Genomic DNA, 125,325 nt, shown 5'->3' on the forward strand with positions numbered 1-125,325 from the left:
ACCAGGGTGTTCTGCCTCCAGAATCCAAAGATTCTTGGGATAACTCTAGGAGTTGGGTGACCATATTTCCCCAAGTAAAAAAGGGACACTGTGTGGGGTGGCTCGAGCCACCTGCCATTGCCACTCGCCTGAGCCCCGTGCCTCCCACGGCTGGGGCTGAGCACCCGAGCCCCGCGCCGCCTGAGGCTGGGGCTGACTGCCCAAGTCCCATGCTGCCCAGGGCTGACAGTCCGAGCTCTGCCATCCAGTGCCTCGTGTTGCCACTTGTTCCCCCGCCCCCACAAATGTTCCTCCGTACCCCCTGGGGGTGTGCACTCCACTTTTTGGGGGAAACTGAGCATTTGTTCCATTTGCTCTTGCCAGCTGATCATCAGCTGTCAAGAGCAAATGGGATAAATGCCCATTTTTGCCAAAAAATGTTGGGATGTCCAGGACAGGGCTTAAAAAGGGGACTGTCCCAGCCAAAACTGGACATATGGTTGCCCTACCTAGGAGGCCAGGACCACCTGCACCAGCTATGAGTCCTCTCTCTGGTTCCTAGATGTCTTCCACTGGACCCTGTCTCACAAAGTTAGGTTCTTCCACAGGGAAGAGGCCATGGAAAAGTTAATGCCCCAGAATGCATGAAGTTTTGAGTAAATTCCCTGCAGATTTGGGAAGGATGAAGTCCATCTCTCTGACACTCTACCCACCTTCTCCCCATGTGCAGGACCCATACCCTCTGTAAGGTCTGAGAAAAAGGAGATGGTGCTGCAGAGATGGATGATTGCCCCTCCTGGCCGCTCCTCTTTGGGCAGGGGTGGGCCCTGTCTGCATGGGAATCCCAGGGGATGATTGAGACCTTCATTGTCTTTGACAAAAAACAATAATAAAAAAATCAAAACCAAAACTTTTCCAGAAATTTGCATCTCTTAATTTCTGTGCTAGGGAAATAACAGAGGCACCCACAGTTCCCCCTCAATTACCCCATTAGCTCAGCTGGGGGTGTCTGCAGTCTCTTTTGATTGGGGTTCCCTCTCAAATACAGCACGTGCTCAAAGTTTGGTGCCCAAGTGTCCACAGTAACCAAAAGGGCCTTGAGCCCCTGAGATCCTACTGGAGCTTGATATCATTAGGGTAGTGCAAAACTTCCCTAAGCTGGCCAGTGGAGGTTTCCCTCTGCAAAGGGAATTCTCGGGTGGCTCAAAGACACCATACTTGCTATTACCTCAACCCCCATCCTGGCTGTGAGTGCCAGTGGCATGGCTGGGAATAAGGGGATAGAGCTGGTAAGGGGACTGCTGCAGGGCATTGGCACTCAGTGCATCTTAGTCTTCAGGCTGCTTTAAGTTGTACTTGGGGACTGGCCTAGCACTCACCACCGTGAGGATCATGGAAGCACAAAGGTTGTCAAAAGCCCCCTTTGCACTGCTTCACCCCCTCCTCCTGAGCTGTGCTGAGTGCTCCTATAGCATAGCCCAGGATCCCGGGAGCACCTTCTTAGAGTCAGCAGATCCTGCAGTACAACAATAACTGCAGAGACAGCAAAGAGCCCAAGGGAGCTAAGAGTCAGGGCAGACACAGAGCTCCGCATGGAGAGCCATGACTTTGGCACATCCCCCAAGGAAGCACACAATAGATCTTGGCTGATCCATGGCTTTGGGGGGCCAAAATTCTGCCGTTTCTGACAGGGCAACACCTTCTCCCTCTGACAGATCAATATGGGGAAAAGGCCTTGAGGGAAACGCCATAAAGTTTTCATCTCCCCGGGGCCCCTCTTGACTTGAGAGTTTTTCTATGATAACCATAACAGTAGTAAAGCATAATCACCATGGTTCCATTTTTCACCAAAGATCTCTTTGTTTACATAATTATTAATTCTACTCCTTTTACAGAAGAGTAAACTGAGGCACAGATGACAAGATGAGACACCCAAAGCTACCCAGTAAGTCAGTGGCAGAGCTAGGAACAGAACAAGCAGACTTGACCTCAGCTCATGCTTCTCCTTATGAGGTAATCTCCACCCAGCAGAACATTCTGGTTATGAAATTTGGGTTTGGAAGATTTGCTCTGTTTTTGGTGAGCCAGGTAATTAGAGCTTTGTGAAACAAAAGGATCAGTTTTGATTTTTGCTACTCCAAGAAAAATGCAAGAATCATTTTTTCCAGTTCACTTTCACTCATGTTCCTCCTATGCAAAAACAGAAAGGTTTGCATTACAGCAGAGGGCAGAGCTGCAAAGCAGAGCTCAATACTGCTTGCTACAAAATGTTTTACCAGCCAAATCAATGCCCATTTAATCAATTGCAAAAAACAAAAATAGCAGTTAGAAAAGGGAAGGTGTGGAGGGAATATCAGAGGGAAATAATGTTAAAATTTACTTCATGTGGCTATTTAAAAATAAAAATATGTTTTAGGCCAAATGCTTAAAACCAAAAGCTTGAGGTGTGCGCAAAAATTGCAAGCGCGATTTCATGACAATTTACACATGCAGAATTACACTAAAAAATTGCCCGTCTGAATAACACAAAGTGTACTGTGGGAAATAATCATATCTGAGAAAAGAATGTGAAACATTTTTTGCCAATATCTATTGGAGTTTTGAATGAATCTCCTTCACTTGTATTCTCAGACTTCTGTGATCATGGCCTTGATCCTGCAATAAACTCCAAGCAGCTGGAGCCCTGTGCTCACATGAAGTCCCAATTCCAATAACTGCAGCCTTGCGGGTTCTGTGTGCAATTAGGCCCCGATCCTGAAAAGACTGATACATGCACTCAACTTTTCCCATTGATATCCTCAGCCTAATCACTGATTTACTTTGCCAATCTATCTAGAGACATAATGAAAGGGTCTTCATAACGTCTAATTTTGGGTGCGATCTTAGTTAGTCTTAGAATTTGTTTTAGCATTTCATTAAGATGATGTATTTTTATTTTTTGAACGGTTCTATTTTGAAGTTTGACACAAATCAGTCCACCAATTCCCTCAAGAATTTAACTATTCAGTCGTCACCTTTTATTGTGGAACAATTTCTCTGTAAAGTCAAAGTCTGATTTTTTTCTAAAGCCTGCAGTATGTAGATATTTATTCCTCTTGTTTTAATGGGTATTGAACTTTTTAATGGGAGTACCATTTGGTCATATGTTTATTGATGTGCTTTTACTTTTTCTGATGTCATATTCTTTCCCATATTCATAGGGTTCTGGGGCCAGATTCTGATCCCCTTACTCATGGTGACTAGTACCTTGCTCCACAGGCAGCCCCACTGAAATTAAATGGCATTACTAGAAGAGTAAAGTACTATTTAATATGAGTAAGGTTATCAGAATCTGGGTTCGTGCGATTAAATTATTGAATTAAGTTAAGCATTTTAACAGGTCCTATATGATACGCCTTAATTTCATTAGTGCCAACTTCTTCTTGTTCCTTACTTTTACAGTAAAGAAAAGAACAGGAGGGGGACTTAGGATTTTATCCCTTCTGGCTCTTAGTTCTGCTGCTCTGGCATTGATAAGGACAGTATTAGGCACAGCTGGGCATATAACTCATAACTTCTATTCTTCGCTATGTATATGTACACATCATGTAATGAAACACGAACAGCCTATGCTAATTTATATCAGCTACTGAAATTCATGCATCATATCATTCTGAGTAAAGCAGATACATTATACATGGAAATGAGTCATCGGTACTGTGCTTTTTATCTTTGCTCCCAGAAGGTCTTTCCAGGGCATTCAGACCCTGATCCAGCAAAGCACTTAAGCATGTACTTAATTTTAAGCACATAAGCAGTGCCACTGAAATCAATGGAATTACTCACATGCTTATAGTTCAGCACATGCTTGTATGCTTTTTTGGATCCAGGCCTTATTGCTCAGATGGAGAAATGATAACTTCCATTTAGGTAGTTATGTTTACAGTAGCTGACAGAAGTAAAATATATGGCTTCTGTTTTCACTTAAATTGGTTCGTTCTGCTATGTTGGGCCCAGAATGCATTTTTAACTAGGAAATGCTCCATCTGTCTCTCAAGCCAGAAGTGCTAAAGTAAAACAGCAAAACAAAAGCTCCTTATGCTTGGCCTGTGTTTTTTACTTTTGCCTGTGTTTCTTGCTTTGCAAAAATAAAGTCACTGTAACATATTATTAACCTCCATAGTGTTGATTCTTAAACATGATTTTTACTTATTAACAACAGCATAAAAAAATAGGGACAACATAAGCCCATGCAATCCCCAACTATAGAGCTCTGCACAAAAGGTTTTGTTTTAACACCAGGGTGTTGATGCTTTATAAAATATTATTTTTAAAAAATCCTTTCCCAAGTGAAAGATGTTGTCTTGTGTGTGCCTTGCTGGCTTTTGCAACCCAGACACCATTGTGCCCACACTTGTATTGGATGCACACATGTTTTATCCATCTCCAAAGTGAATCCCATTCAGCCCATCCTAAGACTATACCATCCCTGCTGGCTGGTGATCTCTGATGAGGACACCACAGTCCCAGCCCCAGCCATCACCAGCCTCCCAGAATGAAAGCCCTCAATGCTGTCCTTCTGGTCACTGCCCTGTGAACACAGTGAAGCCATTTCCACAGTGCAGCTGAGCTAAATTAATTTGTCTACTGCTGATCTCATATGCTCCCTGTGGATCTCACGGAAGGATAAACTTGTACGAGTTCATTAATCTACAGTGACTTCTCTCGACAACCCACATGTACAAAGAATTTGAACTAATGAAAAATTACACTGAGTAAACTACAGCCATGTTAACAAGAAATGAGCAAAGAAAAAAATAATCAAGAGGAGACATACGTTATCTGTATCCCAAGACTCTCTGACAATCTGAAAGGTGCGCAGATTTTATACTCTGCTCTATGCAGACTTTAGGGACCATTTCTGCATATATTCACAACATGAATACACAACCTGTTGATAGCTGATTTTACTTTTCAGGAATTTGGAGATCCAAGTTGTATTACAGAGAGATCTGAAATGTAATGAATTACTTGCTTCTAAACCTTCTCCCTACCTAGTATCCCATTCTTTTCCCATGGCCCTTCAAATCTCCCATAACAATCGGATACACTAGTCTGGTTATGTTCCTCTCGAAGCAGCAGTTCTGACAGTACAGTCATTCAGACTGGCTGTGTCACAACTTTACAGCCACCCAATTAGTACTGACTTAAAAAATTCCTCTAGGACAAATACAGGCTGAATACATTTTAATAATTTTGGCCCTGACCTCTGTGGTGTTGTATTTTTCTCAGCAACCAACTCATACACTCTGAGCAGTCATTTAAATGATTTGCAAATGGCCTCTAATATTTGTTCTTCATCATTATCTCTAGAGAAGACCGTAAGTGCAGCTTCAGTAAAATGACAAATAGGCAAACTCTCTGGTCATATATCTATGTATGATTCACAAAAATATTTGTATGTCACTTAAATCCCAGAGTTTGAGTTCTTTGAGACACCTCTGGCAATCTGCAGAAATTGCAAACGGAATATTTTGAAACTCATGATGTTCTGGTAAGAATAATGTCTATCCCCTAAAAATATGAAGGCACTTCTGTCCCCCTCCCATCAACCCCCCATCTCTTTTTTTAAATGATCAGATTACCCAAAGGCCCCTAAATTCATCCAAATAATGCTTCAATTGACATCCCTTGGAAATACAGCTAGGTTTAATACAAATGTCCTTTCCTCTTAAATCAGTCCAAAAGCTTCTTGGGGCTTCAGCAAACCACTGTCTCTTTTTCTTTCTACATATTACATATTAGTCTCTAAGGTGCCACAAGTACTCCTTTTCTTTTTGCGAATACAGACTAACACGGCTGCTACTCTGAAACCTGTCATATTACAGATAGAGGCCCAAAATAGCAAAGAAGGGACTTTTCTTAGCTACCATTTTAGTCCCTTTTGTTTCATCTCTTCAGCTGATGCCTGCCTCTGCACCCATATCAGGTCACTTTATACAACACTGTCAATGCTACACACTGGACCAGGCAAAGATACCTACAAAGCTGCAAGCTCAACCTCAGACTTGAGTGTGAACTGATAAAGGGGCTGTGAGCCAGTATTTGAGCTAGTTTGCTGTGTCTGCTGCCCTCTAGAGTTTCAAAGCACTAATTGTTTATCTCCGGCAACATGCATTGCAGCTGGTAGTAAAATTAAAACTATTCATTTACCAAGGTATTCTGTTCCACTGTTCATTATAAATTTAAGGAACTTGGCTGGGTGGACGCATGAACAATTATGTTATGTATTCAACAAGGTAAACCATCCCCTGTAACTTTGAAACCAATTTTGAGCCCTAATCATTTTAACAAGAGCAAACAAACATGGAAAGTAATGCACTTGGGGGATATTATCATGCTTTAGAATAGCATTGTCAGTGTGGAAGTCAATAAGCACTGCTTGTGGTCATGTCAGGGTGCATTGTGGGGGAGCTAGGGCTCAAACCAGTGGGAAGTACCAGTACATTAATACAGTTTGATGCATTATTGCTTTTATAACATAACTTTTCACCTGCCTGTAACTGTTGGCTAATGCATGCTGACTTGCAATGGTGACCCATTGCGGGGTGGTCACATGACCCTCCCCAAAATGCTGGGGGGGGGAGGGAAGGCCAGCAGCCAGGGAGATGAAGGGGCAGAGCCAGAGCCATAAGGGAAGAGGCAGGACCAGAGCCTCTCCTGTTCCGGCCTCCTCTTCTGGCCACGCTGCCTGGAACGGCACGCAGCAGCTGCATTCTCCCAGGCAGCCACTGTGTGCCACACCGGGCAGTGTCCCAGGCAGGCAGCATGGCCGGAGGCTGCCCAGGAGAGAGCAGCTGTTGCGTGTCTGTAATAAATGAAACAGGGGGTAGCAGCTCCCTTTTACGGACCCAGCTGGCCAGTTGTCTATAAAATCTCTCTTAGTAGTTGTTCTCTGGTTGCTCTACCTGTAAAGGGTTAAAAGAAGTGAGTGGGCACCTGGCCAAGGGAGCCAATGGGAAGGCTGGAACTTTTTAAAATTGAAACAAGACTCCCCTTTTGTCTGTCTGTGGTTGTTCTCTGGGAGTGAGGGGACAGGGCAGAACTATGCTGTAAGGAGCTTGGGGCCAGGTATGAAAAAATCATCAGGATCATACCTAGAAGCTACTCATTTAAAACCCCAGATATGTAAGTAAATCAGGAAATGTCTAGGAAGACACAATTAGGTTTATCCCTTTTATTTCTTTATGGCTTGTGGACTCCAGGTGCTTGTGTTTTGCTTGTAACCTTTAAGCTGGACCTCAAGAAACTATCCTTGATGCTTAATCTTTGTAGTTGCTCTTTTTAAATCTAGCAATAGCCTAAATTCCCAGATATATATTCTTTCTTTTGTTTATTTAATAAAATTTACCTTTTTTAAGAACAAAACTGGATATTTGTGTCAGAAGAGGTTTGTGCGCATGTTGTGTAATTAGCTGACGGACACAGCTGATTTTCTTTGTTTTTTTCTCAGCTCTTCCCCAGAGCAGGGGTGAAAGGGCTTGAGGATACCCCCCAGGAAGGAATTCCCAAGTGCGCCTTCCTGGGTTGTCAAAGGGGTTTTGCTCTTGGGTGGTGGCAGCATCTACCAATCCATGGTCAGCGAAAAGCTGTAACCGTGGGAGTTTAATACAAGCCTGGAGTGGCCAGTATTAATTTTTAGAATCCTTGCAGGCCCCCACCTTCTGCACTCAGAGTGCCAGAGCAGAGAATCAGCCTTGCCAATGCTGCACTGAGCAGCGTCCGAGGCAGGCAGCATGGCCGGAGGCTGCCTGGGAGAGAGCAGTCACTGTGTGCCGCACCAAAGGCATCATTCCACACAGGCAGCGTGGCTGGAGGCTGCCTGGGAGAGTGCGTTAGTGCATGACTCCACACATGCCTAGGGGACTGGAGCAGAGCCCCTGCCGTCAGTTAACTTGGGATGGGGAGGGGATAGGGAGAGCATGGGGCCCCCGGGCTGGAGGTGGGACGGGGATGAGTCACGTGGGGGGGTTATGTGGGGGCAGGACAGGGAGGAGTCACGTGAGGGGGTTACGTGCAGGGCAGGGACAAGTCACGTGGGGAGTTCACATGCCCCCCTTTAGCTGGTGCCCCCTTTGTGTCCCTGACTCATGATGATATATTGATTATCCCCACAGCTGTAAGCTTTGCCAGCTGGTGCAGACATTGGATAGCACCTATTTTAAAGTGCCCTCAGTCATGCATCTTATGGTGTCCCTTTACGTTTTGCTGTTGCTAAGGACTGTGTAAACAAGAGAATGTTGCATTTAAGGTAAGAGGCTGTGATGTTAGGACATAGGCTGGGAGGAATGGTCACAGAAAGGGAAAGTGGCTAATAGTAGACTGCATCCTGCAGGAGTGACACAGGATATAGAAGAGGGGAGAACACAGGAGACAGAGAAGAGATCTGGAGGCGAGACACGCAGCTTGGAAAGTAGAGAAAGACAGGACTTGACACCTGATGAAGTGAGAAGCCAATGGTTGTTAATTCAGAAAGACAGATGACTTGAGCCAAAGCCCCTGCAGTCAATGGAAAGACTCCCATTGTCATCAATGGGTTTTGAACTATAATGTAAGTGAACCATATAATCAGACCACAATAGTTACATCTGGTAAGTGATTCACAGGCATTTAAAAGATCATCTGGAGTTTCATACACTTGTAGGTACTTGCAGGACAAAAATGTTTTCTACTTTTTAAAAAAGAATTAAAAGGTTCAAGTTTCTGTACTTAGTCTGTTTCATGGTAATATTGGGGTTCTGGCTTATTCGCAAAACCATGCAGGACTTACTGTACCTTTCTGCAACAACATTATCTTAGAGCAAGATCCTGTACTGCAATGGAATCTGATTTGGGACAGGTATGTACTGCAAGAGCGTGAGTGGTTTGCATTTAATATTATATCTGATTAATGTAGCCACTTTTTCTCTTTGTGGAATAACCATGAGCAGGTGGCAACTCCCTAGAATGTATTAATTACGTAGATGGATTCAACAAATTTGCTGGCAAACTGTGCATGAGCTCTGTGGGTTGATGGTGAACAGTTCCCTGTATTTGATTTTCAGTCATTGAGCTGAGCTAATTAGTTGTGATGGGTTAGGTAAGCAACATGGTTTTGTCTCCGCTCCTTGACTGAGCATGCAAACACTTCCTGTGCAAATACTCATGCATATGAACTTAAAATTCAGTTTCTGCAATTTTTGTACATCTGGCTGTGAAGTTTACACTTCATGAATTTTCATTCGAGTAAAACTTGATTGCTTGATCCAGCAAACAGGAAAGTGGCACAAGTATAGGCCAAATGAATTCATTTCAATATTTATAGAAATTTGTTATGGTATTTGTCGATCTCTAATAAGTACCACAAGTTTTATTCCCTTTGAAACTAGAAAGTGGACTCAGTTGTATTCTACTTAACATCTACAAAAATGTAGATGTGTGGCAACTGATTTTGCCTTCCCCCCTCTCTATTCTTCCTATGTAGGTGTAACCCTTTTGCCAGGTGAAACCAGCAGGAACCAGGGCCCGGTTCAATATCTAGGGCAGGGGTGGCCAACCTGAGCCTGAGAAGAAGCCAAAATTTACCAATGAACATTGCCAAAGAGCCATAGTAATACGTCAGCAGCCCCGCATCAGCTCCCACTGGCTGCCAGCGCCTCCCACCCAGGGGCAGCTCCCCCGATCAGAACCTTCCCCTCCCTTCCTCCCCGCACCTCCCAATCAGTTGTTTCATGGCTTGCAGGAGGCTCTGGGGGGAGGGGGAGGAGTGAGGGCACGGCAGCTCAGGGGAGGGGGTGGGAAGGGGTGGAGTGGGGATCAGAGCCAGGGGTTGAGCAGTGAGCACCCCCCCCACCCCCCAGCACACTGGAAAGTTGGCAGCTGTATCTCCAGCCCTGGAGTTGGTGCCTATACAAGGAGCTGCATATTAACTTCTGAAGAGCCACATGTGGCTCTGGATCCACAGGTTGGCCACCCCTGATGTAGGGGTTCCTTTCCATCGATACAATACAGAGCCTGCTCGAGCTCTCACCCAGTAACCTGGGGAAATTACACACCAATGCTGAGTGCCTCTGAGAGGCAATACTTCCCCACTCGCAAGCACAGAGTCTGAGTGTAGAAAAGAAACTTTTAATAAAAGAAGGGAAGTAACTCGGAGTTAATTTGGGAAAACACTGTTCATAAATACAAACCATGAGTAAAAGACCCACTGCCAAGTAGGTTGGGCAGTGCCCTTTTCCTCTCAGGTTCTTAAGTCCAGCAACCCAAAAGTCCCTTTCACATGCCTGACCCTTCTCTGCTTCTCTGCACCCCACTCACAGTTGCTGTCCTTGGTCAGTGCAGACCCAGAATTCAGAGTTCACCTCCCACCCTGAGGCAGAGGGGTAAAGAGGCATCTTACTCACTCTGCTGGCCGCTCACTGCCCACCTCCTCACCGCTCTCATCGCGCCCCTCCACCAGCCACCCTGCTGGCTGCTCATCACGCCCCTCCACCAGCCACCCTGCTGGCTGCTCGTCACGCCTCTCCACCGCCGCCCTGCTGGCTGCTCGTCACGCCTCTCCACCGCCGCCCTGCTGGCTGCTCGTCACGCCTCTCCACCGCCGCCCTGCTGGCTGCTCGTCACGCCTCTCCACCGCCGCCCTGCTGGCTGCTCGTCACGCCTCTCCACCGCCGCCCTGCTGGCTGCTCGTCACGCCTCTCCACCGCCGCCCTGCTGGCTGCTCGTCACGCCTCTCCACTGCCACTCTGCTGGCTGCTCATCACACCGATCTGCTGCCGCCCTGCTGGCTGCTCGTCACGCCTCTCCACCGCTGCCCTGTTGGTCATCACGCCTCTCCACCACCGACCTGCTGGCTGCTTGTCATGCCTCTCCACCGCCACCCCGCTGGCTGTCAGTCACCTTCTGTCTCTCTGCTGTGACCTCTGCACATCAGTCTCTCACGGATTTTCAGCTCTGTTGCAGGCAGGGCAGAAACACAGTCCTAACACAACTGGTTTCAGCTCTGACTGAGCAATTAAAATAACAAAAGAGGCTCCTAATAAAGCCTACATAGCTCTATTTTTTGAAGAGTTGGGAAGAACAGGTTAAGCCAGTCTAGAGAGGACCCCAGAAGGTTGTGCAGCCTCCTAACCAGGGCACCAGGACTTCTGTCCCCACCCCTCTTACTTTCACAGGGCTCTGACATTCAAGCCCCTGCTTAACAACATTCTTTCAACTGAGGGTGTCCCCCCTCATCTGGGACATGTTAAGCACAGTCCTGCTTTCCTGTATTGCTACAATAATTACAACATTGGTAATCATATTTCACTACCCCTGCACTCAGTACTAAGGTCATTTGTAGCCAACACCAGCCAAAGTTGATCCTTTGACACAGCCATAAATGATGAATATGTAAACAGAGCAGGAGCAAACTGTATTTACTACGGCTGTCGATTAATCAGTTAACTCATGCGATTAACTCAAAAAAATTAACTGCAATTAAAAAAATTAATCATGATTAATAGCACTGTTAAACAATAGAAAACCAATTGAAATGTATTAAATATTTTTGGATGTTTTTCTACATTTTCAACTATATTGATTTCTATTACAACACAGAATACAAAGTACACAGTGCTTACTTTATATTATTATTTTTTATTACAAATATTTGCACTGTAAAAAAACAAAATAAATAGTATTTTTCAATTCACCTCATACAAATACTGTAGTGCAGTTTCTTTATCATGAAAGCGTAACTCACAAATGTAGATTTTTTTTGGTTACGTAACTGCACTCAAAAACAAAACAATGTAAAACTTTAGAGCCTACAAGTCCACTCAGTCCCACTTCTTGTTCAGCCAACTGCTAAGACAAACAAGTATGTTTACTTTTACAGGAGATACTGCTGACTTATACCTGAATAAGCCGTAACTATACTGTTATAACCAGTAAAACTTTCCTGCGTAGTGTTTACCAGAGAAAGAAGATGGCATGAAAAGGAGAAACAGAGGCTCTTGAATCACAATTGCCCAACATCTAGGTCTGGTCTACACTATAGGCTTACATCAGTATAACAGCGTTGCTCAGGAGTGTGAAAAATCCATACCTCTGAGCTACATAGTTATACTCACCTAACTCTGATGTAGACAGTGCTGTGTTGGTGGGAAAGCGTCTTCCAGGGAGGTGGATTAACTGCAAGGGCAGGAGAAGATCTCTCCTGTCGGCATAGAGTGTCTTCATTAAAGCATTACAGCAAGTGCAGCTGTGCCGAGGCAGCGTTGTAAGTGTAGACCTGCCCCAAGTGTGTCATTTACACCATTGCAATGTGAGTGCAAAGTAGGTGTAAAACTCGCTCACTCTAATCTGGTAGCATTTTACATCCATTCTACAACTGCTGTTGTCAAGGTTCCTCCCCCACTCTGAACTCTAGGGTACAGATGTGGGGACCTGCATGAAAAACCTCCTAAGCTTATCTTTACCAGCTTAGGTCAAAACTTCCCCAAGGTACAAAATATTCCCCCCGTTGTCCTTGGACTAGCCGCTACCACCACCAAACTAATACTGGTTACTGGGGAAGAGCTGTTTGGACGCGTCCTTCCCCCCAAAATACTTCCCAAAACCCTGCACCCCACTTCCTGGACAAGGTTTGGTAAAAAGCCTCACCAATTTGCCTAGGTGACTACAGACCCAGACCCTTGGATCTTAAGAACAATGAACAATCCTCCCAACACTTGCACCCCCCCCTTTCCTGGGAAATGTTGGATAAAAAGCCTCACCAATTTGCATAGGTGACCACAGACCCAAACCCTTGGATCTGAGAACAATGAAAAAGCATTCAGTTTTTTACAAGAAGACTTTTAATAGAAAATAGAAGTAAATAGAAATAAAGAAATCCCCCCTGTAAAATCAGGATGGTAGATATCTTACAGGGTAATTAGATTAAAAAACATAGAGAACCCCTCTAGGCAAAACCTTAAGTTACAAAAAAGATACACAGACAGAAATAGTTATTCTATTCAGCACAATTCTTTTCTCAGCCATTTAAAGAAATCATAATCTAACACATACCTAGCTAGATTACTTACTAAAAGTTCTAAGACTCCATTCCTGGTCTATCCCTGGCAAAGACCAGCATACAGACAGACACAGACCCTTTGTTTCTCTCCCTCCTCCCAGCTTTTGAAAGTATCTTGTCTCCTCATTGGTCATTTTGGTCAGGTGCCAGCGAGGTTACCTTTAGCTTCTTAACCCTTTACAGGTGAGAGGAGCTTTCCCCTGGCCAGGAGGGATTTCAAAGGGGTTTACCCTTCCCTTTATATTTATGACACGCCCCCCAAATCTCAGCTAGGGTGAAACACTGGCTGGGATTTCTTCCTGGAGCTCTAGGAAAAACAGAGTTAATAAGACACATGCATCTCTAAATATACTACCAAGTACATAAAGACTAACAATATTTTCCACATCTCAAGGACGATTTTAACCAGTTGATTCTGGGAAACTTTCACGGGAGAGTGCATCAGCCACTTTGTTAGAAGCTCCTGAGATGTGTTGGATGTCGAAATCAAAATCTTGGAGAGCTAAACTCCACCGAAGAAGTTTTTTGTTAGTTTCTTTGACGGTGTGAAGCCACTTCAGTGCAGCATGGTCGGTTTGCAGGTGGAAATGCCGTCCCCAAACATATGGGCGTAGCTTTTCCAGAGCGTAGACAATGGCATAACATTCTTTTTCAGTGACTGACCAGTTGCTTTCCCTCTCAGACAGTTTTTTGCTGAGAAACACTACAGGGTGGAATTCTTGATCAGGTCCTTTCTGCCTTAAAACTGCTCCCACACCACGCTCGGATGCATCTGTGGTTACTAGGAACGGTTTGTCAAAGTCTGGGGCCCTTAGTACAGGGTCAGACATGAGTGTCGCTTTAAGCTTGTTAAAGGCCTTCTGACACTTTCCGGTCCACTGAACAGCATTTGGCTGTTTCTTTTTGGTTAGGTCTGTCAGTGGGGCAGCGGTACAAATCGTCTGTAATAACCGGCTAAGCCTAAGAAGGATTGAACCTGTTTCTTTGACTTTGGGACAGGCCACTTTTGGATAGCATCCACTTTGGCCTGTAGGGGGCTGATAGTTCCTTGACCCACCTGGTGTCCAAGGTAAGTCACTCTGTTTAGGCCTATTTGACACTTCTTAGCCTTAACAGTTAGTCCTGCCTCCCTTATGCGCTCAAGGACTTTGTGTAGATGTTCCAGGTGGTCTGCCCAGGAATCCGAAAATATGGCCACATCGTCAAGGTAGGCGACTGCATATTCTCCTAATCCCGCTAGGAGACCATCTACAAGTCTTTGGAAAGTGGCGGGTGCATTTCGCAGCCCGAAAGGGAGTACATTAAATTCATACAGCCCGAGATGTGTGATGAAGGCTGACCTTTCCTTGGCAGATTCATCTAGCGGTACCTGCCAGTACCCCTTGGTTAAGTCCAAGGTAGAGATGAACTGGGCCCGTCCCAGTTTCTCTAATAGTTCATCTGTGCGGGGCATTGGATAGTTGTCTGGGCGAGTTACAGCATTTAGCTTACGGTAGTCCACGCAAAAACGTATTTCCCCATCTGGTTTGGGAACTAGAACCACTGGAGATGCCCATGCACTTTCAGAGGGGCGGATTACACCCATCTGTAACATATCCTGGATCTCCCGTTCTATAGCAGTTTTAGCTTGAGGAGACACCCGGTAAGGTTGGACCCTAATTGGGTGAGCATTACCTGTGTCAATGGAGTGGTATGCCCGTTAAGTCAGTCCTGGGGTGGCTGAGAACATTGGCGCGTAGCTAGTGCACAGCTCCTGGATCTGCTGTCGCTGCGTACGCCCAAGGGTCATGGAGAGGTTCACCTCTTCCACACCACCACCACATTTCCCTTCGTAGTAGACACCTTCGGGCCACTCAGCATCATCTTCTCCCTGGGCTGTAAACTGACAAACCTTTAATTCTCTGGAATAAAAGGGCTTTAGAGAATTAATATGGTACACCTTAGGCTTTCGGTTGGAGGTGGGGAATGCTATGAGATAATTAACAGCTCCCAGGCGCTCCTGGACCATGAATGGCCCTTCCCACGATGCTTCCATTTTATGGGCCTGGAGCGCCCTTAAGACCATGACCTGGTCTCCTACTTTGAAGGAACGCTCTCTGGCATGTTTATCATACCAGGCTTTTTGCTCTTTTTGAGCATCCTGTAAGTTTTCTCTAGCAAGGGCTAAAGAGGTTCGGAGGGTGTTTTGTAGGTTGGTTACAAAGTCCAGAATGTTAGTTCCTGGAGAAGGTGTAAATCCCTCCCATTGCTGCTTCACCAACTGCAATGGCCCCTTAACCTCACGGCCATATACAAGTTCAAATGGGGAAAACCCTAAACTAGGGTGTGGTACAGCTCTGTAGGCAAAGAGCAACTGCTGCAACACTAGGTCCCAATCATTGGAGTGCTCATTTACGAATTTACGTATCATGGCCCCCAAAGTTCCATTAAACTTCTCCACCATGCCATTTGTTTGATGGTGGTAAGGAGTGGCAACCAAGTGATTTACCCCATGAGCTTCCCAAAGGTTTTTCATAGTTCCTGCCAGGAAATTAGTCCCTGCATCTGTGAGGATGTCGGAGGGCCAACCTACCCGGGCAAAAATGTCTGCTAGTGCCTGGCACACACTTTTAGCCCTGGTGTTGCTTAGAGCTACTGCTTCCGGCCATCGGGTGGCAAAATCCATGAAAGTCAGTATGTACTGCTTTCCTCTGGGTGTCTTTTTCGGAAAAGGACCCAGAATATCCACAGCTACTCGTTGAAATGGAACTTCAATGATGGGGAGTGGCTTGAGAGGGGCTTTGACCTGGTCTTGGGGTTTTCCCACTCTTTGGCACACCTCACAAGACTGGACATAGGTAGAAACATCCTTGCCCATTCCCTCCCAGTGGAATGACCCCCCCAAACGGTCTTTGGTCCTGTTCACCCCAGCATGGCCACTAGGGTGATCGTGGGCTAAGCTCAAGAGCTTGGCCCGGTATTTAGTTGGAACTACCAACTGTCTCTGAGGATGCCAGTCTTCCTGGTGTCCCCCAGAAAGAGTTTCCTTGTATAAAAGTCCTCTTTCTACAACAAACCTGGATCGATAAGAAGAGCTGAGAGGCGGTGGGTTGCTCCGTGCCGCCGTCCAAGCTCTCTGGAGGCTTTCATCTGTTTCCTGTTCGGTCTGGAACTGTTCCCTTGATGCTGGAGACATCAGTTCCTCATGGGATTGTGGACCTAGGCTTGGTCCCTCTGGAAGTGATATAGGGGATGGAGCTGTTTCTGTTGACTGTGAACCGCTCTCCGCTGGTGCACTATGTTGGGATTCAGGCTCCGGCTGAGCCTCTTGTGTAGGGTTATCGGCTGTTGCCAGTTCAGGTTCAGTGGGGCCCTCTGGTGTTGAGGTTGCAAGTACTGGATTCAGTGCTGACACGGGGTCTGGTGTTGGTTGTTCGGCTGGTTCCGTTTGGGTCTCTGGGACTGGATTCACTACTGCTGTTGCAGACATTGGCCTGGGGTCCGGGTCCATCACCTCTGACCGGGTCCTGATAGAAGTTTCCGGAACAGAGCTAGGCCTCACGGCTTGTTTAGCCTGGCTGCGGATGACCGTTCCCACCCTCTTGGCCTGCTTCACATGATTGGCCAAGTCTTCCCCCAACAGCATGGGGATGGGATAATCATCATAGACTGCAAAAGTCCACATTCCTGACCAGCCCTTGTACTGGACAGGCAACTTGGCTGTAGGCAAATTGAAAGAGTTGGACTTGAAGGGTTGAATCGTCACTTGGATCTCTGGGTTGATTAAATTGGGGTCCACTAAGGAAGCATGGATAGCTGACACTTGTGCTCCGGTGTCCCTCCACGCGGTGACCTTCTTCCCGCCTACACTCACAGTTTCCCTCCGCTCCAAGGGTATCTGGGAGGTATCTGGGCCTGTGGACCTCTGGTGTGATTCCAGTGCAATGAACTGTAATCTGTTGGGGTTCTTGGGGCAGTTGGCCTTTACATGCCCCAGCTCGTTACACTTAAAACATCGTCCAGCTGACGGGTCACTGGGGCGAGGAGGGTTGCTGGAGAACGGGGTGGCAGGACGATAAGGGGTCTGGAGGGTTCTTTGGGAGGTAGGTGGGGCCTTGGGCGGCCCCCGGTAATAGGGTGTGGTCTGGGGTGGTCCCTTCTGGTCTCCGCTCCAACTGCGACCAGTTTTCTTCTTCTCTGCCACCTCCACCCATCTGGCTCCAATCTCTCCTGCCTCGATTACAGTTTTGGGTTTCCCATCTAGGATGTATCTTTTTATTTCCTCAGGAACACCCTCTAAGAATTGTTCCATTTGCATTAGGAAGGGCAAATTTACTGGAGATTCAACACTTGCTCCTGATATCCAGGCATCCCAATGTTTCACAATGTGGTAGGCATGTCGGGTAAATGACATGTCTGGTTTCCACCTTAGGGCTCTGAACCTCCGACGAGACTGCTCGGGGGTTATCCCCATTCTGACTCTCGCCTTGGATTTAAACAGTTCATACTTGTTCATGTGTTCTTTAGGCATTTCAGCTGCCACCTCAGCTAAGGGTCCACTGAGCTGCGGCCTCAGCTCTACCATGTATTGGTCAATAGAGATGTTGTACCCAAGGCAGGCCCTTTCGAAGTTTTCTAAGAAGGCCTCAGTATCATCACCTGCCTTGTAGGTGGGGAACTTTCTGGGATGGGAAGTGGTACCTGGAGAAGGATTGCTAGGGTTTGTTGGTATATTCTGCTGGGCCTTTATCCTCTCCACCTCCTCCACATGCTTCCTCTCTTTTTCCTTCTCCTCCTCCACATGCTTCCTCTCTTTTTCCTTCTCCTCCTCCACATGCTTCCTTGCCTCCATTTCCCTCTTGTGGGCAGCCTCCTGTACCTCCTTCTCCAGCTGCATGAGTTCTATCTGTCTTTCATGTTCCCTTTGTTTTTCCTCAGCCTGAAATTTGGCTAATTCCAGCTGTAGTCGAGCTGAGGATTTGGTCATTCTAACCTCTCTGTTTTTAACTAACTTTACACCCGAGGTTTAGAAATAAACAAACAAAACTTGGCTGTAAAATTTTGCTGTGCTGGAATAGAATACCTGTTCTCTGATAGTGATTGTCAGCCTACAGAAAAAGACAATTCCCTTGTCTCTGCTCTGGGCCCAAATTAAAGCAAAAAACCTCCAACTACTTGGAAACCTGCTTACCCAGCCCAAAGAAAAAGCAAATGGGTAGAACACACACCCCTATTTACTTTTAGGAAGAAAAGAAAAAAAAACCTCTGGGTTGGAAGACTGTGAATTTCCCCTAATTAACTTTCCCAGTTAAGTACCCTGCCTCCAGGCAAAGAAAACCTGCAATTCACAAGATCATCCCCTTTTGTCTCTGCTTGGCCACAAAGCAGAGAAAAAACAATCTGCTTTCAGTTTCAACTGCTTTCTGGACTTCCTTTCCAAAGGAAAAAATAATTTCTTTTTAAAATCTGTATTTCTAGTTCAAAAAATCTCAACTGGATCTCAAAATGATTTCAGGTTAATCCCACCACTATGCCACCATGTCAAGGTTCCTCCCCCGCTCTGAACTCTAGGGTACAGATGTGGGGACCTGCATGAAAAACCTCCTAAGATTATCTTTACCAGCTTAGGTCAAAACTTCCCCAAGGTACAAAGTATTCCACCCGTGGTCCTTGGACTAGCCGCTACCACCACCAAACTAATACTGGTTACTGGGGAAGAGCTGTTTGGACGCATCCTTCCCCCCAAAATACTTCCCAAAACCCTGCACCCCACTTCCTGGACAAGGTTTGGTAAAAAGCCTCACCAATTTGCCTAGGTGACTACAGACCCAGACCCTTGGATCTTAAGAACAATGAACAATCCTCCCAACACTTGCACCCCCCCCTTTCCTGGGAAATGTTGGATAAAAAGCCTCACCAATTTGCATAGGTGACCACAGACCCAAACCCTTGGATCTGAGAACAATGAAAAAGCATTCAGTTTTTTACAAGAAGACTTTTAATAGAAAATAGAAGTAAATAGAAATAAAGAAATCCCCCCTGTAAAATCAGGATGGTAGATATCTTACAGGGTAATTAGATTAAAAAACATAGAGAACCCCTCTAGGCAAAACCTTAAGTTACAAAAAAGATACACAGACAGAAATAGTTATTCTATTCAGCACAATTCTTTTCTCAGCCATTTAAAGAAATCATAATCTAACACATACCTAGCTAGATTACTTACTAAAAGTTCTAAGACTCCATTCCTGTTCTGTCCCTGGCAAAAGCAGCATACAGACAGACACAGACCCTTTGTTTCTCTCCCTCCTCCCAGCTTTTGAAAGTATCTTGTCTCCTCATTGGTCATTTTGGTCAGGTGCCAGCGAGGTTACCTTTAGCTTCTTAACCCTTTACAGGTGAGAGGAGCTTTCCCCTGGCCAGGAGGGATTTCAAAGGGGTTTACCCTTCCCTTTATATTTATGACAGCTGTGAATAACTACACAAAGTGCAACACAATAGTGACTTGAGCCTAGAGAAATAAAGATGATGGTTTGGCAGGCTCAGAAAAGGAGATGTAAAAAGAAACACAGAAAGAATGAGTAATCATGCAGAAAGCCAGAGACTCCTCACCCCCTTAGCTACTACTTTAGGGACTACTCTTAGCACCATAACTTTGCCCATGATCAAACTCTTGCCTGAGGGAAGCTAACCCCATCACAGTAACAATTATTTGGCACCTGAAAGGCGGTCACGGCTCTCTCCCCATCCGTCAGAGAGGAGACCATGCCCCCTCGCTAAAATGCCTCTGGAGCGACTCAGTTCAGGGGGGAAATAGCCGACAATTAGTAGGCCCAAGCCTACAGTGTAGGTCAGGCAGCAATTGGGTCTGTGAGCCCCGGCCTTGAACCAGGGCGGGGCAGCCAACAATTAAGGGCTCTGGCCTGCAGTCAGGCAGAGCAACAATGAGTCTATAGGCCCAGGGCCCTCAATCAGGACAGGGCAGCAAATAGTTAATGGCTCTGGCCTGCAGTTAGGCAGAGCAACACAGCAGTCTAGGGGGGTCAGCTCTCCGGTGGGGCAGACAGCAAAACCATCCGGTGTCCTAGCTCGTGTGGACGACAGACTAACGCAGGCCTCTTGGCCTAAAGGTGGGGAGGCTGCCACCCCCAGGGCAGTCCCTAGACATTGTGATGCCCTATGCAGCGCCCCCTTTGGGTGTGGGGGAAGACTGTCCCCAGGCCTCCACAGGGGTGGGCTGCACCCAAGGTCAGTGGGGGGCAGGAGCAGGCTTGGGGGGCAGGAAGGAAACCACCCCCCAGCACGAGCTGGCAGAGCAGGCTGTGGCCGGGTCGCTCCACTTCCTGCCACCCGGTGAATGCAGGGCGGGCCCGAGCCCGCACTCACGGGGCATTGGGAAGTGGAGTAACCTGGCCCCAGCCCGCTCCGCTCTGCTCTCCTGGCTTCCAGCCTTGAACCACACCCCCCGGCACTCACCGGCGGCGCAGCTGGGAGCCAGTGGAGCGGAGCAGGCTGGGGCCGAGTCGCTCCACTTTTTACCTGAGGTTTTCAAAGTGCACCTCCAGCACTACTAAGTATCTCCACACCACTGAGGGCATGTCTATACTATGAAATTAGGTCGATTTTTTAGAAGTCAGTCTTTAGTAACCAATTTTATACAGTTGATTGTTCATGTCCCCACTAAGCACATTAGGTCGGCTGAGTGCGTCCTCAATACCATGGCTAGCATCGACTCATGGAGTAGTGCACTGTGGGTAGCTATCCCACAGTCCCTGCTGCCCATTGGAATTCTGGGTTAAGCTCCCAATGCCTGATGGGGCAAAAACATTGTTGCGGGTGGTTTTGGGTACATATCATCAGTCTCCCCTCCCTCCCTCCCTCCCTCTTTGAAAGCAATGGCAAACATTCATTTCCTGCCTTTTTTTCCTGAGTTATCCGTGCAGATGCCATAGCACAGCAAACATGGAGCCCGCTCAGCTGCACACTGCTTTCTTAGCATTGCAAACACCTTGCACATTATCCTGCAGTATGTGCAGAGCCTAGCTAGCAGCCGCCAGCACGAGGAAGATTATGAGGACAACATGGACACAGAAGTTCCTGAAAGCCCAGGATGTGGCAATTGAGATATCATGGTGGCATTGGGTCATGATGATACAGTGGAACGCCGATTCTGGACCCAGCAAACAAGCACAGACTGGTGGGACCGCATAGTGTTGCAGGTATGGGATGATTCCCAGTGGCTGCAAAACTTTCGCATGTGTAAGGCCACTTTCATGGAACTTTGTGAGTTGCTTTCCCCCACCCTGAAGCACAGCAATACCAAGATGAAACCTGCCCTGACAGTTGAGGAGTGGCAATAGCCCTGTGGAAACTTGCAACACCTGACTGCAACTGGTCAGTTGGGAATCAATTTAGAGTGGGCAAATCTCCCGTGAGGGCTGCTATGATCTAAATAGCCAGGGCAATCAATACCCTTCAGCCAAGAAGGGTAGTGACTCTGGGAAACGTGCAGGTCATAGTGGATGACTTTGCTGAAATGGGGTTCCCTAACTGTGGTGGGGCAATAGACAGAATGCATATCCCTATCTTGGCACCGGACAACCTTGCCAAAGAGTACATAAAGCACAAGGGGTACTTCTCAATGGTGTTGCAAGCATTGATGGATCACAAGGGCCGTTTCACCGACATCAGCGTGGGATGGTTGGGAAAGGTGCATGACACTCGCATCTTTTGGAACTCTCAGCTGTTCTTAAAACTGCAAGAAGGGACTTTCTTCCTAGACCAGAAAATTACCGTTAGGGATGTTGAAATGCCAATAGCTATTCTTGGAGACCCAGCCTACCCCTTGCTCCCATGGCTCATGAAACCGTACACAGGCAGCCTGGACAGAAGTAAGGAGCAGTTCAACTATAGGCTGAGCAAGTGCAGAATAGTGGTAGAATGTGCTTTTGGACGTTTAAAAGGGTGCTGGCGCAGTTTGCTGAGTAGGTTAGACCTCAGCAAAAGCAATAATCCCATTGTTATTGATGCTTGCTGTGTGCTCCAGAATATCTGTAAGGGGGAGATATTTATGGCAGGTGGGAGGTTGAGGCAGATTGCCTGGTGGCCAATTTTGAACAGCCAGACACCAGGGCAATTAGACGAGCACACTGAGGCTGCGCATCAGAGAGGCTTTGAAAAACAGTTTCATGACTGACCAGGCTACGATGTGACAGTTGTGTGTGTTTGTCCTTTATGCAAAGCCATCCCCTTTGGTGAATGTACTTCCCTGTAAGTCAAACCCCCTCCCCTCTTCAACCACAGATGGCACAGGAAATAAAGTCCCTATTGTTCTGAATCCATTAATTCTTTATTTATTTAAAAAATCTTGAGATCACTGACAATGCTGACTAGGAAAAGGAAGCCCCAATGTACAAAGGGTTTGATAACGGGTGGGGTGGGGTGGGGGAGAAGGGAAGAACAAGGCCACATTGCTTATTGTAGCCACACTACAAATCAAAGCTGTTTGAATGACAGCCTTCTGCTGCTTGGGCCATCCTCTGGAGTGGAGTAACTGGGTGCCCAGAGCCTCCCCACCGTGTTCTTGAGCATCTGGGTGAGGAGGATATGGAACTTGGTGAGGAGGGCAGGCGGTTACACAATGGCTGCAGCAGTGGTCTGTGCTTTAATTGCCTTTCCTGCAGATCCACCAGATGCCTCATCATGTCCATTTGCTCCCCCATTAGCCTCAACATCTTCTCCTGCGTCTTCCGATCACACTCATTGTATGCTTTCCTGTCCTCTATCACCAAATGCCTCCATGCATTCAGCTGTGCCCTATCAGTGCAGGAGGACTGTATGAACTCTGAAAACATGTCATCACGAGTGCGGTTTTTTTCGCCTTCTAATCTGTAATAGCCTCAGGGACGGAGTTGATGCGGGGAACATAGAAGCATTTGAAGCTGCATGGGGGAAAAAAAGAGAGAGTAGACTTTTAAGAAGATACATTTCTGAGAACAAAAGAGAGACTCTTTCACAGTGAATCAAGCATTTCACAGCAGACAGCACATGTGTTTTAGGTACAAGGTCGCATTTTGCCTTTTATATTGAGCACCTGCCAGTATGGTGACACATCATGCGCGGCTGGGCAATGGAATTCGGTTTCCAGGCAGCCCTGGTAAGCCAAAAGTTACGTGGGGTTGGCTTCTTCCACATTCATAACATGTGGGAATGGTTTCAAACTGCAGCACCCTCCTTTCCTGTAGCAACCAATGCCAGTTGTGTTTGCCATTTAAAAGGAGGGGCTGTGGTTGCCGTTTAAAAGGAGGGGCTGCGGTTTTGGGGTGGATGTGCATCACCCCTCCCCCCACGTGACTATTCTCCGGGATGATCCCTTTCAGCCAAGTGCAAACAGCCCAGCATGCCCGGGGGTCTAATGTGTCGGGGATCACCAAACAGAGGGGATTACTGTTCCTTTACAAAACTTCCCATTTCAACCAGGTGACCATGAATGATATCACTCTCTTGAGGTAGACACAGAAAGATAAAGACTGAATGTTGCATGAATGAGACCAAAACCCAGGACCAGTCACTACCATGCTTTGTGCTGCAATGATTCCAAACTACTTACTACTGGCTTGGCGTGGTAAAGTGTCCTACCATGGAGGACGAAATAAGGCAGCCCTCCCCAGAAACCTTCTGCAAAAGCTTTCAGAGTACCTCCAGGAGAACTTCATGGAGATGTCCCTGGAGGATTCCCGCTCCATCCCCAGACACATTAACAGACTTTTCCATTAGCTGTACTGGCTGCGAATGCATCCCAATTATTTAGGGCAAATCAAACATTAAACACAATTGCTTTTCACTCCAGTAGTGTCGTTACAATGTGCACTCACCAGAGGTGCCTTCTCCGCCATCAGGATCCGGGAACAATAGGCCCTGGGAGGGTATTGGCTCCAGGGTGAGGCGCAGGTGCTGGAGCAACCAGCTGGGGGCAGAGCTCTTCTTGACCTGCTGCTAACAAACAGGGAAGAATTAGTAGGGGAAGCAAAAGTGGATGGGAACCTGTGACCATGAGATGGTCAAGTTCAGGATCCTGACACAAGGAAGAAAGGAGAGCAGCAAAATACGGACGCTGGATTTCAGAAAAGCAGACTTTAACTCCCTCAGGGAACTGATGGGCAGGATCCCCTGGGAGAATAACATGAGAGGGAAAGGAGTCAAGGAGAGCTGGCTGTATTTTAAAGAATCCTTACTGAGGTTGTAGGAACAAACCATTCCGATGTGAAGAAAGAATAGTAAATTTGGCGGGTGACCAGCTTGGCTTAACAGTGAAATCCTTGCTGATCTTAAACACAAAAAAAAAAAGCTTACAAGAAGTGGAAGCTTGGACAAATGACCAGGGACGAGTATAAAAATATTGCTCATGCATGCAGGAGTGAAATCAGGAAGGCCAAATCACACCTGGAATTGCAGCTAGCAAGGGATGTTAGGAGTAACAAGAAGGGCTTCCACAGGTATGTTAGCAACAAGAAAAAGGTCAAGGAAAGTGTGGACCCCTTACTGAATGGGAAGGCAACCTAGTGACAGAGGATGTGGAAAAAGCTAATGTACTCAATGTTTCTTTTGCCTCTGTCTTCACAAACAAGGTCAGCTCCCAGACTAGTGCACTGGGCAACACAGTATGGGGAGGAGGTGACCAGCCCTCTGTGGAGAAAGAAGTGGTTCAGGACTATTTAGAAAAGCTGGATGAACACAAGTCCATGAGGCTGGATGCACTGCATCCGAGGGTGCTAAAGGAGGTGGCGGATGTGATTGCAGAGCCATTGGCCATTATCTTTGAAAATTCATGACAATCAGGGGAGGTCCTGGATGACTGGAAAAAGGCTAATGTAGTGCTCATCTTTAAAAAAGGGAAGGAGGAGGATCCGGGGAACTACAGGCCAGTCAGCCTCACCTCAGTCCCTGGAAAAATCATGGAGCAGGTCCTCAAGGAATCAATTTTGAAGCACTTAAAGGAGAGGAAAGTGATCAGGAACAGTCAGCATGGATTCACCAAGGGCAAGTCATGCCTGACTAATCTAATTGCCTTCTAGAATGAGATAACTGGCTCTGTGGATGAGGGGAAAGCAGTGGACATGTTATTCCTTGACTTTAGCAAAGCTTTTGATATGGTCTCCCACAGTATTCTTGACAGCAAGTTAAAGAAGTATGAGCTGGATGAATGGACTATAAGGTGGATAGAAAGCTGCCTAGATCATCGGGCTCAATGGGTATTGATCAATGGTTCCATGTCTAGTTGGCAGCCGGTATCAAGCGGAGTGCCCCAAGGGTCGGTCCTGGGGCCAGTTTTGTTCAATATCTTCATTTATGATCTGGAGGATGGTGTGAATTGCACTCTCAGCAAGTTTGCAGATGACAGTAAACTGGGAGGAGTGGGAGATACGCTGGAGGGTAGGGATAGGATACAGAGGGACCTAGACAAAGTAGAGGATTGGGCCAAAAGAAATCTGATGAGGTTCAACAAAGACAAGTGCAGAGTCCTGCACTTAGGATGGAAGAATCCAATGCACTGCTACAGACTAAGGACCGAGTGGCTAGGCAGTAGTTCTGCAGAAAAGGACCTGGGGTTACAGTGGACGAGAAGCTGGATATGAGTCAACAGTGTGCCCTTGTTGCCAAGAAGGCTAACGGCATTTTGGGCTGCATAAGAAGGAGCATTGCCAGCAGATCGAGGGATGTGATCATTCCCCTCTATTCGGCATTTGTGAGGCCTCATCTGGAGTACTGTGTCCAGTTTTGGGCCCCACACTACAAGAAGGATGTGGACAAGTGGAAAGAGTCCAGCGGAGGGCAACAAAAATGATTAGGGAGCTAGAGCACGTGATTTATGAGGAGAGGCTGAGGGAACTGGGATTATTTAGTCTTCAGAAGAGAAGAATGAGGGGGGATTTGATAGCTGCTTTCAACTACCTGAAAGGGGGTTCCATAGAGGATGGATCTAGACTGTTCTCAGTGGTGGCAGATGACAGAAAAAGGAGCAATGGTCTCAAGTTGCAGTGGGGGATGTTTAGGTTGGGTATTAGGAAAAAATTTTTCACTAGGAGGGTGGTGAAGCACTGGAATGGGTTACCTAGGGAGGTGGTGGAATCTCCTTCCTTAGCGGTTTTTAAGGTGAGGCTTGACAAAGCCCTGGCTGCGATGATTTAGTTGGGGATTGGTCCTGCTTTGAGCAGGGGGTTGGACTAGATGATCTCCTGAGGTCCCTTCCAACCCTGATATTCTCTGATTCTATGAAGAGGACCTGGCTGCCAGGGAGAAAGGATTTTCCATTTGCCTGCTGCGCATTCTCCTCCTCCTCCAAAAAATCCTCATCTGTGTTGCGTGAGGCTGCCACCTTGCAGGTGTCCACGGAGAGTATTGGGGTACTGGTAGGGTTCCCCCCTAGACTGGCATGCAGCTGATCATAGAAGCGGCATGTCTGGGGCTCTGACCCGGAGCGACCATTTGCCTCCTTTGTCTTTTGGTAGGCTTGCCTGAGCTCCTTAATTTTCATGCAGCACTGCTGTGCATTCCTGGTGTAGCCTCTCTTCACAATGCCTTGTGCAATTTTGGCATATATATCAGCATTTCTTCTGCTGGATCAGAGTTCTGCCTGCACAGATTCTTCTCCCTATACTGCATTCAGATCCAGAGTCTCCCGTTCGCTCCATGCTGGAACTCGTTTGCGATTCTGGGACTGCATGATCACCTGTTCTGCTGAGCTCGCCATGCTGACCAAACAGGAAATGAAATTCAAAAGTTCCCGGTGCTTTTCCTGTGTACCTGCCTAATGCATCGGAGTTGAAAGTGCTGTTCAGAGCGGTCACACTGGAGCACTCTGGGATGGTGCCCAGAGGCCAATACCATCAAATTGCACAGCACAGTGTCTACACTACCCAAATTCAACCCAGGAAGTTCAATTTTAGCACTACTCCCCTCGTCAGGGAGGAGTACAGCAGTCAATTTTAAGAGGCCTTTAGGTCGGTGGAAGGGGGTTGGTTGTGTAGACGCATTCATTATAAAATCGACCTAATGTGGCTAAATTCCACCTAACCTCATAGTGTAGACCAGGCTTGAGAGGCAGGTAATTTTATATCCATTCTATAGGAAGCTATAAACTGAGGTGCAAAGAGGTTAAATAAATAAAATGTCCAAGGTTGCAGAGTGTCATTTGCAAATCTGGCAACGAAAAGCAGAAATGATTCCATTCCTCTGTTCTAACCACTAGACAATAATAGCACAGGATATTAGGTAATCATACTGTTGCACAAAATAAAAAAGTTTTCAAAGTGGGATTTCAAGGTCAAAGATTACATTAGCCCAGCTTGCATTAGTAGCAGCTTTACATAATGAGTGAATTTCCACATTCCAGAGGAAACACTGGTAAATCCCTTAATGCAAAACAGAACAATCAGAAAGAATTGCTATACTTCTGTAACCAGTGTTAGGACCTCACCGTCTACCCTCTGAGAACAGTGAACTACCACATCTTCCAAGCACTCACACTCAAACTAGTTTAATTGTTAATAATTTTCAAGGGATCAATATAATAATTTATAAAGCAGATCCAAGAGGTAAAAACAAAGCACTGAATGAATACCATACAAGGAATTCCAATTGCATACAGTGACTTGAAGCTTACAAAATCTATTCAGAACTTGTAACATTATGGAAACAATAAGACCTGAAGACCTTGTAGAAAACACTAATACAAAAGTATGGAAGCTCATTGTAGCTTAATTAGCAATTCATAATGATTCATATAAAGTTAAGATCCTCAGCTTCAATGAGCACAAGTTTACTTTCATACCAGAATTACTATTTCCATAGGATTCCATAGCAATTCTTTCAAATTGATTTCCTGTTGGTAATTCACAGATACTCAGTCCATGATATGGAGTCCAACAGTAAGGGAAAATAAAAGTTAGCAATCACACTGTTTGACTAATGATCCCTTTGTGGCTAAACTGCATAGCAATATCTAAAAGAACATGATCCAGCTTCTGCTGACTTACCCCATTGCTCCGCCGTAGAATTGCACAGGGTGTTGGTCAGAATTGAGAGCGACATGTTTTGTTTTACATAACTGGGAGGCATTTGGGAGAGGTGCACTTTTTCTCATTCCCCCCAGAAGGGGGAACTTTAACAAGGGACTGAACCTAAATACAGAAAGCAGCTCTGACTTCCCATGGCTCTGTCCTGATCCCTATCAGTGCATTGGCCAGCTAATAATAATATTCATCCGTGGAAATTCTCCAGGCTTCTGTATTACATTTGCAAATACAAGCACTGAAGACACAGCTGAACTCCTATAATTTTTCTCTAGTTTAGAAAAAATTCAGGATACCTAAATATTACTCTCAAGTTTGTACCTTGTATAGGTGGGTAACTTTTATTGTAGGGATCCTGCACTCCAAGGGGAATGGAATGGATGGTGTAATTATTTGATGTTGTAAAAGACTTTGAAATCCTTAACTGAAAGGTGCTACAGAAAAACACTTTATTATTATTATTTTATTCTCATATGAACTCAATGTAATAATAAAAGTTAATTTGGAACAGAAATAAATAATTCTGCTCCTTCAGCTTGCTTCTATTATCAGTTTGCTATTCCTCAAAATTGCTCTTGTATTGATTTCATTTCAAATTCCTTCCAGTTTACGGCTTCAGTATGAATCATTTCACATGATTTCCTCATTATCCAGATACCAAAGCTAAACTGCAAAGGACATGTCAGTACACAAGAGTCATGCTTTCCATTAAGCATTGCATGTCATGCATTTCCTTCACAAAAGAGTACATACAAATAAACAGGATTCACAGAGAGAAATTACAGAGAGGTTTCCATTCAGGTGTTAATAATGACAAAGGTAGACTGTCAGAAGAACACTGCACCCAAGTCTTCTGTGTCAATGGAGTTACAATGATAGAAAGCCCATCCCGTACTCAAGGCAGAATTGGCCTCTAATGCAATGTCTAGTGCTTTATCTAGTCTAATCTTGTGTCAAGTAAAGCTCGGCAAATGTATTATATAAATCAGACTAGATCAGTGGTTTTCAACCTTTTTTCATGTGCAGACCCCTAAAAAATTTTGAATGGATATGTGGCCCCTCTGAAAATCTTAGACATAGCCTGGGGCCCCTCAGGGGTCTGCTGACCACGGGTTGAATACCACTGTTTTATGGTAATGACCCCCTAGACATAGTCTGCAGATCCCTAGGGATCCACGAATCACAGGTTGAAAACCACTGGACTAGATGGTCCTTTCCTTCTGTCCTTAAAATCTGTGGATCCAGGAAAAATGGAAAGAAATTATCCTCAGGTAATTTACTGAATACAAATATGCAAATATATTATTTTTCAAAAATTATCTGCTGAATATTTTCCTCCTGGCTCTCATCTCAAGAGATGGGGCTCCCACCACTTTCCTTGAAAACTCTATTCCACAGGCCCTCGTTGGTGTTGGCACAAGAGCGGCCACTATGGGCATGGTTTTTGAGGGTATGTAGGTGTTGAAAGTTGCAGGTAGGCACTGAGTGGGATTTCCTAAAGAGCCTTAGCACCTAACATCCTCCAGGATTCAGGTCACAGTGCCTGAGGAGTGTTTCTGGATGGGTTTGAGCGTGAGGACTGGAACTCAGAGTGGAGAAATCCTTTCCTGCATTTCCCATGGGGTTTCAGATTTTCTGGCATGTGCATAACTGCCAGTCAGGAAATACTATGCTTTCCCCGACTCAAAGTATTCTGCTGTGAGGATGCACTTCCTAAGCACGGAGATGAGTTTTCAGTTGAAAATATGGATTAAAAGTAGTTTAACGCATACTGGGGAAAAAACAATACAGATAATCCTTTGCCACATGTCAAAATGCACAGAATCAAAGTGGAACATATGCTCCACAGTCATAAGAAGTAAGAATATGCATTTATACAGCCCCTTGCTTACGTTACTAAAACAGGCATTGTGAAAAGAGGCAAAATAGATTAGCGGAAAAAAATATTTTCCCCTTGAGTATAGTAATTCCCAAATTACCTACTCTTCTTCTACCTGATTCCTTGAATAATTATCAGAGTAGGCAGGCATCTGCAGATTTCTCCGTCTGTTACAGCTCAATGCACTTAGTGGCTGTTTCTGCTCCCATTAACATCAGTGTTAACATTCCCACTGACTTCACTGCAGCAGGACCAGGACCAGAGAGCTTTATTTATCCTTTAAGGTGGGTTTCTCCCTTTGCATTTCCGAGGGCCAAATTCTGATCTCATTTATGCTTGAAGTCAATGAGCTTGTTCTGAATTTATAAAGATGTAACAGATCAATCTGGCCCTTAGTCTTCATATTCCCAGTATCCCTGAGCTAGAACTGTAGCCAATTAATTTCTTTTAAGTCTTTGGTTTGAACTATAACTACATAGGTAAAAGGTTAGGTCATGGCCACCCAAATGGCACAGGACAGCCCTTCACAAGGTTGGATGCAGACGTGGGTGACTTTCCCACTGCTCCTATTTTTTTCCTCTCACCATCAGTAAACACATTCTCTGCACCTGTACCGAACAACTTCCCAGAATACATCTGGACTCTGCAAGAATTTAATTATACCTCTCACTCTCACCAGACCCCTGACCTGATTTAACTATTCAAGTTGAGAAAGTGATTGTGAGGGTATGTGAATTTAGGGGCAATGTACAGGAAGAGCAATGTTAGAATGCTATGAAAGCAATGTACGGGAAGAGCAATGTTCTCTTCTGTTAGGCGCTAAGAAGCTAGAGGCCTGATCCTACATTCCTTGTGCTCCCTGAACTCCAAATAGAGTCAGTGGGAGTTTTGAGTAAGAAAGGAGTGCTTGACTAGGCCCTTGATGTGGAGGAGTCTACTTGTTGATTTTATTTATATTATATATAATTCCATATATATAATATGATTCCATATATAATATAATTCCAGGAGATATTAATTTGCTAGATTCTATCAGCTGTCTTTGCTGTCAGTTTCTTCATAGAAGATAGAAGGTCTCTTGCTTTTTCAGTCACAGCCCACTCACTATCTTTCCTCTGTAAGAACTGAATTCTGTACATACAGTCAGTCACTTACCATATTGCTGTGGTTTTACTGCTCTCTTATATCTAAACATCTACCTTCTTTCAGGGCCCCATAACACCCCCTGTAATAGAGTCCTTGTGGGTTAAGATTGCCTAGTGGTAAGCTCACCTACTACCCTCTCCCAGAGAGTCAGTCTCACAGTGCTGGCTCACCTCTACTCAGAGGTACAGTGAGCAGTATAGGTGATTCAAGTCCCTCCTGTAGTAAGGGCAGTGGTAGGGGAGCCTGAGCCCACCCACTCCACTAGGCTCCGACCCAGGGCCCTAAGAGGGTCAACAGTGCCTGGCCCCCAAAGGTGCCCTCTGAGTTACCTCCCCTTGGTCACTTCTTGCTGCTGCTTTCCTCTCTCAGTGGTCAGTCCCAGATACAGTGAAAAGAAAAGGAAAAGGTAACCAAACCATTACCCCAAACGGACTCAGCATACAGTCATATTCCTTCAGGGAGGCTTCTCCAGCACCCTTCTCAGGAGCCTTCAGGATAAGTCTGTCAGGTTCCTCAACCTCCCCCTTCTAAATGGGATTGCTCCCTTTTCAACCTCTTCTCCAGTTGGAGCATGGTCTGCAGGGATGGAGGGGTGGGGCTACCAGGGCTCAGTACTGTCCTTTAACCTCTTTCAGCCCAGTGTGGGGTTTGGATACCCCATTATACCACATTGATGAGTTCAGCTGAGATTCAGTATTACCAGCAAGACTAATATATATATTTATATTGTCACAGTTTCAGGGTAACTGCACAAGTCTTCCCTCTACATGGTCACTCAAGGGCACCCACATAAGATTTCTGGTTCCCAGATGTCACCTTTCTTGGGCAGAGACCCAGGTCTGTCTCCTTTCTGAGTAGGTTTTAAGGCTGCACATCTCCCAGCCTTACACTGTGATATCCCCAGCAAGCCAGTCTGCCAAAAGGGCAGGCCTGTGTTTTGCTTTCTCTCTGAGGTTATTGCCAGTAATCACAAATTACTACACAGCTCTTTCTAAATAAGCCCATTTATTCTTAAGGCAAAAGCATTATAGAGAAAACATGTAAAAAAACAGAAGTTCCTATATGCATGCAAGCACCTTACCAGAGGTCACCCATCAATCTTATGGGGCCCTAATAGGCCAAAGTCTTTTCAATCCTTCTGCAAGAGTTGTGATCCTGCTTAAGACAGCAGGTCCTGTCTGTTTGCTGGATCAGAAAGAAGGCCCTGAGTCAATTTGAATGAAGCCTTTTTATGCCAAAGCCCTTTCTTTGTCTGTTGCTCTCTGGAAAACCTAGTTTGAACCAGTATATGCAAGATTCTCTGGGGGTAGTAATTCTCTGGAGGTGTTTAAAACCTAAGTGATTCACCTCAAGCACCCCCTACTGTTTTTGATTCCTGAAGGAGTTGCAATAACCCTCCCCCATGGAGCAGAGCACAACCATACATACAATCTCTGGCCCACTGTGATACATAAACTTCATACAATATGTTGCCCGAAAAATACTGTATGCGGTTTTAATATCTGTCACACATGTCTACTCATGTGGCAATCACACCTTTAACTGCAGTGTAGACATACCTAAGACAGAAAGTATGGTATTAAGGTGAGGAACATAAACAGCAGGACTGAAGTTTTCAAGACACCTAAAGGAAACAGGTGCCCAACTCTCACTGGAATTCAGTGGAAGTTGAGTATTTAACTCCCTTCGGTTGGTTTCACAGCTGTTTGCTGACAACAGATGAATGTTGAGGCCCAGGAATACTGGGTTTTATTCCAAGTTCTATGGGGAGGGTGTTCTACTGGTTACAGATCCTCCTACCCCTGTACCCTCAATGCCTGACCTCTTCTGCCCCTGGCTTGTCCAGCCTCTGCATGTCCAAATCCCAGTTTCGTTCTACAACCCCGTCAGCACCTCAACACAATTCCCCGGCTCCTTGTCTCAGATACCCTACCTCCCAGTTCCTCATCCCAGTCTCCACCTTTGGCACTCTGTATCTCAAAGCCGTACCCTGGAACCCCGTATTCACCCAACATATAATAATATTTCATAAAAAGCACGCCATGTAAGATATCAAATGAAAAGTCATGATCTGCTGAAACCCAGTGTTCTGTCAAAATATGTATATCATTAGTGTGTAGGAAGTTATGAGATTTTGCTGTATGACTGTTACTGAAATATGTTGTAGTTGAGAGTCTCCACTGCTAGTTCTCCAGTGACAACAAAGGAGGTAACCGACTCCCAGGAGGGTGGTAAACGACCATTAATCAGCAGGGGAGTTGTAATCAAGGGATTTACAATGCTGTAAAAGTTGTGCAAGCATCACACAATGGAGGATTGCTCAACCCTGTGACCCAGCAGAGCACACCAGGACATGTCTGGGCTAGTGTTTTCCAGGCACATGGACTGAGGATATAAAATAAGGGACAGCGGCATCATGTCTTTACCTTTCTCCTCCCCTCCTCCACTGGAAGCAACAAGAACGCTGGAAAACAGAGACTTGAACTGAGGAGACTGGTCCCAGGCTTAAAGGGGAAGCCTGTATATTAAGAACTGTAAACAGCCTGAAACATCCAGTGGGGTGAGAAAAACTACTTGGTCCAAATACTGCCTAGACTAATAAAGTTTAAGATTTAGACTGCATGCTTACCTTTTTATTTTCTTTGGTAACTATCTCTGACCTTTCTTTGGTAACTATCTCTGCCTACCACTTAACATCTATCTTTCTGTAGTTAATAAATCTGTTATATGTTTAACCTAAAACAGTGTGTTTTGATTGAAGTGATTGGGAAATCTCTGCTCAGTTTACAAAGACTAGCATGTGCCCTCTCTACATCGAGGGAGGGGCGGACTGGGTAATGAACTTACACTGGCCAGGCTTCTGGGGTACAGGGCTGGGGAGATTTAGTGATACCTTTCTCTGTGTGATTCAAGAGTAGCTCAGGGAGCATGAGTGATAGCAGCACCTGGAGGGGTTTGCTGCTTGTCACTAGCAAAACATTGAGAGAGACAGCCCAGGCTGGAGAGTTAAGAGGGCAGAGCAGTACCCCAGTTCCAGGTTGTACCCCGGCGGATCCCGTCACATACCCTTTGCAGTCCCCTCATCCTGGCTCCTCACCATTCTGTCAAGCAGTTTCCTCCTTCTCCCCCCCACTCCCTGGGCACCAGCAGAATCAGTGAGAGCACAAGAGAGAGAATCTCCCTGCACTCAGCTCCTGTGCCCAGTGCCACAGCAGGGAAAATCCTGCTCATCCCCCACAATCTTCAGAAGGAGCATCCTCAGTTCAGATAGAATCTTCAGAGAATTTAGCTGCCAAACTAGAAAGTGTCTTCTGAGCATGTGCAAATTGAGATTTTCAGAAGCTCATACCTTGACCAAATTTCATCAGATTTTCATGGGGACAGCAGAAGGCCATCCCTAACATCAGGGCAATCCCCCTGCCAAAGGTCACCTTCTTGTTCCAATGTATGGGGCATGTATAGATCTTCTCAATTAAAAAGATAAGAATTTTTTTAACATGGGCAAAAGGAATGTATTTTTCCCTAGCCTCATTCTGAGAAATGCCTAAATTGTTTTTGCAGTTTTCTAGAAGTCAGCTAGAAACATACACCTAGCATGCCAAATTTAAATCCCAGTGCGGCAATATTAGAAACAATTGAAAACAGGGTTTTATAATGGAAGTTGTCGGACATTCTTAATTATAAGTGTTGCTATAGGCACAATCTAGAATGGCCCAATGCTGCAAGATGTTGAGCACCTTCATAAGGTGCTGACCACCATGAGATTCAGCTGAAGTTAATGGGAATCAAGGCTGCTTATCACTTGACAGGAGGAACTCAGGCAACCAGGCCGAAACACTTGAAAAATATATATATTACAAATTCTTGGTGGAATACTTTATCTGCCCTTGCCCACCCCCCATTTTTCCCCCAAAGAAATTATCTTTCCTGGTGTGTTTTCACATATGGGGACAGATACTCAGCCAGTCTAAATCACTAAACCTCTGTTGATGTCAATGGAGTTGGACTAATATGTCTGTTGCTCTTAGATCTCCCTTGAACGGTGCATTTAGAAATGTGGATTGTACAAGAAATACTATTGTTCTCATTTAGGAATACACACATGATCTCAACATTCAGGAAGCTCATATACATCCTTATGTATCTAGAGGGAAATATATCTCATCATCTTAGACTTGCATTTTACCTTTAAAAATATACCTAATTAATTGTATATTTGCCAAGCCTTTTCTATACATGTACAATGAATGAGAAACGAACAATAAAATTTAGAAGATAGATATTAGAATAGGCAATATTTATGTACAGAAAGGCTCAATTAATAGAAATGCATATCTCCAGTTAGCCATTGTTGTTCTACTGTCAGACTGTATCTGTATTTGTTTAAGATGACATAGAGGAGGAGGAAGATCTTGTGGTAAAAGCACAGTACTAGAAGCCTGAAGACCAGAATGCTATTCCTGGCTGAAAGCTACAGACTTCCTGTATGACCTTGGGCAAGTCCCCTTCAGGGGAAATTTCAAAGTGCCTCTGTTGGAAGCTCTGCATTGTATTTTCCACCAAGTTATGGGTACTGAGAAAGGGGATTGTCAAAGCAGATTGTGATGTGCTCTTTCCAAATATGCTCTCAGCACTCAGTGCCCAAGATGTCTAGACACTCAGGTGCCGGCTGGAGACCGGATCACTTTCAAAACCTCACTGCTATACGCTGCTATGCTCCAGGCCAAGGCCGTCCTTACCCATACGTAAAGCACGCAGCTGGGTAGGGCACCAGGAAATTTGGGTGCCCTGTGCAGCTGTGTGCTGCTCCAGCCACTGCTCTGGCTCTTTCCCAGGCCCCACCCCTGCTCCGCCCCAACCCCGCGTCTTCCCGCCCCAGCCCTACCCCCACTCCCCTGAAGATTGCAGCCAGGCCCAACCCTGCACTCACGGCATGGTAAGTGGAGTTACCCAGCCCCAGCCTGCTCCGCGTCCCTGGCTCCCAGCTGCGCCACCGGTGAGTGCTGGGGGGTGGTTCTCCACGGGTGGGAGCTGGGGGAGCTGGCCCCAGGCCTCCGTGGGGGACGGGGGTAGGAAGGGGGCTGGCCACTTCCTGCAGAAAGTAGAGTGACCCGGCCCCAGCCTGCTCCGCTCCCCTGGCTCCCAGGCTTGGGGGGAGCGGGGAACCGCCCCCCAGCACTCGCCGGCGGTGTGGCTGGGAGCCAGGGGAGCAGAGCAGGCTAGGGCAGGGTCACTCCACTTCCTGCAGCAAGTGGCCAGCACCCCCCTCCCATGGAGGCCTGAGGCCAGCCCCCTCCCTCAAATAGCTTGGGACGGCCCTGCTCCAGGCACTGTTTTCCCACTTTCTAAGGTCCTTTCTACACTAGAAAAGAATACCCATTAAGCCCGAGAAAAGGTTCTGATCAGCGAATGGTTGAAAGGTAATATTTGTGGGAGATTTGATCATAGCTGGGTTTGCGATGACTGGGAGAACCGCATGGTGACTTACCAGCCACGTGCGAAGGTTGCGAATCTCTCAAGACATCTAGATAGACTTATGTGTAGTGCTGGGGAGGAATTGGTGGTCGTGGTACATGTAGGTACCAATGACATAGGGAAGGATAGGGGAGAGGTCCTGGAGGCAAAATGTGGGCTGCTAGGTAAGAGACTGAAGTCCAGGATCTCTATGGTGGCATTCTCTGAAATGCTTCCAGTTCCACGTGCACGGCCAGTTAGACAGGCAGAAGTGCAGGGTCTCAATGCGGGGATGAGATGATGGTGTAGGGAGGAGGGGGTTAGATTTAGTAGGAACTGGGGAAACTTTTGGGAAAGGGGGAGCCTATACAGCACGGGTGGCCAACCTGTGGCTCTTCAGAAGTTAATATGCAGCTCCTTGTATAGGCACCGACCCTGGGGCAGGAGCGACAGGTGCCAACTTTCCAATGTGCCGGGGGGTGCCCACTGCTCAACCTCTGGTTCTATCACAGACCCTGCCCCGACTCCACCCCTTCGCATCCCCTCCCCTGAGTTTGCCATGCCCTCACTCCTTTCCGCCCTCCCCCCCCGCTGTCTCCTGCACGCCACGAAACAGCTGATCGGGAGATGCAGGGAGGGAGCAGGAGGCACTGATGGGTGGGGCTCACAGTGGGTAGGAGGCGCTGGGAACAGGTGGGGGAGTTGATGTGGGCCTGCTGATGTATTACTGTGGCTCTTTGGCAATGTACATTGGTAAATTCTGGCTCCTCAGGCTCAGCTTGGCCACCCCTGCTATACAGGAAGGATGGGCTCCACCTAAACCAAAATGGAACCAGGTTGCTGGCACTTAACATTAAAAGGGTCATAGAGCAGTTTTTAAACTATGGGTGGGGGGAAAGCTGACAGGTGTGAAGGAGCACCGTGGTTTGGACAGAGGCATCCCTTAGGGGAGGATTTATTAATGGAGATTCTCTATGTCCTAGTAAAGAGGAGAGAATGGACGAGGATAAAGTACAGGTAGGATCTGATGAGAAACAGTCAAATGAAAAAGAATCCCATTCAATTACATCATGTAATGGCAGACAGCTAAAAAGTGACAAGTTTTTAAAGTGCTTGTATATAAATGCTAGAAGTCTAAATAATAAAATGGGTGAACTAGAGTGCCTCATATTAAATGAGGATATTGATATAATAGGCATCACAGAAACTTCGTGGAATGCGGATAATCAATGGGACGCAGTAATACCAGGGAACAAACTATATCGAAAGGACAGAACAGGTCGTGCTGGTGGCAGAGTGGCACTACACATGAAAGAAAACGTAGAATCAAATGAAGTAAAAACCTTAAATGAACCAAACTGTATCATAGAATCTCTACGAATAGTAATTCCATGCTCTAAGAATAAGAATATGGCAGTAGAGACCTGACCAGGATGGTGATAGTGACTGTGAAATGCTCAGGGAGATTAGAGAGGCTATAAAAATAAAAAACTCAATAATAATGGGGGATTTCAACTCTCCCCATATTGACTGGGTACATGTCACCTCAGGACAGGATGCAGAAATAAAGTTTCTTGACACCTTAAATGACTGCTTCTTGGAGCAGCTAGTTCTGGAATCCACAAGAGGAGTGGCAATTCTTGATTTAGTCCTAAGTGCAGGACAGGATCTGGTCCAAGAGGTGAATACAGCTGGACCGCTTGGTAATAGTGACCAGAATATAATTACATTTAACATCCCTGTGGCAGGGAAAACACCACAGTAGCCCAACACAGTAGCATTTAATTTCAGAAAGGGGGATTACACAAAAATGAGGAAGTTAGTTAAACAGAAATTAAAAAGTACAGTGCCAAAAGTGAAATCCTTGCAAGCTGCATGGAAACTTTTTAAAGATACCATAGTAGAGGCTCTACTTAAATGTATACCCCAAATTCAAAAAAATAGTAAGAACACCAAAAAAGTGCCACCGTGGCTAAACAACAAAGTAAAGGAAGCAGTGAGAGACAAAAAGACATCCATTAAAAAAGTGGAAATTAAATCCTATTGAGGAAAATAGAAAGGAGCATAAACTCTGGCAAATAAAGTGTAAAAATATAATTAGGAAGGCCAAAAAAATATTTGAAGAACAATTAGCCAAAGACTCAAAAAGTAATAGCAAATTTTTTTTTAAGTATATCAGAAGCAGGAAGCCTGCTAAACAACCACTGGGACCACTGGACAATCGAGATGCTAACGGAGCACTCAAGAATGATAAGGCCATTACGGAGAAACTAAATGAATTCTTGCATCTGTCTTCATGGCTGAGGATGTGAGGGAAATTCCCAAACCTGAGTATTCTTTTTAGGTGACAATCTGAGCAACTGTCATTGATTGAGGTTCGGTTTTGGAACAAATTGATAAACTAAACAGTAATAGGTCTCCAGGACCAGATGGAATTCACCCAAGAGTTCTGAAGGAACTCAAATGTGAAATTGCCGAACTACTAACTGTAGTTTGTAACCTATCATTTAAATCAGGTTCTGTACCAAATGACTGGAGGATAGCTAATGTGATGCCAATGTTTAAAAAGGGCTCCGGAGATGATCCCAGCAATTACAGGCCCGTAAGCCTGACTTCAGTACCAGGCAAACTGGTTGAAACTATAGTAAAGCACAAAATTGTCAGACACACAGATGAACGTAATTTGTTGGGGAAGAGTCAACACGGTATTTGTAAAGGGAAATCATGCCTCACCAATCTACTAGAATTCTTTGAGGGGGTCAAAAAGCATGTGGACAAGGGGATATAGTGTACTTAGATTTTCAGAAAGCCTTTGACAAGGTCCCTCACCAAAGGCTCTTTCACAAAGTAAGCTGTCATGGGATAAGAGGGAAGGTCCTCTCATGGACTGGTAACTCGTTAAAAGATAGGAAACAAAGGGTAGGAATAAATGGTCAGTTTTCAGAATGGAGAGCGGTAAATAGCGATGTCCCCCGGGGGGTCTGTACTGGGACCAGTCCTATGCAATATATTTATAAATGATCTGAAAAAAGGGGTAAACACTGAGGTGAAAAAATGTGCAGATGATACAAAACTACTCAAGATAATTAAGTCCCAGGCAGACTGTGAAGAGTTACAAAAGCAACTCACAAAACTGAGTGATTGGGCAACAAAATAACAGATGAAATTCAATGTTGATAAATGCAAAGTAATGCACATTGGAAAACATAATCCCAACTATACATATAAAATGATTGGGTCTAAATTAGCTGTTACCACTCAAGAAAGAGATCTTGGAGTCTTGGTGATAGTTCTCTGAAAATATCCACTCAATGTGCAGCAGCAGTCAAAAAAGCAAACAATGCTGGGAATCATTAAGAAAGGGATAGATAACTAGACATAAAATATCATGTTGCCTCTATATAAATCCAAGGTATGCCCACATCTTGAACACTGCTTGGAGATGTGGTCGCCCCATCTCAAAAAAGATATATTGGAATTGGAAAAGGTTCAGAAGAGAGCAACAAAAATTATTAGGGGCATGGAACGTCTTCCATATGAGGAGCGATTAATAAGACTGGGATTTTTCAGCTTGGAAAAGACATGACTAAGGGGAAATATGATAGAGGTCTATAAAATCATGACTGGTGCGGAAAAAGTAAATAAGGAAGTGTTATTTTCTCCTTCTCATAACATAAGAACTAGGGGGTCACCAAATGAAATTAATAGGCAGGTTTAAAACATAGAAAAGGAAGTAGTTTTTCACACAACGCACAGTCAACCTGTGGAACTCCTTGCCAGAGGATGTGGTGAAGGCCAAGACTATAGCAGGGTTCGAAAGAAATAGGTAAGTTAATGGAGGATAGGTCCATCAATGGCTATTAGCCAAGATGGGCAGAGAGGGTGTCCCTAGCCTGTTTGCCAGAAGCTGGGAATGGGTGACAGGGGATGGATCACTTGATTACCTGTTCTGTTCATTCCCTCTGGGGCACCTGGCATTGGCCGCTGTTGGAAGACAGGATATTGGGCTAGAAGGACCTTTGGTCTGACCCAGTATTGCCCATTCTTATAGGGATATCTTCATTTCCCCAAATTGATTTTTCTGTGCAAGAGACTGGTTAACTTCCCTTTCAGGAAATAAGAAAACAGAACCCAGCAGCAACTGTGTAAAGATCAGATGCTTTTTTTCAGTTATAAATAGAAAAGAGGTAGGTGGGACATTTGAAAAAAGCAGTACTAATACACAAGGAATTATTTACCAGGGAAAGCTGCTAAGTTAATATTTTCCTCGCTTAATCATGCAATTTTTACAGATAAGTTTTTCATCATCATATCAAATTTAATGGGGTATTTCTTAAAAGAGGATACTGTCATACCATTTAGCAATAAGGCCATTATTTAGTTTCATAATAAGGCAACAAATTGCTCAATGTGATTGGCTAAGAGAAGTCTCAAGCCATTCATATCATATTTTAAGTGAGAGCTCAGATCTACTTCAACCTATAAATGTTTGAGTCATCTTTTCAAAAACAGCCTCTACAATGGCACCAGCTGTTTTGTGCCTGCAATTTTAAGTGCAATCACTTACAAGCACAAATAATAAAATGCAGATACCTGAATTGATCAGACTGTCAGGCATCTAGGTTCTATTACTTCTCCAGGAAGTCCACTACAGAATGTGACGGGGAAAGGCCAGATGGCTATAGAAAAGTAGTGGGAGATAGATATATTAGTTCCGGGCTAAACAAATCCCTGGTACCAGGTTAAGTGAAATGGCAGCTGCTCCGGATCAGTTAAGACACCTGGGGCCAATTAAGAACTTTCCAGAAGGCAGGGAGAATGCTAGGTTGATTGGGACACCTGAAGCCAATCAGGGGCTGGCTGAAACTAGTTAAAAGCCTCCCAGTCACTCAGGTGAGTGTGCATGTCAGGAATTGTGGAAGGAAGTTGTGCTCTTGGAGAGGCTGAGTAGTACACACCATATCAGGCACAAGGAAGGAGACCCTAAGGTAAGGGTGAAGTGGAGCTTTAGGAAGTGAGGGCTGCTGTGGGGGAAGTAGCCCAGGGAATTGTACATGTCATGTTTCTAAAAGGTCAGCTACCATAGCTGATACTATCCCTGGGCTGGAGCCTGGAATAGAGGGTGGGCCTGGGCTCCCCCCCGCACCTTTGCCCCCTGATTAATCACTGAGACTGGGAGACAACAGAGACTGTGCAAGGAAGGATAACTTCTCCTCACCTCCCTTGCTGGCTTATAAGGAAAATGGCTCAGTAGACTGACCTGTGTCTCTAGAGAGAAGGGTTATGTGGAGGGTCACAGTGGGCCTCTGAGGTGAGCAAAATCCGCCAGGAAATGTGGGACCCACAGAGGCAAGGTCAGAGCTTTGTCACAAGAATTTAGTATTGCTACTAATCATATGTGGAAGGTGCTCAGATACTGCAGTGATGGGTGACTGTATAAAACAGATCAGTAGATTCATAAAATTGTGGGGGCAATTCATTAGGCTTGGATGAACACTTGTGAAAATTTGCCCCTAAGCTATAGAACTTCATTTTTAAAAAAATTAAGTGAGTATAATTAAGAAATTTAAAAAAGAGAACCCCTAAATTGAATAAACTGAGTGATAGAAAGATTAATGGGCCAAATCCTCAGCTGATGTAAAATAGCATAGCTCCTTTGACTTTAGTCCAATGACTTGGGCATTATCATCTCACCCACAAATTTTAACATCTTCAGAGAAAAAGTGTTCCAAAACGTCATCAGATGTAAAATGAAACCAAAAAAGAGTAGCAAAATAAAACCAGTTCAGCAATATAAAAATCCATAAAAACAGCCATTTTAGAAAAGAGTTCACTCTTCAAATGGCCAGGCTAAACTACACATAATGTTAATCTGGCCTTTCTCCTAAGATTCTCAAACACGAGACCTCCAAACAGAGCATGGAGGAAATTGCAACCCTAATTGTTTTGAATAATCTCACCATACACATAGTTAACAATTTAATAATATGTCTGTTATATTTTTAAATGCCTACCTCTTTCGTTTCACCTGGTCAAACAGTAGTTCCTAAACACACAATTGAGTGAACTGTAGCTTTTTTTTTCTTCACAAATCCTTTATGAATCAATTCCATAACATGGGAATCTATTAAATTAACAAATAATAGCTCTGAAGTATCTGCACAGTTCCTGATGTACTCAGTGTTTGAGGTTTGAAATTTGATTTCAAAGTGAGTAGTCTGAATATACATATGGATGTCAAATACATGTATTTGCAACTGAATATGAGCATTAGACATCAAATACATGCATTCAGCTGAATCATCCAGACTAGTTTTAATGACTTGAAGAGACTCAGTGAAATGAAATCTTTATAAATACATCAGAGGGGCCGGGAGAGAGGACTTCTTTAAATTAATAGCCAGCGCTGGCATATGAACAAATTGATATAAAATGGCCATCAATAAGTTTAGGCTTGAAGTTAGATGAAGGTTTCTAACCATCAGGGGAGTGAAGTTCTGGAACAGCCTTCCACGGGGAGTAGTGGGGGCAAAAAACCCTCACTTGTTTCAAGACTGAGCTTGATAAAGTTTATGGAATGAATGGTATGATGAGATTGCCTACAATGGCATATGGCCCATCCGTGACTGCGATTAGCAAATATGTCTGACAGCCAGAGATGGGGCACTAGAGGGCTCTGAGTTACTACAGAAAATTCTTCTTAGGTCTCTGGCTGGTGGGTCTGGCCCACATACTCAGTCTAACTGATCACCATGTTTGGGGTCAGGAAGGAATTTCCCCACAGGTCAGGCTGGCAGAGACCCTGGGGATTTTCACCTTTCTCTGCAGCATGGGACACAGGTCACTTGCTGGTTTGAACTAGGGTAAATGGTGGAGTCTCTTTAACTTGAAGTCTTTAAATCAGGGTGGGCAACCTTTTTAGCCTGAGGTCCACATCGGGGTTGCGAAACGGTATGGAGGGCTGGTTTGGGAAGCCTGGCCCCGCCCTCTATCTGCCCCCTCCCACTTCCTGCCCCCTGACTGCCCCCCTCAGAACCCCCAACCCATCCAACCGCTCCTTGTCCCCTGCTCCTTGTCCCCTGACTGCCCCTCCCTGGAACCCCCGCCCCTAACTACCCCCCAGGACCCCAACCCCTATCTAACCCCCCCTGCTCCCTGTCCCCTGACAGGCCCCCCTGACCCCTTTCCACACCCCCTCCCCCTGACAACCCCCCACACACACTCCTTGTTCCCTGACCGCCCCCCCCCCCCCAACCTTGGCCCCATCCAACCGCCCTTTGGGACCTCCTGCCCCTTATCCAGCCCCCTCACCATGCCACTCAGAGTGGCAGGACAGGCTTATTGGAAAGCCTGGAAGGTGGGCGGGTGCAAGCTGCACTGCCCGTGAAGCGGCGCAACTCCAAGGGAGGGGGAACGGTAGGGGAGGGGCTGGGGGCTAGCCTCCCTAGCTGGGAGCTCAGGGGCTGGGCAGGATGGTCCTGCGGGCCGGATGTGGCCTGGGGGCCGTAGTTTACCCACCTCTGCTTTAAATTAAGATTTGAGGACTTTAGTAACTCAGCCAGAAGTTGAGAGCATACTCTAGGAGTGGGTGGGTGATGTTCCGGGGCCTGTGATGTCTGACCTCCTGTACTAGATGATTCCTTCTGGCCTTAAAATCTATGAAATATTTATGCATTCTGTCCCACTATTTGACCAGCTATATAGTTAGCAGATTATTTGAAACCATGCCCTATAAGAGAAAGCTGGTACATCATCCTCCACTTTTACCATCTAGAACTGGGCAAATAATGGCTGAACCAATTTTTTTAAAAATGAAATTGTTTTGGGTTGATTCAAAATGGAATTTTTTTTAGGTTTCTCACCAAAACAAACGTTTAGTTTCACTTGGGGATTTTTAGCCCCTTTTTAAAGCCTTTTAAAAAATTGGCTATTTTCAAAACAAGAAGCTCATTTTGGAACGAAAAGTCAAAATGCTTCAGTCCAGAAATGCCAAAATGAAATGGTTAGACTGTTTTTAAAAAAACATTTTTTCAGCCAAAGCTGTTTGCTGAATATAATATGAACTTGCAAATAATTTTGGTGCCCCCAAAACTGCACTTTTTCGCCCAGTTAATTCCATCTCTAGTACCATCATGCTGTGCCATGAACCAGTTTTGAAAAGATACTTAAGATATGGCTCTCATTTTGCTCCACTGAAACTGAAATACACTGTTTCTGCAAGTTACCCGATTTCTACAGGTCAAGGGATTGACAATCTCAAATTATACCCCAGTCCTGAAGCCTTAACTAATGTGAATAGTACCAATGAAGATAACTCACTTGAGTAAGTGACCCTTTATGAATTCAAGTGTGTCTCATCTGATAATTGTTCTTTAAATCCTGTTGATATTTTTATTGTGACTTGCAACAAAATCATGAATGACTTATTAAAAATAAATAAAGATGCTAGGTAAGAAACACTTTACTCTTTGCAAAGTACCAATCAGATGAAGAGGATCTTGATTTATAAACACAAAGATATTAGCATTTGACATATCATTACTTAAACGTCACAAGATCGTTCACATTCCCTTTGAGGGTTGACAGATTTAGAATCTGTGTGCTACACAGTTTAGCAGATGTTTCAGAAGAAAAAAATACTTTGTTTTACATCAACTATTACACATTAAATTTCACTGAGAAACACTAATTTATAAAACAGCGTCCTATACCTAGGTGTTGCTTGACATCAGTAACTCTGGATAAAATGGTTTAACTACCAGTACAGCATGCATTCTGAAAGTTTATCATTAGCCTAAAGGTTAAATAAAAAGCCACATTTTCTGCTAGCATTTACACTGGTAAATCCACTGAGTTCAGGATTTGAGGCACCTGCAGTTCTGTGCCTCCAATTACCTCATTGGTTTTGGTGTGTCAGAGCAGTAGCTTACCCACTGAGAGAGAACTTGCTTGTACAATTGAGATATCAAACTTCAGTTCATTCATCACAGTATAATATCAACATCGTGACAATTTTCAACAAAAGACCTTTGCAGCAGGAAAGGATGGCTGCAGGCGAAGTAAACAAATTTTCCTAATGAAATATGCATGTAACATTTAGGGCAAGGGTTCTCAAACTGGGGGTTGGGACCCCTCAGGGGGTCACGAGTTCATTACATGGGGGGTCACGAGCTGTCAGCCTCCACTCCAAACCCTGCTTTGCCTCCAGTATTTATAATGGTGTTAAATATATAAAAAGTGTTTTTAATTTATAAGGGGGGGGTCGCACTTAGAGGCTTGCTGTGTGAAAGTGATCATCAATACAAAACTCTGAGAACCACTGATTTAGGGTAATAGGAACAAAACTTGCAATATCTTTGCCTTTCAGTAACCTTGCAACACACACTTAACTTGCTGAGGTCATAAGGGTGTATTTTTCAGAAAAAGACAACAAGGAGTCCTATTTTTATAATGCAAATGGTAGGCAGAAGTAATTATTTGATATATTCTGGGAATCTGAGTGGATTTTGTTGTATAATATATGGAAACTTTTATTTAAGTAAATGACATTTTAAATGAATAGAAATGACACCTTTACAGTAACTGAAATACTTTTAACATTTTATAAACTTGATCTGTTAAATTTTTAGAAGCTGATGTATCTGTAGTTTTCCATCGTAATGTACTCTACCTGTATAATACAAAACATGTATTATTAACCTCATATAAATGCACATAGCATCTTTCTACAGAGCAGCGGTGTCCAATAGAAATTCAATGCTAGCCACACTGCTAGCCACACTTGTGGTTTTGAATTTTTCTTATTAGCCACATTATAAAAAAGCCACATGCATTAGCCACAATTCAATAGCCTATTAGCCACATGTGGATAGTGGCAAAAGTACTGGACACCGCTGCTATAGAGTGTGCTCATTGGGTTTCCTTTCTGATAAACATTTTTATATACATTTGATATATGTAAAATGCTATGCAGAATAAACCAAATTGTTAAACAGGATTTTCAAAAGAGAAGGCCATTTTCTCAGACATAATGGGTGAAATCTGCAATAGCAACCTCTAAATTTAAATGCACAAAATTATGGGTTGAAATTTATGGCGTGATCCAAAGACCACTGAAATCAGTGTGAGTCTAACCATCGATTTCATTGGGTTCTCGATTAATTTCTTAGAGGACTATCTTACCTACATTAATGCACGTGACTAACTTTGACTGAATAAGTACTAGTCCTATGTATAATTACTCACATACTAGGTGTTGGCAGGGATGGACTCTTTAGAAGCTGGTCTTAAACCACTTTGAAAATTTGGCTCAATAGGATTTTGTAAAAAATTTCATTTGGATTACATTCAACAACACAAAGGCACATGATCGTTATCTTAGTCCAGTAACAAGCAATGAAGTGGCACCACAGACAAAGTGTGGTTTAAATGTCAACATTTATTTTAAGAAGTCAGTAGTGTCTAATTTTGGTACATTTCACAAACTAATCCTGAAAGAGAAGAGAGGGCAGCTGAAGACTAGGCTGTAACTCAGAGATCCTCAAACTAAGGGTCAGGACCCCTCAGGTAGTCACGAGATTATTACATGGGGGATTGCGAGCTGTGAGCCTCCACTTCAAACCCTGCTTTGTCTCCAGCATTTATAATGGTGTTAAATATAAATTAAACACTTTTTTAATATAAGGGGTTCGTACTCAGACGCTTGCTGTGTGAATGGGGTCACCAGTACAAAAGTTTGAGAACCACTGCTGTAACCAAACAGTTCAGTCATGATGTAAACTGTATCCGGGAGCTCTTTCTCTTGCTTAGTGAGTTTGAGAACTGTAAATTTGGAGTGCTAAATTCAGAGCTGTTTCCACTGGCAGCATTGTGGAAACTAAACAAAGCTAGAGACTGTAAGAGCACTTCTCTAGCTTTAGATTTTTCTATAGTCTGTTCTTGGGAGATCTGAAGGTTTATCTGATTTAGGTTATTCATGATCAAACTGGAAGTCAGAAGGTTTGTTACAGAACCACACCTGGTCAGGTTCTCTTCAAAAAACTGTTTATAGAGCTCTTGCACCTTTGTATCCATGTAATTGTTCAGCACGGAATTCGAAAGAGGCTGCTTGTGGAGTGTCATACTCCTTTCTCCACCTTCATCACCATTCAAGGACTTTGTAGCTGTTTTTTCAAGAGGCTCATTTTGAGGGGAATGACCCAATAGAATATCTCCTGACAGTAAAACAGGGCCATCAACAAGTTCATCACTTATGTGGTCCATAATGCAACCTGAATCCTGCATATAGCCTCCTACATGGTCTCCTCCAATATGTAAGTCAGGATAGTTTTGATAAATACTGTGGCATGACCAAGATCTATACAAATCCAGCTGGATTTCATGATTTTGTTCTCTTCCTGGTATATGTAAAGCTGCAGATATGGTTCCTTTAACATGAGCATTATGTTCTTTTGCAGGTAGCTCTTCTTTAGATGTCCACTGAAGATCTTTATTGTTTTCAATTTTGCTACCTTTTGCAATGATCTCATTCTGCTTCTCAGATTCTGAAGCAAAATCTTTAATTGCTGGTGTATCTATAAGGTGATCTTTCCAGGGTTCCCTTTCATCTTTTCTGTTTATGTGACATTTGTGGGGTTTATCTATGTTCTGTTTTCTTTCTTTGTATATGATTCCAGTTAGGATGCCTTCTGCCAACATGTTGATCAGTGCTAGAGGCTCACTAACCAGCAGAGTTCACTATATTCCTGCAAATACAAAGAAGCCATGTACAGTAATGCAAAATAAGCGTAACAGTAAGGGCTATTTTATCCTTAATTGATAAAGTTTTTTAAAAATGTATGCTTCATGAAGACTGCAATGTGTGGGGTTTTTTAGTTTAACAAACAGTAACTTAATTGTTTTCACCAATTTCATTTTTATAGCCAGATAAAGTAAAGCCATCATGTCAACAAAAATTATTCTGAAAAAGAAAAGTTAGGCCAATAATTTGATCCTTCATTTTTCATATCAGGTCAGTCTTGGACCCTTCTTCTGAACTGTGACAACTGTGCTACATTCTGCACATGACTTCTTCTCAGTAAGATTTAATCAATGAAGTCTTTTTCATTTGGTGACGACTGCCAGATCCTCAGCTGGCGTAAAATCAACATAGTTCTACTGAAAGCAAGAGCACAACTGACTTCACCAGCTGAAGTTCTGACTGATGATCAATCCTCTACACCCTTCTTTCAGTAAACTAAGGGCTAATCATGCCAGGTGTTGAGCTCCCCTGTGAGATACTGAGTGGCCGCAACTTCCACTGCCTTCAGTGTGAGCTGAAGATGTTCATCACTTCCCAAGAATGCTCAGCACCTTGCTGGACTGAGCCCTAATTGCAGGAATATCTTGCTTATTTACATTAAAATATTGGGTATATCGCTGAACTACTAGCTAAAATTTAAGCAGATACGGTAATGAGCTCTTGTATTACTAAGGGTCCACAATTTTACTAAATTCACTGCATTCATTCACTAGTACATTATGAAACATTATTATGAATAATTAAAAACTAAAGTACACATCTCAAAATAGCTAGCTACTACATTTTGTGATTCCTTAGCTTCGCCTTTTAATTATATTTGCTCACACAAGACTTGATCCAGCACCCTTTGGAGTCGGTGGTAAAACTCCAATTGACTTAGATAGAGCAAGCCTTTAGGGCTCAATCCATCTCCTACTGAAATGAATAAGATTCTTTCCATTGACTTCAGTGGGAGTTGGCTCTGACCCACACTCACTGAGGACCACATTGTGGCTGACCCTTATGTGGGAGAATGAAGCAGGAGAACACCAAAAGTCTCCTCTTCACTTTGAATGCCTGTGCAATGTTGTCCCAGCACAAGGGGACTGCTCCCTTTGTGCATCTCTGGAGCACTCAGGATATGTCTTCACAGCCTCACAGACCAGAGTTGACAGACTTGGGCTAGCAGGGCTCACATCAGCGCTTTAAAAACATTTAAATCAGGGGATAGCTGTTTAATATAAAGCGACACTTCTGTAGAGCAGGTGTGATACCAGAACCAACCTTAAAATAACTCTTTCCAAAGCAGAATTGATTTTAAGTACTCCACATATTAATATGCGCACTCTAATTCAGATGTCATAAGACTGACAACAGTGCTCAGAAAAAGTACAGTACACAGATCCTTCAGCAGTTAAAATAATTTAACCATTTTACTTTATTTTATATACCTCTCACACATGCAAAGATGCAGGCTAAAAAATTTTTAAATGCCTAAGTGTCATTTTCAAAAGAGACACAGGCACATATGAGCCTACATCTCATTGAAAGTCAGTGGAACTTAGGCAACTACGTGCCTGACTCACTTTTGAAAATGGGTGTTAAGCCCAAATGTGCAAAGGTATTTAGGTGCCTAACTCCAATTGATTTCAATAGGCGTTAGGCACCTAAACAGTTTTGAGGATCCAACCTTAGTTATTTATGAAAAGTTTGCCTCTAATGCTTGGTAGCTGAGCAAAATGTCAAAAATATGGGAACCTTAGCAAGCATACTTTAAAAAATACATATACTTTTTAAGTTATTTTAAGTGACTCTAAATTTCTTAACAAAAAATAAGCCGAGACAAACTAAAGAAAACCACACTTACCCTTTCAGAATCAGTATAAGATGTGGATAGTCACATAACCTAACATTCCATTACAACTGCAGCAACCTCAGAATAAATTCTCTTTATTCACTGCAGACAGTGTAAGCAATAACTGGAGCACACACAATTTTGTTCCTCTTTTTGCACAACTTTTAAAACAGAAGTGCTGTCACCAGTGGAAAACTGTGTGGTCTGTAAACAAGTAGTGACACCAAATCCAAAAGAGGATGTAAAAAATGTGTCTGGATGGGACTGATTCTGGTGTAATGTTCACAACCAGCATGACTGCTTTTTAATTTTGCAATATGTCAACTAAAATAACTAAAAGAAAAGGAGTACTTGTGGCACCTTAGAGACTAACAAATGTATTTGAGCATAAGCTTTCGTGAGCTACAGCTCACTTCATCGGATGCATTCAGTGGAAAATACAGTGGGGAGATTTATATACATACAGAACATGAAACAATGGGTGTTACCATAGACACTGTAACCAGAGTGATCACTTAAGGTGTGCTATTACCAGCAGGAGAGTGGGGTGGGGGGTCGGGGTGGGACCTTTTGTAGTGATAATCAAGGTGGGCCATTTCCAGCAGTTGACAAGAATGTCTGAGGAACAGTGGGGGGTGGGGAAATAAACATGGGGAAATAGTTTTACTTTGTGTAATGACCCATCCACTCCCAGTCTTTATTCAAGTCTAAGTTAATTGTATCCAGTCTGCAAATTAATTCCAATTCAGCAGTCTCTTGAACTGTAGCTCACGAAAGCTTATGCTCAAATAAATTTGTTAGTCTCTAAGGTGCCACAAGTACTCCTTTCCTTTTTGCGAATACAGACTAACACGGCTGCTACTCTGAAACCTAAAATAACTAAGATTACTAAAAGATTAGTGTATCTAGTAGATTTCCATTGGATACCTTTGGCTATGCTCGTAGTACATTTCAAAATGCAAGGACGCAATCAAGGCTTCTATTGTTCATTTCCATCTACAAAAATCTGAATTTAGTTATTAAATTAGATGTCTCTCTGATTTGCAGAGGCAAATGTTTGTAGGTACAAGTTTTTTCATTTGCAGGTACAGAACATGCATAAGTGAGGGTAAAAATATAAAGATTGTTTTTTAAAATGTAATGATCAAAACAGAGCCAGTAGATCACGCTCCTATGTCCCTCCTTGTAGCCAGAGTGCATACAGCTGGCAGTTTGCAGTGTCCTAGTCCTAGCAACTGTAAACTGGGACCACTGACTACCTCAGCTGTGACATGATTTGGGATCGTCGCAATAACGAAACAACCCATGGTTACACTTCTCCAGACCCTAAAGGCCAACCACGGCTGACTGGAAGCCAAGGCACTGTGGATAACATACAATCTTGGAAAAAAATCAGTGACAAGCTTTCAAAACTCATATTGGTTTTCTTACGTTTTCTTTGTCAGGAAAAAGGCTAGAAACTTATTTTGTTTTTAAATGAAAACTAACTCTCACTTTCTCATTTCTCTTTCCTCCAAGCCAGGAGGGAAGCAGTAATTGTGAGCTTCATGGGTTAGCAAAGGCAGCTCAAATTAGAGGCTGAATTTCAAAACTAGCCTCCAAATTTGCAGACTAATTCTGCACTCCCGATGAATTGCAGTGACATATTATAGCATTTAGACATCTAAATATCTGATTTTTTTACTGCAACCATGTCTGTAGGCAAGGGCTGGCCTGTCTCCCAAGATTTGTGAGTGATGGGTCGTCCTTCAGGATAGGTTGTAGATCCTTGATGATGCATTGGAGACGTTTTAGTTGGGGGCTGAAGGTGATGGCTAGTAGCTTTCTGTTATTATCTTTGTTGGGCCTGTCCTGTAGTAGGTGACTTCTGGGTACTCCCCTGGCTCTGTCAATTTGTTCCTTCACTTCAGCAGGTGGGTACTGTAGTTGTAAAATGCTTGATAGAGATCTTGCAAGTGTTTGTCTCCCAATGGGACTATTCGTTGAGAACTTTACTCGCATTCCATTTTAGTACTGTAATCAGAATCTGGCCCACAGTAAAAACTCCCAGATACCTCAGTGAGATATCTGCCCCTCAGAAGCCTACAGGATTATGTTGTAATATATTATACATAGACAAGGCAATCAGTATTGTTTTCTACCATTTTATATTGCTTACGCAGTTAATTTTTTCAGTGGATAAAATGAAAACATAAAATCTAGGAATTAATTTACAATTCTCCATTAGGTTTCATTCAGCAGGGGCAGAGATTATAATTTGCTGTATGAAACTGAATAGCCAAGTTAAATTGATAACTTCAAATTTTCTTGGAAATGAGGTTCCTATTGTGGAAAATAGAAGGCTTATTCTTCCTATAGCATTTTCATTTGTAACTGGATTACTTGACATATGAAGCTAATTCAGTTTCAGACAAGTGCCCTATCACTGAATGGACTGTAGTATGTTAAAGTACACACAAAGATTCATTTGGCATAATCAGGATAGCAAACTCTCCAAAACTAAAATGTAAAACTCATGGGTGGCTCAGCTCCTCAGTTTTTTCCATTGACATACATCACAGGGAGTCTCCAGATACAGGAAAATGAGACCGCAAATTGGGAAATGTCTATCCTTCACTAACTTAGTTACTTCCCTTTTTCTTTAAATTAAAGTACTGTTTTACAAGAACACAGTGGTACTTTCTTTAGTTGCAGAACTAAGATTATATTGTGAGATCTGTTTAATCAGGCAAAAAAACTAACAAAACCTAAACCTTCCAATGAAATAGTACGGAACAAAATATAAAGTGCCACTAGTCCCAAGTCATAGAACAAACAAGCTCATGAATGGCAGAAGACAAATGTAGTTTTGGTTTTCAAATCAATCAGTGACCAACTGATATGACTGACAAGTCATGTGGATTTCCAAGTGGGAAAGCAGTTTGTTAACATTGTACAATGCTCTCAAGCACTAGTTAATAGATACACAGGCACTGAAAGAGTTTTTGGTTGGTTCCCTTATCAAGTTTCCTTCTCTTTGGTGGATAATAAGAATTTAATTGTCTTGCAAGTACTAGAATAAAGCTCTTAACCATATGCTGATGGAGGGAAAATGTACAAATGAAACACACAAATGTGTAATATATTAGACATCCTGAATGTGGTACCCTCTTTTTACATTTCAATAACCACAACCAATTTATTGATTCCTCAGTAGTGAAGTATTACAGACAATGTATCCTAACTATGAATTAAAATAAACTAGAAGCAAGGTCCTATATAACTTTTGCCTTCCTTGTTTTTCCAATCTAATCTTGTTAGAATGACTGCTGTCCCCTCTTCAGCAAAGACACCATCCTTTATGTAAACTCTTCTACAAAAGGACCTTGTCTTTTTGTGTATTTGATAAAGCAACTAGCACACTTTGAGGTGATACAAAATAATAATGCGCTTGTATGCAAACATTTATTTGAATGAAACTAGAGACAGCTAAACCAAATGCATTCCAGCTCTCCTCTTGTGCAAAGTGAAGTTGGTTATGTGAGAAACTGGACTATGCTGTGGATTTTTAACACAGATGGGATTATGCATTACAAATATTCAAATCCAAATTAATCCAGGCTCCAAAAATCAGTGCATGTAAACTATATGGCAACTACAATATCTCATAGGCCCTTATCCTGAAAAAGTGCTTTGGGAAGAAATGATCTTCAAAGCAGCACGGCTAAGGTAAAGAATTCTCAGCTCCAACATATGTTCCAGAATCCCAGCATCCTTGTATCTGTCCACTATCAGCTACTGCTGGATATAGGGTGAGAAACAGACACGGTCCAGTTTTGGCTATGTGAATCTGCATTTGCATGACCCAAATCAACCATGTTCCCTTGTCAGTGACTTGTCCATTTCCTCTTTCTAAATTCCTCTGAAGAGTTTCACTACCTATGTCATGTGCACTGCTTGAACAAGGATTTGAAGGCACTCTGTGTAGATCCTCCACTGCTTTGCCCCAACTATCAGAAATGCATACTTTATACATCCTTATACATCCATACTGTGTTCTAAGTGAATGTAAGAAACACATTTAATACAGAGCTGAGTCCAACTGAACTCATAAAAATAATTAATATTTAAAGGTTATTTGAAGTAACTATTTCCACTATATCATCATGAGTGAAATTCTCTTTCTACACAACAGATTCAGTGCTGATAACAAATAATCATTTCTCCATCTTCATTAACACGTCTCAACCCTGACCTGGAGGAATCAACTTTGAGAGCAGACGGGGTAGTTCAAACTCCATACAACTCACTCCAGGGCTCCTCTACTGAGGCTACTAAATTAGTGTTAATTGCAGTACTGTTTATGAATTAGAGCCATGCAATACAGGGATAACACACAGACAACCAGATTTGGTAAAATAATAATTTGGAGGATAACAACAATTAAACGTTGTATTAAAGTGTGCCAAGGAGTCAGCAGCACACAGAGGGAGGAAGAAGGTATTTCCACCGTAATGTGTCAGCCTCGACCAAAGACCCAATATTTAAACTAACAAAATGTGGTAAAGGAGACATCAAAGATAGCTGAGAAGGTGAATGCAGGTTACAAGTGGAAGTGTAAACAGTGACCAAGTCACATAAATGTGTTAGTGCAGGTCTTTGAATGACAAGTCTAAAACATTGAACAGAATTTATAAGGAAAGAGATATATGAAGATATCTGACTATAGAAACTCAGGTAAGAAAAATGCAAACAGAATGAAGCCTTCCTTCTGGTCCCATGCTAAAATGATGAACAGGTAAAAACAGGCATATCTTATGATCTTCCTCTGTTGCGACTCATTCTCCCATATCTCTGTCTTCAGCCATTGTTTATTGTCATCTCCTGCAGTATTATGACTTTTTCAGATTGTAAGCTACATGAGGCAGAGACCTCTCATTTTTATTTACTTGTAAAGTGCCATGCACACCTATGGTGCTTCATTAAAAATAAATTATAATTAGTAGCAGCTCAGGGTGAGATTTAACATAATCTTTTCCAAAAAATCACAATATATCCCATATTTCAGCTAAGACTATACCTTTTATACACAAATCTGAAATAGAAATTGATTACACTGATTGATTTTTCAAACTTACCTGGTGTAGGTCTATCTGCCTCTTTCACCCACTGCACCAACATTGCATTTTTTGCAACCCTAATCTCTTTCAACTCCTCTAATACCTCTCAGTTCCTGAAGCAACTGCCAGCTCACCTCCCATGTGTTCCAATTTCTCAGTGAGGCCTCTTCTGTTTATCTGTTTATTGTGAAAGTATATACGTTATTAACAAACACACATATTTCCATAAAAATCACTAAAAGCAGGATCCCTCCCCCACTGAAACAGGATTGAGCCCTAAATCATACCAGGCTTGTGGCTTGATATGCCCCTGCATGAATGGCAGAAAGGTGCAAGAAGCCTTCCATCTTTCTTTGTCAGGCTGCAACACTCAGAATCTTTGTGTTTATTATGGGCCCCCAAAAGGGAGTTTCCCTGCATAGTCTTGGGTCCAGGAGGTGTTGGGGGAAGAATGGTGTGTCACTTTCACAAAATAAATCTATGCAGATGCCCCCTCCTGCTCCCCTAGTGTAAACATAACTACATGTTCCTTGTGAGATTTTTAGTTGTGCTACAGCATCATGTCTCTCTCGCACCACCTACTGACTGTATTGTTTCAGCTCCTACCATTGTTCATTACCTTTGGGGCCTAGTTGCATTTTTCATAGACAAAAATGACAAATTTCTTTAGTGCTTACTCTCATACTTCTTCAAAACCCACTTGTCTCTTCCCTTTTTACAAGTTGTGGCAAATCAAAGATATAGCAGGCACAAATAAATTTGGATTTATACAGCAGTAACATTTGGAATTCTAATAGCCTTTTTCCATTTGGGATCTCAAAGCACATTAACAAATTAAGCTTCGCCATACTCCTTGTGAGGCAGGCACTGTTACTCCATTTCAGAGATGGGGAAAAAGTCTCACAAATTGCCCAAAGTCAGACATGAAGCAATTGCAGCCACTGACATTTCATCAGCAGATATTTTGCTCTGAAGTCCACAGCACACAGCTGGGAAAGGAACCCAGATCTCTTTATCACCTAACCTCTTTTGCTGGCCTGACATTCCCATATGTCTTTAAAAAAAACAAAGATACACAAATAGGGCTGTTGGGGACACTGGGCATGACCACTAGGTAATTCGAGGGGATGGAAGACCACGAGTGTCGATGAAGCCCCCTCGCACTAGGCCCAAGTGTCCTTGCCCCCCCTCCCCCCCCGCCTGGAGGCACTCGCAGCAGTTATGCTGAGGATCTGCAACAATATGTTGCAGAGTCACACTGCCTGAAACTAAACAAGGCCAAACAGGCAGATACGGAAGAACAATGCTGAATAAAGCAGCTTTATGTATGGTTTAACAGATGGTACTGAGAACAAGGGAACTAGCTGGTAACTGTATTGGCTGGCTATATGGATACTTAGGGCAGCTTGCTATTGGATAAGTATGCTGAAGAAAGGATGTATAAAAGCCTGTGTAACTTCCTGCTCTGTGTGCAGGATTTGAGATTCTATTCTCCCTGTACCTTGTTTGCAGCTGCAAATAAACTTTTCTGCTTCTCCACCCCGTTGTGATCATTGGGTGACACACACCGGGCAACGAACCTTGCTGTTGTTCGCCTCTGGCACTGGGTGCCGGCAACAGGGCCTCACAAATCACCAGGCTGGCTTTGCTGGGATGCTGAGAGTCTGTGGGATGTCACAGATCTTCAGGCTCAATGCTGAATCTGTGAAATGTGGGCCAAGGCAGGGGCTGCTGACATCTGAGCCCCAAGAGGAGCCCCATTCCGGCTTAGTAGCCCTGTGTATTGTAGGGTCACATCTGGGGCTGCCCTCTTCTTGCTTGGGAATGGGGACATGAGCAGTAGGGGGGCTGAGGGGATTCAGCTCTTCCCTGGGGCCCTGGTGTGCATAGCAGGTCTTGGGGGAGGAGGCGCCACACCTGCTGGTGGGGCAGGGGGTCCCACAAATGACAGGGCTGGAAATGGGGGCAGCCCTCGCCTTCCTTGGCACTCCCAAGTCACAGGGGCAGGAGCCCCACAGCCATGGAGGCGTGGCTGGGTCGGACAGGGAAGGCAGCTGGCGGGGAGCCCAGAAGACACCGGGCAGGGCGGGAGGCCGCCTGCTCGGGGTTGGGCCTCCCAAACCAGGGCGCTGCAAGGAGGAGGGGGTGAGTAGCCGCCCGCTTTGGCCTTGCGGGAGACGCGGCGCGGGCGGGCGGTACAGTAGCAGCTGCTCCCCCCTTCGGCCCCAGCCAGGCTCGGCAAACCTGAGGCTCCCCGGCGCGCGCGCACCGCAATCCGACCACCAGCCCGCAGACCTGAGCAGCAGGCCAGGAGCTGAGGGGCAGGGCTGACTTTCACTGACAGCCCGGATCGGCCAATCAGAAGCAAGAAACGAGCCTGGCCCTTCCACGCCGGCAGCCGTTCGTTGCCTTAGCAACCGCGTGTGGCGCGCGGCCTGTGAGGGAGGAGGGGCCGGGCGGGGACGGAGTGGCTTGGCCCGCTCACCATGGGCACCATTAGGGTCTATTACACGAGCGTCACCGGATCCAGGCAGGTGAGCGGGGCAACCTCCCCCCCGCTCTTTCGCCAGCACCTAGGGGCCCAGTGCCTCCCCCTCAGGGCTGCACCCCCCCCCCCGCCGGCAGCCCCTCAGGGGTGCACCCCCCCCTCCCACCAGCACCCGAGGCCCAGCGCCGCCCGCACAGGTCTGCACACAGGGCCCAGCGCCCCTCCCCCCCAGCGCCAACACCCTGGGGCCCAGCACCTCCCCTACGGGACTGCACCCCCAGTACCAAGAGCCTCTTGGGGGACCTGAGTTCCACCCACAGTGGGCTGCACCTCCACCACCAAGAAAGGCCCCAGTTCCACACATGGGAAGCTGCACCTCCACCCACCTAGCAGCACCAAGAGGGACTTCGCCATCCACACACCAGAACCAAGAGGGGCCCTCCCAACTTCGTAGTCATTGCTAGCATCAAGCATGACTCCAGTACCCACATAGGGCAGCACCACCCTAACCTCCCACCCACCTTGAACATGACTTTCCCGCACCCCCACATGGTGAGCAGTGAAATAGGGTCCTCCCACCTACAAAGGCTGCACCCCCACCACCCACCCACCATGAAGAGATGGGATCTCTGACCCCCATAAGGTTCTTAAATGATCCTTGAAACCTGAAAATATTCAACTAATTTTGTTAAAAATATTTGGAAACAAATCTTTCACAGGCTGAGAGTATGTGTGCCAAGTTCCAGTCTGAACAAAACAACTTAAAAGGGAAAATCTGAGCAATATATACTGCACATGAGCTTTCCTAACTTGTTTTTGATTAGCTATTTAGGTAGAATGATATTTCAGTGTGAGGGAATTATTTTAAAAAAAATTAAAACAAGTGGGGCTGTTAACAGGAATAAAAGCCTGTTTTTAACATTTGTCTTTTTTATTTAGGTGAAGCAGAAACAGGCAGAAGTTACTCGCATTTTGGACATTAACAAAACAAAGTATGAGTTAATAGATGTATCCCTCAGTGAACAACTGCTTCAAGAGATGAGGGCGAAGGCTGGCAATCCTAATGCAATACCTCCTCAGATATTCAATGGTGATGACTACTGTGGAGTAAGAAAAAAAATCTAGATTTTGTTTTTAAACAATAAGGTATACAATAAGTATGTCTGTAGAGAATTTTGCATGCCTTGAATGAATTTTGCATGCTAATTCACTTCAGCTATCAGATAAACACAATAACAGTATTTTAAAAAAGACAAAACATTTTAACCATGCATTTTAGGGACTGGAAACTACCTCCTCCAGCCTGCACAGCGAAGGGCATCACAGATACTACTGAGAGCATCTTGTTCACAAGGAGTTCTGCTGGAGTTGCTAGCCATGTCATTTTTCAGCAAACCAAATCCCTTAAACCATGGTGCATGCCTCAGAATATTAATTGGGCTTTTTTCTGGCTAATTACATCACATACAAGGTTGCTTGTGCTAGCTTTGAGTCTGGTCTACAGTGCGATTAGGCACCAGTGTAGCTGCACTGATGCAAACCACTAGTGTAGATGATTTCTGCAGATACATTTTACCCAGTTTCAAGACAGGGTAAGTTTCCGCAGTGCAAATCTCACTAGAGGTTGGTATCAGTGAATCTATAGCAATGACTAAATTCCAGTGTAGACAAGGCCTTAGTGGCTGTCTGCATGCTTTTTCCTTCTTGTACAGAGACAAAATTTAGCCACAGAGGCTGAGTTTTACCCTTATTTAGGTGGGTGAAACTTCAACTGTTCATTGGGAGTTACACAACTGTAACAGAGGAAAGACTTCATACTGCTGTATGAAAGATGCTATACGAAAGATGCTATACAAAACAAATTGTAATATGTTTTTTATGCGGTAGGCTTTTAACATGGATATGGCACTGTTAGTAATCAGTCCAAAAGTTCCATTTAGTTCAAGTTATCTTGTAATTTGTTGGGAGTAAGGAGATGGCCAGCATTTACTGACCATGGATTTGACATTAGGTAGTTGTGTGTGCAATAAATGCAGATGGTCACACTTTCTGAAATCTTCATATCATCAGAGTTATGAATTGGAATATGTTGGAATGATGTTTGTGCAAGACAAAAACAATCTTGCCAGAGGTTAGTGTACGCAGGTGTTACTGCTGAGAAAGCACACAGACATATCGGGTTTTACAAAAACAGAATTGGGATTTAATACCATTAGCACATGGATTTGCATTTCTTTTAGGACTTCGAGATGTTATATGAAGCAACTGAAAATGAAGAAGTTTGGAAGTTTCTGAAGATGGTATCAATAGACAAGCCTGCAAGAGAGGAAATTACTGTCTAAAGGGTGTATCCAGATCTGAACTCCAACAATTCTTCAGGAACCAAATATACTAAATATATTTATTTCTTAATTGTTTTATTTATTATTCAGGGTAAATAAATCTTACGTATTTTTGTGTTTTAATATTACAGTATAGCAGATTCAGGTCTTCTTTGATAGACTACACACTGTACCATTCAAAAGCAGTTTTTCAACCAAACTAGAAGATAGATGTCCTAAAGGCCTTCTAACCCTCTTCTGTTCTGAAAGCCAACTTACTGTTTTCCATGTTTCTCAGCGGTCTTTTATTAAACAAAGTAATTCATACATATTTTTGTATCATCTTTGGCATGAGGTGATTTTTCTCTAATACAGTATATCTAGAAATATTATATTGTTATATTCATTGAGCAGTTTTATTTATGTGGGACCTTCAATAAAAGGCAATGAGTATAGTAATTAATAATCATTTTTGGTTTAACTGTGATTATTTTCTGTTGGTAGTACTACCTCATATCATCTTTCTTCCACCATGGGACAGTACTGCATCCTACTCTTACGACACATGAATTACTTTCATATTCTGTATATTCCCTTTCTTGGAAAACAGTCTCACTAATTGAAACTGTTCCATTGTGGATAGATGAGTGATTGGGGCAGGGGTATGGAGCTAGGGCCTCTTACCTCCCATGTATGTGCCCTAACCACTAGACCACAAAGTCATTCTCTCCTACCACACTTGCTCTCTGGTTCAGTGACTATTTAAGTATTTATCCACAGTGGAACAGTCATTGGGCCACAGAGAGAGAGAGAGAATGACTTTGCAGTCCAGTGAGTTTAAGTGCCTGCTGGGTTTGCCAGTTTTGTGGATCATAGCAGAACCAAACCTATGACTTGAAAGGAATGTGGGCATGCAGCCACAGTGCAGAGCCAGCGGTAGCGGAACTGAGGGCTTGTCTACACTGGCAATTTACAGTACTGCAACTTTTTTGCTAGGGGTGTGAAAAAAACGCCCCCCTGAGCGCAGCAAGTTTCGGCACTGTAAAGCGCCAGTGTAGACCATGCACCAGCTACAGCCCTCGTGGACCACACAAGGGTGCGCCATGACCACACAACGCACGTGAAAGCTCTGCCATGGCAGCGCTTTAGCATTGCCAGTGTAGACTAGCCCTAAGAGTTTAACAGGCACAGTGTTGAATCCTTACAAAGAGCCTTTCCATTAAGTGTCTTAGTTAAACAAGTGTTAAAAGGGCTTAAATTATAGGAATAAAAATCACTTCCCCTCTCAATTAATCAGATTTAATTTCCTTAGTATTTTTGTCAAACCTAATAGTTGTCCATTCATCCACAGTGTCAGGGTAATAATGTTGAAACAAAAATATTATATATATAAAAACTTTCCAGTTTTCTCTCTCTCTCTCTCATGTCTATCTATAGCCAAAACCAACTTCATTCTGAAGCTGCATCTGTATAGCCTGATCTTGTCAGTGAAACCTACTTTTCCCTCTCTTTGCAGATCCCTTAAGTTAGGGAACAGCATGATGAATTTTAAGGAAAACCTAACAAACAAGTCATGCCAAACCAAACCTAACTTCTTTCTTTGTCAGAGTTATTAGCCCACTGGATGGGGGTGGGAGGGGAAGCAGTAGATGGGATATATCCTGATTTTAATAAGGCTTTTGACACAATCCCACATGACATTCTCAAAAAAAACTAGGGAAATGTGGTCTAGATTAAATTACTATAAGGTGGGTGCAAAGCTGGTTGAAAGATCATACTCAAAGGAGTAGTTATCAGTGGTTGTCAAACTGAGAGGACATATCTACTGTGGCCCCATGTGGGTCAGTCCTAGGTCCAGTACAGTTCAATATTTTCATAAATGTCTTGGATAGAAGAATGGAGAGTATGCTTATAAAATTTGGGGATGACACCAAGCAGGGAAGGGTTGCAAGCACTTTGGACAAGAAAACTAATTCAAAATGTCCTTGACAAATTGGAGAATTGATCTGAAATCAAGATGGAAATCAATAAAGACAAGTGCACAGTGCTTCACTTAGGAAGGAAAAATCAAATGCATAACTACAAAATTGAGAATAATGGACTAGGTGATAATACTGCTGAAAAGGATCTGGGAGTTATAATGGATCACCAATTGAGTCAATGTGATGCGGATGCAAAAAAGGCTCACATGAAGTGTATTAACAGGAGTGCTGTAAGTAAGACAGGAGGTAATTTAATTGTCAAATTGGCATGGGTGAGGCTTCATTGGGGGTACTGTGTCCAATTCTGGGCACCCCACTTTAGGAAAGATGTGGACAAATTAGAGACCAGAGCAAAGCAACAAAAATGATAAAAGGTTTAGAAATCCTGTCCTATTAGGAAAGTTAAAAAAACTGGGCATGTTAAGTCTTGAGAAAAGAAGAGTGAGGTGGGAATCTGATAACGGTCTTCTGTTATAAAGAGGATTGTAATCTAAAGCTCGAGTTAGTACTGCTCAGCTGCTAACATAGCCACTGTGTAGTGTGGATTCAGGCTGCTTCCTCTGGAGTACTACTAGTCCTCCAATGCTTTCCCACTGTTCCCCAAGTGTACCCAGAAATGACAGACAAGTTCTCCCACACTTCACTGGAAAAGTATTCATAGACCAGCTCAGTCTACCACAGTGCAAAGACTCTGAAATATTCCCCCAGAAGTCTTAGTGCCACACCTGAGGAACTGCAGTGCCAGTGTGAACACAGCAGCTCAACTGTTATTTTGCAGAGTGACCACTTTCACTCAAAGTAGACTAACTTGAGAGAAGTAACTTGAGTGTAGATAACTCAAGTTAACTCTGCAGTGAAAACATAAGCCAAAATTCATAACCCCTACTAAATTGCTAGCAAGGACTCCTCTACATCCAAGTTAAACATGGATTAAATTAGCAATACATACTGCAGAGGCATTCCAGTTCCCAGTATATTTCCAAATAATTGAGTAATGAGTACATGACGCTGAAATGTTTCAACAACAACAAAATATATGGAAAATTTTTAAAAAATGAAGAAAACTGTGTATAGTAAAAATTTATTATTACAGTGCACATCACTGTACCCTGAAACGGCAAGTTAAGTAAACATTAAATGCAGACATGCAGTTTTTATTACAGATTTTTGGAATTCATTTTTTATTGAAGAGCTTTGCATTTCTGAGTAACAATATTCTTTGCTTTTAAGACTATTTTTAAAACAGTAAACAAAACATGAAATGAATCTGTTATACAAGTGAAACATATAAGGCAAATGCAAATGGGATTCCTTGTGATGAGAGACCACAAAAGACACTTTTCCTAAATGACATTATGGACCACTTATTAAAATACCAAATAATGGCAAGTGAGAGTGGAAGAGACAACAGAACTAAGACACTATTCAAAGACATGACAGTAACTTTAATAACTGCTCCCAATTCTGATTTAGAAACAAGAAAAAAGTTCATCCTATAAATAGGTAAGTAAATATGCCTTTTCCTCATTCAAAAACATTCTTTAAAAACCTAAACACACACATACAAATAATAGTTAAACTGAAAACACGTGACTATAGTTTGGAATTCTGGTGACAATGTACAGTACAATTTATGGTTGGGAATTCAGTTTAGTGCTTCTACAGCATGCAGTAGAAAGATTGCTAGCTGGTTTAAGAACTGAACACACAAAGCACACAGACCCTCTGAGGACCATCATTTGGCTACTGAATCTACCAGCCAGATCAGATATTAGAACTGCAGTGAGTTAGAACCCAATCCTGGAAATCCTCACTCCTATAAGCACTCTTTTATGAGTCAGGGTTACTCACATAAGTAAGGATTGCAGGACCAGGCCCTTAATATGTTGTTTCCTGATCTGCTGAAGGAAGATTCTTTTACCAGGGAACTTCATTCTGAAGCTGCATCTATATAGCCTGATCTTGTCAGATTCAAACTCAAAACTGCCATTGAACTCAACAGGACTTTCACGTGCACAAAGATAGCAGGGTTGGGCCCTAAGACAAATACTTTTTTTATCATCTTACAGAGCTGATATACAGAACCTCTCAATAAAGGTGAATGTTAGATTTCTGTCCCACCTACTTAGTATCACTGCAGCAATCACCACATTACAAAAATTAACTATGTTTTAGTTTAATGTAACATCAAACATGTGACCCACTGTCCCTCCTGCAACCGGTAAGAACATACTTATCCCCACTCTTATAGACAGGTTCAACCAAGTTCAGTATCCACTGTGGCAAAGCAGGCTAGGTTGTCTAACAAGCTTTACTACAAAAGGTGCTGAAGCTGGTTGACCTATCCATACACTCTAGATCAGTGGCGCTCAACCTTTCCAGGCTACTGTACCCTTTCAGGAGTCTGATTTGTCTTGCGTACCCTCCCAAGTTTCATCTCACTTAAAAACTACTTGCTTACAAAATTAGACATAAAAATACAAAAAAGTGTAACACCACAATATTACTGAAACATTGCTGACTCTCATTTTTACCATATAATTAATAAACCAATTGGAATATAAATATTGTTCTTCCATTTCAGTATATAGAGCAGTATAAACAAGTCATTGTATGAAATGTTAGTTTGTACTGACTTCACTAGGGATTTTTATATAGCCTGTTGTAAAACCCAGCAAATATCTAGATGGGCTGATGTACCCCCTGGAAAATCTCTGTGTACCTCGAGGGGTACACGTACCCCTGGTTGAGAACCACTGATCTAGATCAATTGGATTCAACATCAGTTTGGGGGAGGGAGTGTAGATGTGGGGTAGGAACTGTATTTGACACACATTTTCTAACACAGATCATTTAAGTGGTGTAGATACAGCTATTAGACTAATAATCTTAATTCCAGCAACAGGGCACAAAACTATTAACATGAATTAATAGTAATGGATGGGTAGGGGAATGTGTGCACTACATTAATTTTGTGGCTGCTACAGATACTGAAATTTTAAAGCAGCTCTTTTGGTTGAATATCCTCAGATTTGCTTTGCAAGCTAAACAAAGAGGATCCTTTCCAACACTGAAAATACCAAGCCAAAAACACCCAACAAAAATCAAACTAATATAACGAGAAAACATTCTAAAACCAATTTATTGGAATGATACATCAGTAATTAGTAAGAAAGAAAAAGTTTGATGCCTCGTCACCTTACCTTCTATATAGAAAAAAAAGAGGCAGGAAGAAATGAACAAGTTCTTCTTAACATGCAACATCCACAATTGACCTAAAAACATAGTAATGTGAACCACAGAACCAATGTGTTGAGAACACCACACAGGTATATTTTCACCTCCGTCACTCCTAAACATGCATGAAATCTATATTAATACTAATCTGAGTTCTTCATACAGGCCAAAACAAGAACAGACCACTTAGATATTTTTCAGTTTGTGTTCATGCTTTGTCCCCCAGACACCAGAAGAAATAAGCCAGTCCCCATCTTCACACTGCTTCCCTCAGGAATGCAGATGCAGTTTGAGAGTTACCATCTGGCAAAGAGGAGGGACTGGAATGGGGAACGACACTGCTTTCTTAAAACTTGGCAACTTTCTCAAAGATCAGAAATAGAGATGACCTTGTTTCAGAATGTTTTGTGTCACTGAGCTGACAAAATTTGGCAATAATTTTCAGTTACAGCTTCCTCAAATAATAGATGCAATTCACAAAAAGTAATGCCACATTTTGTTTACACAGGAAACACAGCAAGTCAGCAGGAGTATAGCAACCTGTGTGTCAAATTTCATTTTCTTCACAAAACTCCTTTCAATATTCTTATTCATTTCCTCAAACTCGTCTAGTAGGTTTAGGCATAGAAGAGATACTGCCAATAATACCAGAGATCTTATATAGAAAGACTAAGTCATGCTGAATCATGGAAGGCAGACACTTGATTTAAAACAACAAAAATAAAAAACCCAACAATAGTCTCCTCCACTCCCCCACCCCAGCAATTAACAGTAAGCCTGCTAGAGAGAAAGCACAAAATATGATATGGGTTCATCCTGAAGATTAGGCAACATTTAACTGTCCTACTTCCATACAGACAGGGACATGGGTCACGCATCTGTAAGCAGAAACTACAAAATGTCTATTCCCAGGCTCAAAATTAGAAAAACATGGACTAAATGCAAATGTAACTAGACACGTTCCAAACACCATTACAGGCCCAGTCCTGCTCATGCTGAAATCTATGGGAATTTTGCCATTGACTTGTGCGGGAGCCAGACTGCTCTCACAACAATGCAAGGAAAAACATTTCTCTGCTACTTATTTAGGTGTTGATGAAGACACCTCTACCAGCTGGGGAAATGCAGAGCCCAAAAGAAATATGCTGGCAAGAGGAAAATATTTAATTATTCTGTTGTAGAGTATAATTAACTCTTTACTTCTATCCTGTTACTAATTTTGGATCTTAGAATTATAAAGATCTCAGGAAGCATTTTAAAGCACTGCGTAACTTTTATTGCATCAAAATAAGTAACTGCATGGCCAGGATATGCTACGGTTTGCAAGTGGCATAAAACCTTTATAAGTCTTTTGCTGATCTATACCACCTATTTCTATGTTGTTATAAAGCAGATGAAAATAAACTGTGTGTGCTGTGCTTGTAGAATGCCCCTCCAACTACAGTAAAGGCTACATATCACTGTTTTATGGTGTTGATGCATTCGGGAAGTAAGAGTGGCTTATACTGTGCAAGGTATATTTTAAAATCACACATGTACATTTTAAAACTACTCCTTACTACTTCAGGTGCATGTATGGTTAGGCTTTTAAATAGGTCTTCATGATTTTCCAGTGGATGGCCATAATATGCAAACTATGTGAATGCCCTTTTGCCAAATATCTGATGTATACCTAAGGCATGTAATGGATTAATATTGCACTTGGTGAATTCACTGATACAGAATGCTGTTCTTTAATAGGATTCACTAATTCCATGGCAATACAAATCAACTTTTAAAACTTGAAAGAAACCACCCCCACCACACACTCAATTACAATACTTCTTACAACTCAAACATTTACTTTTAGTTCCTCATATGAAAAACTACTATATGCAACTAGCAACGACTAGAACGTGCAACCAAACGCCTAAACTATAAACAATGTGAACTTGTAAACTATTACATGTGTAAGGAAATGCCATTTCTGGCCATTTTGGCTTATTTGTGACACTGCCTAGGAATTAGTGTACTTTTCACTGAAGTGCACTAAATCTAGCACACAAACATATAATCAAGTCATGGTTAGAGAGTTATGTGGTGAACATGCCAATGGAAATGTTATCCACTGCTCAATCTCTTTTTTGTGGAAAGGGCCCACATTGGTCACTTAAATGAGAAATACATGGCAACGGTTTTTTTTAGATCTGTACAATGTGTTACAATACAATTTCAAATCTTCATTCTACAAATGTCATAATTTCCATAAGCGATTACTATGGTTACTACGCTACACAACACTTACAATTTCATTTTAAACCACTATTTAAAAAGACATTGAGAAATTACTTTATTTTTGTATTGTTCAATAACATTTGAGGCAATTCAGGCACTAGAGTTATTTGATAAGGTTTTATGTTGTTGCTTGTTTTCCCCTATGTTTAAATAGCTGGATCTCTAGGTGTAAGTTTATCTGCATAATTAGTACTAAAATAGGTTTTCTTTAAGCTTACAAAAATGGACACAATTGCCCAGACATAGTTTAAACGACTTTAAATCAATCACTTCTAATTGATTCAGTTTCCTATGCTTCCAACTTTGCAATAGTGTCTTCCATGTTCTCTACCCTAATGTTCCCATGTTCACCAGGTTCATATTTATATTCATATATCGTGGATGCTGCAAGCACCAATCAAAATGTTAGAAATTAAATCTATTTTTCTTGAAGCAGAGACAATTTTACTATTTTATAAAAAGCTGTGGAAGTTCCCTTTACAGAACATTTAAGGCAGTTGAAATTCATGCTTGCTGCTTCGCCAGTGCTTCAGCTTCCTGAAATAATAAAATAAGGATTAATGAGTACTTTATCAAACGTAGCAACCTGTATATATTTTTGTTATGAGTGGACATCTGTATTACATGATAAAAAAATTCCAGTGATACATAGCCAAAAAAGCAAGTCGCTCTGAGCCTTTAAGTCAAATGAAGATCTTCCATTTACTTCTCTGGGACAAGGTCCTCCCATACACTGATAAGGGCCCACTCCCCTAAAGTGGTAAGTATCCTCAACTTCCACTGAATTCAAATAGGAGTTGCAGGTGTAATCAAAGAATGCATGTTCTCTCCATTAGCTGCTAGGTTTTCCAGACCATGATAGGTCATGTTTGCTATCCAAACTGTGTATTAAAAGTAAAAGATCAGATTTTTCATATTTCCTTTCATTATTCACATTAGGCTACAAAAAAATGATTAAAACATTGTTAAAGCCTCGAGGATGACAAGACTTTTTGAAGCATGACTGCTAGGTAAGATGGGGGGGGACTTTGTATAAAAAAGAATGAAGCAATTTCACTATGGAAATATAAAACAGGTTCTTGTTGAGATTTAAATTAATACTATGATGCAGTGAGAAGTGGCTAGTTAACTTTGTCATAACAGAAACAATGTAACAAACATGTCAACTAAGCTCTAGAATTGCCTAGTAATGAGAATTTTCAGAAGAAATGTTTTTAAAAAAATACCCCACGCCTTCTGGTCTTCAGAAGGAAAGGGAACAGATTGACAAAATGGAGGGAACGCAAAAGGAGACTTACTTTTCTCAAAATAATTTTTGCTATTGTCCTACTTATTTCTTAATGAAAATGAAGATTAAATTTAATTAGATTTTAATGCCAACTAGATCCACTACAAGTTTCTTCACACTAAGGGCCAGATTTCCAAGAGCTCAGCACTCAGGACCTTCCACTGTGGTACTTATGGCCAGATTTTCAAAAACAGGCCATCACACAATGTGCTGAGCTTTTTTGAAAATCTGGCCATTTATTTTGGTGCTTAAATGGGAGCAGAGCTCTTTTGAAACTCTGACACTACATCATGAGTGTGAACAGTTACGTCTATTTTATAAATATGCAATAAAAGTAAATCAATACTCAGAAAAGGGAAATCTATGCAAAATTTTTACAAAATTCTTCATGTGAAGGAGAAGAGAAGAGACACAGTGAATGACCTCAGCCAAAGGGGAGTACGTGCCCTGCATATTTCCATTATCTGTACGATTCTAGGGCTTTTTTGGCCATTTGCCTGTGTATCATATCTTACTCCCTTTAAATTCAAGAGTGTGAGAACAGCGTGTAGCTCTGCACCACTGATTCAGGTCTCCTATACTCCCTGAAATCTGTGCTCTGCTCTGATGGCAGAGAATCAATCACCTGGTGGTATGGGAGGCATCCACACAAAGTTTATTCAGTGGGGAGGTGGCAGAGGAGGAGGATGGGAAAGAAGCAGAGAGAAAAGAGGGGCAATAGGACGGGGAGGAAAAAGATGCCCCATGTTTTCCAGAGAGCAGCAGTATCTCACACAGCAGCATAGAACAGATGAAAGGTGTCTTGCTTCTTGTCAGTTTCTAGCAGCTCCCTCTGGGCAGATGCCAGCCTGCTATGCCAGAGGGAAAGGCACCACAGTCCAGGCCTTTGGGAGCAGGGAACTCAGAACACCCCTCCCATCACAAAGTGCACTCCACAGTAAACACATTGACCTTTGAGAGAAACAGGACAATCAACTTCCTCTCCCTTCTCAGACCCAGTCCTGCAAGATATTTAGGAAGGGCTCAGCTCTTCAGAGGACTAGGCCCTTGTTTGCCCACTATCACTCTCCCCTTTCAAATCCTTCCTTAACGCTAATTTCTCCCATGATGCCTTTCACTGAGCACACTGTCAGCCCTTAACAAACAATGAGTCATAAGCTTTAACTCCTCAAGTCATGCATGCGTGGAAGAGACCAGTATCCCTTGAAGCCTGGACAATAATTGTATCAAGCTGTCTGTATTTAATTTATTCCAGTGTTATCTATAGGATCATGTATTTTCCCCCTAGGTGTGCAGAACATTGAACAAATCATTGATGCTCAATAAATAGCTATTTGTATCTCTAATAATGCTGCTTAGGCTTGGCTTTTAATGCTATTCACTTTACATAACACCCCTGTACTGCTGTCAAACAAATTCCCTGAACCTCTCATGGAACACAGAGGGCGTGCTGTCAAAACTCATCTCTCCCAGATGTGTGCTATGCAGCTGCTCTGATACCTCCTTCCACTTTACATAACACTCTTCAAAGGGATTATGTAGATAGCTATTATATAATGTAGCCAAGCATGGTCCCTCCAGCTGCAAGGATGTTTTCCTTGTCTGCCATACCCTGATATCCAAACATTTTAAGGTAAATTCCTCATTTTAACCAACAGCCAATCAGTTTGATCTAGCATTTAGTGGGAGCATACTTGCCAGAAGTTAGGCTGATAGCAAAAGTAATAGCAACTCTGTGCGTACAAAGTCACATAGTATAGGGTTATCTCCATTTACTAAATGGTCCCCTAAAATTTAGGGGGCATTATAGGGATTAAATTAATAATGCTACTGTGTCTGTTTCTCTTTTTTACAATGATCTTTTCCTTCTAGTCACCCTTAATCAGGCTGACAAATGGCCACGCCCACCAGTGTGTTTATCTTCACTGCAGTTATTAAGTGTCGGTCAAAGAATTAATCAAGTGCGTTATGTCAGATGTGATGTTTCTACACGGGACATCAGAGATGGCCCCTTACAGGATCCAGCCCTCTAAGTGCCCACCAGTCCCACTGAACCCCACTGACTTCAGTGGGAGGGGAGCATGCTCAGAACCTTGCAGGATCAGGCTCAGATTGAGCAATCTGCTTCTACTGATACATATACAATTCACTGACTTCAGTGTAACAGAACAGAATCTGGCCCAGCATGTTTTTGTCTTTCAGACTGACTGAACTCCTTTGGGGGAACATCAAATGCAGAGCCCAAGTAGGCAGGCTGTGTGCGGAGAGAATTCTGAGCACATGGTGTGCATGTGGGTGTGTAGGAATTCTCTTGCCACAGCTCCTACTGCAGCAGCTCCGGCCGGCTCCCAAAAGCCCTGTGAATGACAACGATCATAGAGCCCTCAAGGAGCCAAAGTCTTTACTCTACAAATTGGGCCTCCTACGTGGTAGCAATGCACTGGTTGCACTGCACGCACGGACCTCAATGCCTGGAGGGCTGAGTGATTGGGGCTAGTTTTTGTGCATTTGTCCAAATTCTGTTCAATATTCTGCTCCCAAAACCTGACATGAGTGCATTTAAAATAACCCGAAGGAATGTAAATAAGTATTGCATTGTGTGCAATTGGCCTTTTGACCCCAGTAAACATTAATATGGGCATCTAATACTGTCTTTTGTTACTCTGGAACTTTGTAGATCTGAGACAAAAGAAAGAATGGGCCATATTCATCACTAGTGTCACTCCACTGTTATCAATAGAGTTACCTCAAGAGATTAATTTGGCCCCCAGAATTTTGACCCTCAGCCTGACCTCCAACTGCGCCTGTTAATACTAACTGCACACAGACTATCTTAACTCAGGTGTCTGTGTGAAATGTATGCAGAACGGAGCATTTCAAGTCACCTCCTAATTCTTAAATAAAGTTTATCCATGTGAACAAAAGGGCTGGTATTGAAAACCTTGACAGTTACCCAGGGATCCTAATGCCCTCCAGTAAAATGCATAAAGCATTCATGTCCTATCACATCAAAATCAAGGGAGGAATTCAGTTTGGTGGATCTGTATTACAGCAACCCACTTTATAAATTGTAAAGAAAAGAGACAGCTTCAGGTAGTGGAGGGTGTGGAAGAAAAGAACATTCTAAGATTGATCTCTCTATGGCAAATTGGTTGCAAAACACATGAGCAGCATATTCAAGACATGTTCCGTTGCAAAGTATTAGTGGCTTGTTTATTTGAATTTCTCACTTTTTTTTTTTTTTTTTGGGGCCTTTGTTTCAATTTCTTTTCCACAGGATTTCTAGTGAAATTTACTAGAATGGAAGTTCCTCTGAGCAGGGATTGTGTCTGCCTATGGGTCTGTACAGAAGACACTGTCCAAAGTCAAGAGGCATCAAAAACTAATGCAGGGCCTGATCTAGCTCCTATTTCAGTCAACAGGGGCTTTGCCATTAACTTAAATGGAATCAGGATTGGGGCCATCGTGAAGTTACAAAACCAATGTTAACTATTACAGTAACAAGTCTGCACACTGAATCATCCTGATCTAAAGGGGTGTGTGTGTGTGTGTGTGTGTGTGTGTTGGGGGGTGGGGGAGAGGGAGAGAAGGGTAGACAAGCCTCTTGGTGAATGCTGCATCCTCCAAATAAATGGAGCAGTAATGCCCATGTTCAAAGCAAAAGTCTTTAGAAAGTGAATGTCAGATCCACTGGAATACATACACACAGCAACCACAACACATTAACAGACAAAACACGATATTACCTATTGTGACTGGACAAGAGAGCTATGAACAGGCTTGCTGCTTCGCAAGCACCCCCTTATGACCTGCAGGTCACTATACAGGCAGTCTGCCTCAGTTTCCCCTCAATAACTCACAAAAGGATTCTCTCTGTTCAGAAATATCTCGCCTTAGGGTCTGGTTTTATGGGCATGACATTCAAAATAAACACACACACAAAGTCTATCCATAGCCTTAAGCTGAGCACAGCACCTCCTCTCTGAGGTACTGTCTGAAAACTCCCCAGGTGTCTCAGGAACTTTCATGCTTTAGCAAGCCACTCCCAGCCCTTCACTGCTGGGGCAACTCCCCATACTTCTCTGGAGTCTGTTCTCCCTAGCCCTCTGACTTCCAGGCCCAAAATTTTCCCCACTAGCAAAGGGTTTCCTGCAAGAGCTTCTGGCTCATTGCATTTCCTCTGCCACAGCTTCCTTCAGTTCTGTCTCCTCAGACACGCCCCACTCCCTGCAGCTTCCTGCTGCACTTTACAGGGGAATCATCTCATTCCTTCTGAAGTGTGCCTATTTAGTAACTAGTAGGGCTTCAAGTGATTAAAAAAATTAATCGCGATTAATTGTGCAAATAAAAAAAAATTATCCATTAATCGTGCAACTAATCACACTGTTAAATAACAATAGAATACAATTTAAATAAATATTTTCAGATGTTTTCTACATTTTCAAATATATTGATTTCAATTACAACACAGAATATAAAGTGAGCACTGTACATTTTGTATTTATTTTTTATTACAAATATTTGAAATGTAAAAAAACAAAAAATAGCATTTTTCCCTCATTACAAGTACTGTAGTGCAATCTCTTTATCGTGAAAGTTGAACTTAAAAATGTAGAATTAGGTACAAAAAACCCCCTGCATTTAAAAATAAAACAATGTAAAACTTTAGAGCCAACATGTCCACTCAGTCCCTCTTCTTGTTCAGTCAATCACACAAACAAGTTTGTTTACATTTTCAGGAGATAATGGTGCCCGCTTCTAATTTACAATGTCACCTGAAAGTGAGAACAGATGTTTGCATGGCACTGTTGTAGCCAGCGTTGCAAGATATTTACATGCCAGATGCGCTAAAGATTCAGACGTCCCTTCATGCTTCAACCACCATTCCAAAGGACACGCATCCATGCTGATGGCGGGTTCAGCTCGATAATGATTCAAAACAATGCAGACCAATGTATGTTCATTTTCATCATTTGAGTCAGATGCCACCAGCAGAATATTGATTTTCTTTTTGGTGGTTCAGGTTCTGTAGTTTCCGCATCGGAATGTTGCTCTTTTAAGACATCTAAAAGCATGCTTCACACCTTGTCCCTCTCAGATTTTGGAAGGCACTTCAGATTCTTAAAGCTTGGGTCGAGATCTGTATCTATCACATTGGTACCTTCTTTGCGTTTTGTTAAATCTGCAGTGAAAGTGTTCTTAAAATGAACAACATGTGCTGAGTCATCATCAGAGACTGCTATAATATGAAATATATGGCAGAATGTGGGTAAAATAGAGCAGGAGTCATACAACTCTCCCCCAAGGAGTTCTGTGACAAATGTAATTAATGCATTATTTTTTTAATGGGCATCATCAGCATGGAAGCATATCCTCTAGAATGGTGGCCGAAGCATGAATGGGCATATGAATGTTTAGTATATCTGGCACGTAAATACTTTCCAACATCGGCCACAAAAGTTCCATGCAAATGCCTGTTCTTACATTCTGGTGACATTGTAAATAAGAAGAGGGCATCATTATCTCCTGTAAATGTAAACGAACTTGTTTGTCTTAGCCGTTGGCTGAACAAGAAGTAGGACTGAGTGGACTTGTAGGGTCTGAAAGTTTTACATTGTTTTGTTTTTGAGTGCAGTTATATAACAAAAAAAAATCTACATTTGTAAATTGCACTTTCAGGATAAAAAAGATTGCACTACAGTACTTGTATGAGGTGAATTGAAAAATATTATTTATCATTTTTACAGTGCAAATATTTGTAATAAAAATAATATAAAGTGAGCACAGTACATTTTATATTCTGTGTTGTAACTGAAGTCAATCTATTTGAAAATGTAAAAAAAAATCCAAAAATATATAATAAATTTCAGTTGTGATTCTATTGTTTAACAGTGCAATTAAAACTGCAATTAATCAAGATTAATTTCTTTGAGTTAATCGTGTGAGTTAACTGCGATTAAACACCAACCCTAGTAACTACGACTGGCTGGCCCCCCGGGGGCCTCTAGCCTATAAAGGGTCAGCTACCTGTTAAAAGAGTGTAAATAAAAGTTGTATTCACTAGTCTGAAACAATACAGAATACCACCTACCTTTGAACCAGGAGGAGCAGTCAAGCCTAAAAAAGCATACACTGCATTATTCTCTCTAGCTTCGAAGAAAGCTTCATAATCCTTCATGGGAGAGAAAGAGAGAAAGATTATGAGCCATCCAAAAATAATAAAGGATTAGTTCGATACAGTTTACCCAAGCCCACACTGAGAAAACTAAAACTTTTCAGGACTTGTGTGGTCTAAAGCACAATTCAGAGGGTCAGTTCATATTTCCAGAACTAATTCTGGTATCCGTAAATTTAAAATGATGTACTTGCAAAAGATGCCAGCATGGCAACAGATAAACCACAAGCAGTGACAGCTTCACCAGTATGCCTCAACCTTGGGAGCACCACATTCATGGCAACTCAGTGCTTGGTCTCTCTGCTGTAACTGCTGATAACTGCGCCAGATGGAGGTGGCAAATGCTGTGGCATGGACATGGCTCTCCACAAGGACAGAGCTGAGCCCCCTAACTTGTTTCATCAGGGGAGATGTCAAAGTGTTGCTACTAATCTGAGACAGATTCAAATCTATTATTTGAAAATGAAATCTACACTTCTTTGAGTTACTAATCCTCAAGTCACAGCCTTGGCATTACACTGGCATTGTTTTCAATGATTTTGTGAATGTGAATGCACAAAGCAAGTGGTTCTCCTCACTCTGAAGGCCAATATCTGCCTTTACACACTGCACATGTATTGGTTAAGCTTGCTTTGAGGTAAACTCAGTTAATGCACTAGCTCAGTAAACACTAGATGTATCTGCCTCATAATGTTTGGTGCTCAATTAAAGTTACAGAACTGCAACACTAACATACACAGCCACTTCTAGGGAGGAAAGGGGAGGTGGAGTATGAGGGAGAAACCACCACCACACACACACAGAGTGTATTTTCTGACACACAAAATGCAAGTCTGCCCTGAGCACAGAGACTCTATGCTCATGGGTCTGATAAGTGTGGAAAGAGCTACACAATGAAACTGGTTTTGACAAACACAGTTGCAAAACACTGGCTACTCACGCTTAGGAGGCTTGTGTAAGCCACCCATCATTTCGATTACCACACACATCCCTAGCTCTGATTTCCAAAGTCACATTACAGACCTAATGTAGGCTTTTTTCCTACCCTTTCTCCCCCTTTTCACTGAAGCTGTAACACTGGTTTTCTCTGCCTCAGATGGGGATGCTTTTGATGCAAGAATCCTGGTGAGCCATCTAGCTGTGGAATGCCAGTAATACAGAGAATGCTGAGTTGTGGGTTGAAGTTAGTGAGGGAGCTGCCATTGAAGGTAGGCTGCTTCACATGCCCCTCCATCTACAGGCAGAAGCATGAGAAATGAGCTGAATCCGAATGCTGTAGACTGGAATCTACAGGGGAATGCTGTGGGCAGGAGCAATAACCCGTGAGGCTCTGTTACAGTTGGGAAGAGAGGGCGGAACAAGGAACTGCCAGTTTGCGTGAACTGGAGATCGGAGAAGTTCGATTGTTGTTAAATTTGAATGTGTAACTTTCAGGTTTTCGTTTTTTAAATAATGCGTACAGATTTGTTAAATCCTCCCTAAAGCCCTTCGGCTGATACATGCTGGAATCGTTTGCTAACAAGTGTTTTGATTGTCCTGCTTGAGCATGGTCCAGCAACCCGATTCCTAGCACAACTACTAGGAAAGCAACCCTTTCAGCTATAGAAGAGTGTGATTCTTGCATTGCAAGTTATTGATGCATACAGTTTATAATCACAGCCTCTCTGCTGTGCATGTTGCACGTGTACACACAGAACATGCATCCCCAGGTAAAATAAGCAGGTACCAATTCATGTTTACAGTGGAACTGATAAAAATAGAAAGGTAGGTAAATTCCTGCAAGCTGAATTCCTGTGATTTGGATCCAGCTATCCAGGCTGATGGCGTCTTTCCTAATAACTGCCAAGTAGAATCATCATTCAGGAGAATTTTTGCAGCAATAGAGTGCTGCTTTCTTGGCATTTCTCCTCCAGCTGATGATTCTTTACACATAAAAAGAAACAACATCTATCTTAGCCTATTAGGGCCTGAGCAAGTAGCTTCATCTCCCATTAACTTCAATGGAAGCCAGGGATCTCATCACCTGGTAGGATTAGAACCTATGGGAACCATACTCTAGACCAGTAGATTAGAGTACCAGAAATCTCCTGTATGATGGGTAGAAAAATCTGCCTCTCTGCCACTTGATCCATTAAATCATTTAGATAAGAGAACTGCAACAGATCTCATTTATCTGGACTTCAGTAAAGCATTTAATACTGTACCATGCAGGAAATCATTGGTGAAGCTGGGGATTAGTACAAGCATTGTAAAGTGAATAATTGATTGGATAAATGGGAAACAAAAATGGGTTGTGTTGAAGAGAGAACTATTGGGCTGGAGTAAGTACTATTGGGGTTCCCCAAGGATCAGTCTCGACGCTGATCTTATTTAATATTTTCAATAATGATCATGGCACAAAAAGTAAGTGTGCGCTAATGAAATCTGCAGATGACAAAAAGTTGGAAGGTCTTGTCAACACAGAGAAGGATCGGAGGATTATACAGGAAGATGTCAAAGTCAGATTCAAGACTCACTGAATTTGTCAGACCACTCTGCTTATTAGCAAAGCGCTTTGCCAATGCACCCAGATATATGTGAGCCTCCTGCAAAAAGCTCAAGCCAACCCATTTATACAGACAAGCCAAAGCCAATCCAACACAGGAGACAAAAGGAAGCAGAAACTGACAAATATACATACATATCTTATTTGCATACTAACGTTTACCAACCTCCTAGATCAGTAGGAGCTCTAAGTTAATTAGTTTGAGGACCCACTGTCTCACACTCCTTAATGTTTCTCTTCCTGACAACTATATTTCAACAAATCTTTCAAGCAGCATTTCTTTAATGAATTATAATTTCAATATAATTCATTCTACTTTCACAAAGACCTGGAGGACTTTGAGCACTGGAGTAACAGAAATAGGATGAAATTTAATCGTATAAAGTACAAGGCCGTGCACTTAGGGACTACTGAGAATTTCTAATATGAGCTGGGTGCTCATCAGTTGGAAATGACAGAGGAGGAGAAAGACCTGGGTTTATTAGTTCACCACAGGATGACTATGAACAACCAATGTGATGCAATCCTAGGATGTACCAGGCAAGCTATTTTCAGTAGTGATAGGGAAGTATTAATGCCATTGCACAGGACACTGGTAAACCCTCATTTGAAAAACTATCTACAATTCTGGTCACCCATGTTCAAGAAAGATGAATTCAAAGTAGAACAGGTGCAAAGAAAGCTACTAGGATCAGGGGAATGGAGACCCTATTTTATGAGAGGAGACTACAAAGAGCGTGACTTGTTTGACCTAGCAAAATGAAGGCTGAGAGGGAATACAACAGCTCTCTATAAATACATCAGGGGGGTAAACGCTAGGGAAGAAGTATTTACGCTAATGGACAAGGTTGGCATGAGAACAAATAAGTATAAATTGGCCATGAATAAATTTAGGCTGGACATCAGAAAAAGGTTTCTAACCATCAGAGGAGTGAGGTTCTGAAACAGCCTCCCAAAGGGAATAGTGGGGATGAAGAACCAACCTAGTTTTAAGATAGAGCTTGATACATTTATGAAGGTGTTTGTATGACCGTGTTGCCTGCGATAGGAGGGGGACTGGACTTGATGACGCAGATGGTCCCTTCCAGTCCTAGGTCCCTAAATAGAGGGCTGACAGGCTCTGAGGAATGCAGCAGTGCCACTCTGGATAACATACGACTTTCTTCTTGATCTGCTGCATTCATAAACACTGAAAGCTACATCAGCAGGTGCCTCTAAAATCTAACTAGTAATGACCTAAGGAGGAGAGGACACATATATGTAACTGCTTTGCACGGCTGTGCTACAAAGCTTTAAAAATCTCCTTATAAGGAGGAGTGGACTCTGGGATCTTCAGCTTAGTCCTACACTCAATGATATTTGAAACCATTTCCCCTAGAGAACATAGGGGCCTATACTGTAAGGTGCCAAGCAAACTCATCTCACTCAGTGGGAGCTGAGGGCACTTAACAGTTCCAGAAGAGCTCAGCACCTTGAAGGAGCAGGTCCATAGTTCCCAGACTTCTCATTGCATTACGAAACTTGAGAACCTCAAGTGTCAAGGGGCCCTTCCATGTATCAAACACAGTACAACTTCAGTGCAGCACAAAGCCCTGTCAGTTTGGGCGTCCTAGCCAGAGACTCCCTCTAATGTAGTATTTCCATTGCCTGCCACAGAAGTGATGAAAGAAAAAAAACTCATGTTGTGATATCCCTGAGGTTTTAGGATCCAGGCCACCAGTGATTCAGGAGGACTCAGCAATTAAAGGTTAAGGAAGAGAGATGGCTGAGGGCTTTAACTGCATTCTAGCCTTGAGGGGAATCTCCTCCTATTCTCTTGGAAATTAGGTTTTGTTTTTTACTTAACGTTTTTTCTAGAGCAATCAATGTAATTGCCAGTAAGGCCTTCTCCCTTGTTGTTTCATGTTCATTCTTGCTCTCTTCAAGCTACATATATCACACTTTTCTTCAGTCCTTCTCTCCAAGGTTCTGGCTGCTCAAGACCAAACTGGACTTAGCATGGCTGTGCTCCTGTAGTAGATCCAAAGCTCAACTATGGGCAACTAACCAGAGGAGAGAGAACCGAATGCTCAGCTGGTCATTTGCAGAGGACACTGGAAAAACCTTTGCTCAGTACCCAACAAACAACAACAAAATACAATATAAGCAAATGCCACCAAACCAGGGAGAAGCAAAGAGTCTATTATCAACTACTCTATAATTCTGTGCCAATCCTCATTACTGTATATGGAACTCTGATTCAATGGTGATCAGTACCCTAGAAATATGCATGACAGAGAGGCATCCCCCATCATTACAGTTCCATAGTTTTCTTCATTCCCTGTGCTAAACCACTGTGTAACAATGCCATGCTTCATTTGACAGCTGCAGCTCTGCAATGTAAAGGTGGCTGCTTTTCATTGGTAAAGGACATCTGTGTAGTGACCCTACAGGTATACACATGGGCTCTGGAGTGGTGTGGGAAAGAAGGTGACACTGTATATAATTGCATGCTGTTATGAATGTTATCGGAGAGCTCTACAAAAAAGATTTCAGAGGGGTAGTCATGTTAGTCTGTATCAGCAAAAACAACGGAGTCCTTGTAGCACCTTAGAGACTAACAAATTTATTTGGGCATTCGCTCCAATCCCTCAGACAGAGACAAACACCTACAGGATCTCTATCAAGCATTCTTAAAACTATAATACCCACCTGCTGAAGTGAAAGAACAGATTGACAGAGCCAGAAGGGTACCCAGAAGTCACCTATTACAGGACAGGCCCAACAAAGAAAGTAACAGAACGCCACTAGCCATCACCTACAGCCCCCAACTAAAACCTTTCCAGCACATCATCAAGGATCTACAACCTATCCTGATGGATGATCCCTCATTCTCACGGACCCTGGGAGACAGGCCAGTCCTTGCTTACAGACAGCCCCCCAACCTGAAGCAAGTACTCACCAGCAACTACACACCACACAACAGAAACACTAACTGAGGAACCAATCCCTGCAACAAATCCTGTTGCCAACTCTGTCCGCATATCTATTCAAGGGACACTATCATAGAACCTAACCACATCATCCACACCATCAGGGGCTCGTTCACCTGCACATCTGCCAGTGTGATATATGCCATCATGTGCCAGCAATGCCCCTCTGCCATGTACATGGGCCAAACCGGACAGTCTCTATACAAGAATAAATGGACGTATCAGACATCAAGAAATGTAACATTCAAAAAACAACAGGAGAGCACTTCAATCTCCCTGGACACTCAATAACAGACTTAAAAGTGGCCATTCTTCAACAAAAAAACACTTCAAAAACAGACTTCAACGAGAAACTGCAGAACTGAAATTAATTTGCAAACTTGACACCATCAAATTAGGCCTGAATAAAGACTGGGAGTGGCTGGGTCACTACAAAAAGTAATTTTCTCTCTGTTGATACTCACATCTTCTTTCAGAGTAGCAGCCGTGTAAGTCTGTATCCGCAAAAAGAACAGGAGTACTTGTGGCGCCTTAGAGATTAACAAATTTATTAGAGCATGAGCTTTCATGAGCTACAGCCCACTTCATCGGATGCATAGAATGGAACATATAGTAAGATATATATACACACACACACACAGATAAGTTGAAAGTTACCATACAAACTGTGAGAGGCTAATTAGTTAAGATGAACTGTTATCAGCAGGAGAAAAAAAACTTTTGTAGTGATAATCAAGATGGCCCATTTAGACAGTTGACAAGAAGGTGTGAGGATACTTAGCTTAAGGAAATAGATTCAATATGTGTAATGACCCAGCCACTCCCAGTCTCTAATCAAACCCAAGTAAATGGTATCTAGTTTGCATATTAATTCAAGCTCAGCAGTTTCTCCTTGGAGTCTGTTTTTGAAGCTTTTCTGTTGCAAAATTGCCACCCTTAAATCTTTTACAGCTAATGGCCAGGGAGGCTGAAGTGTTCTTCTACCAGTTTTTGAATGTTATGATTCCTGATGTCAGATTTTCTGTTGCATCTGGCATATGCTATAGTCAGAGCAGTGACTATAGCATATAGTTAGCAGCAGGATAAAGTCTGGGAAAGTCAGAATGGGGAGGCCAAGGAGAAGCTTAAAATGGTCTCTTACCCCCAGATATCGGCTATCATTGAAGATGCGAGGGGGCAATGGATTTCCACTCGTTGGTCGGCTCTCTTCCGGGACATTCTCTCTCATCCATTTCCGGTTCTCCTCGTTGGCTGCAATATCTTTTTCTTCAAATTCAATCTTGTTGGCTTCCAAGAAGCCTAACACATCTTGCTGCTGTTTTTTGATCTACAATAAAAGATGTGCAAAGGGAGAGAGGGAAATAAACTAGTCAGCGATCAAACAGAAGCTCAAAGGCAGAGCAATCTGTCTGTGCAAGTCCAAGGGTGCAGGTTACTCCGCGCGGTTACAAATTCTCTCTCTAGGCATAGTTACTGCCTTTAAGAGAAATAGTCCATTGTACATCTCTCACTCCCACTTAATATTCTTTTTAGTGTACATTAGTGCAAAGTGCCGCAACGACAACCCAGGAAACCAGACCCGGCACAGAAAAGATAAAATGTGGGTCACTACTACTCAAACATTCCCTAGTGCCCAGCAGGTGCTGCAAGCCCTGTAGCAGAGGGACTACTTCTAGTGGGGGCAGAGCAGTCTAGTCTCTATGTCCACTGAATCTGCAACTCCTCTGATGAGGCTGCCTACCAGTATTCCAAATGTGATGATAACTTGTGTGTTGAGGATACCTGTCCTCTAGGAAGTACGCTGCGACTTCTCTCCACTCTCCAAACCATTTCACATACAGCAGTGAATGGCCATCAGATAGAACCACTTTCAACCACTACCAAAACTTGGGCTGCCCTCCTAATGTATTTCTTTGCTGGTCTAAGATTAGCACATTCTATAATATACTGGATTGATTAGTGGCTGACCTGTATATGGATAAGAGTCTTACTGCAACCATCAGCCAAGAAAGTAAAAAAAAAAAAAAGTATATAGGCCTCTCTCCTGATTTCTTTCCCAACGGTTACTCCTGGTGAATTCTGTGGGATTGCGCACTCGCAGAAAATGGCAGGGAAGCAAAGGGAAGCTGGGGGGAGGGGACATGGGCGCAGTTCTAGGGGGGGGAGACTGCCCCCTCAAACAGAGGCAAGGCATTGGGGGGGCACATGGGGTTGCATATCACTCTGCCCCCCCCCCCATTTCTGCAAGTGCAGAGCTGCCCAGCTGAAACAGGCTGCATCTGGGCTCCATTGAACCCTGCCTCCTGGGTCCTAGTGCCAATCATGCTCCCTTTCTGTGTGCTGTGAGCCTTCCTGTTTTCTGTGCAACAGTGAGTGCCCACAATGGAGGAAAAGGCAGTGGGGAAGGAAGGAAGAGTGGAATAGGGCATGGGAGAGGGAAGAAGAGGGGAAAGAGGGGAAGGTTGCGGGAGGGAGGGAGGTTGCGGGCAGGCAGGATCCCGGCATGCGGCGTCCCTTCGGCAGCAGCTGGGGCTTCCCCGTTAAGCAGACACTTTGAACCCTCACCTTGACAGGCCCTATTCTCCTACACCTGGACCCGTCTGACGAGCTCCCCAAACCCAGACTCTGACCCCACTGATCCCCAACCAGCTGCACCTGGACCCCCCCCATCAAGTCCCACACACTGAGCCCCCCACACTCAGATCCCCTGCTGAGCCCCAATCACCTGGATCCCCCGCAAAGTCCTGTTGTCCCTGCACCCGGAACCTCCCAATGAGCCCCTGTGCATCCAAATCTACCACTGAGCTGCCCTTACCCAGACTGCCCCACACAGAAACCTCTCACCCCCACACTTGGATCCTGCTGGGCTGAGCCTGCCCACCCACACCTGGTGCAGAGAGGCAGGGCCCTGGGGTGTTTCTGGGGTAGGCCCAGCCCTTGCACTGTATCAGGGTCGGGTGCAGCCTCACTGCCAAGTCCCTGTACTGGGGGATGTGGGGGCTTCAGGGTGATCTCCCACATCAATGCAGCCAGTGGCCTGTGATCCCCACTGCCACACTGGAGTCACATTTATTGATAAATAAAATTTGAAGAATTTTAAAATATTGAGTGCATAATTTATTTTTTTGGCGCACAATTCCCTCAGGAGTAAATGGTGCATATGTGCAGTCCACTGCTATATCTGTAGGCACAGGTATGTCACAACCCATCCTTCAAAAGCAGGTATCATTTGAATTTCCCCTTAATTCCCTTGAAAACAAATAGAGCCCTACAAAATTGTAACCCATTGTTTCTAACACTCCAGGGATTACAGACAGGAATGAGAATAGTCCCTCAGAGAAATCAAATATTGTCCAAAGAAGAGCTGAATCCAAATGCTAGATATTTGTATTGTATTCAACACATGTGTGTTTGAGTCAACATGGAGGATTACTGGAATGTAAAAACAAGGCCCTCAAAGGACCACAAGCTCAGAAAATTCAAAACCCATTTTTCTTCTGTACTTCAGAAGTTGGAGACTCAAGGTATACGCCACACCATCACATAATGCAGAGTAATTTAACAATCATTGCCTATAATGAAGAGTTGCTTCTCAGCAGGCCTGACTAAGCCCCTTGCCTGTTACACTAAGAGTTGAGTCTCTTTCAAAGATATCATTCCGTTTGGCTTCCCATATGATTTACAAGACATCCTTTGAAAGGCATTGTACATGTACACCTGTGAGTATTCTATACACAAACAGACAACCAAAATATTCCCTCTGGCTCTTGAGCTAGAAGAGATTCTTACTGTAAAAGATGCATGCATCAATATACCAGGGCATATTTTTAAATTAGGAGGTTACACTGAGAAAGACATTTTTTTAATTTCACATTTTAGTCAGTTATATCTGTCCAAAGACAAAGGGAGGTTGGTGGTCTTGTGGAGGCCATACCAATATGTCTAACGATTATCCAGGTAACTGTAGTTTATTAACTACAGTCAAGTTTGCTGAGGAGGTAGTTCATGGTGCAAGCCTCTGACTTTTAACACAGACCCACGGCAATTACAGGTTCAAGTTCCAGGAGGACTGACTCAATCTTTCATCCTTCTGAAACAGACAAACTGAGGACCATACAGCTTACTATGTGTGGATCTTTCAGCTAAGACCCTACAACACAGAGGTCCTGTTTGCTCAGCAATTACACTGAAGACCCCTTGGCAATTTCCATAAGATATGAGGCTTGCTCAATTGTTTTTGGCCTAAAAACCTCTCCTCCCACCACTTCTGTGCAGTGTGCTGACTGGCTGCTATCCCTCCACTCCAGAGTTGACCAAGTTTCAGCAGTGCTATACAGGTGTCACTTGGGAAGGGCTTTGTGACGCACATTAGAATGAGTGGTGCTACACATCAGATACTGGGTGAAATCCTGACCTTAGTGAAACCAGTGGAAGTTTTCCATGGACTTCAGTGAAGCCAGGATTTCACCCACCATGTTTATCATCATTGTTCAAGTATTCTACAACAATCCTTATTCCCAGGAAATATACTACTGATATTACATCCACACAAGCAATGGGAACATGTCCATGTACGTGGTGGGGGAGGAGGGTTACAAACTCCTACTCTTTTCACAATTATTTTTTCCTTCTGTCTGTTGTGAATTACTCAGAGCTGGGCTTTTCATCCCTGCCTTCATTTCAAGGGAAAACTTTAAAGGAAGTGTATGGAGCGAACAAGATCCATTCACATCCAATCCAGTGCCGCCCCTATGCTCCCACGTGACACCAAGTGGAAACAGGGATCTCTACTGTGAAAGATTTTGACGGCTTCACATGAAAGTTGGCCTTGATTATTGTCATTCATGAAATACTAGTTTCCTGATCAAGAGACTTCTTCTGTTTACGCTCTGGTTTGCTTCTTTATGATTATACCCGGATGAAGGAGATTGTTTTCAAGGATAGGTATGGGTTATAATGAAAAAGCATGATTTAACAGTAAATTTGCCTTCTTCGTACTGCCTCTTTCCCAGTGAAAGCAGCTGAAGCCCTGGCTTTAGCCTAATTAGTGCATACTGACAAAAGCTGAACTCCATACAGATGTTGAATTACTTCTAATTCAGGTCAGATGCCAGACTCCCCAAGCAGCCTGTCCATATATGGACAAGTAAAAACACACAAACCCTCAAACAAGCAGATATGAGATCAGTGGACAGGCATAGGAGCTCCAAATATGGTAGCTGAGCTCCCCGGCTTGCAATAGGACGTTTAAAAAGAAAGCAACAGCCACAAACCCTAGCTGACTGTAAGATCTCAGATCAGAACATAATGCCTATTAGACCATTTACTTTAGAGCAGGGTTTGTATATTTTATAGTTTGCTTTGGGGAGTAAAAGTTGGACCCTTTAAGCACACAGGGTTGAGTTTCTGAGGTATTTAAAGGGAAAATAGCTACCACAGAAATACATACGATGTCTAGCCATCAGAATACAGCATCTCAAAAGATGCCATTGAACTTGGTTGTGTAATTTCATATCTAGACAATTCTAAAGCATCTATTTACTCAGATTTTAGTGGTTCCTTTGTAGCCATTAAAATTCATTGTATGTCGATCCATAATATGGTGCAGTTCCATGTTTAGCTAGATATCACTTAAAAATCCCAACAGTTTATTTATAACAACAGCACTTTAAAATCATCAGAGGGCGCCCACTGCTGTAGTCTTGAAGAAGGCAATAATGTTCCCCTGACTTCATCAGGAGAGCGGCTTGCCTGGAGACTGCAAAATCCAAAGCAATAATTATGGCTCAGAATATTGAGTCAGTGGAGTAGTTCATAAACAGGATTAAAATCCGGATGCGAAAACTAAATATGAGAATATTGCTGTGCATTAGCTGAAAAATCACTGCTAAAAATAAATAAAATGGTCAGGTTAATACCACCTGGTGGAAGTAGTTCACATTCTAGGTTAAGCACAAAAGCATTTTTCAACAGGCTTGCATCTGCCTCCAGGAGAGAATGGAAGGAGAAAAAGGGAGGCAGAATCATAGAATCATAGAATATCAGGGTTGGAAGGGACCTCAGGAGGTCATCTAGTCCAACCCCCTGCTCAAAGCAGGACCAATCCCCAACTAAATCATCCCAGCCAGGGCTTTGGAGAGGAGATTCTTCTCAGCCAAGTTATAAAGACCTAAAAAAAAAGGTTTTAAGTGTTGCATTTTCCCCACAAATGTTCTAAAGGGCACTTTGACAAATGCCAACCTTGAATAGCAGAGTGGCCTTTATAACTGTGGGCTGAGAAGAGTACCTAATGCACTGTACTGGCCTGGGTGGATGATCAGGGCATTTGCTTACTTTAACAAAAACAAAAAACTCTGGATTCTCCATAACTTAGCCATTAACAGCTTACAAAAACTGATCTAGACAATTTCCAGTAGCCTCAGTTCCTTCATCTTCAACAAGAATGAATATAAACAGACCCTAATTGGAGAGAGAACTTTAAAATCTTTCAGTAAAGATTCACAAAGCCACCACCTTACTCTCTTACCAATCTCCTGTTAAAACCTACCTCTGCCGTAAATTACAACAAATCTCTACCATCTGGAGGCTTCTAAGATTGTCACAAACTTCTATCGCTAGTTTATGCAATCATGCCCACCTGTATGGTTACCTCATCACCCCAAAACCCCACTTTGCCTGTTTACCCCCCAGTAGTATCTTGTCACAATCCTAGATGGTGAGCTCTCTGGCACAGGGACTGTCTTTAACTCTTTTGTTCCGTGCCTAGCATAATGGGGTCTTGATCCCTGCCTGGGGCCATCAAGGTGCTACTGCAATATAAATAATAAAATGTCCTCCAAGTACCATTCTTTACATTAGGCATCCAATACTCTTCACCAGATACGTAAATCATACAGACAGCACAACTGTGCAGAGGTGCTGAATGCCTACAGCTCCCATCGACTTCAAAGTTCAGCTATGAATCACCCATTGAAGTCAATGGGAGTTGTAGGTGCCCAGCACCTCACAGTACCTGGCCAATAAAGATGACATGTTTCCAATATTTGAGGGGAAGATTTTATTCATATTATGTGTCTGTGAGATACACCTGTCTGTTGTCTCAGTGTTTCCTTGTGCTCCCATTTCTGTCTGTATCCACCTGTTGTCTCTTGTCTTATACTTAGATTGCACACTCTTTGGGGCAGGGACCAACTCTTTATTCTGCGTTTGTACAGCACCTAGCACAATAGAGTCTTGGTCCATGGCTGAGGCTCCCAGGTGTTACTGCAATACAAAAACAACAATATTCTTGATTTCTTTTGCCTTATCTATGAAGGTGAAAAAATTTGCAGCTGCTGGGGAGGAAAAAAAGTGTATATTAGGCTAGGCCAGGCGTGATGGAGAAGGCAGTCAGAGAGTAAGAGTCTCAGCACTGCTGTCAGTCACCCTTCTTGAGATGGGAAGTAGTTCTATTTCCAAGGCAGCTGACCATAAGAGTTCCCCTTAAGCAAAAACAAGTGACTGCTGCTGGAGTGGTTGGTGGTTTGCCAGTGTGGAGTATTAGGGTGTAATCTAAGCCGTCAGAACCTAACTCATTTTACTCTGTCTGATCAGTACAGTCAACACCGCCTTCCCAGTTCCTAAAACAAACATTTCAACCACAGTGACAGGATGTTTGCATAACTGTATGAATGCCAGAATTACTCCTGATCGACATCATCTCAATGACTGGGTACAGTTGTTGCAGAGCTGCCAACTTTCATTATTCTATCACATCATTTTATGTGCTTTAAAAAAAAAAGATTCTCTTGATTTCAGATGCTCACATACTACAGCAATGTAAGTACCTAGCTACACCAATATACACTGCAGCAATCTCATTAAGTTTTGACTCATTCTAAAGGGCCACAGTCTCCTATTGTTTTCAGTAGGCCAAAAGCTAGGTAATCCTTCAATAAAGATGACAGTCCTAATGTCCACGTGTGGACCACGCAGGAGACAAAAGCCTGAGATGCTGGGAAAATACACTCTGAAAATCAGCTCTTTTTCCAGGCGTCTCAAGTTGGACATGCAAAAAATGGAGGCACCCAAAATCACCTGCCACTTTTGAAATTGTTGGGCTTAGTATAGTCAATGGCTGTCATGTTTTAAATCGTGTTAGATGGGTTAAGCATAGGTTAAGCATAACCTGCTAACATGATGTTAAACACAACTGTCCTTGTCTACGAGTGCAGAGACATGTTTACCCTTTCCCAGCCCAGAAGATACATGGGAATGGGTGTGGAAGGGTAGGGACAGTAGAGAGACTGAAGAGAGATACTAAAGGAATGGGGTGATCGTGAAAACATGGAGTGCAGGAGGGAGGCTGAGGAGAGATAAATGTGGGGCAGCAGCACAGAGACTGAGGAGTGTACAGGGGAATGTGAAGACAGAGAAGGTAAGAGAAATATAAGGTGGGAGGGAGATTGTGGGACAGTCATGGGGGGAAGCGGAATGTGAAGTTGGAGAAAAGGAGAGAAAAGGTGGGGGCTGAGTGAATGTTGCATGCAAGCTGGACACAGAAAATTGATGGGGAGAGAAAAAATGACAGTAACTGAAGTCCCAATCTGAAGTAGCCATGAGGAAGGCCTGCGTTTGTGTATGCTCCTTTAAGGATGAACAGTCAATTTAAAATGATCACAAAGTGGGGGGAGTGGTCTTTCCCTAAACAATCAGTCACTGGGCAGAACAGAATGAAAAGTGATTTATTATGCTTTTTTAATCTCCATTTTTAAGCCAGACTCACAATTTTTGACTGCTGACAATACTGCTCTCACAAAAGCTATGTTTTTTTCCTTAGCATTCCCTATCTAGATGATTCTACTTTTCTTCCCCATTAAAACACACAGTTGCCTAATCTCAAAAACACCTCTGCTTCTGCTTTTCAGTGTGACATTCATTCTGCAAAATATCTAGAATTACAAAAATTAGAGGAAATCCTACACTTGTTGCTCATGTTCCTAAGGCAGTGCTGAAAGGAATAATTTAACCACATTAATTTATTTCCCTGTTTGACTTCATCTTTCATTCTCTATTCTAATGAAGGAAATACCCTTCCATTAGGTCTTATTTGAAAATAGTTGGATGTTATGCAAACTACTGTTATTATGAAACTGGAACCTTTGGAACTCAAAATCTGCATTAAAAACATTACAAGCCCACCAATTCTTCATTCCTAGTTCATTCAGACCACTCACTCAAGTTAATGGAAGTTTTGGGAGCACAAGAACGCTTTGTTACTGTGCTCCGGGGTGATGTTTAAATAGTCCGTTCTCTAATTCATTAAAAAAAAAAAAAAGCTTCATACTTCTCCCAGAGCATTTTTTATTACTTGACAATCTACTATAATCTCATTCCTGTGATGAGCACACACACACACGCACAGAGTGAATTAAAATTATATACATACTAAAAACTGGTTTAAGAGATCTTAAGCTTTTAACATAACACATGCATAGACAAACATTATGTTTGAGAGCTATTCACTATGAAAATACCAGCCCCTCATTTGATTACTAGCAGGACCCTAAACTAATGATTCTGAGTTTTATTCTGCAACAGCTGACGCTCTCACTGAAGCAAGAGAAACCCAGATTTCAGCAGGCAAAAAGCCCGACAAGACCATCTTACAAATGGATTTATTTAGAATTTAAGTCTACACCTATATTTGATCAGTCATTTGTCAAGTGAAGCAAGTATTGCAGTTCACTAGAGAAAAGCACCTCTGAAAGAGCTGGGCAAAGCAGCAGACTTGAAAGCGTTGGAACAAAGCACTGTCATGCTGCCTCCACCAAAAAAGGTCCCTTAGCCTGTGATAAATCCATATATTAGGGGTACATATGCTAGTAGAGAGGAGAGGTGAGGACCTGGGGGACAGCTACAGTCTGACACTGTTTAGGACTGCTCAGTTTGGTCAGCTTTACACCACTGCAGATGCTGTCAAAGCCACAGGAAAAGCTTAACTATGTAGGAGCACAGGCCCAGAATAATGTAAGGGGACTGTTGCCCCCTTACTAACATTCAGTGGGGGTGTTTTAGTTGCTAGCTCCCAGTACTAAAAAGGGGGAAGGGTCGATGGGGAATCAGGACCCTGAGACTGACAGCCCCCAGGAACAATGGGGAGATGCCAATGTTCCAGGTCAGCCTGAATGACAGAGCGAGCAGGCTAATCAGGGAGTCAGGAGGCCATGGAGGTCCTGTCCTCCGTGTGAGCTGGATTTGCCTGGGTCAGACAGAGTGGGGCTGAGCTAAGGAGAAAGCAGGGGCCCAAGCTAAGCTGGGGAGCAGAGCTGTGCCAGATCCAGAGGGACCAGAAAAGCAGCCCGGAAAGAGCAGACCCTGTCCTGGGAGCAGAGCTGCAGCAACCAGAGCCAGAGGGGCCAGAAAAGCAGCCCACGAAGCAGGTCAGTGCTGGGAGCAGAGTCACAGAAGCAACCTGCAGAGCAGACCTGTCCTGGGAGCAGAGCTGTAGCAACCAGAGCCAGAGGGGCCAAAGAAGCAGCCCAGGGAGCTGGAGGCAGAACAGCAGAAGCAGCAGCAGTGCAGAGTGGTGGAGCTGTGGCTGGAGCAGTCCGGAGCTGGGTGTGGTGAGCAGCTGGGGAGAGCGAGGGGCTGGGCAGCGGGCCCAGCACAGGGAGATGCCTCAGCCAAGAGGCTCTGCAGGTCAGGCTTGGATCGTAACCCCGACAGGGCGGGGGCGACACGGGGAAGAAAGGTCCTACCACTTAGAGCCTGAGAGTATGTGGCCATCACCAGAGCAAGTATCCAACCCACAGCATCCCTACAGCACACCCAGGGCCTGAGAAGAAGGCGTGAGACTTACAAGGAACAGACTGTGAACTGCCCTGACATTCCAGACACACTGTTTGTGATGTTCCCTGCCACAGAGCGGGTTGATGTGTTTCCTTTAACCTTTCCCATTTTTCCTTATTCTTTGTAAAATTAATTGTTGATTAAATAACTTGCATTTGCTTTAAATTGTATGTAATGGTCAGTGGGTCAGAGAAGTGCCCAGTGCAGAGAGAGTACCCCGAAGTGGGGACACCCTAGCCCCTGTCCTAGGTGACCACAGCAGGGTTGGGGGTCGAGCCCCCCAGGAATCCTGGGCCCAGCCTTGTTGGGGTTACGCCTGACAGGAGAGTGGAAGGCGAGTCCTCAAGGGCAGGGAGGCCACTGGGTAAAGGAAGTGGGAGTGAGGACTCAGATCCTTTCACGAGTCCACTTCACCGGGATAGTACAGAAGCCAGGAAAGTTCCCCACGATAGCTGGACTATTCCCCCACTTACAATAGCAAAGGAATGACTGCAGAATATTTCTGTTTAACAAATGGGAAAACAATGGATTATTATTCCACTACCAATTTTGTTCCCTGGAAGGAACAGAGGGCCACTCCTAACAGTATTTTGCTGCAAGGAAAGGTTTATTTTCTATTTGTTAATTATTCATTTATCAAAGTGAGCTTCAGAGAGATTCCCGTTATATCTAGTAGGACTTTGACACATCCAGGGAGTATGATGAAAAGAACAGTATTTTGTACCTTTGTATAAGGATTCCATTTTTTTCAAGTCTCCCTATTTCTCTGTTTATAAACCAATTCACAGCACACAGTGTAAATCTTCTGGAAATCAATTCACGAACCAATGGAAACTTAAGTAATTTTATGGATTGAGTGGTGCCACTGAACTCATGTTTGGATAACTCAATGAGACCGCTTATGTCCATAAAGTTCCTCTCATGCATAAGTATCTGCAGGATTGGAGCCTAGGTTATAACAGGTGCAGTTAGCATACATTGTTCTATTTCATTAGTTAAGGGTGATGTATCCCAATCTCTATGAATGGAAGTAACCTAAGGTCATATTTGTAACTATTGATAAAACTGGCTCACCTTGTGAGGATTTAAAATAATTTGATTAGAAAAAGATTACATACATATAAAATTAACACTGAAAATTAACCTTCCGCTTCTGTGCCAGATCATCAGCTGGTGGCGCTTTGTCAATTTACACCAGATGAGGATTTGTAGAGCCCTGCGTTGATACAAAATTTGTATCTGCATCCAATCCATGATCTGCAAAAATGATCCATGGATTTGCAGGGCTTTAGATATAAAATTTGGATCCACATCCATCCTCGATACGCAAAAATGGTCCATGAACATACAGCAGATAGCCGCAGATTTAAAGGGCTCTAAAAATCTGGCCTAGAATGTCTCATGATTAACTCCATTTTCTTCTACCCGACACACTTGAGGGCATCCTACATTTTATTACTTTTCTGCCAGCATCATGAAACATGATATAGAACTGGATACACTGCTCTGAATTCACACAATTCCCCGACTGATTTCAGGACCACAGGGACTTGAATAGGCTTCTCAAATTGCAGATTCCCATGCACTCCAAAACCTTAAAAGGTTCATCCATAACTACATACTAGACCCTCTAATGTAATACATTCAAGTTATCAGTGATGATGAAATTAAAATCGAAACATGTCACTCATTCAGCTTTTTCAGTGTCATATTTTTAATGAATGATGCCTCCTGCAGGATTTGATAATATTTTAGAACATTTTTTTGATAAAGAGGTTTTAAATAGGATGAGATCTGATTTATATAGGAAGGCAAAAAAAAAAAAAAATGCTTACAAGTCCTCAGATAGAGTTAACATTTATACAAAGTTCAATAGCTCCCAACAACTGTTGATCCTTTAAATTTTGATATCAGGGCCGTCAAAAATTAACAAAAATTAATTGTGCGATTAATTGCACTGTTAAACAATTTGATTGGTTTATTATTTTTACTGTGCAAATATTTGTAATAAAAATATACACTGATTTCAATTACAACAGAATACAATTTATATGAAAATGTAGAAAAACACCCAAAATATTTAACAAATTTCAATTTGTATTCTATTGTTTAATAGTGTGATTAAAACCACAATTAATCACAATTAATTTGAGTTAATCGCGTGAGTTAACTGCGGTTAATCGACAGCCCTAATATATATATAAGTAAATCCCCGTACTACAGCACCGCTCTTTCAATCGCTGCAACAGAGGGGATAATACTGAGAAACCCTGTTCCTTGAAAAGGAAAATTATGACAAAGAATACTGTACCAGTGCCAAGACAAATTAATCTGCCACAGGGAATCAAGCCAGACTGAGGTCTTAACTGTGTGTTGTACATTAGACTAACATTCCAAACAACACTAGAAATGTACTTACAGATCCAAGTCAATAATACACACTGCAAACTGTCCAGCTGAGAACAACTGCTGTGCTTCAGTCTTACTTCAACGGTTAAACAAGGGCAGCACTAAGCAGTCCAAGAAGTTAACCAGCATGGCAATAACCAATAAAGCCAAATATTCTTATTTAAAAAGTTCATACCAATTTTCTAGTGTCACTGGCGACAATTTGTCAGATTTGGCTACCTCTGTTGCACAGTGAATGCTACTCTAACTAGTTAAAAATGTGACTGTTCAAACCCATATTTTGATAGGGAAAAAAAAATCTGCTTTTTGCACTTTGCATCCTGTTTCTGATACACTAGTGTCCTCCTGCTCCCATCACGTAGGTTGCTAAAGCAGAAGCTAATACCTGCAAATCAGTTGCAAAGAAGGTTGATGGAAGTTTATAATTTTGTCTTCAAGTACAACACAAGTATGAAAGTTCAGAAGCATGGCAGCTGAGTTAAGCAATTAAAGGTCATGGATTCCTAGAGGCCCCCTCAAGTCTGTCCTCCACCAGTGATAACATAACTCCAAGACTCCCTTCTGAGAACGAATATTTGTAAGCAGAATCCATTCCTTGCCTGCATTAGAATTGTCCCCACTTTATTGCTATAATATTCAAGGAAAAGACAGTTACCTGTTTCCATAACTGATGTTCTTTGAGATGTGTTGCTCACATCCATTCAACTTAGATGCGTGTGTGCTCGCCACATGCACCGGTGCCGGAAGTTTTTCCCTCAGCAGTATCCATAGGGGACTGGCTCTGGCGCCCCCTGGAGTGGCATGCATATGCTGCTGCATATAGGGCACCGCCAGACCCCCCACCCTCAGTTCCTTCTTGTTGTAAACTCCGACAGTGGGGAAGGAAAGCAGGTCGTTGACTGGACACGAGCAACATCTCAAAGAACATCAGTTACGAAAACAGGTAACTGTCTTTTCTTCTTCCCCTCATGTAGGGGCAAAGCTACCCTGGCTGGAGCTACAGGGCAGAGAACATCACTCCCCTGCAACCAAGGCGGCTGGTGGCTCTGTCCCAATCGGTATTGGTCGCTCCTCCTGGAGTTGGATCTGGCCGACCTTGACGAGCGCCTGGATCGGGGTCTCAGCGACTGGCAGCACTCGGTGGATCGGCAACAGCCCCGGCGCAGCAATCTATGCCTCATGCTTGACAGGCAGTACCAGGATGTGGAGAGGGACCGAGAACCAGAGTGGGCTTGGTGTTGTGAAGATGCACCCACAAGCGGTGGTGCCACCCTGGGGGATCGGCGACGGTCTGGAGAATGGTACTGTCGGTCCTTCGACTGCTCCCTAAAGCAGTACTGGTGCCACTGAGATTCCAGGCGCCGACTCCGAAACTCCTGCAGGGGGGGCGTGCGTCCACAGGTCTGCACCCAGTCACCAGCAAGACACGCCTCAAGTCTCTCTACCCTTGTCCGAGGTCTAGAGACGGGATGGGGCTGTGAAGGTTCTGCCTGTCATGGTCAGAAGCATGTCGGCTGCAAGAGGGAGACCGTTGGTGGGACGTCCCCCGCAACGGGGATTGTTGCCATACAGATGGGGACTATGGTGGTCCAAACACAGGTTTACCCCATGACCAGGAGCCCTCAGGGGCCGGAGTGGATGGCATCGGGAGGGACATAATCTCTTGCGCCGCTTGCAGGGCCTCTGGCGTGGATGGCACCCAGAGTTGACAAGAACCTCTGTCACTATCCACGGTAGTCAGTGGGGAGCGAGCTGGGCTACACCGCTTGACCTGAGCTAGGGCCTGAGATCCCGAAGGGCGTGAAGAGGTGCCCAAGACGGCCTTGGTCAACCCCAGATTTGTCCTTTCCCTTGCGGGAAGCTGGAGGCCTTCCTCGCCCCATCTTCCTGGGCTTCTTGGCTGGAGCCCTGAAAGGGGACCAGTGCCGGCTTGTAGACAGTACCAGCGGGGTGCTGCACACTGAGGTCATGGTGCTTGGCGCTGAATCAGAGCACTGCTCCGGCATCGGGGTAAGAGCAGACTCCATAAGGAGTGCTTTCAATGCGAATGTCACGCTCCTTCTTCGTCTTGGGCTTGACGTGACGAAGAAATTACAAATTCTGCACTTATCAGTAATGTGACCTTCGCCCAAACATCATAAACAACTGTTATGTGGATTGCTAATGGGCCTGGGCCTTTTACAGTGATCACAGGGCTTAAAGCCTGTGGCCTGGGGCATGCCCCGTGGTGAGGCAAAGTCCCGTTCACGACCTGTTAAGTCTCTAAATAACAGATAGTGAAACTAAAACTAGAGGGAAACTATATACAGTAATATACAAGAGGTAAATGAACGAACGAGAAGCAACAGCGCTAGCTAAAACAGCAACAGTTCCATACACCATCACTGCCAGGAAGAAGAAATGGGGGGAAAGGGAGGCAGTGGCGCCAGAGCCAGTCACCTACAGATAATGCTGAGGAAAATACTTCCAGCAACGGTGCATGTAGCAAGCACACACACCTAAGTTGAATGGACATGAGCAATCACTCGAAGAACCAGCTTTTATATATAACATTATGCCAAATACCATGAAATATTTACAATGTAGTTTTCAAACCTAAGGGACCCCAATTTTGAAGATGCTGTCCAACCACAACTTCCATGATGAAAGCAGTGCAACAGGCACTCATTGGCCCCCACAGGAGGAGCTCAGAACTTTGCAGGACTGGCCCCTGCAGGTCTATCCCATTATTCTATAAATCTCAGTACCGTATTCTATTTCACGGTCTGATAGAACACACAGCTATTTTTAGAACTGGACAATTATCACTACAGAACTTTAACTACTTCTTTGGGCTGGCTATTTTAAGACAACTATTACACATACCAATGCCACCCTTATCTCCTCTAATGCTTGGTTTCTCTGCCATAAAGGTACAACATTCTCGGCAACCACAGCCATGTCAACACGAAAGAAAGCGTGTGAACTAAACCAAGTGTTGAGGATTTGAAAAGCTCATCTCAGCAGAGCTGCAGAAGCTGAATACATTTGTTCTTATTTCTGCAAGATAGTCACTGTTCAGATGGACACCATATGCACCCATTTTCTCCCTCCATGGCTCTTCTGGAAGTCTAAGGCACACTGACGAGTATCCTGCATACCTGCTACAGTAATGAAATCTTGTTGAAGTTGTCCTCTACTAGCAAAGAAGCTGCTTTCAAATGCTAATTTTTTTTTCTGGATCATATATTTTCAACGTTGATCTTGCCACTATGATCCGGGCAATCATCACCTCCATGCTACATTACTGCCATATGCTTTATCTGGGGAATTAAGGTGGAAGCAAAAAAGGTGCTCCAGCCTATCCACTGTGCAGCATCCCAGCTCCTTACTGGGATGCAACACATCACACCATTGGTTCTCCTAGCACCAATTCAATAACTTGGACACAATCTAAAAAGCTTCCAGTGGGTCTAGATCCATCTGTATCTAGTTTAGTCTACTTATCCGTGCAAGCTTTCATGCCTCCCTCTGTCCCCCAGCCCATAGCATTTTCCTGTCCAACTCATTTCTGATTATGCTCAGCTGCATTGACTGCTGCTTCCTTTGATTGTCCATTAATTAATATACAGAATCAAAATCTCACTGCCTAGCCTCTCTTAGCTGCAATTTGTGCCCATTACCGCCTTAAAGCGAAGGAAACAGGCTCTCTTGGAGACATTCACAGATAATGCACATGCCACATATTTTAAAAAATTATTGCTGCTGTTACAGTTTCAAACTCAAACTTATAAATACTGATCAGCCCTATGTATGTTTAATTTACAGTGCTCTTAAAGTACAAAAGAGATTGTGGAATTGTGGCAGCACTTGCATAATTAAGGTTGAGTTCATTTTTAGTATATTTTAAATCTACGGAATACGAAGGCATCTTCCTTCAGGTTCAGTACACAACTAAAGCTTGGGCCAAATTCTGCCCTTAAACACATGCACAATACCCCCACTAAGTCAATGGGAGATGCAGTAGTCCAACTGAGAGAAGAATTTGTCCTTTGATATTAGCCTTTCAAAAGGCTATTGCAGAGGTATGGGGCTTTTAACATACGGAGAGGCATTTTGTCAATACAGAGCTTCAGACAGTTCAACAGAGCTGTTTACTAAATTCCTGGTGTTGCTCTGATACACGACATGACAATAATGCATCATCACAACACAACAGCAAGTTCTTTCCCAACTCAAGCCAGTCTGGGAAGACTTTTGTTTGTTTGTATTTTGTTTACTCCCTCTCTTACAGCCCTGCTCCCAGCTGCAGAGAAAAAGAGGGGACGCTCCTTTCTCACCCACTGAAGTAAGTTCCTGTTTACTCCTTTTCTCCTCCCTTTGCCTGCCCCTCCTATGTAAGCACTGAGGCGACTCACACACACTCTACTCTACTGGCTCAATATTCCCTAGGCTGCCAATTCAAAAGAACAGCGTTCTGTCTGCTTTGTGCAATACTCCAATTCACTGAGCAGTAAAACCCATGAGAGCAACACATATGGCCATCCAGACTAGATGCAGTCTGCATGCTGTAAATTGAGCATGACAACTCTGGTGGCTTCTCTTCACTGAGAATTTCTTCATGTACGCTCCTGTTTCTTGGCTGAAAAAAATATACAGACTACAGAATTAACAAGTGCCTGCCAAAAACTGAGAAGATAACAGAAGTCAAGGGTGTAGAACCAGAATTCTACAGCATGAGCTTATAATGTAACATTCTGGATGGATTTGGTTCTCCTCCTATGCCTTATGCAGAAAAATAGTAGTAATATTTATTCACTGCATTTTCTAATTACTAAATGCTCCTCTCCGTAGCAGTTCAAAGTGCCAAAACATTAATTAAAAGATCAGAAACATAAAAATATTTATTTTATTTCAGTGTTTTATTACCAAAACAGGCAAAGGCTCGCTATCATTACACACACATTTCTCCAAGAGCCGAGGGTACAAAAAATAATGGCTTCTCTGCATTAAGGCTGGGGGCCCATAAGTGATATGGTCAGATTACTTTGTAGGAAAGAGCTGAATTGCTAAACAGCCTGAGGCCCAAAAATTAATTTGGTTGGTAGTCTGGATAAACACTCAAGAGGCTCAACTCTCTATTCATTATATTCAAGCTATTCTTGGCTCCATGCTTTTATACACCGTGTCCAACATTAATAAACTAAAAACAATGAGTCCTTCACAATAAGATGGTTAATTATAATGGACAAATTGTTTAACATTCAAATGTGATGTCGTTCTAGAGCCGGGGGGGAGGTGGGGGTGGAGTAGCTGCCCCGTTTAGTCCATCCATCACAGACCAAAATACCACATCTTTTCTAATGACCAAATGAAGGTAAAATAAGAGGTAGTTGGTTTTCTTAAGGGAGGCAAAGATGTCAGCTGAGACTCCCAGCTGACAAGTTTCAAGCTTCATGCACATTCAACACACAGAATCAAGCCCTCAAGGTTAGTTGGGAGTCAAGCAGCTTTAGAAGTTGAAACAGACATTGCAGAAAGATTTATAGGGTAGGTGTATGTAGCGTGGACAAGTGAGTCCTGCCTCAAAAAAAATCAAATGAAATGAAACTGAAGCGGAAAGGAATGGCATCAGCCATGAAGATCCCTGTGGGGCTTCTGAGGTATACTTTCAGGATTGTTAAAGAGCTCAATCCTGCAAGGAGCTAAGCGCCATTGCAGACAATGGGAGTTGAAGATTCTCCACCCTTCACAAGACTGCTCAAAACCTTGCAGGGTCAAATCCTTATTGACAGAAAGCCTGCATTAGGCCATTGTTAAACTGATTTTTAAATGGAATTCAATCTACAGGCTCGAGGTTGGCAATCAGATATTAATCACTAAAATGCAACAACAAATAATCCCAGAACTGCCATATGTTTGAATAAGAACAAATATTCCCAGAGCCGTGGTTTAGACAATGAATGCACAGACAGTAAATAATCTGGATTTTTAAACACTGATGTTCCTGATACATCAATATTCCAGTATGCTTTATTGCAGTGGCTGATGTACAGTGCACATGGGGCCCATCAGTCACAGCTCTAAAATATATTCCTTCCATGTATCAAGAGATAAACTTTTTGTCATACAGATAAAGACAACAGTGCCTGATAGGACTATTATAGTTTAGGGTCTAGACTTCAAAAAATTATTTTCAGGGATCTAAATGCAGAACTTTAAATATTATTTTAAACTATATATTTTGGGTTAATGATACAGAAATTCGGTCTCAGGATAGTAGCTCACCTAGTTGTGCTATATATTTTATGACACACAATACATCAGGTCCCTCAGTGAGCTCATACCCATGCAACAGTGAGAAAGTGAGGAGTTAAAACCCTACCAGAAGCCATAATAAAGACTTAAATCCACAAAAATAAGGTCTCTTACCAGTAAATATCATTACACATACACATTTTTTATAGCAAACACAGCAGTCTAAACATGTTTGAGGGCAAAAAAAAGAAATGCAACTAAACATTTAAAATCATATACTGTCATAAATATAAAGGGAAGGGTAACCACCTTTCTGTATACAGTGCTATAAAATCCCTCTTGGCCAGAGGCAAAACCCTTTCACCTGTAAAGGGTTAAGAAGCTAGGATAACCTCGCTGGCACCTGACCAAAATAACCAATGAGGTGACAAGATACTTTCAAAGCTGGATGGTGGGGGGGAAACAAAAGGTTGGTCTGTCTGTGTGATGCTTTCGCTGGGAACAGAACAGGACTGGAGTATTAGAACTTGTTAGTAAGTAATCTAGCTAGAAATGCATTACATTTCCTTTTGTTTAAATGGCTGGTAAATAAGCTGTGCTGAATGGAATGTATATTCCTGTTTTTGTGTCTTTTTGTAACTTAAGGTTTTGCCTAGAGGGATTCTCTATGTTTTGAATCTGATTACCCTGTAAGGTATTTACCATCCTGATTTTACAGAGGTGATTCTTTTACCTTTTCTTTAATTAAAATTCTTCTTTTAAGATCCTGATTGCTTTTCAATTGTTCTTAAGATCCAAGGGTTTGGTTCTGTCTTCACCTATGCAAACTGGTGAAGGGTTTTTATCAAGCGTTCCCCAGGAAAGGGGGTGTAGGGCTTGGGGGAAGACGTCTCCAAGTGGACTCTTTCCCTGTTCTCTGTTTAACACACTTGGTGGTGGCAGCATAGGGTTCAAGGACAAGGCAAAGTTTGTACCTTGAGGAAGTTTTTAACCTAAGCTGGTAAGAATAAGCTTAGGGGGTCTTTCATGCAGGTCCCCACATCTGTACCCTAGAGTTCAGAGTGGGGAAGGAACTTTGACACGTACATATTGGGCCATCCGTCCTGACGACTGTTGAAAACTGCTGGACCCACATTTTCCATGTCTTTCAAGTAAGGATATGTGCATAACAGATATTTTATTATACACTATAGCATATTTTAAACATATGTGACCTTTTAAGGGTTGTAATGGGCAGTGGAGTAAGATGAAGAGATACCATGCGGTCATGGATGTTACTAAAACTGTTATAAATTTCAGTCCCCAGTATTTTCCTTAAGTCTAATGATATCTTCTTCGGCTTTCATATCATATTACCAAGGATTGAGGTGACTTTACACTTATTTTCTTGGACAGGAGGCTGAAGGTCAGTCAGAACAATGTAAAACAATTCACAAAAGTTTTATAGACATTAACATGCAAAAATTGGAGTAAAATACAGAAATATAGCTTCCAGACTATCTGTATCCTCCCCTTGGAGTTACACAGTCAACTCTTTCTAAACATTCAACTTCTCCTTTTCCTAGCCAGAGAGAATGATTGAAGAACTAAATTCATGTAGAGAAAACAAATGTGTTGCTTGTGCTAATTAAGTGTGTTATAACTTCAATTCAATATTATGCAATCCAAGCAGTGTGCAACAAAGAGGAACAGCCAACTACTGGAGATGCCATTCTGTGCAACATGAGCCCATCTAAAAAACTCACTATTTTACAGATAAACATAGCACAGAATGCATCATTTTGTGATCCCAAGGAACCATGGGCTTCAAGTATCATCTTGTGAAATGAGATTAGCAGCACTGGCCTTTCTTTCCACACCTCCTATTTTGTGACTCCTGCAAACAACCTCACAGGGACCATTGTTTGATTAGTCTGAACTTTATACTTTAATAGAGCCTATTGCCTCTTAGTACCAATCAAAGATTATTATTTGAGAAGCCAGGGTGTTTCCAAACTGCAAATGTCAACATGAAGTAATGAAATCTAAGTACCCCTGTGATAAGAAGAGTGCAAGAGGGCTAACCCTAGCTTTAGTTTTGTCTCCCCTTGCACAGGTGACCAAAAAAAAAAAAAGATTATAAACTAAATGTTTGGCAGACAGAGAGGGGAAAGATTGCCTGTGGAATAGTCCAGGGGCTTTGAGAGAGCTGTCTACAACTGGGCTTTTGTTTTGCTTGTGTTAAAGGGACAGCATTCACCTTAAAAAACAGTGCACACTCCAGCCTGAATATATTTACCTTCTGTTATTACAAGTAACCCCTAAAATTGCTAAAACTGACTCATTAAAGTTCCTTTCTCCTTCCACTGTTTATTTTGTGCATTTGACAGCACTTTGCACAGAGTCAGTGTCACTCTTCCTCCACTACATGCAGTCACCTCTCCCATTTGTGTTCTTTTCCTCACACAGCCTGTGGGGGAGCAGTGCAGGGAGAAGAAGAGGCGGGAGGGAATACTGAAATACAAAACAAAATAGCCCTTTTGTATTTCAGTTACTGAAAAGGTTTCTATTCCTATTAGTTTCTATAAAAATATACATAGATTTTACTAACCAAACTTCCAGGCCTAAAACACTGACAATGTTGGTTAAGACCAGAACCCAAACAAATACTGTCAGATTGCCAAACCATGCCTTCCGGCATCTGTGTTCTGCCTTTTCACAGAGCAGAGCAACACCCAAACTTATCATGGTCAAACACAAATTACTTCCTTACAGTATGAAAGAGCCTGTCCCCTTTCACAAATCAGGCGAGTGACAGTTGACTTTTTACAAGCCTCAAAACTGCCTTTGTCTGGTCCAAAACTAACACAGAGGAAACCTCCCCATGGTCAGACTGTCAACTCTTATCTTAGTTATCCATTAACAAACACAGCCAGTAGAAGAATATGAACCCAATCACGTCCACACTTACAGCTGTTCTTGTGTCACACACACATAGACCTACTTCCATTTCTGCTAGGTACATTTTATTTTACTTATTTTTAAAGCACTTCTAGTCATAGCATCTAAGTATTATATCACATTAAATTAAGAACCAATTATGCCAGCTCCCCACTATAAGTAGCACAAAACTACCATAACTGCTGTGAGTCAAAATATATGAAGCCATCAGAATGCCAGGAACAACACATACATTTAACCAAATAAATACACACTACATTATGCTTTGAAGACTGCCATGCTCCCAAAGCTGCCAGACTGTGGCAGACTGCCAAGGAGAACAAGCTGGCAAGTCAGGGGCCCACAGCGGAAATAGCTTTGCCACAAGCCACGACAGCTCAATTCCAGGTACTGACTGCAGACACCCTAGCCAGTCTTAACTGCCAGCACAGAATGTAAAGCTCGCAAGAAAGGCAGGGGTTCCAGGAGTAGCCCCCTAATTGAATTCATAGGAGCACTTTAGCCAGACGTATAAGACACCTGGCGCAACAATCTCCTCTGAATTTTCACTCTTTCATCATTTATTCTTAGATTTTGTTGTCTGTTGCTTTAGCTTAAAAGCTGGATCAGTGAACTGCACTACACTTCAACTCTAAGCCTTTGTACTGCATTTCAGATTTTATCATGGTCAGATTTTTCTGATTATTATTCTGTGGGAGGTGCCATGGCCGGGAGGAATAAATGCTGATGGTCAGGAAGTTCGGAGTTCTAAGACTGGTTCTCATCTAGTGACTCAGTATTCGGCCCAGGTAAAAGACCCCCTTTCGTGCCTCAGTTTCTCCTCCTCCCATCTTCTAAAATAAGCATAATAATTAACTCTCTCACAGAGGGGTTGCAAGGCTTAAGTAAAAAGAAAAGGAGTACTTGTGGCACCTTAGAGACTAACAAATTTATTTGAGCATAAGCTTTCGTGAGCTACATCTGATGAAATAAGCTGTAGCTCATGAAAGCTTATGCTCAAATAAATTGGTTAGTCTCTAAGGTGCCACGAGTACTCCTTTTCTTTTTGCGAATACAGACTAACACGGCTGCTACTCTGAAACAAGGCTTAAGTAATGAATGTTTGTTATATGGGAGAGGCAATGCAGTCTAATGGAGTGAACACAGGGCAAGCAGTTCCTGAGCTCCCAACCCACCTCTATCACCCCCAGGTTTCCTGTGATTTAGAACAAGTCACTTAGGACTATATTCACAGAAACTCACAGGCGCCGCAATGGTAAGTATTGCTGTGCCTAGTTTTTAGGCACCCAGCAGCCCAGTGAATATTAGGCACCCAGACTCCCTATACAATGCTTGGGGAGAGTCAGGCACCTAAGAAGTGGGCTCACAAGTGCCAGCACATTAGGATAGGGGCTGCTTAAGCTAGCCAATAACAGATGCTGAGCAGATCCTAAGGCTCTCCTCCTCCCTCCAGGACTTAGGCATCTAAGTCTAGGCTGGAGGGAGGTGCCTATCTCTGCTGCGGACTCAGCTGGCAACCCTCTCCCGTAGCTAGTGCCTACTTTGTTTCTTGCAAGAATGACAGCAGTCCATGCCTAACTAAAAGATCTAGGGGGAAGGAGTTTGTGTAGAGTTAGGTGTGCTCTGAGAAAACCTAACTGGATTGGCCCTGCAGATGAGAAAGTTGGGACCATGCCTAGTTTCACCTGGTGTGAGAATCACTCTGGGGATTATCAGTTCTGAGATAGGTGCCCATGCACCTAGACCAAGGCAGCAATGCTAGTGATCAGGGGCAGATACTTAGGTGCTGCGGGATTTTAGCCACCTCCAGGAGCCAAGATTCTTTTGGGACATGACAAAATTAAAAGTTTAGATCAGAGGTGGGCAAACTACAGCCCGCGGGCCACATCTGGTCCACGGGACCATCCTACCCGGCCCCTGAGCCCCTGGCCCCGGAGGCTAGCCCCTGGCCCCTCCCCCGCAGCCTCAGCTCACTGCACCGCAGGTGCAATGCTCTGGGCGGCGGGTCTGCGAGCTCCTGGGGCACCGCAGCTGCAGAGCCCGGCCTGACATAGTGCTCTGTGCTGCACGGCGCAGCTGCCTGTCCTGGTGCAGCCGTGCCGCCAACCACTGGTGCTCCAGGCAGCGCAGTAAAGGGTCAGGAAGCAGGGGGTTGGATAGAGGGCAGGGAAGTTTGGGAGGTGGTCAGGGACCGGGGAACAGGGCAGGGGTCCCGGGGTGGGTGGGTGGGAAATAAGGAAGGAGATGGGTTGATGGGGGTGCCAGGGGCAGGCAGGGGACAGGGAGCCATGTGGGGAGGGGGTGGACAGGGGTCCCAGGAGGGGAGGGCAGTCAGGAAGGAGGGGGAGGATTGGATGGGCCGGCAGGGTGAAGTTAGGGGACAGAGAGCGGGGGGGTGGATGGGGCAGCGGTCCCCAGGGGGCCGTCAGGTAACAGGGAGGGTTGGATGGGGCAGGAGTCCCAGGAGTGCCGCTGGGGGCAAGAAGCGTGTGTGTGTGTGGGGGGAGGGGGGGGGTCAGACAGGGGACGGAGGTCAGGCCATGCCTGGCTGTTTGGGGAGGCACAGCCTCCCCTAACTGGCCCTCCATACAATTTCAGAAACCCGATGCAGCCCTCAGGCCAAAAAGTTTGCCCGCCCCTGGTTTAGATATTCAAAAGTGCTCAGCACCCAGCAGCTCCTACTGAGTGGGAGTGACTTAGGTGCTGTGCACTAGTGAAAACACAGCCACCTTATTTACATGCCAAAGTGGGAACTGAGCTTCTGAAAATCTGGACCAGATTGTGGCTGTCGAGCACTGTTCAAAATCATGTTTTCAGTGAGTCTAATTCTGAAAGCCAAGATTATCCCTTGCAGATTGTAAATGTGTGGAAAGAAAGAGTCTCCAAGAAGGCTTAGATTGAATCTGAGCCTATGAAAAATTGGAAGCAGCTGAAATCTGGGAGAGGGTTAACTGCCATAATGTTGGAGCCATAGTAAAAACATAGGCGTAGGTCAAATTCACTCCACTCTGAAATTTCCATTATCCCAGACTACACAGCGATGGCTATCACTTCCTTGAGAAGCAGCTGGAGCAGTCAACCTTAAATCAGGAGTCGCCATAAATGGATGACCAGTAGAAGGCTAAAGTTTAGATTTATTTATTGGAAACAGCTGCAAAGAATTTGATATTTGCCAGGATTTGTGACTTTGCAGTGGTGATGATGAGCTTTGTGTTCAGGGGTACAGAGCAGAACGAAAGGGCTTGGGATGTTTGTTTTGGGGGGACGTGATGAAAGAATAACTTTGCTATGGTTAACAATGGAGTTAAAAAAATGTAGCCAAGTTTCTTACAAACCACAAGAGCTAAGTAAGAAAAAGGATATTTTTAGAGCAAGTAAACAGAGAGAATAAATGTTCCGATAAGACTGAAAGATCTGCAGTTTACAATACCAATTTTTTGCTTTACTGAACATATTTGTATTTAACTCATCTTTAAAATTAAATCTCTTTTAAGAAAAAGTGTAATAAAAACTATAGGAACCTAATGTAAATCAAACTGTTGCTGATCTGTTACTTTCCATCTTTAATGCATTCATATTTTATAGGACTTAAAACAATGTCTTCAGTATTGAAAAATCACCAATGTGAGCCTGTATTAGCCATTTTTCTCTGAAAAATGAAAAGAAAGTTATTTTATTTTTTTTAAATGGAGATACAGGACTAGCTCAATGTAAAGAGTAAATGGTTTGAAAAGATAACCAGGAAAATAATACAAAAGTCATTCTGGACAAAATCAATATAGTTGAAACGTCAAGTCCATTATAGCAAACCCCAGGCTTTCAAAAATCCTTGATTTTTTTTTTTAATTTTCTTTTATTTATTTGTGTTCTGGATTTTTAATCTAAAGCAGTGTTTCCCAAACTTGGGACGCTGCTTGTTCAGGGAAAGCCCCTGGCGGGCCAGGCCGGTTTACCTGCCACGTCCGCAGGTTCGGCCAATCGTGGCTCCCACTGGCCGTGGTTCGCCGCTGCAGGCCAATGGGGGCTGCGGGAAGTGGCGCGGGCCGAGGGACATACCGGCCGCCGCTTCCCGCAGCCCCCATTGGCCTGGAGCGGTGAACCGCGGCCAGTGGGAGCCGCGATCAGCCAAACCTGCGGACGCGGCAGGTAAACAAACCGGCCTGGCCTGCCAGGGGCTTTCCCTGAACAAGTGGCATCCAAAGTTTGGGAAACACTGATCTATAGGATACCTTCAGCTCTTTTCTTTATAACCATGAGGGCTAGAAAAACTTATTTTTTAAAAATGAAAACAAAGATTCTTATGACATAGCATGACAAGAAGAGCTGGGGTTTTAAGAAAAACACCAACGTTAAGACTTGTGAGAGTAGGCAACACGGCAAGTTTTAGAATAACTATTTTCTGTAGCCACAGTCATATGGCCAAATCCTGCTTACCCTAGTGACACAGGGCCAAAAACTCTGAAGTTCTTATTCCCTTTGAAGTACTTGGCTCACAAGCAGTTCCCCTGAAGTCACTATTTGCATGAATAAAGAAAGCAGAATTTGCCCTGTACAGCAGAGTCATCCTCACCAACAATGCAAGAGCAGTGGTCTCTCATCCATTTCCATCATTTTCTCTCTGCGTCTACTCATGCCAACTTTAGCATAACAGCTAACTTCTACCCTGTCCCGAACAACATGCCATTACTGGTGTCTCATGACGACTCAAACTTCAGACAAGATCAAGGACAATGCTGCAATCTGAGGGTCACTTCTGAAGCTCCCCTCCCATCTCTTCCATATTTTTAGACCATGCTCTTCACCATTTGAATACTTGATTTTATTTTATTACTTACGTTTTTCTCCCACTCCCTCACAGTTTAAAAATTATTATTATGTACTTCATGTGCACAAGCTAAGCCACGTGAGTTCTGCATTTTGCTCTTGAAGAACTATGGCCCACAGCCACTCTTATTCATTGTAGAAGTGAGTTCTACAGTCGTGAGCCAGCAGCCAAGAAAGTCCAGTCCCCCATGCTCACAAGTCTCACCCTGCTGGTTTGACTCTACTAATAGCATCAAGTATTGGCTGTTCTAGTTTCCTTGCTGCTAATTATGGCCCCAAAACATCATTTTCTTTGACACATATTTGGGCATCCTGTGTTCAGTACAATCCCTTCTCCATTTACACAGGTGTTACTTGCAAGAAGAAACGTACACCACAGTGGCTTTATGGCGTTTGTTTGATCTTCACACAGCATGCACACACACAAACCTCAGTCCTCTGTGTGTAATACATGGGCATCTGCCTGTTAACTCCGGAGCAAGCTACCAAGATGAAAGGAAGCAGAGATAAGAAAAAGTGAATCAAATACGAAGGTTGTTTATGAATTTATGCCCCCAGACTACTTGCATATCTGCCATGTAGGGCAGAAAGGTGATTCCAGAATATAATCAGGACTTTCAATACCCATTAACAAAAAGTGATTCACAACTACTCTCAGAGTAGCTTGTTCACCATATTTATTTCTAGTCACTTATGTTGCCTCTGTTTCCTATCTGGAAAAATCTATGTTCATTCTTTCTGAAGGAACAAGTTAACATGAGCTTCGCTGCCGTCCAAGCCAGCTGAGAAAGTTTGGATTTTCCTCTTACATTTACTGTTCCTCTAAATACATTTGCAGCTGTGGTCACATTGTCAGATGCCCTGGCCTACAATATGCCTGTCACAATGATAAAGTACAGATCAATGGCATGATGAAGTCCTGCATACCACTATGAAATTTCGGTCTTGCTAAGTCAATGGCAAAATTTCCACTGACTTCAGTGGGGCTGGGAGCTCATCCCAGGAATTTAATGCAGCCTGGAAACCATCAAACGCATAAAAATGTGGTATTAGGTGAAAATTATTATTTTTCCCTTGAGGCTGCTTGTTTTGTGTTTCTACGATGCTGCTATCAATTTATTTTGACTTATGTTTAAGGCAATGGATGTTTTCAATAAACCTACCGTAGTGTCTAAGTCTGACGTCTGAATGTGATATACACTCACAACCTCTGTTAATGATGCAAGTAAAGTGTGTGACTGATCCCAATCTCTATGTCTGATGAAGTCTGGGTCATCAGCTGTGTCCATCTGATGCCTTCTGTTTTAGAGTGAAAATAATTAAAAAAAAAAAAAAATGTATAAAATGAAGGTGTCATATAGATCAGGGGTGGGCAAATTATGGCCCGGGGGCCGCATCTGATGCGCCAGACGTTTTCATCTGACCCATGAGCTCATGCCGGGGAGTGGGGTTGGGGGCTTGCCCCACTCCTCATGGCTCCCAGAAGCAGTGGCATATCCCCCCTCCAGCTCCTATGTGTAGGGGCAGCCAACAGACACCGCACGCTGCCCCCGCAGCTCCCATTGGCTGGGAACCGTGACCCATGGGAGCTGCAGGGGCGGCGCCTGTGGACAGGGTGGCACACCCATTTCTAACAGAGTAGAGGGTTTCTTGCAGAAAGACCTCTGAATGATGGTATCAGGAGTAATCAATTACAGCTCTACTTTCTGCATTCCTAATTTTTCTCAGTATGGGAGAGCATGCACGGAAAACTTAGTTGCAGTTAACATTTCTACTGTGGTTCTAACCACAGCAGTGAGTCACATTCAGAGTATCCCTGGTAGAAAACTGCTGTGTTTAAGTTTCATGTTTAAGTATTGCCTAAAAATACTCTTATTGCAATTGTGGGAGTAAAAGACTTGAATTTTCCTCCATTAAGTTTTCTGGTGATTTAAACCATGATTCCTTCTACCTGTAATTTATTTATTACATATGAAAATAGAAGCTGTTTAAGTTCTCCAGGTTGTCAAGTGAACTGTATAAATGTAGCTGCTAAGCAATTTTTTTAAACAGTCCTAAACCAAGAAGTATCTGCCAAGTTTCAGGCTTGGTGAATTTTTACCATCACATAAAGAGCCATGCTGAAAATTTGTGCTTCTAATGGTAATGCTGACAGACTTTTAAATGTTCCAGCACTAGAGACCCAATTCAAAAAAGCACCCCTATTCAGGATAGCACTTAAGCATGCACTGAAGTCCCACTTAAGTCCATGAGACCAAGCATGGTCTGAAGTGGCAGTCCTGAACAGGGATGGAGTTAAGCACGTGCTTAAGACCTTTCCTGAATCAGGGCTCAGGTACATTCGGTGTATCCAAGACTTCTTGACCTGACCACAACTCCTTTTTGTTTTACTCTTCGTTGTTGGTATTCTTCGGATATGTTCCGCTGAGTCCTACAGCCTTTTTTAAGCCTTCCCTTTTAGATGTTCCAGCCTTTGCCCAAAATATGGGTGCACACCACCATAAACAGGACTATATCCAGTGCTGCAAACAACACTCTTGAAACATCTTCCTGTTTAAGTATAAACCTTTTTAAATAATGTAACAGTTCTATAGGATCTAGAGATAATTTAATTTTCCAGATCACTGACTAATACAGTCATCTAGGAAAGTAACACTGCTGTGAGTTGAAGATATACAAATTCAGAAGGGAAATAAAGCATACATTTTTTTTAACAGTGAGAGCAATTACCATTGGAAAAATTTGCCAAGGGTTGTGGTGGATCCTCCATCACTTACCATTTTTAAATCAAGATTGGATCTTTTTTTTGTTAAATCTTCTCTAGGAATTACTTGGGGGGAAGTTCTCTGTCCTGTATTATACAGGAGGTCAGGCTAAATTATCACAATCTGAGGCCAGAAGGGACCCATCTATGGAAAACCATCACTAATCTAGACAATGCACCTGGAAAAAGAGTAGTAACCTCATAAGGCTATAGTGAAGGTAATAAATATCATTGCTACAATCAGAGTCAAAATCTTGAATCTCCCACTTAAAATACAGGGAGACATTTCTGCTAGCTCTGTGTTTTCCTTACAGTGCTGGTCTCAGTCATGATTCTCTCCCCCCCACCCCACTACCCTAAATAAGAAAAACGAAAAGCAAAAAAGGAGAAACTGGGATAAGCAACATAATAAATTTCTACACCAACCTTGCATACAACCCTGTTTTGGCACCCTCCACCCTCATTCATATGTGCAGCTCCACTAATTTCTATGGGAATTTGGCGAGTGTAACTTGAATGCTTCAGTCAATGCCTCAGGGAAAATAAATTTATTTGCTTTAACTCTGTAAATATTTATTAATACAATACATACTTAACACTTACATGCCAGTGTATGGGTCAGAGCTTGCAAAGTGACTTCAGTTAAAAGTAGATGCTCACCAAAGCGAGTGGAGTCCACTCATTTCCTTGCAGGATTGGGCCCTACTTCATCAAAGCGCTATGAAAACATACACCCTGTAAAGCAGGTATTTCCCATAGTTACATATGCAGCATATAAATATTCTTAACAGAAAGCCCTTTTCAGCCTTCTTTCTGCAGTACAATTCCCCATATCTGTGTATATATTACTCATTTATTTAGTAAATCCTTTCTATTTAAAAATAGTAGAATGCCTGCCACTGCGGTTTTTATTTCAATTTGTCGTCAGCTTTTGCAACAACTCCAATCACTTTAATCTTTGGATTTCCGTTGAAAATCTGAATGTAATGTTTTAAATCATTCCATCTTCCCTTCCAGGGTTTGGAATAGTGGTTTGTGGTGTTTTGTTTTAGGAAATCAGAAGATCTATTTAAAAAAAAAAAAGTATGCATCCCAGGTGAACCATTCAGACATATTCATGTAACATTTCATTTTCCACCATCTGATAACCCTTATTTAGAATAATTAATATTATTCTATCAAGAGAGACATTCAGCGTGGGAGCTACTAGCAATATAAAGGAATACCTCATGCAGATGTTGTTTACAGAAGACGTGCAACTAAACTCAGTAGTGTGCCCATTAAAAAGTCACTGCTCAATCGTATTATGTTGTATATATTAAATAAAATATAAATATATTTTAAAAAATGAATGATTGTTCTTAAAACTACACATCCATTTGATTTCCACCAAATTATGCAGTTCAATGGAAGCCTGCACCAGATTAGTCACAGTATGATGAAAAATAAAATGAGATGTCTACCAGTATTTTCTTCTTCATATCATTTAGCAGGACTGATTTGTACTAAACACACAATCAGAAAAGAAGATATACACAGTTCAGATAGGGATGCTTCTTCTGTTTAAGGCTTTTGGATTACAAGTGTCAGTGAATGCTATTCAGCTTTATTCACGCCATTGCATTCTGGCTTTGCTTCCATCCTTGCATCTCAAAGGATGCCTGTAAAACACTATACATCCACAGACAAAAATGTAACTGCATTTGCTTAGCAAGGCTAAGCACCATGTCAGCTTATGCTGTCTCACTCTGCATTGCTTGTGCAAACAGAACCATGCAAACCTCCACCAAAACTTAAAAGGAACACAGCAAGGCACACGAACAGAATGGGGAAAAAAGGTTTATTCATTTTTTTCTTTTAAGCGAACACTTCCTAATTTGGGGGAAATGGGAACAGACAGAGGGATGTCCAGAGGAATTTACCTACAAAAATACAAAATGCAAGAATCATGGTTACTTGGTAGACACACAAACTCCACCAATATACTTACTTTATTGGGACTGCTATAACAAGTCTGGGTGATGCCTCATCAGCCTCTCCCACAGCCCTAATACGTGGAAAAGAGAATACAGAAAAGGACCATGAGTTACAGGAATCACAGCAAATCTACCCACCCCGTAGCTCACATGCCCCTTCCCCAAAGTAAATCCACTTACCATCCTGTGTTGCTCCAGAACCCACTTGCTGCTGTTCCCTTCCTCCAGCCATCACCAAGAAGCAATACATTCCCCTGTGAACTCCACTACATTATGTGGGGGAAGAGAGATGGGATTACTCACTAGAGATGTCCTCTCTCCAGACCAGGACTAAATCCTATGTCTGGCTCCTAAAGGGGAAAGGAAGAAAGAATCAGTTCCACTCCAAACCAAAAAGAGCAGCAAAATAAAACAAAAACAGTTTTTAATAAAACACTGAATATATAAATGAAAATAATGAAATCTAGGTCCTCACCTCCTTGAGATCCACCCCCAAAATGGTGACGGGCTCTTCCTAATAGCCAGATATGCCAGCACACAGTCTATATGGCACTGGCTCAGGCGAAGGCTTGTCATTCTCCTCCATGGCATCAGCACTGGTAGCATGAGGGTATAATGGCACATCCCTTGCACCTCATGGCACATGTGCGCATCACCTTGCAAAAGAACCATTCCAAGCATCCGTCGGAACAAACAAAAAGATGTGAAGAGGTGGAAATGTGCGCTATGCAGTGACAAGTTAACACAAGAGCCACCACATGTCCCCCGCCCCATAGCGGCCCGGGGTTCCTGGGCAGCCCTTACCATGGCCCAGCTCTGGCTTCTAGACTGGGGCAGAGGAGGGGGTGGGGCCCTGTGGCGAGTGGGATGTGGGGGACCTGAATGTTCTTGATGCTAGGGTTGCCAGTGTCTGGTTTTTACCCTGGCAGCTCTGGTCGGCAGTTAAACATCCGGTTGGCAGCGCAGCAGGGCTGGCAGGCTCCCTACCAGGCTCCTAGGAGCCAGAGGGACACGCCGGCTGCTTCCCAGGAGCTGCCTGAGGTAAGCGCTGCCTAGAGCCTGCACTCCTTACCCCCACCCTGAGCCCCCTCCTGCACTCTGAACCCCTCATTTCTGGCCCCACTGCAGAGCCTGCACCCCCAGCTCAGAGCCTGAACTCCCTCCCTCCCACACCCCAGCCCCCTGTCCCATCCCAGAGCCCCTCCCACACTCCAAACCGCTTGGCCCCAATCCCCAGCCCCTCCTGCACCCTGAGCCTCTTGTTTCTGGTCCCATCCTGGAGCCCACACCCCACCCCCTGCCCCAACCCAGTGAAAATGAGCGAGTGAGGGTGGGGGAGAGCGAGTGACAGGGGGGGAAAAGCGGATGGAGTGAGCGGGGCCTTGTGGAACGGGCGGGATCTCAGGGAAGGAGCAGGACTCGGGGCAGGGCAAGGGTGTTCGGTTTTCTGTGATTAGAAAGTTGGCAACCCTACTTGGTGCCCAGGGCCCCAATAAATCTTAATCTGCCTCTGGTGCTACATAATGCCTAGCTTGAGAGAGTTCTGTTGGGAATTGTAGGATAGAGACAATGAATCCACATGCCCTGCAATGCTGGCAGGCAATGTTCTGGGAGGACTTAATGCACTCTCTGCACCCAAAGTAAGATAAGAAACACCAACACACTGCACCCTTTCAACTTGCACTGATTCAGATACACTGTTGCAACTTGCACCTGAGTAAGTCACTAGTGAAGACAAGGCTTTTATTATCTGGAACCGTGCAATTGTCAAAAACACAGCCTAGACTCTCAGAAATAGGGACACCGGTTTTCTGTGTGGCTCACACCTACAGAATTTCCTTCCACAAGAGATCAACATTGTCTCCGTTCAGAGAAATTGCACCTGTATAACCCCTCTGTGATCCACAAAGAACCACTCAAGTCTCGGTTCCTCAGCCATCACCTCTCCTGGGTGGAGACCACGTTTCTCTCGCTCCTGACTGAGGTTTTTCCAGGCTGCAAAGTTCCCTGCCTATACTGTGATACTTTCAGCAAGCCAGACTGCTTAGACAGCCAGTGTCTGCATTTTGCTTTCTCTTTGAAGGCTATGAACAATACAAATGCCAGCAATTATAAGAACACGTGTATAATTTCTTTAAGGTGAAAGCATTAGAGAAAACATGTTAAAAACAATAAAAGAACCTACACACGCTAATAAGTTTACCAGAGATACCCCCTAACTCCAGCAGACAGTCCTTCAAACTCCACAAAGAGGTTTTTCTGTGGTTACAAGTTCCTAACAGCTTTAGCCCAGAACAAGCAAACCCATGCACAGACTAGTCTTTCATTTATACTGCTCAGGCCTTTGATCTTCAGACTCCTGGAACAGGTAATCAGGACATAGCTTCAAAAGGCTGGATTTTTGCATAATCAGGGGGTGGGGAGAAATTTACATTCACCTTCCTCTAGAGAGTCCCAAGCAAATCGCTTGATTCTGTTTGTTCCAAAAGTCCATGCTTGCATGCCACATTGTTAAGTACAGTCCTTTGAAGTTCATAACACTTCCTGTGGTAATAGCCAATTTAGAACCAATCCATGAAAGGACCTTCCCTCTTATACCATAGCTACTTAGTTTCCTTAAGACCCTTTGGTGAAGTACCTAGTCAAAGGCTTTCTGAAAATCCAAGTACACTATATCCACCGGAACACCCTTATCCACATGTTTGCTGACCCCCTCAAAGAATTCTAATAGATTGGTGAGGCATGACCTCTCTTTGCAAAAGCTGAGCTGACTCTTCCCCTAGAAAATCCTGTTTATCCATGTGTCTGATAATTCTGTTCTTTACTATAGTTTCTGCCAAATTGCCCAGTTCTGAGGTTAGGCTTATTGGCCTGTAATTGCTAGGATCTCCTCTGAAGCTCTTTTTAAAAATTGTCATTACATTAGCTGCCTTCCAGTCATCTGGTACAGAGGCTGATTTCAGTGATAGGTTACACAGTACAGTTTGTAGATCTGCAATTTCATATTGGAATTCCTTCAGAACTCTTGGGTGAATACCATATAGTCCTGGTAACTTACTACTGTTTAATTTATCAATTTGTTCTAAAACCTCTTCTACTGAGGCATCAATTTGGGACAGTACTTCAGGTTTGTCACCCAAAAAGAATCTCTCTGATGTGGGTATCTTCCAGCCATCCTCTGCAGTAAAGACCAATGAAAGGAATTCATTTATCTTCTCCACAATGGTCTTGTCTGCCTTGAATGCTCCTTTAATACCTTTGTCATCTATAGGCTCCCCTGCCTGTTCATCAGAAGCAAGAAGCCTGAGAAACTTAAAAATATTTTACTGTTAGTTTTTGCATCTTTAGCAAGTTGCTTCTCAAATTCTTTCCTGGCCTGCCTTATTATATTTTATTTGACAGAGTTTGTGCATCTTTCTACATTCCACATTAACATCTACTTCCAAATTTTAAAAGATGTCTTTGTGCCTCTAATGACCTATTTACTCTGCTGTTTAGCCATGGTAGCATTCGTTTGGTCCTCTGACAGACTTTAATGTATAACCCAAATAAAAAAAGACAAAGCTTCTATTCTGGTGTTTTTAAGTAATCTCCATGCTGCTTGCAGGCCCTTCAGCCTTGGGCCTGCTCTTTTTAATTTCAGTCCAACTAATGTCAGTCTAACTAGTGTCCTTGTGTAGCTCCCCCTTTTCAAGTTAAATGTTACTGTGGTGGGATTTTTTTAGTATCTTCCCCCTTGCAAGGATCCTACATTTAATTATATTATGGTCACTATTACCAAATGGTTCAGCTGTAAGTGCCTCTTGGACCAGATCCTGTGCTCCACTTGGGACTAAGGGCATGGCTACACTTAAAACTTCGAAGCGCTGCAGCGGGGGTGCTTTGAAGGGCGAGTGTGGTACTGGTACTCCATCTCCTGGTACTCCATCTTCATGAGGGGATTAGCTTAGAGTGCTGGGAGCCGCGGGACACTGTTTACACTGATGCTTTACAGCGCTGTAACTTGCTGCGCTCAGGGCGGTGTTTTTTCACACCCGAGTGAGAAAGCTGTAGTGCTGTAAAGTGCCAGTGTAGCCATAGCCTAAATCAAGAATTGCGTCTCCCCTTGTGGGTTCCAGAACTAGCTCCAAGAATCAGACATTTATCATGTATCATGCCTTGAGATGACATGTATCCAGTCAATATGAGGATAGTTGAAATCACCCATTATTATTGCATTTCTCTAACATCCGTTAGCATTTCATAATTACGGTCACCATCCTGGTCAGGTGTTCAGTAGCATACTCGTACTGCTATACCCTCTTTATTCAAGCATGGAATGTCTATTCATAGAGATTCTATAGTACAGTTTTATTCATTTAAGATTTTCACCTTATTTGATTCTATGCTTTTTTTTTTTAAACATACAGTGCCAATCCCCTAACAGCACACCCTACTATGTCATTCCTATATATCAAGGGTGGCCAAACTATGACTCACGAGCCGCAGGCAACTCTTTTATAGTTAAAATGCGGCTTACAGATGCCTCCCACAGGGCAGAAGCCCCGAGCCCTGGCAGGCGCCCCTCAACTCTCATACTTCTGAAGATTGTCATATGCGGCTCAGAGCAGTAAACTTGGCCACTTCTGCTATATATTTTGTACCCTTGTATTACTATGTCCCATTGAATATCCTCATTCCCAGTTTCCATGATGCCTGTTATGCCATTATCCTCATTTAATGCCAGGCTCTCTAGTTCAATGGCTCTCAACATTTCTAGGCTACTATACCCCTTTCAGGAGTCTGATTTGTCTTGTGTATCCCCAAGGTTCACCTCACTTAAAAACTACTTGCTTACAAAATCAGACATAAAAATACACAAGAGTCACTGCACACTATTACTGAAAAATTGCTTACTTTCTCATTTGTCCCGTATAATTACAAAATAAATCAATTGGAATATAAATACTATACATTTCAGTGTATACTATATAGAGCAGTATAAACAAGTGATTGTATGACATTTTAGTTTGTACTAACTTTGCTAGTGCTTTTTATGTAGCCTGTTATAAAACTAGGCAAATATCTAGATGAGTTGATGTGCCCCCTGGAAGACCTCTGTGTTCCCCCAGGAGTACACACACCCCTGGTTGAGAACCACTGCTCTAGTTCACCCAACTTAGTATTTAGATTTCTAGTACTTGTATATAACCCATGGAACTGGAGAGGCAAAATTTAGTGGAACAGGACTGTATATTTTGCACAGTCCTCCTCTGAAAATGATTTCCATCTAGCTTAACAACACTGCAAACCAAACTACACTAACCAGCAATGACAGGGAAAGATTAAAAAGAAAAGGAGTACTTGTGGCACCTTAGCGACTAACAAATTTATTTGAGCATAAGCTTTCGTGAGCTACAGCTCACTTCATCGGAAAGATTAGTTTAGTCTCCTGGCCTTTTGGTTTCAATTATCAGGCTCCAAAAGTCACTAAGGCCCCTTGTGTAGATGCAGTTATACCAGTAAAACTGTGCTTTAGCTGCACCGGGTGGGACGGGGAGGGAGCTGGAATAAGCCACACCAGCAAAAGAACAGGTTTGCTTGTATAAACTGCATCCACAGGAACACAGTCTAGTGGTATAGCTGTACTGGCAAAACCTTCAAGTGTAGATCAGGCCAAAATGTGTTCTTGATTTTTGTGAAGTCCACTATGATCTGAACTGAGACAGACCATCTTTACTAGAGACAATCAAAACAGAGTCAGATGTCCACATCTTTGAGTTACTACCAGCTTCAGGAAGATTTGAATCAATAACTACCCATCCCTAAGCACAAAAAGTTTTGTGTATTTATTTTTAAACTTTGTTTGCGACTGATCATAGAACAAGTTTCAGTGTGTACGATTCAAAATTCAGTATTTCCATAGTAGTACAGTAATAAACTCAAACCACTACAGCAGCAGCCAGACATATTTCCAGCATCATCATTAATCACTTGGCATATCAGAAATAAAGTAACTGAAAAAGAACACTGACATGATCAACTGTCTCTAGCTTTAGGAATAAACATTGTGGTTTGCCTGAACATTCCAGCAGCAGGAGGCTGCCTGTGAAAAATGTACTGCTTTTCCACTGAAATTATTTAAGAAGAGTATTTGGGAGTGAGTGGTGGAAGGTCAGATTAAAAGTCACGTTGCAAACTTCTAAATCACAAAGGAAATAATGCTTTCTTTTCAGTGACCAGCAACAGTAAACACAGGACACCTTCAAGCACAGGCTGCTCCTCCCATTTAGAATAAGCCCTGGAGTGGGAACAGTCTGCAAATTTCTCTTAATTATTAATCAAGCATTCCATACTCCAGAGAGGTGAGTGAGGGGACTCCTGCCTGGAAGGGGACCCGCCTGCAGGCATAGTTTACCCACTTATAAATAACTGGGCTTGTCCTGAGGGATAAGCTTGGAATGTGGCAGAAAAGGGGAAAGGCATATTCCATTTCATGGCAAGAATAAGAACACAATCCAACTGTCTGATCCCCCTCTCTCTCTCCTCAAGTCTCATACAGAGTTTATTATAATGCTTAAAAGGACTTAGAAACTCCACTATGATTACATTGCAGGAATTTCAACAATGCAAAACTGCTGCTGGACTAAGCAGTAGATATTTGGATTTCCTAGTAAGATTGAGAAGAAAAAAAAAAAAAGAGGGAAATATTGCAAAATGTGTATAATTTTAATCTCTTTAATAGACAAGTAAAAAAGCCACTAACTTCTTAGATTCTCTCTCCATAAACAAGAAAAAATTACATCTGTTTTAGGTGGAAAGAATTTAGTTTTAGGAAGTAACAGCACTTTCAGGAAAAAAAGATCTCAACCTCACCCATGACCTTTCTTCAGGTATAAAACTGGAGATGTGCTGTCACTGGCCTGGAGCTTGTGAGGAAAGGTCCAGTGAGATGGGTGAGGAAGCAAACACGGATGGATGGGAGGGTGGAGAGAAAAACCAGGAAGTAGGTATTTACCTATATCAGACCTCAACTTTCCCAACTCTGCCTCTCAGGGAAGGCAACATACATTTGCACATTTATCATTGTCACCATTCAGGTTTCACCCTCTTTATCATGTTTCCAGATGAGCAACTTGTAGTGGTTTTTAGTATGCATTAAAATATCCAGAGAACTTTCATCTCTCTCTGTCTCTCTCACACACACAAACACGGAAGCCACTTGTACAGTTGTGTTTCCTCATTCACTGACGCATTTGGACTGCAAGAAGAGGATCTCTCTAGAAGAGGAAAAAACCCAGCGCAAGCAACCAGAGAGAAAAGAACTCAGGCATCACAAAGACACAGGGCCACCTTCCCAGCAGAAGTTGGGCATACATAGACCAATCCCTGGTCCCATTTAAGCCAATTGGAGTTTTGCTGTGGGTTTCTCATGATTTGGCCCCCAGTCTCAAAATAGAACCCTCTCCTCTCCTCCTCCCCCTTGCCAGATGCGTATCCCTCTCCTCCCCCGCCCCAGACACGTGTAACCCTCTCCTCTCCACTTCCCCCAGCCAGATGTGTAACCCTCTCGTCTTCCCCCCAGACTGCATAGGTGCTGCTGCCCCCCCTGGCTTGAAGGGGCTGCCATCATATATAGGCTTTACAGTTTGGTTCAATGGCTCTCAGCCCCCCCATACAAACTGTTCCAGCACCCTTGCACTGATGTGTAATAACCCCCTCCCCGCCAGATGTTTCACCCTCCCCCCGCCTGCGGACGGATGTACAATCCGGGCTCACCCCAGGTCCCTCACACCCACAGGCACGAACACCACCAGCTGAAAACGCCCCCAAACTGCCCGCAGTGCCCCAACTCGCCGCCCCTGCAGAAGGGAGCGAGGCGGGGTTTAGCTGGCGGAACAGTGGCAACTTGGCGCCGGGGCCGGCGAGGCGCGGGCTGCTCCTTACCGCCACGGAGCCGGAGGAGGAGGCGATGTAGACTCGGATGACCATGCTGAGCAGAGCGGCGGGGACGCGGGCGCCTCGTGCTGGGTGTGCGCTGGCCGAGTCGCCGGAGCGGGGGCAGTGAGCGCAGGCAGGCAGGCAGCCCGGCCCCCGGGCAGCGCGGGGGGAGGGGGGGCGGGGCCGCTGCGCCCCGCCTACCGGGGTAGCGTCACAAACGGCTGCCTGTCCGAAGGGGGCCGCTGAGGGTGCACCGGGCATGCTCAGTAACAGCTGCTGAAGCCGCTGCCCGCACTCTGCCCTTCCTTGGGATCCGACTCTGCTGCTTTAGAGGGGTTCAAAGGCGGCAAACTGGAGGGGGGATGGGCAGGGGCTGAGCAAGGGGCGGAAATTTACTGGCGGGGGGGGTCAAGCAGCTGAAGGGCAAAATCAGGGATGGTGGCTAGTTAAAAGAATCCCTTCTGAGATTGTACGTCTACACAAAGTCTCGTAACAGGTCACAAATTTGCCTTATCTGCTGCTGTGGGGCCCTGAGTTGCACTCCCTTCCTTAAAGGTAATCTATTTAAACAGTTCTGCACCTTTTAAAATTTTTTTTTATTACTCTTATTACTTGATCATGAACCTTTGTTATCATTGTGCAGATGCATGTCATTGTGCCATTTAATTTTTATTTTAATAGCAAACACTCATCAAATATTTATAAGTAAATAGTTGCTAGTAGTTTTAGCAATGACATTGTGTTTCTAGTAGAGCACTTGCTGTATTTTTTACTGTGATTTTTAATGTGGAATTTTTAATTCTAACTTTTTCTTCTTATTTTCCAGTAGAAGTTTATTCTGTTGGCTCATGTGACTTCCAGTCTGACTGATTTCCAAGCTTGGTGTCAAAACTTCTTTTGCATTTGATCGACCAATGGGGACTGCCTTTTGCAACTATTATTTTGTCTCTCAATCCAGCCCTTAGTGCTTTTTCACATGTCATTGCTTGTGCATAGAACCTGATTCTCAATATTCCATAAGGGCACTGTACTATCTCATATTACATCCTTCTCAAGGGCAAAAATCTTCTGTAATTTTTGCTGAACATAAGAATAGCCGTAGTGAGTCAGACCAATGCCAGGTGCTTCAGAGGGAATGAACAGAGCAGGCAGTCTTCAAGTGATCCATCCCCTGTTGTCCACTCCCAGCATCTGGCAGTCAGAGGTTTAGGAACATCCAGAGCAAGGGTTGCATCCCTGATCATCTTGGCTAATAGCCATTGATGGACCCATTCTCCATGAACTTATCTAATTCTTTTTTGAACTCAGTTATTGTTTTGGCTTTCAGAATATAATGAACACACATCTACAACCCCAAGATAGATTCACAACCACAAGAATTCCAGAATCATGAGTTATACACCTTCAAGTCATGAAATTTAAAAAAAAGAAAGAAATGATATTGGGTTCTTCTTATGTGCCTCTTTGTTCGTGAGTCTTTAGGGTGCAGTAGGCCCGGTTCCACAAAAGCAGGAGCCTAAACACCTGAATGAATCTTGGCCTATTCTCATACTTTTCCTATTACCTCTCCCATACATTTCATATACCTAAGGCCATATCTACATTTCAAACTTATGTTAAATCAAGTTATGTCACCATAGAATCGCCACAGTTAGTATGTCATGTGCTCATGCCTACTTGACTCCTTGTGTCGCTGCTGAGCGTACTCACCAGAAATGCTTGTATCGATCCAGAGTGTCGTGCACCATGGATAGGTATCCCACTGTGCAACTCGCCACCGTCCACCATACTGTATTTTTGGAAGTTTGTTGGGGTTAAAATGGGGCACACAGAGATCAACTTCACATACTGCAGTGTTCACCATCCTCTAATTTTATATGTACCCCATATGTAAAATTATACATAATTTTTGCACTTTTTTTCCTAAATCCCACAAACTCGCATGGCCCTCCTTACTGTCTGCCATCTCTGACAGAAGCATGGAGTCTGCATGGCTCTGCACTATTGTCACGACTAGCATTGGAAGTCCAGGGTACACAATCCTGCTGTATTTGCAGAGCTGCAAGAATAGAAGTGGGAACATGATGATTCCATGCAGAACAGATTGCTGTGGGACATAGCAACAACCAATTCAAAATTGTTGGTGGCATTCATGGAGCAGCTGCAGATGGTGGAGTACCAGTTCTGGGCCTGAGAAACAAGCTCCAACTGGGGGATTGCATTGTAATGCAGGTTTTGTAGCAAGATGTGTCAGTAGTGGGCTTTTAACACTACACCAGCCAGCTCGCTGGCTCTCACTGGCCAGGCAGTGTGGCACTCAGCGCTCCAGAGCCTGGAAGAGGCGAGGAGATTTTCATAGTGTGTAAATGGTGAAAAGGTGCAGGGAATTCTCGACTAGCACTGCGAGATATGTGGAGAGATGGGTGGCTGCTGAGGTATGCCTCTTCCCTACCCTCTCCACCAGGCAGGCAGGGTGGGGGACGTGTCAGGATGCACCTTTCAGCACAGGATTGCACAGGAAAAAATCCTCCAAGTCCATTAAGGGTTACCCATTAAAATGCCGCACCTAAGTAACAAATAAGGAAAATAAAAGCTGTGGGGGTATGTTTTCCTGCAGCTTGTCTCATGGAAGGATGATGTCTAGTTGCTAGTAGGATCAGTGATGTACTTAGGAGGATGCCTGAAGCCCTCTCCATTCTATAAACAGAAACTGGTGTAAAAATCAGTCCAGGGTTTGCCAACACCTCCCGGATGCTTAGACCTGAGAGCATGCTCCAGAAACTGTGGAAAGGAACTGACATGCACGAAGGCAAACATGGCACCAGGCAACAGCATTAATTCCAGGCAATCAGCCCTGCCAACTAGCAGTAATAACCAGGCAAACTTTGCATGCAGAGACCATGTTTAAAAAATAATCTATAGCCTTCGTTGCAGACACAAATTACCCCCACTAATTAACAATGCAGCAGCCATAAAATAGGACAAATCTCCAGTGCCCCAGCCCTACTTGTAAACAAAAATTTAAAAAAGAACAAAACCCACAGACATTTTCTAAATTGAGACCACATCTTTTTTAAAAAATATGGCATGAATCTTGAAATCTAACCACTACAATTCCTAGCTTTGGTTGCACACGAGCAGATTTTTTAAAATGCACCATGATGCATGTGTGGGGAACAGAAATGAAAACTGAATCGCACGTGGATTCATTTTTAAATATATATGCCTGTTTAAATAGGTCTTTCTTCTTCACAGCCACTGCAACTTCATCATCCTTAAGTAAAGGATGATGTTACATGTACTGTGTTACAGGACTTGTTACATTGTAATCATTCCACGATGCCCAGTAACACAGTACAATCAACGTTGAATTATAAATTAATTGCAGTGTTCAGCTGAAAGAGGAGCTGTGAGAGGAAGAATTCTAGGACCCAATTCTGCAAGATACTAGCTCCTCTTGGGAAGGGCTGAGTCCCCTCAGCTCCAAATTGAAGCAAATAGGAGTTAGGAGGCTCAGCCCCACACATCTGATGTTCAGCACCTTGCAGGAATGGGCTATTACTCAGGCACAAATATCTTCAGCAACAACAAGGGGGAGAGCGTGTATTGCTTTTGTATATGGTCATTGCATTACACTGCTTTTGTATACAGTTGTGACATTGCATTATGTCGACTTTGCAGTCAGTAATTTTCTGTCTCCCCTTTGCTGTTGTTGAAGATATTTGCTAACACAGTGCTATTCAAATGGAGCTCCCTGCTCCAAACAACTTACGAAAAAGCACAGGTGTAAAGAGAGGAAAATAAAATACAGAACAAATGCACAGCCGGGCTCATCTCTGTATCAGGAATGTTTCATGAACAGATGGGTCTCCAGAACTTTTTAAGAAAGGAGACTGGGAAAGATGAAAAAGGTGACTCCTTCAACCATAAGATGTGGTATAAAAGAAGGCACAAATTCAGGAATGGGTGAGGGAGATAAAGGGCCTTCTACTCCTATTTCCATTTCAATTAATGGCAAAAACTCCCATTGATTTCTATGGAGCAGGATCAGACCCCAAAAGACATAAGGAGAGCATAGGGAGTGGGCTGGGGTGTCCAGTAACAGACAGGAACAGAGATGTAGTGGTGCAGACCCTACAAGCTGGGTACAAAAAGAAGGCTTAAATCTGGTGCTGACTGAGTATCCCAGAACAGAGATTTGAGGAATGGCAATAGGGAATAAGAAATGAAGGAAGATCGGTAGGGCAGAATGATTGAAAGTTGCTCTTGGCAGTAGCATTGAAATTAGAATGGAGGGGAAAGAACTGGGGAGACCAGACAGGAAGAAGTTACAGGAGTTGAGAGGAGAGAGAACCAAAGAATGGATGAGGATTTCAGCAGGAGGGATGGAAAAGAAATTGGGGATTTTACAGATGTTGCAGAGGAAGAAGCAACAGGATTTACACCTTCTAAGTGCTTTCTTTTAAAATGAACTCCAGTGTGATGGTTTCTTTTTTAAATTAACAGATTTTGCTCCTGGTCAAAAATATAGGGCTACTTGCATGTTTCATATAGAGTTAAAAGGCTCCCATCCTTAGACTACTCTCATTTATATGAATGTAGTTTATACACAATTAAATATCAATAGAATACACATTAGTGCCACTAAAACAATCACCCTCTGGAAAAATAAATCAAGCAAATTTAAAGAAGTTATGTATAAACAGTTTTAAAATGATAGAATGTTAATCTAAACAATTGCACTGCAAAGGAATTCTTTCTCTTTCTTCATAGCTGTCCTGAGGGCCTCCCAGCCAACAGCTGCTGTGTATGGAGTTAATGGCAATC

General features: G+C 43.3%; 3 protein-coding genes and 1 long non-coding RNA gene across 5 annotated transcripts; 1 reads left to right on the forward strand and 3 right to left on the reverse strand.

Annotated features, from left to right (window-relative positions):
• Positions 1-47,043: 47,043 nt before the first annotated feature.
• On the reverse strand, positions 47,044-50,310 carry LOC144270431 (TLR adapter interacting with SLC15A4 on the lysosome-like). Its single transcript, XM_077826890.1, has 2 exons — positions 50,230-50,310; positions 47,044-48,327 (listed from the first exon to the last, which is right to left on the reverse strand). Exon 2 carries the CDS (start codon positions 48,278-48,280, stop codon positions 47,351-47,353), a length of 930 nt encoding a protein of 309 aa, XP_077683016.1. The 5' UTR covers positions 48,281-48,327; positions 50,230-50,310; the 3' UTR covers positions 47,044-47,350.
• Positions 50,311-57,378: 7,068 nt separating this feature from the next.
• LOC144270139 (SH3 domain-binding glutamic acid-rich-like protein 3) lies at positions 57,379-60,563 on the forward strand. 2 transcript variants are annotated; one of them, XR_013347112.1, is made up of 3 exons: positions 57,379-57,461; positions 58,744-58,950; positions 60,045-60,563. XR_013347112.1 is itself a non-coding variant. In XM_077826394.1 (3 exons), the coding sequence occupies exons 1-3, from the start codon at positions 57,803-57,805 to the stop codon at positions 60,144-60,146; spliced, it is 318 nt and encodes a 105-aa protein (XP_077682520.1). In that variant the 5' UTR covers positions 57,773-57,802; the 3' UTR covers positions 60,147-60,563. The 2 variants fall into 2 exon arrangements, 1 of the variants encoding a protein (XP_077682520.1); XM_077826394.1 differs by lacking the exon at positions 57,379-57,461 and adding an exon at positions 57,773-57,850 and having other exon boundaries at positions 58,744-58,911.
• Positions 60,564-63,174: 2,611 nt separating this feature from the next.
• SH3BGRL (SH3 domain binding glutamate rich protein like) lies at positions 63,175-120,759 on the reverse strand. The gene is made up of 4 exons (XM_077825560.1): positions 120,505-120,759; positions 81,740-81,925; positions 74,998-75,078; positions 63,175-68,155 (listed from the first exon to the last, which is right to left on the reverse strand). Exons 1-4 carry the CDS (start codon positions 120,757-120,759, stop codon positions 68,123-68,125), a joined length of 555 nt encoding a protein of 184 aa, XP_077681686.1. The 3' UTR covers positions 63,175-68,122.
• On the reverse strand, positions 111,214-113,653 carry LOC144269927 (uncharacterized). Its single transcript, XR_013347078.1, has 4 exons — positions 113,054-113,653; positions 112,759-112,928; positions 112,593-112,649; positions 111,214-111,667 (listed from the first exon to the last, which is right to left on the reverse strand). It is a non-coding gene; the product is annotated as an uncharacterized LOC144269927 (long non-coding RNA).
• Positions 120,760-125,325: the final 4,566 nt, after the last annotated feature.

This window comes from Eretmochelys imbricata, chromosome 9 (genome assembly GCF_965152235.1).
Source record: "Eretmochelys imbricata isolate rEreImb1 chromosome 9, rEreImb1.hap1, whole genome shotgun sequence".
NCBI classification, from domain to species: domain Eukaryota; kingdom Metazoa; phylum Chordata; order Testudines; family Cheloniidae; genus Eretmochelys; species Eretmochelys imbricata.

Bases quoted from the DNA above. Each gene is read 5' to 3' on its own strand.
- LOC144270431 (XM_077826890.1), bottom strand. From the start codon at position 48,280: ATGTTGGCAGAAGGCATCCTAACTGGAATCATATACAAAGAAAGAAAA.
- LOC144270139 (XM_077826394.1), top strand. From the start codon at position 57,803: ATGGGCACCATTAGGGTCTATTACACGAGCGTCACCGGATCCAGGCAG. The intron at 57,851-58,743 runs GTGAGCGGGGCA...TTTTTTATTTAG, and splicing joins GCGTCACCGGATCCAGGCAG to GTGAAGCAGAAACAGGCAGA. The intron at 58,912-60,044 runs GTAAGAAAAAAA...CATTTCTTTTAG, and splicing joins ATGGTGATGACTACTGTGGA to GACTTCGAGATGTTATATGA.
- SH3BGRL (XM_077825560.1), bottom strand. From the start codon at position 120,759: ATGCCCGGTGCACCCTCAGCGGCCCCCTTCGGACAGGCAGCCGTTTGT. The intron at 81,926-120,504 runs GTAAGGAGCAGC...CTTTTATTGTAG, and splicing joins CCTCCTCCGGCTCCGTGGCG to ATCAAAAAACAGCAGCAAGA. The intron at 68,156-74,997 runs GTAGGTGGTATT...TTATTATTTCAG, and splicing joins CTGCTCCTCCTGGTTCAAAG to GAAGCTGAAGCACTGGCGAA.